This window comes from Muntiacus reevesi, chromosome 18 (genome assembly GCF_963930625.1).
Source record: "Muntiacus reevesi chromosome 18, mMunRee1.1, whole genome shotgun sequence".
Classification (NCBI taxonomy): domain Eukaryota; kingdom Metazoa; phylum Chordata; class Mammalia; order Artiodactyla; family Cervidae; genus Muntiacus; species Muntiacus reevesi.
The window spans coordinates 17,417,837-17,559,848 of NC_089266.1; the positions used below are offsets into that span (position 1 = coordinate 17,417,837).

The following is a 142,012-nucleotide window of genomic DNA, read 5'->3' on the forward strand; positions in this document are numbered from 1 at the left end:
ACTTCATGGCAAATAGATTGGGAAACAGTGAAAACAGTGACTAACTTTATTTTTGGGGGGGCTCCAAAATCACTGCAGATGGTGACCGTAGTCATGAAATTAAAAGATACTTGCTCCTTGAAAGAAAAGCTATGACTGACCTAGACAGCATATTAAAAAGCAGAGACATTACTTTACCAGCTACGTTCCATCTAGTCAAGGCTATGGTTTTTCCAGTAGTCATGTATGGATGTGAGAGTTGGACTATAAAGAAAGCTGAGCACCAAACAATTGATGCTTTTGAAGTGTGATGTGGGAGAAGACTCTTGAGAGTCCCTTGGACTGCAAGGAGATCCAACCAGTCCATCCTAAAGGAAATCAGTCCTGAATATTCATTGGAAGGACTGATGCTGAAGCTGAAACTCCAGTAATTTGGCCACCTGATGAGAAGAACTGACTCATTTGAAGAGACCCTGATGCTGGGAAAGATTGCAAGCAGGAGGAGAAGGGGATGACAGAGGATGAGATGGCTGGATAGCATCACTGGCTCAATGAGTTCCAGAAAAACATCTATTTCTGCTTTATTGACTATGCCAAAGCCCTTGACATCTCTTGGGCTGCTTGGAGATCAAACCAGTCAGTCCTAAAGGAAATCAACCCTGAACTCAATGGACTCAATGGACATGAGTTTGAGTAAACTCCAGGAGTTGGTGATGGACAGGGAGGCCTAGTGTGCTGTAGTCCAAGGGGTCGCAAAGAGTCGGACACGACTGAGTGACTGAACTGAACTGAACTGAATAGGGCGAGTATTTTACATAATGTGGGGTCAGGGAACTGCCTGGTTTAGACCAGGAGGCTCATGGTAACAGTTGCTATGGAGCTTGATTAATTTGAGAAATTTTTGTCCTGTGACCTGATATAAGGCTCCACACCTGTGACCTCTGTATAGGACTCCACATTCCCCCTCTTTATTTATGGGCCAAATCTTTGGCCCCTTAACATCCTGCTCATGACTGACTACCTATCCCTATCTTGGACCCAACAGCCACTTATAAGTGGGAACAGTCACTGGTGTTCCCTAAAAGCTGGGTTCACCTCTTGGGTGTTGAGCCAAAAGACACAATTATTATCGAGGCTGTTGCTCCAGAATCCTACAGCTGCCTCTCCCTCAAATGGAAACTAGTTGCTCTCACCTAAGTTTCAGGAGGAAGCGCAAAGAGAAAAACAAGAACCAGTTATAACCGACTAGGTCCAAGATGTTGGAAGATTTGACTTCCAGCAGACCTTGAGCCTCATTATATACTCACTGTGATGAATTATCATACTACATGACACATCCAGCAGCACAAGGACAGTTGACAATCACCACGACAATGAGAAAAGCCCACACAGGACTGAAAAGGAGAACTGCACCAGTTACTGGCCCAAACCACACCCTGTGCTGGACAACTCATGGATATTCCTCCCTCTCTTTCCAGTTTACTCCCTTTAAACTTGATCCTCCTATATATATGGTGTCTCCACCTGAATTGGGTTGAAAAGGTGACTTGAGAACTAAGTTCTGCTTCTCCATTCTTTGTTGTTGTTGTTGTTGTTGTTCAGTAGCTCAGTCGTGTCCAACCCTTTGTGACCCCATGAACTGCAGCACGCCAGGCTTTCCTGTCCTTCACCATCTCCCAGAGCTTGCTCAAACTCAGGTCCATTGAGTTGGTGATACCATCCAAACATCTCATCCTCTGTCATTCCCTTCTTCTCCTGCTGCTGCTGCTGTCGCCTCAGTCGTGTCTGACTCTGTGCGACCCCATAGTTGGCAGCCCATCAGGCTCCCCCATCCCTGGGATTCTCCAGGCAAGACCACTGGAGTGGGTTGCCATTTCCTTCTCCAATGCATGAAAGTGAAAAGTGAAAGTGAAGTTGCTCAGTCATATGTGACTTTTACCAGCCCCATGGACTGCAGCCCACCAGGCTCCTCCATCCATGGGATTTTCCAGGCAAGAGTACTGGAGTGGGGTGCCATTGCCTTCTCCTCCTAGTTTCAATCTTTCCCATCATCAGGGTCTTTTCCAATGTATGGATGTGAGAGTTGGACCATAAAGAAGGCTAAGTGCTGAAGAATTGATGTTTTTGATCTGTGGTATTGGAGAAGACTCTTCAGAGTTCCTTGGGTTGCAAGGAGATCCAACCAGTCAATCCTAAAGGAAATCAACCCTGAATATTCATTGGAAGGACTGATGCCCAAGCTGAAGCTCTAATACTTTGGCCACCTGATGTAAAGAGCTGACTTACTGGAGAAGATCGTGATGCTAGGAAAGATTGAAGGCAGGAAAGGGGAACGACAGAAGACAGGATGGTTGGATGGCATCACCGACTCAGTGGGCATGAGTTAGAGCAAGCTCGGGAAATAATGAAGGACAGGGATGCCTGGGGAGCTGCAGTCCATGGGGTCGAAAGAGTCGGACACGACTGAACAACAAAAACAGTGAAGTAGAAATTACTAGGCAGTCAGTGTAGAACTCTGAGACTTCGGTCTTGTTTTCAGTAAATATCCTGCTCCATGGTCTTGAATTCCTGGAATGTGTCTTTAGTCTGATAAATTATCAGCACACAGATCCAGGGAAGGGCAGTAATTAAACTCTGTTCCGTATGCCTGGGTGGCTAAGCTGGTAAAGAATCAGCCTGAAATTCGGAAGCCCTGGGTTCCCTCCCTGGGTTGGGAAGATTCCCTGGAGAAGGGAATGGCTACCCACTCCAGTAGTCTGGCCTGGAGAATCCCATGGACTGTATATCCACGGGGTTGCAAAAAGTCAGACAGGACTGAGTGACTTTCACTCCATATGCTTGAAGGAAAAACAATTGGTGATCATTAATCTTAAGCCCACACATCTGGTCCATAGTAAAATGGCCAGAGGGTATAAAAAAGGGTGGTGACTTAATCCAATGATCAAGAGAAGCTACAAAGATGTTATGTGTCTTGACCTTTAAATTGACTGGTTAGAAATAATGTGTTTTAAGGAAGGATCTAAAAACTGCTGTAAGTCCCACCTTGGAGGGACTCTTTACCTGCTCTCACTGTCTATGCTGAAAACTTTGTACTTTCCTCCTCTTTAATAAATTCTATTCACTTGCTACCATGAGTGTTTGCATGTACCTGGATTCTATTTTTTGGCTCCGTGAACAAGAACTCAGATTCCTGTCTCAACAGCTCTTTGCATCAGGTGGCCAAAGTATTAGAGCTTCAGCTTGGGCATCAGTCCTTCCAATGAATATTCAGGGTTGATTTCCTTTAGGATTGACTGGTTTGATCTCCTTTCAGTCCAAGGGACTCTCAAGAATCTTCACCAGCACCAAGTTCAAAGGCATCAGTTCTTCAGCACTCAGCCATTTTTATTGCCTAGCTCTCTCATCTGTACATGACTACTGGAAACACCATAGTTTGACTATACAGTAACCTTCGAAGGCAAAGTAATGTCTCTGTTTTTTGATATGCCATCTAGGTTTGTACACAGAAGAACTGTACAAAAAAGATCTTCATGACCCACATAACCATGATGGCGTGATCACTCACCTAGAGCCAGACATCCTGGAATGTGAAGTCAAGTGGGCCTTAGGAAGCATCACTATGAACAAAGCTAGTGGAGGTGATGGAATTCCAGTTGAGCTATTTCAAATCCTAAAAGATGATGCTGTGAAAGTGCTGCACTCAATATGCCAGCAAATTTGGAAAACTCAGCAGTGGCCACAGGACTGGAAAAGGTCAGTTTCATTCCAGTCCCAAAGAAAGGCAAAGTCAAAGAATGTTCAAACAATCACACAGTCATACTCATCTCACACGCTAGTAAAGTAATGCTCAAAATTCTCCAAGCCAGGCTTCAACAGTAGATGAACCATGGACTTCCAGATATTCAAGCAGGATTTAGACAAGGCAGAGAAACCAGAGATCAAACTGCCAACATCCGCTGGATTGTCTAAAAGGCAAGAGAGTTCCAGAAAAACATCCACTTCTGCTTTATTGACTATGCCAAAGCCTTTGACAGTGTAGATCACAACAAACTGTGGACAATTCTTAAAGAGACAGCAATAGCAGACCACCTTACCTGCTTCCTGAGAAATCTGTATGCAAGTCAAGAAGCTGTTGACTTGTTAGAACTGGACATGGAACAACAGACTGGTTCCAAATTGGGAAAGGAATACATCAAGGCTGTATATTATCACCGGCTTATTTAACATATGTGCAGAATACGTCATGTGAAAGGTTGGCCTGGATGAAGCACAAGCTGAAATCAAGACTGCCAGGAGAAATATCAGCAACCTCAGATATGCAGATGACACCACCCTTGTGGCAGAAAGTGAAGAACTAAAGAGCCTCTTGATGAAAGTGAAGAGAGTGAAGAAGTTGGCCTAAAACTCAACACTCAGAAAACGAAGATCATGGCATCCTGTCCCATCACTTCCTGGCAAATAGATGGGGAAACAATGGAAACAGTGGCAGACTTTTTTCTTGGGGGAGGGGGGCTCCAAAATCACTGCAGATGGTGACTGTAGTCATGAAATTAAAAGATGCTTGCTCCTTGAAAGAAAAGCTATGACTGACCTAGACAGCATATTAAAAAGCAGAGATATTACTTTGCCAGCAAAGGTCCATCTAGTTAAAGCTATGGTTTTTCCAGTAGTCATGTATGGATGTGAAAGTTGGACTATAAAGAAAGCTGAGCACCAAGGAATTGATACCTTTGAACTGTGGTGTTGGAGAAGACTCTTTGGGACTGCAAGGGGATCCAACCAGTCAGTCCTAAAGGAAATCAGTCCTGAATATTCATTGGAAGAACTGATGCTGAAGCTGAAACTGCAATAATTTGGCCACCTGATGAGAAGAATTGACTCATTGGAAAAGACCCTGATGCTAGGAAAGATCGAAGGCGGGAGGGAAAGGGGACGTCAGAGGATGAGATGGCTAGATGGCATCACAGACTTGATGGACATGAGTTTGAGTAAGCTCTGGGAGTTGGTGATGGACTGGGAAGCCTGGCATGCTGCAGTCCATGGGGTGGCTAAGAATCAGACACGACTGAGTGACTGAACTGAACTGAACTGAACTGAACTAGGTTTGTCATTGCTTTTCTTCCAAGGAGCAAGTGTCTTTTAATTTCAAGGCTGCAGTCACTGCCTACAGTGAATTTGGAGCCCAAGAAAATGAAGTCTGTCACTGTTTGCACTGTTTCCCCATCTATTTGCCAGGAAGTGATGGGACTGGATGCCATGATCTTCTTTCTTTGAATGTTGAGCTTTAAGCCAGATTTTCACTCTTTTACCTTCATCAAGAGGCTCTTTTATTCCTCTTTGCTCTCTGCCATAAGGGCGGTGTCATCTACATATCTAAGGTTACTGATATTTCTCCTGGCAATCTTGATTCCAGCTTGTGCTTCAGCCAGCCAGCATTTCCCATGAGGTACCCTGCATAGAAATTAAATAAGAAGGACTGACATACTAAATGTCAGGAAAGGTGAAAGAGGAGAGTGAAAAAGTTGTCTGAAAGCTCAAAATTCAGAAAACTAAGATCATGGCATCTGGTCCCATCACCTCATGGAAAATAGATGGGGAGACAGTGGAAACAGTGTCAGACTTTATTTTGGGGGGCTCCAAAATCACTGCAGATGGTGATTTCAGCCATGAAATGAAAAAATGCTTACTCCTTGGAAGGAAAGTTATGACCAAACTAGATAGCATATTAAAAAGCAGAGACATTACTTTGCCAACAAAGCTCTGTCTGGTCAAGGTTATGGTTTTTCCAGTGATCATGTATGGATGTGAGAGTTGGACTGTGAAGAAAGCTGAGCGCCGAAAAATTGATGCTTTTGAGCTATGGTGTTGGAGAAGACTCTTGAGAGTCCCTTGAACTGCAAGGAGATCCAACCAGTCCATCCTAAAGGAGATCAGTCCTGGGTGTTCATTGGAAGGACTGATGCTGAAGCTGAAACTCCAATACTTTGGCCACCTCATGCGAAGAGTTGACTCATTGGAAAAGACCCTGATGCTGGGAGGGATTGGGGGTAGGAGGAGAAGGGGACAACAGAGGATGAGATGGCTGGATGGCATCACCGACTCGATGGGCATGAGTTTGAGTAAACTCTGGGAGTTGGTGATGGACAGGGAGGCCTGGCGTGCTGTGAATCATGGGGTCGCAAAGAGTCGGACACGACTGAGCAACTGAACTGAGCTGAGCTCATACTAAATATGCAGGCTAACGTACAATATATAGCCTTCATGTACCTCTCCCTATTTGAAATCAGTCCATTGTTCCAGGTCCAATTCTAACTTTGCTTCTTGACCTGTACAAGTTTTGAAGGAGGCAGGTAAAGTGGTCTGATATTCCTATCTCTTTAAGGATTTTCCACAGTTGTTGTGATCCACACAGTCAAAAGATTTAGCATAGTCAATGAAGCAGAAGTAGATGTTTTTCTGGAATTCTTTTGCTTTTTCTATGATCCAATGGATGTTGGCAATTTGATCTCTGATTCCTCTGCCTTATCTAAATCCAGCTTGTGCATCTGGAAGTTCTCAGTTCACATACTGTTGAAGCCTAGTTTGAAGCCTAGTTTGAAGGATTTTGAGCCTTAGTTTGCTGGCATGTGAGATAAGTGCAATTGTGCAGTAATTTGAACATTCTTTGGCATTGCCCTTCTTTGGGTCTGGAATGAAAACTGACTTTTTCCAGTCCTGTGGCCACTGCTGTGTTTTCCAAATTTCCTGACATATTGAGTGCAGCACTTTCACAGCATCATCTTTTAGGATTTGAAATAGCTCAACTGGAATTCCATCACCTCCACTAGCTTTGTTCATAGTGATGCTTCCTAAGGCCCACTTGACTTCACATTCCAGGATGTCTGGCTCTAGGTGAGTGGTCACGCCATTGTGATTATCTGGGTCGTGAAGATCTTTTTTGTATAATTCTTCTGTGTATTCTTGCTACCTATTCTTAAAATCTTCTGATTTTGTTAGGTCCATACCCTTTCTGTCCTTTATTGTACACATCTTTGCATTAAATGTTCCCTTAGTATCTCTAATTTTCTTGAAGAGATCTCTAGTCTTTCCCTTTCTATTGTTTTCCTCTATATCTTTGCATTATTCACTTAAAAAGACTTTCTTATCTCTCCTTGCTATTCTCTGGAAGTCTGCATTCAGATGGGTATATCTTTCCTTTTCTCCTTTGCCTTTTGCTTCTCTTTTCTGTTATTTGTAAGACCTCCTCAGACAACCATTTTGCCTTTCTGAACATGGTATTTCATGAAGGGGCTTGGGTGGTGTATGCACCTTCATGAAGGGGCTTCAGCAGAGGGATTTAACATAGAATAAGGGAAAATGTTGAGAGAGTTCAAGCTTTAGCTGATTGAAGTCACAAAGTCAGAAAATGTCAACATCATCTTTCCTTATTTTTCCTCCAGGCTGGTAACTGAGCATGCAGTTACCACCCTCCACCTGGTGGGAGGGAGGGTGGGGATGTGGGGAGTGAGGGGGGCAAGGGGGACTTAGTTCCTGTAGCACAACTCAAAGAGGTGTGTCAGATTGTTATGTCCAGCCCTTGAGGAGGAACTAGGATTCTTGTTTCATGGCTGCATTATTGTTTCTCGATTGCAATCTTTTGTTCCTTTCAGATCATTAATTTCAAGGGCAAGCATTGTGGCCAGGCTTAGATCACAAAACAGCTTAGGCATAAAATGGCTTCTCTTATGTCAAAAAGCTATATTGAGTTCTTTTCCTCCTAGGACTTCCCCATCCCCCCATCCTATCTGCTTACACTAGAACCTCAACCTTCCCAGAGATATGAAGGACACCTTCTCTGAAGAGGTGGCTGGAGCTTAATACCCCAGCAGGGATCAGTGGAGCTTCCTCCCAAGACTGGTGTGTGCCGCATCCTCCAGTCCTGTAAAACCACCCCAAAGTCCCACGGCCCTGAACGTAGTGGTGCCTCTTCCCACACGCAGGCCTTAGTCTCACTAGATTGAAACCCAAGCGTGTTAAATGTCTCAAGTATGGCAGGACCCGCCCCCAACCCCCACTTTTGACCTTTGGTTCTCAGTACCACCCCTTTTAAAAAAATATTCGGCTGCACCAGGTCTTCGTTGGTTTGTGGGATCTTGTTCCCTTACCAGGGATGGAGCCCCCTTCATTGGCAGCATGGAGTCCTAACCACTGCACCACCAAGGAAGTCCCTATTCTGATTCCATTTGAAAGAGAAATATTCACTTTTGCAACGGAAAGCAAACAACTACAAGGCTACGTGAGAATAACTGCTTGAGCGAGTGTGGTGGCATAGGCATGATGGTACGTTACTAGATAATGCTTCGGGGACCTCAAGGCGTTCCCTTGATACAAGCTGTGCTTAAAACATACACGCTTTTCCTGAGAAACGCCAGGCGGGAGAGAAGCTCCAAGCTGGGCCTGGGCTCTGCCCATCTGGCTACACTGATGCCCTGAGGGAGGCAAAAAAAGGGTAGGCGTTGGTCCCATTTTACAAGCGGGGAGCCTTCACTGGAGGCCAAGTGACGGCCCCAGTTCTACGCAGATGCGGTCAGGAACTCAGAAGCCAGGACCTCGTCTGACACAGATCCAGCGGGAGGCGGGCAGTGAGGACGCATTCCGCCGACCGCCGGCGGCCTTGCTTTTCCGCGCCCCGCCGGGGTACGTTGACCGTGAGCCTTCCAGAACACGTATCTACTCCCTGGCTGAGAACCCTCCGGCACCGGAGAGCGCTGGCCCCGCCCCGAGGCCCCTCCGGGCCCCACGATTGGCTCCATGGGCAGGGGCGGGGCCAGACGCAGAGTGACGTCAGGCGTCAGGCGCCGCGGGAGCCGCTTCCTGTTGTCAGTGGCCGGGAGGCCGCGGCGTCTCATCCGAGGCTTAGGGGCTGCAGCGGCTGGCAGTGCCCCTGCCCCCTCGCCGCTCCCTTCGGTGAGTTAAGGATCCGGGGCGAGGCGGGCAGCAGAGGGGCGGCGAGACCGGGACGCATATGAGCGAGGGAACACCAGCACTCTCCGTGAGCCCAGACCCCTGGTTGCCTTGAGACTGCCCTACTTCTGAGCCCTCACCCTTCCCAGCCCAGGCTCCGCGCCCCACTCGACCCTAGCCTTCGGCCCGCACCGCCGCTGCTGGCCTGTCCCCTCCATTTGCCACTCGTGACCTGACCGTAGCGCTTACCACCCCACCCCCCCACCACCGGTCTTGCGTAAATGCAGCCTCATCCTTGACCTCACTGTAGCCCAGTTCCAACCCCGACCTTGACCACATGCCTCTGCTTCCCCCTAGCACATGTCATCTTCACCTCTCAACCCCTTTGGCGATGCTCATGCCGCACACTGGACTCTTTTATGGTTCGGTTACCCCTTTTCATGATCAGCCTTCTTATCCAAATCTTCCACACCCTCTGCTCAGCTCCCCAAGGTATGCCCATCCTGAATACCCCATCTCTGTCCAGCTCTCATTTAAGACCCACCACCAAAGTAGACGCCCTGTTGAGCACACACTTTTCTTTTTGATAACTCTGATCTCAGCCCTTTCTCAAGTCTTACACGCCTCTTGTCTTCACAGACTCAACCCCTCACTTCCTAGCCCACCATAGACTTCCTATCCATCTCCAACCATCAGAGGACACTCCTGTCCCTAAGTCTTTGCTAAACTGCTCCCAACTCTTGGTGCCCAGTTCTTAGCATCCTCACCTAATCTTATTAAAAGTGAGGTCTCCTGCCCTCTCACCTCTGCTGTCCCCAGCTCAGTTCTACATCTGTTTTTCCCTTAACCCAGTCCCCACTCAGTTTGAGAATCAGTGCAGAGTCCCCCTGCCAACCTCACCAGCTGCCCCTCAGCAGCCAAATGTCACTGCTTTCTGGGAGCCCAGCAGTTAGACACTGAGGGGTTTGATGGGTGCCGGCAGGGCCTCATGTGGTAGGTAAGTGTGGAGAAGTAGAGCTCCCTGCTTTGGGTCAGGGTCAGGGATTTTTTTCCCAGGTGTCTGGTCCCCTGGACTTGCCCCCTGAAATTGTATATCTAACATTCATATTAAATGACTTGTGCTGCTTCCGGAATGGTAGGTGTCACCAGATACCTGGAAGGTGAAGAATGGCCACTCACCTGGCTCCCGCAGAGCCTGGGGCAATGGAAGCCATCACTTCCTGTTGGCTGGCTTTCTGGCCGGGAATAAGCTCCGGGAGCACCACGGTGTGGCAGTGTTCACAGAGCCGTGGCCGTGTGTGTTGTCACTTGTTATGGACCCGCTCCTGGTGCTCCTGCCAGCTAGAGCTGAGAGCAGACCTGTCCTGAGCACAGGGAACGCAGTGGATGCCAGAGATGATGTTACACGTTGTGAAGAGCGTAGGTGAGAGGGCTCCCAGGAGGCAGAGGCTCAGGCGGCTATAGCGGCTGTTGAATCACTTCCTCTTTCTGCAGGTGCTGGATCTTTGAGTTTGGGCCATTTGGTTACCCATGAACATGGGGAGCCCAGATATCTGAGTAGCTGAGGCAGAGGGACATTCCTGAGGCCCCACTTTCAGCATTTATCATCGCCTGGGCTTTGGGGGTACACATTCTTTTCAAATTCTGACGACCTGGCTTTAGAGGCCATTTGGTAGCAATTTTAAAGGGTCCCCAATAGGACCTGTTGTCTTTGTTTGCCATTCATAGTCTTTTTTTCCCCATGTTTATTTACTTATTTGGATGCACTGAGTTCTAGTTGTAGCACACAGGATCTTTTTAACTGTGGCATGCAGGATCTAGTTCCCTGACCAGGGATCAAACCTAGGCCCCCTGCATTGGGAGCATGGAATGTTAGCCACTGGACCACCAGGGAAGCCCTCTTGCTATTTATAGTCTTGTTCCTTTGAAAAGTTGAATGCTCTTCTCCCTTCAATGTCCACCCCCCAGCCTATTAATGTGGGATACATTGAAATAGTTTTAGCCAGTCGGCAGGGTGGTTTAATGTAAGGTGTTCCATCCTGGCTGAGAACTGTATACCTCAGCTTCCCTCAGCCTGTGAAATGGAGATTCCTGCCCTGAGCCTTAATTTTGTTTTATTCTAATGTTCATCCAGTAGATGTGTTTTGAGCATGACTATGTGCTGTGCGTTGCTCTAGGCACCAGAAATGCAATGGTGAATGAATCAAAGTTCCTGTTATCATTCATTCAGAGTTGGTCCTTGCTGGAATCCTAAGGATGGGACAAGAATATGGGGGAGATGGGTGTTATTGATAGAAGGAAGGAGGAAAGAAAGCTGCTCTGTCTTCCCTGACTTCACATTTCTGGCCTTACTCACTAGCCTTTAGTTTGGGAATCACAGGGCTAGAGATTTCTGTCCCTCTAGCTGGCATCTGATGACTTCAAAGGCTGTTCCACACTCTCCCCACTCCCTTCTCCTGCCTCAGGACACTCGTCCAGAAATGCAGCTGTCTTCAGGTGGAAAGAGGTATAGTTTACTCACTCCGCACTCACACGTCTGAAAGATCAGCTGCCCTTCTGAATCAGAAGATAACTTTGTCCTTCTTTTCCAACTGAACATCATGACTCATCAGTTCATACAGCAGCTGGATGGCTTAAATGCCAGACTGTTCTCAATAGCCCGGTACAGGGCTGGATTCAGGCCGTAGAGAGCAGGCTGTTGGGAATAGCTGGGAAGTCTCCAAGGAGAGGAGGCTGCTGTTTACTGATGGATGGAGTGTTTCAGAACTGGAGAAGCCCAGCAGTTCTTTTCTTCCTTTAGTGTAAGTCTCATCTAAGCCATTTTTTTCTTTTCTTTCTTCCTTGGTCTCTGGAGGAAGTGAAATTGGGCATACATAGAAGGCCAGGCAGCATAAGAAAGAAAAGCAACCAGAACAATTCCTTCCTGTGTGTTGGAACATTTAAGAAAAGACAACTGTGAAACCTGGGTACCATGGAAAGGACTTGGCCTCAGCTGGTTGGGACTACAGACTTGATGGGTAAGATTGTTTGAGTTTCTGAGTGCAAAGTTAATTATTACTTAGTTCGAAAGTAATAAGTTTTGCCTGAAACTCTTGGAATCAAAGACCTGAGACACTTTGATCTGGCAAAAGACGCAAGACTTAGAATGAGGAAACCAAAGAGTTCTATTCCTACTGAACCTTAGTTTTCTCCTTTGTAAAATGGGGATAATCACCCTTCTCTGACAGGATTGATTTAAGAATTACATGAGATTAGAGAAGCTTGAAGCGTTGAGTCCGGGTGAATTGTTACTTGGGGGAGAGGTAGACTTTTCAAGGTTAGGATTTGCCTCAGGGGCAGACAGAAGTCGCCTTTTCTACCAAACTCCACCAGTGGTGTTTGAAGAACCTTTTAGCAGTGTTCCCCACATTATCCCCTTACTCTTTTTAGCCTAGGTTTCTTTGCAGCCCCCCCCCCCCTTTGGTTTGGTTTTTGGTGGCAGTGAAGAGTGTTCTGAGGACAGGAAGTGAAACCCGTCCCATGGGAAGGTAGACTGGGGGGGCCTGGAGAATGATGGACTGCTGACCCAGCAGTCAGGAGACCGAGCCCCATTCTGGTTCCATCAGCAAGTTCTCGTGCCATCAACCATCACGCTCCTGCCTCTGAGCTGTTTGCTGCCTCCCTGAAGCATGCTGGGGCAGACCCACATAGGTGGGGTGCTTTGGCTTCTTGCAAAGGAAGGTGTGCCCCAAAGTGTGGCATGAACCCCAAAGCCTCAGTCCCGTTTTGTGACATATCAAGTGGCCGTTGCCTTCTGAACTCCTCTGCGCTGTCACTCTGCAGCCTTTCTGACACTTGGTTTTAAAAGCGACAGGTACTTGTCTGGCCCTGCTCTGACCTCTTAGCGTCAGTCTATGTGTGAGAGACCCTTACTGGCCTGAAGCACCTGCTTACTAACAGGGCTACCCCCCTCTTCCCCACTCATGGATATTATTTTCAGTTAATTCATTATGAGGCCTTAATGAACCCAGGCTGTTGTTCTGGGTTGCTGAGGCCTAAGCCTTTCCTGTCCTGACCTGTGGCTGGTTGAGGGAAGGGCAGCTGTGGGGCTTGAGGCTCCCTCCAGAAGAGGCAGGCCCGAGGGGAGGCCTGTGGCTGCTGGAGTTACTGAAGGGGATTGGTGCCCAGGGTCTTGGAGCCAGAACACCTGGATTTGGCTTCCTGAGCCGCACAAGGTGGCCTGGAAGGAACATTGTCCAGAGGGACTGTCTGCAACACCGGTCCTTCCGCCTGGGGTGCTGGTGGCGGGAGACTGGACGAGGGCCCGAGAATCACTGTAGGTGGGAGGGGGAATGAGGTGAGGGTGAGGCAGTGAGACAGGGCCTGAGGCCAAGGGTTACATCCTGCGGTCCGTCACGCCCTGACCAGGGCTGGCTCTGCAGGGGCCACCCTCCAAACTCCTCCCTCATTCCGTTGTGTCTTTACTGCGGGAGGTCAGCTCTGGGTCCAGTTTACCCTCTGCCAGCCCCAGGGACCACGGACTGAATCAGACCATCTCCCGCTGTTAAGGGCTGTGCTGCCTCTGTCACTTCTAAGTGTCGCGCTCACATCCTCCTGTAAACCTTTCCTGCCAGGCTGACCTCAGTGTCCCCCTGCAGCCCCTCACCTGGACCCCCAGGCCTCCCTGCCACCTTTTCCCTCCCTGCCTTCGCCCTCGCCCACACCCACCTCTTCCAGAAGGGAGGTGATCACACTCCGTCAGTCGGAGGGTTTTCCTTGAGCAGGGGTGACCCTTGTCCTGGCAGTGGGCGGCGGAGTTGGCCACTTACCAGCCTCAAAATCTTGGGAATTTCCTTGACTTGCATCAGCTTCTGTTAATAAAGACAGAAATAAACACTAAGACAATAAAACACTCCCAGGGTGGTTATGAGAAACGAATGAGGCGATATATGTAAAAGATGCAAAACCCATTGAGCGTGCCTTGATTTTAGTAACGTCTTTGGGCCGTGAGTTTCGGTTGATTGTTATTTTGGCATGTGGGATCTCAGTTTCTCAACCAGGGATTGAACTCACAGCCCCTGCAATGGAAACATGGAGTCTTAACCACTGGACTGCCATGGGACTCCCCTGGGCCATGAGTTTTTGAGAGCAGAGATAGCAATAACCCTTTTTTTCTTTTCTTTTTTTTTGGTGTCCCCTCATGCTCAGCTGTGTGGCCACTCGAGATTTGTTAGATGTGAGTGTGCCTGTCCAGTCCTGGTCTGGACAAGTTGCTGCGGTGGGACCAGGCAGCAGCCCCCTCAGGTTCAGGCCAAAGTCCCCACCATCCCCCACCGTGCCACCCTTGGCCTAGTTGCCTCAGGAGAAAGCCAGCTGCCCCAAGAAATGTCTGCATACTGACTTGAGCTGCCTGCACACATTTATTTGGGCAGTGGCATTCTTTGCCGGTAAATTTGGACCGCCACGTCCACTAGGGTTAGAGATACCATTTTTCCTTGGTAAATATCAGGCCCTGTGCTTGGCGCTGTCCACACTCATAGTCTCCATCGGAGAGGTCTGCTACCTGCCCCTGTGCCAAGTTGGTTAGTGGCAAATTAAGATTAGAACCCACGTTGTTACCCTTTAGACATGTGCCTGTGCTGTTCAGGCTAGGCCCTCATGGCCCAGAGGAGAAGCAGCAGTGTGGCAGGAGTGCCATTCCGTCTGAAGCCATGTCAGTTGTACTTTTCCCCACTGGCTGGCCGAGCCTGGGCTAGGAGAGGAGTCACGGGACAGTTGCAGGGCCCAGGCCCTGAATGTGAACTGTGAGTTCCTGCTTCTCAGCCCCTGTGGGTTCTTGGCACCTTCAGCTGCAGCAGTCCCCTTGCACCCTCAGCTCTGTATCCTATCTGTCTTTCATCCCCTGCCTTTTGGTGCCAGTGTTTGGTGCGGTGTAAAGGGCCCTTTCTGGGCTTCCCTGGTGGCTCAGCTGGTAAAGAATCCGCCTGCAGTACAGGAGACCCCGGTTTGATTCCTGGATCGGGAAGATCCCCTGGAGAAGGGATAGGTTACCCATTCCAGTATTCTTGGGCTTCGCTGGTACTCAGATGGTAAAGAATCCACCTGCAATGTGGGAGACCTGGGTTCAGTCCCTTGGCTGGGAAGATCCCCTGGAGGAGTGCAGGGCAACCCACTCCAGTATTCTTGCCTGGAGAATCCCCATGGACTGTAGCCCGCCAGGCTACTCTGTCCATGGAGTCAGAGAGGAGTCAGACGTGACTGAGCAACTAAGCACAAAGGGCCCTTTCTACCCATCTTTTGGGACAGACCCGCCCTTGGCACCCAGGGCTCCTCTCCTCATGAGGTCCAATCCATTCCTTCCTTATTTCCTTCCTTAAAATCCACTCTCAGTCTTTACGTTTGTATTCAAAGTCCTTTCAGTTGCAGTTTTGGGGGTGAGGTGTGGGGAACAGGCGGGCTGGCGCAGTGACTGCTCCTGTGACCTTGTCTGTCCCTGCAGGTGTCATGTGATTCTCCTGGGGAGCTGCTGCTGGAGTGGAAATGCTCTCAGGGGTGGAGAATGGACTGGACCCCCGGGCTGCCATCCCGGTAGGCAACAAGGGACGATCAGGGTGGGGGAAGGGGTGCCTGGGACAGCCATGCCTTTGTTTTTTCTCGCTTTGAAATGAATTAGCCCTGTTTAGAAAGAGAAGCCTCAGGCTGAGAAAAAGTTGCGCACAAAAGATCCTGCCTAAAATCATCTTATTGGTGATAAAATGGGGATTTAAAAGAAACAATGGGGATTGAATATAGGTTACTGGAATACCAGGGATTTCTCCGAAGAAGATATACAGATGACCAATAAATACATAAAAAGATGCTCAATATCATTAGACGTTAGACAAAGACAGATCAAAGCCATAAGGAAGAAAACAGAAGTCAAGTCACTAGTGTAGGAAACAAACTTATGGTTTTCAGGGGATAAGGGTAGGGGAGGGATAAATTGGGAGATTGGGACGGATATACACACTGCTATATATAAAACAGATAACTAAAAAAAACAAAACAAAACAAAACAGATAACTAATAAGGAAATACTTCAGCCACCTGATGCAAAGAACTGACTCATTGGATAAGACCCTGATGCTGGGAAAGATTGAGGGCAGGAGGGGAAGGGGGCGACAGAGGATGAGATGGTTGGATGGCATCACCGACTCAATGGACATGTATTGGGGACGTGTCTCCCTCTCCTTCACAAACTCCAGGAGATAGTGAAGGACAGGGAAGCCTGGTGTGCTACAGTCAATGGGGTTGCAAAGAGTCGGACACGATTTAGCGACTGAACAACAATAACAATAAGCACCTGCTGTGTAGCACAGGTCAATACTCAATACTCTGTAATAGCCTATATGGGAAAATAATTCTTTTTTAAAGGGTGGAGATATACATATAACTGATTCACTTTGCTGTGCCCCTGAAACTAACACATTATAAATCAGCTATATGCCAATAAAAATTTTAAAAATAAAATAGTAAGGGGGAAAAAGAGCCATAATGAAGGACTTCCCAGGTTGTCCAGTGGTTAAGACTCTGAGTTTCCATTGCAGGGAGTGTGGATTAACTCCTTGGTAAGGGAACTAAAATCCCACATGCCGAGCAGTGTGGGGGGGAAAAAAAAACCATATTGAGATACTTCTTCATACCTACCAGGATGGCTGTAATGAAAATGGCAGACAATAATAAGTGTTGGTGAGGTTGTAGAGAAGTTGGAACCTGCATCCCTTGCTGGTGGGAGTGTAAAATGGTATAGCCATTGTGGAAAACACTTTGATAGTTCCTCAAAAAGTGGAACAGTGTTACATACAACCCAGCAATTCCATTCCTAGGTATATACCCAAGAGAACTGAAAACATATGTCTACACAAAAACTTGTACATAAATGTTCAAGCAACATTGTAGCTGCAAAGGTGGAAATGACCCAAATATCTATTAATTGATGAGTGCATAAATAAAATGTGATGTATCTGCGCAATGGAATATTATTTGGCAATAAAAAGGAATGAACTACTGATCCAAGCTACAACACCGACAAACTTGAAAACATGCTAAGTGAAAGAAGTCAGACACAAAAGCTGTATGTTTGTGTGATTCCATTTATATGAAATATCCAGAAAATAGGCAAATCCATAGAGACAGAAAGTACATCGGTGGTTGCCAGAGGTTGGGGGAGGAAGGGAATAGTGAGTGATTGCTAACAGGTACAGGGTTTCTTTTGAGGGCAATGAAATGTTCTAAAATTAGATAGTAGCAATGGTTGCACAGTTCTGTGAATGTGCTAAAAACCACCGAGCTGTGTGTTTTAATGAGCGGATTTTATGATATGTAAATTATGTCTCATTAAAGCTGTTCTAACAAAAGAACATATAACTTTTCAAAGAACATTAACATGGATTGTGTTGTCTAAAATAAAAACCAGTGACGTATTTGTCCATAATCCTGTTGCCTAATAATTCAAACCAGTTTTTCTGTAATCCCTTCCAGTCCTTTTCCAAACCCTTAGGTAATTTTGACATATGTACTTTTATTATGCTAGGACAATCTTAACTCTGTATTTCCAAAGGACTTTATGTATATTTAAATATAGGCTTTCTCTAGTTGCAGCGTGTGTGGGCTTCTCCAGTTGTGGCTCACAGACTCTTAAATTACGGTGTTTGGGCTTAGTTGCCCCAAGACATGTAGGATCTTAATTCCCTGACCAGGGATCGAACCCTGGAGGCGTCCCCTTCATTCAAAGCTGGATTCTTAACCACTGGACCACCAGGGAAGACTCCTATGTATGTTTTATGATTTATTCATTTAGCAATCATTTACCGAGTACACATGCCGAGAACCAGGACCATTGTTGAGGGCACGAGGATGAATAAAAAGCTAGTCCTGCCCTCAAAGAGTTCCCCCGCTCAAGTGCAAATCACAGAGTATTATTTCTGTATAACAGATAGGAAATTGAGGCTCAGAGAGGTGAGGTGGAATATCTGAGGTGACCCAGCTGGTGACTACCAGAACTGAGATTAAACCCAGGCTGTGACTGCCAGGTCTAGGATCTTTCTTCCTATAAACCATGCTCCTGTTTCCAGGCGTTTTTATTGTTCTAACGCAGCACTTTTTGCCTCTTAACTTATTGACTCTCTGTGGAATGTTGGTCATATGATTAAGATGGAAAAATCTCACTCCCGCCCTAGATGAATTACTTCAGCTCCCATATCTGTAACTATGATGGAGTCAGTACTTAAACACAAGGTTTATATGACTGTCAGTTCACTGAAGTTTGGTTTAAAAAATAAGCAAACAGGCAGTTCACTGGTAGTCCAGTGGTTAGGACCTGATGCTTTCACTGCTGTGGCCCGGGTTCAATTCCTGGTTGGGGAACTAAGATCCTGTAAGCCTCACAGCATGGCCAATAAATAAATAAATAAATTTAAAAACTGAAAACCAAGCAAAAAAACCCCACAAATATCTTTGCAAATAATAATAATAATAATAACAACACCTCTCTGTGATTTTTTTCTTTTTCTTCTTTCTCTTTATTTTCTACCATTAGCCTGTACTAAATTTTTTCTTATTAAAATTTTTTGTTTTTCTTTTTAAAAAATTTTTAAAAAGAAAAAATTTTAATTTATTTATTTGGCTGCACTGGGCCTTTGTTGCAGCATGCAGTATATTTAGTTGCGGCATGTGGGCCCTCACTTCTTGACCAGGGACCCCTACATTGAGAGCGCACAGTCTTAGCCATTGGACCACCAGGGAAGTCCAGCCTGTCCTAGTCTTGTTGCATAGATACACGGATTTGTGCTTGCATGGGGACCCACGTGGTTGGCGACAAGCAGAGTGACATTGCAGGGGTCGCCACAGGAGCCTCTAAAGACCCGTGTTGTGTCCGGCGCCGCCTAGGTCATCAAGAAGAAGCTAGTGGGCTCCGTGAAGGCGCTGCAGAAGCAATACGTGTCCTCGGACGCGGTGGTCACGAGCGAAGACGGAGATGCCAACAGCATGTGCAGCGCCCTGGAGGCCGTCTTCATCCACGGCCTGCACGCCAAGCACATCCGCGCCGAGGCCGGAGGGAAGAGGAAAAAAGGCGCCCACCAGAAGCCTCTGCCTCAGCCCGTCTTCTGGCCTCTCCTGAAAGCTGTCACCCACAAGTGAGAGCCGCTGGGTGGGGGCGGGGTTCACGTCGGGATGGGGCTTCAGTATGTGGGGCTCTGGGCTCTTCCTTCCAGGACTTTTCTGTGGAAAGCCACAGGGAGCCCTGTGTCCTGGAGAGGAGATGGCCCAGGGGAGGGTAGTGTCAGACCAGGCCTCAGTGAGCCCCTCAGGCGCTGTTGAGCCCCTGGGCTGGGCACCCTGAGTGAAAGCAGGAGCCTTCTTTTCTCCTCCTCTGGCAAATTCTGTACTTGCAACAGAAGCTGCGTGGCCTGCAAAGCCTAAAATCTTTGCTGTCTGCCCCTTTCCAGAAATTTGCTGACCCTGCCTGAGGACGTTTGCATATTTATGTGATAAGTATTATACTTGTAAGGAGGTAGGACTTTTTTTTTTTTAATTTAAGAAGAGCAGCGTCCAGCCAGAGCATCTGAATGTGTGCCCTGAGACGCTTGGCTTGCCTGCCCTGCCCTGAACCGCATGAGCTCTGGAGCAGCCAGCTGGCATGGAGCCTCTCTGGTCTGTTAAATGCCCCTGGTGTCTTAGTCCTGCCCCCAAGGTGTCCTGTCAGTCTCGAATCTTCCTTTTCGTGTCTGCTGCCGCTGCCCTGTCTCAGGCTCTCACCTTAATTCTGAGTGGAAGTGCCTTTCTAAGTGTCCCCCTTATCTTCTTCTGTCTTTTCTTTGGTCAGTCAGCCAGCCTTTAGCGAGCTTAAGCTGACCAGAGCTCCATCCGTGGGTTCTGCAGAGTATGGCCAGAGCTCCCGTGGAGGAGCCATGCACGGGGGATGGTGTAGTCAGAGGAGGGGCATTTATAGCAGACAGAGACATTTCAGGAGCTGAGTTGGGACCGGGATGGAACACCCTACCCTGAAGTCTGCATAGCTGTGGGTGTGTAGCTTTCCTGAGCAAAACCCTGTAGCCATAGGCTCCCAGATGTCAGGCTGGGGTCTGATTCACTTGGCTGGGGCCCCGGAACCTGTATCCTGGTCTCATTCTCTACAGAGTTCTAATGCACAGCCAGGTGTGGGCACCATTGCCCCACTCTACTTCCCCCATTTGATACTCAAGACCTGTATTATTACCTCGCCTTGCAACCCAATCATCCATCCTCCTCCGCAAGCTGTAACCAGAGCACTCCCCACTCCTGTTATAGTCTGTAGCTTTTCTCCCCTTTATGCCTTTTTCTCTATCAGCCTCTTTCTCCTTCCATCTTTGCCTCTTGAAATCCCTCAAGGCCCAGTGCAGAGACCCCATTTCTATGGCATTTTTCTTACTCCAACCCAGAAATGATTGCTTGGCCCACAGCAGAGTGCTGCTAACAGTAGGGCTCACCTCTGTATGCCCTTGAAAAGTCATTACCTGGACCGAGGGTAGGGACCCTGTCTTGACCCCGTGTCTTCACAGCTCCAAAGACCTTGCCTTGGGGGCTCAACAGACGTGTCCCAGGTGAGCAGAAATTGCCGGGCCAGACAGATAGTTGTCATGAAAATGGCAATGATCCTTCATGACACCAACCTAAGAACTTTGGGGGTTATAGCTGAATCTTTCTGAATTCCCCTTCAAATGCTGTTATCTAAGAATTTTTCATGCCTAGGTATACTTGCAGTCATTGTTCTTGGCTCTTGCTCACCAGTGGATAACATGACATCTCAGTGACTGGCAGTCCGTTTCTTGAAACGTGTCTGTTCTCCATCTTCCCAGACACATCATCTCGGAGTTGGAGCACCTGATCTTTGTGAGCACGGACGTGGGCCGCTGCCGGGCCTGGCTGCGGCTGGCCCTCAACGACGGCCTGATGGAGTGCTACTTGAAGCTGCTGCTGCAGGAACAGGCCCGCCTGTGCGAATACTACCAGCCCACGGCCCTGCTCCGCGACGCCGAGGAGGGAGAGTTCCTCCTGAGCTTCCTTCAGGGCCTGACGTCCCTGTCCTTTGAGCTCTCCTACAAGTCTGCCATCCTCAACGAGTGGACACTCACCCCGCTGGCCCTCTCGGGGCTCTGCCCGCTCTCAGAGCTCGACCCCCTCACTACCCCTGGAGCTGAATTGCAGCGGAAGGAGTCTCTGGACTCCATCTCCCATTCCTCGGGCTCAGAGGACATTGAGGTCCAGCACTCAGGCCACAAGATCCGACGGAACCGGCAGCTCACCGCCTCCTCCCTCAGCCTGGACACAGCCAGTTCATCCCAGCTCTCCTGCAGCCTCAATTCTGACAGCTGCCTCCTCCAAGAGAATGGCTCCAAGAGTCCAGACCGTTCCGAGGAGCCCATGTCCTATGACTCAGACCTGGGAATGGCCAATGCTGACGACTCGGACATGTCTCTGCAAGAGTGAGTTCCCCTCCCCCACCCCTCCCCCTGCCTTCCTGCTTCTCTTCCTCTTGTCCTCCCGCCCTTCCTGGAGCATGTGATTGCCATCACTGAGCTCAGGCCTCTGTTAGGGCAGGAAGACAGACAGAGAGGTCAGAGACTCTCCCTCAGGGACCAGAGTTGCTGGGAGCTGTACCTGGAGGCAAACGGGCTAGTGGGGAGAATGCATAGAATGCATTTTTTAAAAAAATATTTATTTATTTATTGGGCTGTGCCAAGTTCGTTGCAACACTTGAGCTCTTCCATCTTCGTTGTGGTATGCAGGATCGTTAGTTGTGGCACGGGAACTCTTAAGTTGTGGCATGTCGGGTCTAGTTCCCTGACTAGGGCTCGAACCCTGGTCCCCTGCATTGGGAGCATAGAGTCTTAGCATGGTCCAGCAGGGAAATCCCTGGAATGCCTTTAGATGGGGCTCAGAGCTGGTTCCAGCCCCAGCTCTGTCCTAGGTGACCTGTGACAAGTTAGTTAGTCTCTCTGAGTTTCAGTGTCAAATATCACTGTCATCTTCTTCTAAAGAGAAGGAAACCAATAGTTCAGAGCTCTGTGTACAACTTCCAAAAAGTACAGTGAAGCACAGTGCACAGCATGATCTTCTGGGACCTCATGGAAGGTCTTCTGGAGGACCCAAGACCTGGGTGATGCCTGCACGGGAGTGGCCGGCAAGTGGAGACAAGCGAGTGTGTGGAGGAGGAGGACATGGAGTGACAGACTTGGCTGGAGACAGGAGCCTGGGCAGAGCCTTCCTTCATTCAGGCTTTTTAACGTTGATTTTTGATAATCTATTTTTATGGTTAAAAAAAAAATCTAAAATGTGTACCATGAAAAATCTCTCCCACCCCTGTAACCATAAATACTAATTTCTTACATATTTTTCCAGTGTCTCTAAATCCAGCTGTACTATGTGTGACCATGTAGATTTGAACTTTGTCTTTCTTATTTCTTTTTTTTTAATCAAAGTATAGATGATTTACAATGTTGTGTTAGCTTTATATATATATATATATCCTTTTATAGATTATATAGCCTTTTATATATATATCCTTTTATAGATTCTTTTCCTTTATAGGTTATTATCTTTCTTATTTCTTTATTTGGCTGTGCTTGTCTTTGTTGCTGCACATGGGCTTTCTCTAGCTGTGATACACACAAGCTTATCTGGTTGTGGCACATGTGGCTCATGGGCTCTAGAGTGCAAGCTTAGTAGTCGGGGTACACAGGCTTGGTTACCTCGTGGCATGTGGGATCCTAGTTCCCCAACAGGGATTAAATCCACGTCCCCTACATTGAAGTCAGATTCTTTACCACTGGACCACAGGGGAAGTCCTTTATCTCTTGTTTCTTATTTCTCCACTTCTTTCCACAAAAGCTAGTATAAATTATAAATACACCTTTCTATACCTTACCAGGGCTTCTCTGTGGCTCAGTGGTAAAGAAATCTGCCCGCAATGTAGGAGACCCAGGTTCGATCCCTGGATTGGGAAGATCCCCTGGAGAAGGAAATGGCAACCCACTCCAGTATTCTGGAATGCCATGGATAGAGAAACCTGGTAGGCTACAGTTTATGGGATCACAAAGAGTCAGACACAACTGAGTGATTAACACATACGTACATACTTTATTTGGGAGGTCTTGTCATATTGGAGCTTCTTTTTCTATTATATTCGTGTCCACTATATGAATGAATGTACCTTAGTTTATTGAATCATCCCTGAGTTTAATGGACATTGGAGTCCAGGGTTTCTACAAATAACCTGTGAATGTGGTCCTTTAGGTCTACGCGAGTTCTCTCTGTTCAGTAAATTCCCAGAAGAAAAATTACTGAGCCAAGGGGTAGATTAATTAGTAATTTTCACAGATGTTTCCTATTTACACTTCGTCAGTGGTATGCCTGTGTCCTCTCAGCCTTGACAACAGAAGGCATTAGCAAACTTTTGGATGTTGCCTCATCTAATAGGTAAAAACAGTAGCTGTTTATGAAGCATTCCCTCCAGGTAGGACCTGTTTTTCCGGCAACTGTGGTTAGGACCTTCTTTCCACAACTGCTGTCCCTGCCCTCCCCCATCTCCTTGGTTCAGGTCTTTACAGGGCTCCCACCTGTGTGGGAATCACACCAGGACTGGGTGTCTTGGACTGGCCGGGAAGCAGATCCAGTTTCAAGCCAGTTCCACCACTTACAAGCACAGTGGTGTCCTGCATATTGCTAACTCTTTTTGAGGTTCTGTTTATCTTTTCTTTTTTTTTCCTGGAATGTAGTTGATTTACAATGTTTTGTTAGTTTCCATCATACAGCAAAGGGGTTTAGTTGTATATATACATGTATCCACTCATTTTTAGATTCTTTTCCCATATAGGTCATTGGAGTTTCGAGTAGATTTCCCTGTGCTATACAGTTAAGTCCTTATTGTTACTGTAGTTACTGTTTCATTGGTTTTTTATCTTTAAAGTGGAAATTCCCTCATAGGGCCATTTGAGAGTCAAATGAGATACCCATCAATCAGTTGCACACATAAGAATGTGTGGTAGTTCCCAGAAACGGCTTCTGAACATCGAGCACATCAGATAGAATTTTCACATGTCCAAACAGAAGGATTAGATGTGATGTGCTGAGAAGACGCAAGCCCTGCCCCAGAGGCGGTGGGGCCCGAGGCGTGACTGCCTGTCAGCCACCTGTCCTGGCCTTTGGTGCTTCTCCCTTCCCCCGCAGACCAGCCAGTCCTCTCTGTCATGTGTCTTGACTTTATCTTTCATGTGTCTTATGATTGGAAAATTCCAGCTTAAGGTTGTTGAATCAGTGACCATCCACCCTTCTCCAGGGGAAGTGTTGTCCTGGGTGTTCTGGGGGAACAAGAGGGAAGAAGTCAGGAAGCATAAACCCACACTGGACAGTGATGTGGGGAACCAGACACTACACATACACACACGCAGAAGCACGCGGCCAGCACCACCGTTCTTAGAGCATCCACAGAGACCAGCCTTTCTTGGAGTGTATGTTTCAAGGGAGATTCTCACCAACACTTAGAGAGTTAACTTAAGTTAATGTGTTACTTCAATGCGTGTAACTTACAATTGGGCATAAACACATTGGGCTTAAACTCTTACAACTATAAAATCAAAACATCTGCAAGTTGGGAATTCCCTGGTGGTCCAGCGATTAAGACCTCCATGCTTCACTGCCCTGAGCCCAGGGTTTAATCCCTGGTAGGGGAACTAAGATCCAGCAAGCTGGGCTGTATAGGAAAAAAACAAAACAAAACTACAAATCAGACATGAATTGCAAAACCCATTTCAAATGAAATTTATTAATGTTTGGCAGAAACCAATTTACAGTTTACCTTGTGAAGAAAGGATTAACTGCCTCTCACAGCTTCTTTGGCATTCGTTGGGTCTGAATTATAATTATTGCTGAGAAGCACAGGTACAGTCTCATGGTAAAGAGTGTAGACTCAAGAGCCAGACTGCCTGAGTCCTCCATCAACCAGCTTTGCTACCTCAGGCAAGTTAGTAAACCTTTCTGACCTTGATGTCCTCATCTGTAAAATGGGGGTGAGAATGCTTCAAAAGAATGCTGGGGTGATGCGGCAAATAGAGACCTTCATATGCCTAGAACAGTGTCTGACTCGGCATGCTTGCTGACCACATGGTGGTGTCATTTAACTTCTGGGTACCTGTGATATCAGCTCTGCTTGTCCCCATATCCACTGCTGAAAAACCTTGCTTAGTAATACTTGTCAGAGGTCACTGTCATGAGGCCTTCCCTTGGGGGAGAAATGATTCTTAGTATATGCATCCCACCTCTGTGCTTTTATTAGTGACTTTTGACTGCCAGATGGTACCGTGTATCACCACCACAGTTCGTATATTCAAAAAAAACCACAGGCTCAGAATTGCTCCTCAGGGGTCCTTTATAAGGTGACCATTCAGACTCTCCAGGCCATGCTTTTTATTTACTTTACACATATAAGTACTCATAATACATATATTTTCCCACCAGATTGCTCTCTAAATGAAAGCACAGAGTTAGAAATTTTTCAAATAGAAAGTTTTTGGTAAACAGGGCCTTGCATCAGACCCCAGTGGAAGGCCTGTAGCAGTTTCACAGTTTCGTTTCTTGGTTTTTCTTTTTTTTCACTGTTTCATTTCTATGTTGTATTTTATAAATACAAATATAAAACTGTCAAAACGTTTGACAGTTTTCTTTCTTTGCCTTTGCTTCACAATCTCATCTCTATCCCTTTTCCCCACTCGATGTACATATCTCTTATTCTCACTGGGTCCTGAAGACTGGTACCAGTTCTGGTGAAGCTCAGTGAACTTGATTTCACCTTGCCTTTAGTTTTGATTTGACAGAAGCTGTAATTGATCACACAGGCTTCTTGCCATTTGGTGGCATTTCTCTAGGCATTAAATCACTCACTTATTCTAACACCCCATCCATTCTTGTCATTAAAATCTTTCTTATAGATCAGGATTCATGTCTATTTGATAACCATTTTGCCAATGCTAGTGAGTGTTTCAGTAAATCTTCTCCTTTGCTTACATTTTTATGTTTGTGTACAGGGAGGCTAAGCAGCCTTATCAGTGATAATGAGGTTAGTGTTACTTTGTGCCAGACCCTGTACTAAGCACTTTACCTGTATTATCTCATTTAATCGTTGTCAGAGTCATAAAAGGTGGATGCTGTTACCACATCTGTTTTTCAGATAAGGGAATTATGTCCATGAACTTCATGTTCACATTGTGGGGCCCACAGCCACATGCTAAGCAAGGCCAGGTGGACTCGGGGAGCCCTGTTCTTAATCACTCACCACACCACCTCCTGAGACCTCACAGAGGACCTTGTCAGAAATCTGCCTCTCTAGTTCATTTCAGATGAGGTCCCATTCTGTCCCAGCGGTTTGGACACATACAGTTGGTTAGCAAATGTCCCCTCCTCCTTTGCTGGTGGAAAGTCCCCTTTTCTCTTCAGAACTCATCGTTGCCTTCTCCCTACAAGCTGCACTCTTGGATTTCTCATGGGCCTCTTTTAGAGTGCAGTTTTAGAGCAAGAATGAGCCCCCACCTGCCACCCCCCATAACTCTCCCACAAATACAACCGCACCTTTCTCTGACGAGTCATCCATTTATTTGCTGTGCCGTGCTTATTTGCTTAGTCATGTCCAACTCTTTGCGACCCCATGGATTTCTTTGTCCGTTGTGATTCTCCTGGCATGAATGCTGGAGTGGGTTGCCATCCCGTCCTCCAGGGGATCTTCCCAACCCAGGGATCGAACCCAGGTCTCCCACATTACTTATGAAGACAGAATTCACATACCATAAAATCCACCATTTTAAAGCATAGTTTAAAAAATAATAATAATAAAGTGTAGTTTTCAGTGGTTTTCACTATAGTCTCAAGGTTGTGAATTCAATATCTATACTATCTTTTTAAAAAAAAATATTTGCTTGGCTGCATTAGGTATTAGTTGCACCACACAGGATCTTGTATCTTTGTTGAGGCTGCATAATCTTTAGTTGCAGCATGTAGGATCTAGTTCCCTGACCAAGGATCGAACCCAATCCCCCTGCACAGAGAGTGCAGAGTCTTAGCCACTGGACCACCAGGAGAGCCCCCAGCATCTACTACTATCTAATTCAAGAATATTTTCATCCCTTACCCATTAGTTATAAATTTACCTATTCTGGACATTTAATGTCAATCAAGTCGTACAATCTGTGGCCTTTTGTGACTGTGTCCTTTCACTGAGTACCATGTTTTCAAGGTTCATCCACATTATAGCACATATCACGGCCAGATAATATTCCATTGTCCATTGTGCAGATATACGACAGCTTATTTATCCATCAGTTAATGGGCATTTGTTTTTTTTCCTGCTTTTTAGCTGTCATGTTGCTATGTGTAGTCACGTACAAGTGTTCTGTGCGGACATGTTTTTAATTCTCTTGGGCATGTACCTAAGCATAGAACTGCTGAGTCCAGTAGTTTAATATCCTGAGGAACTATCAAATCGTTTTCCACAGAAGCTACACCGTTTTACATTTCCACCAACGATGTGTAAGCGTTCCAGTTTCTCTGCATCTTTGCTGATGCTTGTTATTCCCTGCCTTTTTTATTATAGCCATCCTGCTGAGCATAGAGTAGCACCTCATTGTGGTTTTGATTTGCATTACACTATCGTCTAATGATTTTGAACACTTTTTCTTGTCTTTGTTGGCCATTTGTATGCTTTCTTTGGAGTTATATCTATTCAAACCCTTTGCTTATTTTTTAAATGACTTTAAATTGGGTTATTTATTATTAAGTTGTAAGAGCTCTATATTCTGGGTACTAGACCCTTGGATATATGGTAATATTTGCACATTTTGTATACAAATATTTCTATTAGATATATTTTTTATTGGTTGCTTATGTATTAGATGTCATATCTAAGAAACCATTGCCTGATCCAAAGATATGAAGCTTTATGCTTGTTTCCTTCTAAGAGTTTTATAGTTTTAGTTCTTACCTCTAGGTCTTTGATCCATTTGGGGTTAAATTTTTTTTGGCTGTGCCACGCGGCTTGTGGGATCTTAGTTTCCAGACCAGGTGTTGAACCCGGGCCAAGGCAATGAAAGGGCCAAATCCTAACCCCTAGATCACCAGGGAATTACCTGGGTTAATTTTTTTTTCCACTATCCATTCATTTATTTAACTTCATCAGGTCTTCGTTGTGGCATGTGGGAACTTCATTGCACACACAGATTCTCCAGGTGTGGTCCATGGGCTCAGTAGTTGCAGTACATGGACTCTCAAGTTACGGTTTGTGGGCTTAGTTGCTTGTGACACATGGGGTCTTAGTTCCCCAGCCAAGGACTGAACCCACGTCCCCTGCATTGCAAGGTGGATTCTTAACCACTGGACCAACAGGCAAGTCCCCTGGGGTTAATTTTTTTTCTGTGGTGTGAGATAGGGGTCCAATTTCATTCTTTTGCATGGAACCATTCACTTATTCCAGCACCATTTGTTGAAAAGACAGTTCTTTCCCCACTGAAATGCCTCAGCACCTATGCTGAAAATCAGTTGCCCAGAAATGCGTGGGTTGGTCACCTCTTCTTGACTAGAATGCTTTAAAATGTTGTTTGGGGTTATGATGGTATAAATAAGAGCAGAGCTCACCTAGAAGGCAGTCAGATGAAAACTTGAGATCTGAAATCCTTGTTTCCATAAGCCCACACGCAGGGGAGCTTGATGTGTCTTCTGCACCCACTCTAAGCCTTTAAGGCAGATGTGTGCAATCTCTTGGGCTCCAGACAGCTCTCTTGACACTAGAACCTGCATTTGTCTATGGGTTCCTCACTGGATTCATAAGCAGAGGTGGAGACAGCAAATAGGTTTACTTCAGAAACAGAACTTGGATTCTCTGAAGCCTCAGGAGAGGGAGGGACGGAGGAGCAGCCACTAGTCGGTGCACATTCCAGAAGGTATAGCAGTGTGTGTGTGTGTGTGTGTGTGTGTGTGTACACAAAGGCAGTGACATTGGCTCTCTTGGCCCCAGACGTACCACTGAGGGGCAGGAAGTGCCAGTCCCATCAGGCACACACCCCGTGTACATGGGCACACACACCACATAGCGTGTTCTCCAGCAGCAGCTTCTGGAACTGTGAGGCTTCTCTGGCTCCACGCCCAGCCCGTCACCCCAACCCTGCTGTCCAGTTACTTACTGTTCCAGGGACAAAGAGGATCCTCACTTCACCCCAGGGAGCAGTCTTGGAGCCCAGCCCGGAGACACCATTCACCGAGGCTCTGCCAAGGTCGGCGTGGGGCGGGGACAGGCCACACGGCCATTTGGCTGAGCAGACTCGCCAGACCCACAGTCAGTCCGCTCAGAGGGTAAAAGACAGGCAGTTCCCGTTCACCTCGAGTCCTTTTCTCTGCTCTGTGAGCTTTGTCACCTGAGACCCTGGGCCACACAACTCACCTGGTCACCGAACCTGCCCAAGTGCCTGCTGGAGAAAAACTTTGGTGGGAGGGTCTGGGTGTGGGAGCTGGGAGCATCACCATGACTAAGGGGGTTATTTTGTTCAATCACACAACAGCAGTTTTCCACTTAGCCTTGGGCATTCCAGCTGACAGCCCCATCACACAGGTTTCTTTGTTTAAAAACTTCTAGGGTGTTGTCGGAATTCAGCAAAGCCCAGGTAAACTCTGTGCCAGCCAACGGACCGAGCCGAGAAACGGAGGAGGTTCCCGCGCTGCAGGCCCCGCTCCCCCTCCCTGGCCTCGACACCAGCACATCCCTGGGCTTGGAGGAACCAGCAGAGCCCCGCCACGCCCAGGCCTCCCCTGGGACTGGAGGTGGGGACCACAAGCGGGAGCCGCTTGCGCGGGCGCCCGGCCTCCTGGGCTGGCCGCAGCCGGGCCCTGCCCCAGCTGTCCTTTCGGGGAGCGCTTCAGGCCAGCAGCCTCCTCGTGCCGTGAGAGACGCCACCAGAGCAGCCGGCCAGGAAAGCGGCCAGCAGAAGCCCCCGGAGGATGACGGACCTTGGCTCAGCCTTGCGGTTCCCTCCCCCACCAGTCCGGTGAGTGGTATAAGCTGAGTTTTGGGGGGAAGAGACTGCGGGAGAGGGGGTGTTGGTGCATGTCTCAGAGCCAGTGTGGGGTTTCCCCAGCTATGACCCCAGGTGGTCTCTGCCTTCTCCCTCTGAGCCCCCTCGCCTCGTATGGTTCGATATTAATAGAATATCGCGGTGATGGAGCTAATGTTCTATGGGGTGTGAGTAGTGGATGGGAGCCGGGCCCTTTGCCCATCACTTCCCACGGGTGTCTCCTATCACCTGCCCCCTGGAGAAGGTAGTTCTCCAGACCACAGGCTCTGCTCTTCACCACTGACACTCACCCAGCTTCTGCCTCACTGAGCTTTGGTCTCCTCCTCCGTGCTTGTTACTATTTATTTATTTACTTAGCTGCGTCAGGTCTCAGTTGGAGCATGTGGGATATTTTGTTGTGGTGCAGGGATTCTCTAGTTGTGGCGCGTGGGCTTACTTGCTCCACAGCATGTGGGGTCTTAGTTCCCCAACCAGGGATCAAACCCAAGTTCCCTACATGGCAAGGCAGATTTTTTTTTTTTTTGCCACTGTGTCTTTTCTTTTTTCTTTTTTTTTAAATTTTTGAACTTTTTATTTGGTATTGGGGTATAGCTGATTAACAGTGTTATGATAGTTTCAAGTGAACAGCAGAGGGGCTCAACCATGCATAAACATGTATCTATTCTCCCCCAAATTCCCCTCCCATCCAGTCTGCCACATAACATTGAGCAGAGTTCCAGTAGGTCCTTGTTGGTTATCCATTTTAAATACAGCATCCCAAACTCCCTAACTATCCCTTCCCTTCCCCTTGGCAACCATAAGTGTATTTACTGATCACATTAAAATGAAAGCATTTTAAATATGTATTTTAAATAAAATATAAAATTAAAGTTTTAGTTAATTAAATAAAACTTTAATTAAAGTTTTAATTAAAGTTAGTAAAATTAACTTCACTTTTTTTTTTTTAACTTTCTTTAATGTGGGTCCTAGAGCATCTAAGATGACCTGTGTGGCTTGCATTTGTTTATGTGGGACGACACTGTTCTGGAATAAGCTATTCTAGTGTGTTGATGACCTGAAGAAGCCAGCCCTGGGACTGGCCTGGAAAAAGCCCTGAGAGGCTGGAACTGGGGGCCCTACAACTGTGAAGCAGTAGTCAAGCTGTGAACTCGAGTTCTTATGCCATTTCACATTTGTTCTTGGGTCATGAAAAGCAGAAGTAGGAACTGGAGTGCACGTGTACCCACACAAAACCCAGAGCTCATCCCAGCTGTGTCTGGGGCTCGTGTTGGACATACAGTCTTGCTCTTTCAGCTCCATCCACAAACGTCCCTCCTTTGGCCTGTAGCTTCTAGATTCTATAACTCAGGATGGGCCAGGGCCATGAAATAGACTATAGGAGACAACCCCACCCCCTCTTTTAACAGCTTTATTGTGATATAATTCACATACCATACTATTCACCTAATCAAGTGTATAATTCAGTTTTTTTTATTCACAGTTGTACAACCATCACCACAGTCTAAGTTTAAATATTTTCATGTTCCATAAAAGAATCCTCCTACCCATTAGCAATGATTCCTGTCCTTTCCCCCCACTCCTGCCTCTCCTCACCTTGCTCAACCCCATGCAACCACTAATCTACTCTGTCTATAGATCTGCCTGTTCTAGACATGTTACATGTGTAGAATTGTATAATCACATTTGTGATTGGCTTAGTTTCAATTAGCAAGATGTTTTTAAAGTTCATCCATGTTGTGGCATATATTAGTACTTTGTCTTTTTTTTTTAATATCCCATTGTAAATTCCATCATATGGATGTGTCACATTTTATTTATCCATTCATGAGTTAATGAACATTGGCATTTTTCCTACCTTTTGACTGTTATGAATAATGCTACTATGAACATTCATGTATAATTTTTTACTTGGGCATATATTTTTAGTTTTTTTGGATGCTTAGCTTGAGGTACAATTTTGGGATCATATTGTATCTCTATATTTAACCTTTTGAGAAACTGCCAAACTGTTTTCCAAAAGCAGTTGTCTTGTTTTATATTTCAACCAGCAGTGTATTTCTCTACATCATCACCAACAGTTCTTGCTGTTTTGTTTTTTTTATTATATGTGGTATCTCATTATGGTTTTGATTTACATTTCCCTGATGACTAATGATGTTGAGCATCTTTTCATATGCTTATTACCATTTGTGTTTTTCTTTGAAGAAATGTCTATTCAAATCATTTGCTCATTCTTGGGAATTCCCCTGTGGTCCAGTGGTTAAGACTGTGTGCTTCCAATGCTGGGGGCACAGGTTCAGTCCTTGGTCAGGGAACTAAGATTTCCACATGCCACGGTCAAAAAAAGATTGCCCAGTCTTAAATAGGGTTATGTAATAAATTACAGTTTTTTTGTATATTCTAGACACTAGACCTTTCTTAGATAAATGATTTGCAGATTTTTCTCCCATTCTGTGCATTATCTTTTCACTTCCTTAATGGTATCATTTGAAGCATAAAAGTTTTGAATTTTGATGTAGTCTCTTTTTTGTTGCTTGTACTTTTGGTTTCATCTCTAAGTACTCCTTTTCTAATCCAAGGTCATGGAAAGTTACGCCCATGTGTTCTAAATGTTATAGTTTCATCTCTTACATTTAAATCTATGATCCACTTAGAGTTAATTTTTGTATTTGGTAAAAGAATGGCACCTGACTTCATTTTTTTACATGTGCTTATACAGTTATACGAGCACCATTTGTTGAAAAGACTTTTTTTTTTTTTTTAACATTTTTATTTATTTATTGGCTGTGCTGGATCTTCACTGTGGCTCAAGGGCTTCTCTAGTTGTAGCACATGAGCATGGTTGCCCAGCGGCATGTGGGATCATAGTTCCCCAACCAGGGCTCAAACGCACATCCCCTGCATTAGGAGGCAGATTCTTTACCACTGGACCACCAGGGAAGTCCCTGGAAAGACTACTATTTGCCTGTTGAATTGCCCCAGTTTCCCCTTTAAACATTTTTTTGAGGAATGATGTATCTAAAGCACCCAGATCCTCAGTGTACACCTCAGTGGATGCTTATATATCACACACACTCTGTAACCAACATCCAGGTTGAGATATAGAACATTTCCAGCCACCAGAAGTTTGGCTTCTGCCCTCTTCCACTCACTGCCCCCCCACTCCAAAGGAAACCACAGTTCTGACTTGTAGCCCATAAAGTCTTGCCTGTTGTTGAACTTTATATAGATAAAGTCACATAGTATATATTCCTTTAGTTCTTTCACTGAATGTTATATATGTGAGATTCATCTATAGCCTGAGGTTCTTTTCCATTGTTTTGTAGTATGCCACCATAAGAATACAGATTCTTTACCACCAGCGCCACCTAGGAAGCCCATAGAATATATCACAACGTCCCGTATGTTCACTTCCCGTAATGTATTCACAGAAGTTTGAGTTGTTTTCAGGTTTGGGCTATTATGAAGAAAGGAGATATGAGCATTCCTATGCTTGCCTTTCAGTGAATCCATGTATTTGTTTCTGCTGCTGCTGCTAAGTCACTTCGGTCATGTCCGACTCTGTGTGACCCCATAGACGGCAGCCCACCAGACTCCCCCATCCCTGGGATTCTCCAGGCAAGAACACTGGAGTGGGTTGCCATTTCCTCCTCCAGTGCATCAAAGTGGAAAGTGAAAGTGAAGTCGCTCAGTCATGCCTGACTCTTAGTGACCCCACGGACTGAAGCCTACCAGGCTCCTCCGTGCATGGGATTTTCCAGGCAAGAGCACTGGAGTGGGGTGCCACTGCCTTCTCCATTTGTTTCTGGGTGTGCATCTAAGAATGGAATTGCTAGGTCACTGGGTAGGCGTGTGTTGAGCTCTAGACAGGGAAGCCTGTGTGCTGCAGTCCATGGGGTCGCAAAGAGTCGGACGTGACTGAGTGACTGAACTGAACTGGACTGAACTAAGATACTGCCAAGCAGTTTCCAGAAGGCTTGTACTAACTTATACTCACATTAGCAACGTGAGCATTTTCATTGTCCTTCATCATAGTCAGTGGTGTTGTCAACCTTCTACATTCTGGCTACTCTGGTAGGTATATAGTGGGGTCTCACCGTGGTTTTAATTTGCAGTTCCCTGATGACTAATGACACTGATAGCTTTTCATTTGCTTTTTGGAAGCATTCTTTAAAGTCATTGTCCCATTCTTGAATTGAATTGTGTGTTTTCCTTATTGATTTGTAGCAGTTCTTTATATACTATGGATGTGTCTTTTATTGGAGAAAAAAATACATATATATATAGCAAATAAGTTCATATAATCTATGGTTGGCCTTTGAGTTCAGTTCAGTCACTCAGTCGTGTCTGACTCTTTGCAACCTCTCAATGGTATCTTTTTAGTATTATTTATTTAGCTATGCTGGGCTTTGATTGTGGCATGTGGAGTCTTTTCCTTTTTTTTAAATATAGTTTCAGTATGTGGGGTCTGGTTCCCTGACCAGGATCAGACCTGATCCAGGGACCCCCTGCATTGGGAGTGTGGAGTCTCAGCCACTGGACCACCAGGAGAGTCCTATCAGTCTTTCTGTTTTTCAATCAATGTGTTTCGTGTCTATTTTTAAAATCTCTTTCTACCCCAAGGCTGTGAAGCCGGTGGAAATCCCTGTATTTTCTTCTAGAAGCTTTCATTTTAACTTTTACAATTAGGTATATGATCCACCTGAGCTTATTTAGATCTGGTATGAGGTAGGTGTTTTCCACATGGATGTCAGGTTGACCTCGCGCCATTTATTGAATACGACTATAAATCATGGAGCCGTGTATGTGTGGATCAGACTCTCCGTTTTTGCTATCCCAAAGGTGACTTCAAGCCCAGAATGTCACAAGGCCCTGAGGTCTGTGACTATGAAACCAGCAGCACACGCTGAGGTTGAAGATTAAGGCTCTGTGGCTCCCACTAAAGGAGAGGGATGTGCCCTGGGGTCGGTGGCTGTGGGCTCCAATAGGGTTCCCCAGAGTGGCCTTGACCGGGGTGCGTTCACTCCTGTCCAGGGCTGGCTTCTGCTTTGCAGGCTCAGACATCCTATCTTGCCAGGGTCCCAAAGCTGGTGGACGGGACAGCTTGCTTTGTCAACAAAAATCTTCCTCTGCTCACCAAGTTTTGACACCTCCCTCGACCCCACCACAGCCTCCATGCAGCTGCTTACAAACCTAGCACCTTCCAGCCCCGGCTTTTGCATTTTTTTGAATAAGGTTACTCATTTATTTATTTTCCACTGTACAGGTCTTCGTTGCTGTACACAGACTTTCTCAAGTTGCAGTGAGCGGGGGCTGCTCTTTGTTGCGGTGCGCGGGCTTCTCATGGTGGTGGCTTCTCTTGTGGAGCACAGGCCCTAGCCTGTCAGGCTTCAGTAGTTGTGGTTTGCAGGCTTAGTTGCCCTGTGGCATGTGGGATCTTAGTTCCTGGACCAGAGATCGAACCTGTGTCCCATGCATTGGTAGGTGGATTCTTAACCAGTGGCCCACCAGGGAAGTCCCCCCAGCTTTTACATTTGCTGTTCCCTCTGCTTGAACTGTTTCCCATCTCGCTGCTTTTCCTGTGTCCTTTCAACCTTCCCTTACCACCCTTTTTCAAAAACACTCTCGCCAGTGACTCTCTTTCCCTCTCACCTGCTTCACTTTATGACACTCCTCACTTGGTTAGATTCTGTTATATCTTTGTCTACTTGTTTATTGCCTTATTTCTGTCTAGAATATTATCTGCATGATACAAAAGACCATGCCTGGTCCCTTAGCTCTGAGCGCTGTACCTGAGAGAGAGTAGGTATCAGTGAATAGTTGTTAAGTTCTCCAAAGACTCTCAAGATGCCAGCTTGTAAGTTTACATGGAGGAATGCTCCATTGGGTGCATGGGACAGGCAGGTCAGTTCAACCAGGTCACCCGCTGCCTCCTGGCCAGCCTCAGGGGAGTCTGGTTGCTGGAGGGTTGCTTGGGGAACAGGTCATCAGAGCACCAGATGCCGAGTCCCGTGTAAGGTGCTGGTCCCTCCCAGGGCCTGTCCCCAGGGGCAGCTGTGTGCCCATCCATCCCCCTCGCTCAGGAGACAGCCCCTGTGCTACCCCAGGATTCGACTCTTTCTATGCTGCTCACACTTAGTCATTGCTGCTTATCCCAGAGCCATTCAGCCTTTCTTTAAAACTTTGTTTTTAATTAGTTTTATTCAGAGCCCCAGCTATGGGCCCAGCGCTATGCTTGGTAGAGTGATGGAGCAGGACAGAGGCCCCGCTCTCTGGAGACAGACACTGGGTTAGACAAAGGCCTTCTGCATCATACTTACACCTGTGTTAAGTGCTGGGAAGGACTGGAGTGACTCTGCGTATGTGGCATCTGGAACGTTGTGAGTTGGTTTCTCAGTTTGACTCCCAGAGGACAGTCTGACTTCTAAGACTTGGCTCTAATCACTCCCTTCAGGGACCACTGACCTCTGGAATGTGGTCCCCTCCGCCAAGTCAGGCTACAGGCAGTCCTTTCACCTGACATGATGAGGACAGACTGAACAAAAGGGATGTTTTGAAAGTGGTCTAGAGACCTGCATCTCACTCCTCTGCCAGACCCCTCTCAGGGATTCAGCTGTTGTGCGTAGCATCCTGGTACCTGCAGTAACTCCACGTGGCATTCTTCCGTCTTGGGTGCTGGTGGTAGGTGCTGCTCTGGCTTAGATCCTGGGTCAATGGTGATCTCCCCCCACAGGGAGCGGGCCAGATAGGGGCCCTGAGTGAGCAGGAGGCAGGAAGGTGGTGGGGGGAGGGGGGACAGTGGTGTGCTTCCCCCCTCCCAGTAATAACTCAGGATCCTGGAGTGGGGCACAGTTATAGAGCTCAGTCCAGGCCCATGTGCAGAAGCTCCAAGGACCCAGTGTTCCCACTGTTTTTCTCTATTACTTAAGAGAACAAAAGGTTTTCCCTAGAGTCTTATTTCCTGGTGGACAGCCTGTGGTCACTGAGCCATGTGTGGACACTTTCCAGCAGTCTCCCTCTTCTCCATGGAGAGAGAGGCCCTCACTAGTGAGCATGTTGTTATTCAGTTGGTAAGTCATGGACTGCAGCATGCTGGGCTCCTCTGTCCTCCACCATCTCTGGGAATTTGCTCAGATTCAATTCCATTGCGTCGGTGATGCTATCTAACCACCTCATCCTCTGCTGCCCCCTTCTCCTTTTGCCTTTACTCTTGCCCAGCATCAGGATCTTTCCCAATGAGTTAGCTTTTCGCATCAGGTGGTCAAAGTACTGGAGCTTCAGTTTCAGCAGTAGCCCTTCCAATGAATGTTCAGGGCTGAATTCCTTTAGGATTGACTGGTTTGACTTCCTTGCAGTCCAAGGGACTCTCAAGAATCTTCTCCAGCACCACTATTTGAAAGTATCAGTTCTTTGGCACTCAGCCTTCTTTATGGTCCAACTCTCACATTCATACATAACTACTGGAAAAACAGTAGCTTTAACTATACAGATCTTTGTCGGCAAAGTGATGTCTGTGTTTTTTAATATGCTGTCTGGGTTTGTCATAGCTTTCCTGCCAAGGAGCAAGTGTCTTTTAATTTCATGGCTGCAGTCACTGTCCAAAGTGATTTTGGAGCCCAAGAAAATAAAATCTGTCACTGCTTCCACTTTTCCCCCTTCTATTTGCCGTGAAGTGACGGGACCCGGTGCCACGATCTTAGTTTTTTCAATGTTGAATTTTAAGCCAACTGTTTTACTCTCCTCTTTCACCCTTTTCAAGAGGCTGTTTAGTTCCTCTTCACTTTCTTCCACTAGAGTGGTATTGTCTGCATATCTAAGGTTGTTGATATTTCTCCTAGCAATCTTGATTCCAATTTGTGATTCATCCAGTCCAGTATTTCGCATGATGTACTCTGCTATAAGTTAAATAAGCAGGTTGACAATATACAGCCTTGACTCCTTTCCCAATTTTGAACCAGTCAGTTGTATATCCAGTTCTAACTGTTGCTTCTTGACCTGCGTACAAGTTTCTTGGGAGGCAGGTAAGGTGGTCTCGTACTCCAATCTCTTTAAGAATTTTCCACAGTTTGCTGTGATCCACACATTCAAAAGCTTTAGCATAGTCAGTAAAGCAGAAGTAGATGTTTCTCGATCCAATAAATGTTGGCAGCGTGTGAAATAAGCGCAATTATATGGTACAGCAGCATACAGCATCACAAAATCCACATCTGTCTCCTTCCTTGTTTCCTCACCCCACCTTTGTTATTTTACATTGAAAACATTTGGATAGTCAAGATTTATTCCCTCATCTTTTGGGGGTTTTGGGGGGACCATGCTATGCCTGTGACTTGTGGGATCTTAATTCCTCAACCAGGGACTGAACCCTGGGCCCTCAGCAGTGAAAAGCACCAAGTCCCAACCACTGGACCACCTGGGAATTCCCACCCTATCTTTTTAAAAAAATATATATACATACATACAAAAAAATAAAATAAAAAAATATATATATATACATACATATATATATATATCTTTTAAATATATATATATATATATATATATATTTTTTTTTTTTTTTTTTTACTGTGTTGGGTCTTAGTTGCTCCATTGGGTCTTAGTTTCAGCATGTAGGATCTTTAGTTGTGACATGTGGTTCCCTGACCGAGGATCGAACCCAGGTCCCCTGCTTAGGGGGTGCACAGTCTTAGCCACTGGACCACTAGGGAAGTACCCCCCTCATCTTTTATAACTCTGTGCCAGGCACAAAGAATGGCCATTCCAAACAGCTTTGTAGGTGCTAGGATGGAGGTAAGCGTAAAATGCCATAGGAGCCCAGAAGGGATCTCAAACCTACCTGGGGGTGGGTTGGAGGGGGTATAGACTGAGGATGAGTAAGGACAGCTTTCCAGGAGGAGGTGATGCATGACCTCTGAGCTGAGTCTTAAGAAAGAGTGGTCTCTCCCATAAGGGTTTCCCAGGTTGTATGCACCAGGCTCCAGGAATTTCCCTGGATGGCCGTGGGATTGCTCCTGCAGCCCATTTTCCTTGGGGAGTTCCCCTGGGTCTTGATGACTTAGACAGGCTTTGTTCAGAATCCTGAGTTGTGAGTGGTCCCTGGCAGTCACCCTGATTGACACATTGTCCTGTCACTGGCAGAAGGAAGCACCTGCTGGTTCTGAGGGTTTGGAAGAAGCTATGGAAGCCAAGCTCTGTGAGCCTCCCTGCCACCAAGCTCCTGACTCCGAACTAACCAGTCTTGGCTTAAGGAACTTGAGAGCCTCTGAATGGATTAAGCTGTTCAAACCAATCCTTCTGACGTCCTGGGCAGCTCCAGTCCTGCTCCCCTTCCCTGTCTGTGGGAGTGGGGAGGGCAGTCTTAATTTAGGGTTTGGAAATAGCAACATCAGGGTGAGGTTTCTGGCACTTAACTTGACAGCTGGGCTGGTCGCAGCCCTTGGGTGACTCATTTCCTTTGTGTAGGCAGCCACCGAGGGCATCCAGCCAGCTTCCTTGCCTCTGCTCTCCCATGATGCTTAGGCACAAAAAGACAGGGAGCACTTGAAATAGTGAAGAAAAAGAGCCAGAATTCATTCCCACAAGCCTCCTGACCCCCACCGCACTTCCCTCAGCCCAGGAAGCGACATCAGATTCAGGGAGATAGCAGCAGAAGGGAAGGGGCATGGCCTGGCTGCCTGGAGCCTTGGGGACCTGCTCAGAAATGGGAAGCAGAGGCAGAGGAGCTAGTGATATCTCTGGGTCTTGCCTGCCCATGCCTCCTGCATCTCAAACCCTACAAGCAGCACTGAAAAATTCAACATCCCTTTAACAAATGGTGCTGGGACAGCTGGATATCCATGTGCATAAAGGTGGATCCTTTCCTCACACCATATACAAAAATTAACTCAAAATCGATCATAGATCTAGGCATAAAAGCTAAAACTGTAAACCTCTTTGCAGAAAACATAGGAGTAAATCTTTGTAACCTTGGCTTAGGCAATGATTTCTTTTTTTCTTTTTTTCAATGTTTATGTATATATTTATTAGGCTGCATTGAGTCCTAGCCACAGCACGTGGAATCCTTTCATTGCCGCACGCAGGCTGTTCATTGTAGCACGGGGGCTCTCTAGTTGTGGCATGCTGCCTTAGTTGCCCCATGGCACATGGGATCTTAGTCCCCTGACCAAGGATTGAACCTGCATCACCTGCATTGGAAGGTGGATTCTTAACCACTGGACCACCAGGGAATGCCCAGGCAGTGGGTTCTTAAGTGTGATACCAAAAGCATAGAGACAAAAGAAAAAACAGATAAATTGTACTTCATCAAAATTTTAAAATTTTCTGCCTTAAAGAAAGAAAGTGCAAAGTGAAAGTGAAGTCACTCAGTCATGTCCGACTCTTTTCAACCCAGTGGACTATAGCCTACCAGGCTCCTCCGTCCATGGGATTCTCCAGGCAAGAATACTGGAGTGGATTGCTATCCTCTTCTCCAGGGTATCTTCCTGACCCAGGGATCGAACCCAGGTCTCCCGCATCGCAGGCAGATGCTTTAATCTCTGAGTCACCAGGGAAACCTTAAAGGGTACTATCAAAAAAGTTAAAAGGTAACGCACAGAACTGGAGAAATGATTTGCAGATCATGTATCTGATATGGGCCTAGTATCCCGAACTTATAAAGAAACCTTGCAACTTGTATTTGCTTCTTGGGCTTCTGTAACCGGAGAAGGCAATGGCACCCCACTCCAGTACTCTTGCCTGGAAAATCCCATGGACGGAGGAGCCTGGGAGCTTGCAGTCCATGGGGTCACTAAGAGTGACACAATTGAGCGACTTCACTTTCACTTTTCACTTTCATACACTGGAGAAGGAAATGGCAACCCACTCCAGTGTTCTTGCCTGGAGAATCCCAGGGATGGAGGAGCCTGGTGGGCTGCCGTCTATGGGGTCGCACAGAGTCGGACACGACTGAAGCGACTTAGCAGCAGCAGCAGCAGCTACTGTAACAAAGGACTGTAAACTGGATGGCTTGCAACCACAGAAATGTGTTATAGTGAGTGAAGTCACTCAGTCATGTCCGACTCTTTGAGACCCCATGGACTGTAGCCTACTGGGTTCCTCCGTCCATGGGATTTTCCAGGCAAGAGTACTGGAGTGGGTTGCCACTTCCTTCGCCAGGAGATCTTCCCGACCCAGGGATTGAACCCAGGTCTCCTGCATTGTAGGCAGACGCTTTACCATCTGAGCCACCGGGGAAGTCCACAGGGATATGTTCTAAGATCCCCAGTGGATGCCTGAAGCTGTGGATAGTACCAAGCCCTATATATACTATACTTTTTCCCATACATACATACCAGTGATAAAGTTTAATTAATAAATTAGGCACAGTAAGGGACGTCCCTAGTGGTCCAGTGCTTAGGATTTCACCTTCCAATGCAGGGGGTGCAGGTTCAATCCCTGGTTGGGAGGCTAAGGTCCCACATGCCTGGTGACCAAAAAAATCAAAAGTTATGTGAATGTGATCTCTCAGCTCCCCCAATATCTTACTGTACCAATGTAATGCCTTTTCCATCTTAACTTTAAGCACTTATTCACGTGCTGTGGGTATAACTTCTGTAGTTTGAGGTGCAGCAACAAAGCTGGCACAAATTTGTTTTTCCTTCTTCATAATCTCACAGATAGAAGACTCTTTCTTACCGTCGATCTTAACAACCTTTGAATATCATTTCTTTCTTTCCTTATTTAGTCGAGAACTTTTACTGTGTTAAAGAAAGCACTTTACGACTTCTCTGGCAGATCCGAATTGCCAGCACCACTCGTCTTATGCTTTGGGGCCGTTATTAAGTAGATCAGGGTTCCATGAACACAAGCACCGTGATACCACAACGGGCGATCTGGTAACCAAGAGGGCTACTAACAAAGTGACTAATGGTGGGAAAAAGACGTGATTCACGTCCCAGGCAGGATGGAGAAGGACGATGAGAGATTTCATCGCACTACCCAGAATGGTCACAGTGCAAAACTTGTGAATTGTTTATTTCTGGAATTTTCCATTTAATGTTTTTGTGGAAAATATAGTTGGCTGCGGGTAACTGAAACCATAGATAAGGGGGAACTGGTGTATCTGATGGTTCTGGAGGTCAGAAGTTCACAGTCCAGATGCTGGCAGGGTTGGTTCCTTCTGGAGATTCTGAGGAAGAATCTGTTCCACACCTTTCTCTCATTTTGGAGTGTCACCAGCAGCCTTGGGCATTCCCTGGCTCGTAGACGCATCACTGCAGGCCCTGCCTCTCATCACATGGAGTTCTCCCTCTGTCTCTCTGGCCTCACTTGGTGTCCTCTGAGTGTTCTCTTTTCTCCTCTTATAAGTAGATCGGTCACATTGGATGGAGGGCCCACCACACCCCAGTATGACCTCATCTTAACACATTTGCAACAACTCTGCTTTCAAATAAGGTCACAGTCTAAGGTACTTGGGGATAGGATTCCAGCATATCGTTTGCAGGGTTGTGGGGGGGACACACACATTTCAACCCATAACGTGACAAAAGAACAAATAAACCAATTTGAAAATTGGCAAAGGATTTGAATAGACCTTTCTCCAAAGAAAATATACAAATAACCAATAAGCATATGAAAACATGCCCAGTGTTTTTAGACATCAGAGAAATGCAAATCAAAACTGTAAGTTTGCACTTCATATTCTAGCCATACATTCATCTGACTATAATCAAAAGTACAGATAATAATGATGGAGAAGATGTGGAAAAGTTGGAACCCTCATACATTGCTGGTGGGAAGGTAAAATGGTACAGCCACTTAGGAAAACAGTTTGGAAATTCCTCAAATGTTAGACATAGTTATCATCAGTTGAGTTCAGTTGCTTAGTTGTGTCCTACTCTGTGACCTCACGGACTGCAGCATGCCCGACTTCCCTGTCTATCACCAACTCCCAGAACTTGCTCAAACTCATTTCCATTGAGTCTGTGATGCGATCCAACCATCCCATCCTCTGTCGTCCCCTTCTCCTCCCACCGTCAATCTTTCCTAACATCAGGGTCTTTTCTAATGAGTCAGTTCTTCGCATCAGGTGGCCAAAGTATTGGAGCTTCAGCTTCAGCATCAATTCTTCCAATGAATATTCAGGATTGATTTCCTTTAGGATTGACTGGTTGGATCTCCTTGCAGTCCAAGCGACTCTCAAGAGTCTCCTCCAACACCACAGTTCAAAAGCATTAATTCTTTGGCACTCAGCTTTCTTGCTTTCTTTATGGTCCAACTCTCACATCCATACATGGCTACTGGAAAAACCATAGCTTTGACTAGATGGACCTTTGCTGGCAAAGTAATATCTCTGTTTTTTAATATGCTGTCTAGGTTGGTCATAGCTTTTCTTTCAAGGAGCAAGCGTCTTTTTATTTCATGGCTGCAGTCATTATCTGCAGTGATTTTGGAGCCCCCAAAAATAAAGTCAGCCACTGTGTCCATTGTTTCCCCATCTATTTGCCAGAAAGTGATGGGACCAGATGCCATGATCTTTGTTTTTTGAATGTTGAGTTTTAATTCAGCTTTTTCACTCTCTTTCACTTTCAAAAAGAGGCTCTTTAGTTCCTCTTAATTTCTGCCATAAGGATGGTATCATCTGCATATCTGAGGTTATTGATATTTCTCCCAGCAGTCTTGATTCCAGTTTGTGCTTCACCCAGCCAAGCGTTTCTCATGATGTACTCTGCATATAAGTTAAATAAGCAGGGTGACAATATGTAGCCTTGACGTAATCCTTTCCCGATTTGGAATCAGTCTGTTGTTCCATGTCTGGTTCTAACTGTTGCTTCTTGACCTACATACAGGTTTCTCAGGAGGCAGGTAAGATGGTCTGGTATTCCCGTCTCTTGAAGAACTTTTCACAATTTGTTGTGATCCACACAGTCAAAGGCTTTAGCATAGTCAATGAAGCAGAAGTAGATGTTTTTCTGGAATTCTTTTGCTTTTTCTATGATCCAACAAATGTTGGCAGTTTGATCTCTGACTCCTCTGCCTTTTCTAAATCCAGCTTGAACACCTGGAAGTTCTCAGTTGAGGTACTGTTGGAGCCTGGCTTGGAGAATTTTGAGCATTACTTTGCTAGTGTGTGAGATGAGTGCAATGAGTGTAGTACTTTGAACATTCTTGGCATTGCCTTTCTTTGAGATTGGAACGAAAACTGACCTTCTCCAGTCCTGTGGCCACTGCTGAGTTTTCCAAATTTGCTGGCATATTGAGTGCAGCACTTTCACAGCATCATCTTTTATGATTTGAAATAACTCAGCTGGAATTCCATCACCTCTATTAGCTTTGTTTGTAGTGATGCTTCCTAAGGCCCACTTGACTTTGCATTCTAGGATGTCTGGCTCTAGGTGTGTGATCACACCATCATGGCTATCTGGGTCATTAAGATTTTTTTTGTTATCTTATTATCCATCAGTTCCATTCCTATGTGCGTACCAAGAGAAGAGAAAGCATGTGTCCACAGAAAAACTTGTACATCAAAGTTCTCTGCAGCATTATTCATAATTGCCAAAAAGTAGAAAACTACTCATATGTCCATCTTCTGAGAAGTGGATATATAAAACATGATAAATCCATAATTGGAATATTACTTGGTAATAAAAAGGAATGAAGTAATGATACATGCCAGGACATGGATAAACCTTGAAAACATTAAGCTAAGGGAAAGAAACCAGTTTCAAAAGACCACATGTTGTAAAATTTCATTTATACATATTCAAAATGGGCAAACCTAAGGAAGCAGAGGGGGTTTCCCAGGTGGCACAGGGGTAAAGAATCTGTCTGCAATGCAGAGACACAAGAAAGGTGAGTTTGATCCCTGGCTTAGGAAGATCCCCTGGAGGAGGAAATGGCAAGTCACTCCAGTATTCTTGCCTGGAGAATCCCATGGACAGAGGAGCCTGGCAGGCTACAGTCCATGGGGTCACAAAGAGTTGGACACAACTGAGCCCTCACACATGGAAACAGAAAGTAGATTATTGATTGCCTAGAACTGGAGTGGTTGAGGGGAAACGGGGAGTGGCTGCTGATGGGGTTTCCTTATGGAACAATGAAAATGTTCTAAACATAGATTGTGGTGATGGTTGCACAACTCCATGAATATGCTAAAACTACACTTTTTTTTTTTTGGTCACATCATGCTAGATCTTAGTTCCCCAATCAGGGATGGAATCCACTCCCCCTGTAGTGGAAGGGCGGGAGTTGTAACCACTGGACTACCAGGGAAGTCCCAAATTATATACTTTAAATGGTGTAATTTTATGATGTGAATCGTGTCTCAATAAACGTGTTTTTAAAAACAAACAAACCTGCCTTTCCTTCTTTCCTAATAGAAAAGCAAGAGCTGGATCTCAGAAGATGACTTCTACCGGCCTCCCCGGGAACAGCCCACAGACAGTCCTTCTGATGCCGCCACAGCTTCTCCCAGGGAGATTCCCGAGTCAGGGCCTGGCCTCCTGGTGCAAGAACCAAGACGAAGCTGCTCCATGGAGGCCTTAGACAAAGCTTGCGCGCCTTCCCCAGGAAGCGGGAGAAGCAGGGCTGCCCCGGCGCCGCCGGAACACAGGAACTTCAGGGTGGTGCATCGCCGGCAGATGGGTAGGCAGTTCTGCGGGCTTCTGGGTCCACACTGCGCATGAGCAGTGCCTTTCGGAGAGCAGGTTGAAAGTCCTGTTTTGCGTTACCGTTTGGGCAGTATCTTCTCCCATAAAAAACCTCATCCCAAAATGTAATAAGGAGCACCCTTGCAGAGTAATTCAGGAAGGCATTTTGGGAAGAGCAGTATATTTTCTCATAAAATCTTTTTAAAAATTTTTAGTGGAATATAGTTGATTTACTATGTTGTATTAGTTTCAGATGTACCGCAAAGTGAATCAGCCACACAGATACATACATCCACTCTTAAAGTCTTAAGAAAGTAATGCTCAAAACTGCCTACAGAGTACACGAATACTGTTTCATACACAGAAATGGAAAATAACTTCCCTGAAACTCTTCTATAAATCTGAATGATTATACATAAGATTATATGTGAGATACGTAAGATAATCTTACGAGTATACAGGCCTCTGGACTCTGGAGCCCAGAACGAAAGCCCCACCTCTTGAAGGCTCAGATGTTTCCACTGCTCCTCCCTAAGGCCTTGCTCTCAGATGGTTTATTTAGCAGCTCTGGTGGGGTTTATCAAATCTACAGTTTGTTGGGTGTCCTCTGTGTGCAGTTCTCAAGGAGGCCAGCTTGGCCTCCACACCCTGTGAAATTCCATAAAGCATTAACTAACCATAACCTAATTTTTCTGTAACCCTCAGAAACAGATAAATGTGCAAGTGTGTCCCAGAGTCCGTCTGTTTCTCTTCTCATTCTCTGTTTGCAGTGACCCAGCAGAGAATGCTGGCTGGGCTTCTGGGGCCCTGGCTCAGGGAGTCTGGGCACAGCTACAGTTTCCATGCCACCTCCTCCTAGGTTTTTCTTTCAGCCCATGTGATGGTTACAACCATACCCGAGAAGGTGTGCTTTATGCCTGCATCATCAGGTATGGAAGGATAGGAAGACCCTACACAGTGGTTTGAAATCTCTAAGGCTAGTCCAAGCTGGGATAGAGAATTGTGTGTCCTTTGAACCCCCTTGTTCAGGAACGTGGCTGGCCCCCAGGGATCAGGGAGCCTTGGGTTCTGTGTGGTACACATACTCCCTGCTCAACAGATACTTATTGGGCACCTGCGATGTGCCAGGTACTATTCTAGGTGCTGGGGACACAACAGGAAATGAAGCCAGGTCCTTATCTTCATGGGAGTTGTATTCTAGCGTGAGAGACAGGAAATAAGCAGATGAACAAGTAAACATATAGTGGGGCAGGTGATCATTCCTGTGGGGAATAGTAAACTGGGGAGGTGGGCAGGGTACTATTTCATAAAGGATGGCCAGGGACTTCCCTCATGGTCCAATGGTTAGGACTCCACACTTCCACTGCTGGGGCCCATGTTCCACCCCTGTTCCGGGAGTGAAGATCCTGCAAGCTGCATAGCACAGCCAGAAAGTAAATAAATAAATAAAGGCTGGCCGAGGAAGCCCTCACAAATTAGGTGACATTTGAGGAGACTTGAAAGGTGGGGAGAGAGGCACGAGGCGATCGTTGCATTTCAACCAGGGAGACTGTGTGCAAAGGCCCTGCGACAGGAACATGCTTGATGTGTCCAGTAAGCAGCAGAGACCGTAGTGGCTGGAACAGAGGCGATGGGAAGGGGGTGGCTAGAGATGAGGTCAGAGTGATGGGGCGCCTCATGGGCCACAGTGAGGACGTTGGCTTTTGCTCTGAGAGAGATGTGATCTGATTTGGAGGACTCTCCGGGGGAGTCATCCTGGCTCATTTCTTGAGGGGCTTCAGGGGGACATGGACCAGTCAGGAGGCCACAGCCATAAGCCCGACCAGGAATGATGGTGGACCAAGCCCCTGAGGTAGTGGTGGAGGCGGTGAGAAGTGGAGGGAGGCTCTGGATATACCAAGAGGATTTGCTGATAGATTAGATGTGGGGTGTGAAAGGAAAAAAAAAATCAAGGATAGCTCCAAACTTTTTAGCCCAAGCATCTGGGAGGATGAAGTTTGCCATTTTACTAGATGAAGAACATCAGGAGAGAAGTGGGTTTGGAGTGGGAGAATCAGGAACACGTTTTTGGACGTGTCAACTTTGAGAAGCCTATTAGCCATACACAGAGCAGATGGAGATCGGAATCTAAAGCTCAAGGGCGAGGTCCAGGCTGGAGATAAAAACTGAGGAGTTGTTGGCATAAAGACCCAAGAAAAGGGAAGATAAGCTAGGAAAAGTGGGTATTAGTAGAGAAGAGAACCAGGGCCGATTCCAGGGCCTCCATAAAGAGGCCAGTGAGAGGAGGGAGCATCCGGGAGATGGGAGGGGCAGCCAGTGACGACAGAGAAGACCCCAGGAAAGGGGGGCTCTGTTGTGTGCAGTGATGCTGATGGGCCAGGCCAGTTGGGGACCAACGACTAGCCTTAGGACTTGGCAACAAGGCAGGCCTGGTAGCAAATTCTGTGGACTCGGGACAGAAGGCTGCTCAGAGGAGGTTCAAGAAAGAACAGAAGGAGGGGGGCCCAGAGACATTCCCACACCTCCTCAGGGGGGTTTCTGTAAAGGGGACAGAGACCCAGGGTGGTAATTAGAGATGCGAGTAGAGTCGAGAGATATTTTTAATGCTGGGAGAAATAACAGCGTGTTTGTGGGCTGGTGGGAATGATCCAGGAGAAAGGGAGAAGACAGTGACATGGGAGGGGCAGAGAAGATTGCTGGAGAAACATCCTTGTCCTTGAGTAGGAAGGGTGGTGGTGGGGGGACCCCTGCACAATTGCACAGATGGGAGGGGGGCCTCAGACAGAAGCACAGTCAGTTCATTCCCAGCGACGGAGCTCAGAGTGTGGGTGCAGATGCTGGAAGGGGCAAGTGTATTGTAGTAAAGCGCACACAGAGGTGATTGTTGAAGTGCTTTTATTTTCTCAGTGAAATTCAGGAACACGGTCATCAGCTGGGGTGAGGCTGGGAGGGAGGCTCTCAAAATACGTTCCCATCCAGCCGGTGGTGGCCTGTGTTCTCTGGGTGGTCACGGAGTCCACACCCATGACAGGACTCAGGTCCTGGAGATTATCCAGGGTGGCGAAGGGCCAGGCCTATCATCTAAAGCGCCTCTTTCTGCCCGCAGGGCTGTCCAACCCATTCCGGGGTCTCCTGAAGCTGGGCACGGTGGAGCGGCGGGGGGCCATGGGCATCTGGAAGGAACTCTTCTGCGAGCTGTCCCCGCTGGAGCTGCGCCTCTACCTGAGCGGCAAGGAGCGCGCCTGCGTGGAGACCTGCTCGCTGCTGCGCTGCGAGTCCGTGGGGCCGGCCCACAGCGACGGCCGCTTCGAGCTGCTCTTCTCTGGCAAGAAGCTGACCCTGCGCGCCTCGTCCCGAGATGAAGCCGAGGACTGGCTGGACCGGGTGCGCGAGGCACTGCAGAAGTGCCGGCCCCAGCAGGAGGAGGAGTGGGTGACCATCCAGTACCCGGAGCAGCCCGAGGACCCCCCAGAAGCCCCCCAGGGTAGCCACCCCGCCCCCTTGGATCTGCACACGGACGCTGAAACCCCCCAGGGCCCGCAGTTCGACTGGTCCTTCTCCCAGGTGCCTGAGCCCGACGCTATCAAAGAGTCCCTGCTCTACCTGTACACGGACCGCACGTGGATGCCCTACATCTTCTCCCTGTCCTTGGAGTCCCTCAAGTGCTTCCGCGTGAGAAACAACGAGAAGATGTTAAGTGACAGCCACGGAGTTGAGACCATCCGAGACATCCTGCCGGACACGAGCCTCGGGGGCCCAGCCTTCTTCAAAATCATCACGGCCAAGGCCATCCTGAAGCTACAGGCCGGGAATGCCGAGGAGGCCGCCCTGTGGAGGGATGTACTGCGCAAGGTCCTGGCGTCCTACCTGGAGACGGCCGAGGAGGCGGTGACTCTCGGCGGCAGCCTGGATGAAAACTGTCAGGAGGTGCTGAAGTTCGCCACACGGGAGAACGGCTTCCTGCTGCAGTACCTGGTGGCCATCCCCACAGAGAAAGGCCTCGACTCCCAGGGCTGCTTCTGCGCAGGTGCTGACTCGCTGTCCCCACCTCCAGCCTGCCCGCACTGGGGTTCCTGCTCTAGGCTCTGCACTCCTTCCTGCTCCCCACAGGTGCCCCCGTACTGCCCTGGGGATGTTGCAGCAAATTAAGCTGTTCCATGATCATATTATATTCTTCTGAAGCCAGGGCTTCAAGTATTTTTGCATGCTTTTACAAGTATACACAGATATTTAATTACAAAAATAGGCTCATACTACATGCTAGCCAATAGAACTTTCTGTGACGATGACAATGTTCTAGAATCTGTGCCATCCAGTAGTGTAGCTACAAGCCACGTGTGACTACTTAATACTTCATGTGGCTTCCTAGTGTGGAAGGAACTGAATTTTCATTTGGTTTTAATAATATGTGTGTGTGCATGCTCAGTCATGTCCGACTCTGCGATCCCATGGACTGAAACCTACCAGTCTCCTCTGTCCATGGAATTTCCCAGGCAAGAATACTGGAGTGGGTTGCCATTTCCTCCTCCAGGGGATCTTCTTGACCCAGGGGTCAAACCGACATCTCCTGGGTCCCCTACATTGGCAGGCAGATTCTTTACCACTGAGCCACCTGCAAAATCCTTTTTAATAATATGTTTAAATGGGCACCTATGGCTTGTGGCCACGACTTTAGACAGCTCAGCTCTATCTATTGTTCTACAGCTTGACTTTAATCCAGTTAGGAATATGTTGCACGTTCTTCTATATCAGTACATCTGCTCTGTCATTAGCATCATCAGATCCAGTCCTTCCATGCCAGGCACTGGGCCAGATGCTTTCTTTGGATTGTCTCATTTATTTATTTATTTATTTTCATTTATTTTTATTAGTTGGAAGCTAATTACTTTGCAATATTGTAGTGGTTTCTGCCATACATTGACATGAATCAGCCATGGATTTACATGTGTTCCCTGGATTGTCTCGTTTAATCCTCACAACGACCCCCTTGGGATTTGTCTCTATTTATAGCTGAGGAAACTGAGTCACAGGACTGGTAAGTACCTGTCTCAGGTTCACACAGCCAGTGATGGTGGATCCAGAAGAGGACTTAGTGGTCCCAGAACCTGTGCTCTTAGCCAGACGTCCACAGGGCCTCTCCACTCCCATGCTTTCAAGGCTGCGTGATATTCCCTTGCTCACATCCCATTTCTAGGTCTTCTCCCCAGTCCAGACACCCATCTCCTTCAGCCTGGGCCCTCCAGCTGAGCTGTAAGGAGGTGGCCCTGCTGCACGGGGAGATGCAGCTGTGCGCGGTCTAGGAGCCGTCCCGTCAGGGTGGAGCATGTGGGACTGGAGGGGAAAGCCTGCTTCAGGCATCTGAAGGAAGTGGTCTGCGGTTGGTCCCCCTTCCCCCCACCCCCGGAGGATGGAGAAGCTATGCAGAGCAGCGCTTCTTGCAGAAAAAAGCCGTCAAGCCCCTGTTCACCCCTCGCCCCCCTCCCCCACCTGCCAGCCCCTAACACTCACACTTTGCCCTTTAACCTACGGGCTTCAGGTTCAGAGAGGAGGCCAGACCCCCAGGGCTAGGAGGAGGGCTTCCCCACTGGGGATGTGGATGCTAGCAGGCAGCTCTCCCCACCCCTGCCACCACCATTCCCCCCACCCCCGCCAGCCCCAGCCAGCCAGACTGAAACTGGGGAGCTTGGGCCTTCTTTCTGCCCACAGAGCTCTGTGGCCGGGCCACCAGCCTCTGACATCTGGCTTGTATCTCATAGTTTACTTTCAAAACCTCATTTAAACTTTGTAATAACCCCCACAAAGTAGCAAATAGTAGCTGAATTGGAACCTTGCAAAAATTCAGTGAGGGTCAGGATGAGACAGCACATACACCAAAGAACCAGCCCTTCTAGTCTCCAGGAGGCTGAAGGGGCTCCTCCTGGCCCTGTAGGAGGCAGGGCCTGTGCTCAGGATTGCAGCCCTGCCTCTGGTGCCCTGGGCACACCCTACTTTCATCCCCTCTGCCCCCTGCTTTGGGGGGCTTCAGCAGAGGGGCTGAAGCTGGGCCCTGCACCCCATCCCGAGGTAACAGGCCCTGGCTTCAAGCTGGGATCAGACCATGTCCACCATCTCCAGGTGGCTTCCCCTCTGGCTCCCTGTGTCCAGCCCTGTGTCCCCAGCTCCTGTCCTCCTTGCCGAGATCCTGACTCCCTGCTTCCATTCCTGGGCCCCGGTGAAGGGGTGAGCCTAGCAGAGGCTGGGATTGGTGGACAAGCAGTGGAAACATCGAACAGAGGCAGTTAGGAATAAGAGAACGCGGGCTGGGCTCCAACCTGACCCATCTGTGCGCCCAGTTGTGGTGTGACTGGGCAGGTTTCCTAACCTCTCTGCATCAGTTTCTTCAGCTGGAAAACAGTGACAATAATTCTTAACAGAGTTTTGTCTTAAAGGTTAATTACCAGAGTTGATTATGATTGGTGGGAATATGAATGGCGGTTGTTATCTTCACACTCTCCTTTCTAATCTGGCTGCTTTCCCTAGCTAGCAGGCCCTTCGCCTTGGCAGCTGCTCTGTGGCTCAGGAGCTGACTCTGGCCCCACCGCTGCTCACCCTCCCTCTGTTCCTCTCCCCAGGCTGCTCCCGGCAGATCGGCTTCTCATTTGTACGACCCAAGCTCTGTGCCTTCTCTGGCCTCTATTACTGTGACATCTGCCATCAAGATGATGCCTCAGTGATCCCGGCCAGGATCATCCACAACTGGGACCTCACCAAGCGCCTGGTAAGTCTTGAGCCCAGCCTGTCATGACCATACAGGGATGCTGAGCGACAGAGAAGTGGTTGCTCCTCTTTGCTGCTGCCGTTCATATGTTTGGGGGAGTTTGGCTCTAGAGAAGCCAGGGTCACTAGTTTAGGCCCCATGATGTGGGGGAACTGACCAAAAAAGTAATTTGGTGCTGGTCTACAGCACCTGGGCAGAGTTCTGTCCACGCCTGCCTTGGCCCTCAGGTGGGAATCAGGATGGTTTACTATAGCTCCCCATGGGCACAGATAAAACTGCTTGAGCACCAGCATAGATAGATAGGCAGAAATGATAGAATAGATTAGATATAGAGGATGGGTGGATGGGTTAGGTGGGTAGTTGCATGCATGGGTTGAGGGGTGGCTTGGTGGATGGATATGAAAGGATGGATGGATAGATATGTGGATGAATGTATAATATAGATGGGTGGATGAATGAATATGCAGATGGGTAAATAATGGATGGATGGATGGTAGATGGATGGATGGATGGATGGGTAAATGATGGATGGATGAATCGGCCAGCCAGCTGGCACACTTCCCCCTGGGAGCAGTCAACCTTTTCCAGGCATACAGGCATCTACTTTTTGTTACTTTTGGAATCATACTGGGCTCATACTGCTTTATAACATGTTTGTTCAGTTAGAATTACATCTTGGATACTTTTTGATGTTCACCAAATGCTTTTAAATATGATGTATTCTGCAGTCTTTCAGATTTTCCTCTTCTTCAGCTGAGCTTATCTACTTACATAGCTGTGTTACCCTGAGCAAACTCTTCCACTTCCCGTTTCCTCGTCCATCAAGGGTGGTTAATTACAGTGCCTGTCTCCGGGCAGTGAGGGCTAACGGAAACAGAACCACCAGTCACTTAGATGGTGCTCCTTCCCTTTCCCAAGGCCTCACCTTCTGCCCCTAATTCATTCGGTCAGGATCTACCTCAAGGGGTGCAGACTTGGGTTTCTCCCAAAGGCACAGATTTCTGCTAAGACAAGACACAGAAACAGAGGAAGTAGCTGTTTACTTCTCTCGAGACCCAGGCCTGCCAGCCATGCTATCTCCTCATGTGTCTCCATCAGAGCCCAGAGAACATAATTCTCAGAACCGGTACCACCCTAACCTCCACCCCTGGGGATAGGAACACCTATTAGCTTCCCTTTGGTTTTCTTTCTCTTTTTTTGGCCATGTTGCATATGGGATCTTGGTTTCCCCACCAGGGATCGAACCTGCACCCCCTGCATTGGAAGCCCAGAATCTTAACCACTGGGCCACATTAGCTTAGAGAAGTCCCAACATTAGCATCACTTTGGCTTTTTTATTGGTTACCTCATCCTTACCCCTGCCCTCAGTGTTAAGTATTTAACTAACTACATGGAGAAAAATTAAACCTCAAGATGACCACAAATGCAAAGAACCCTCTGGTCATAAAACACTCTCACCATTAACAACATCCGAATGCCCCTGCTGAGCCATCTCCCTATTCACTGCTGTAATTTCGGTGCCACTTCCTTTTTCCAACTAGAAAATTCTAACAATTCCCTTGGCACACCTAAGGTCAGAAAGCATCCAACTCTGTCAAAGATGCTAGACCTGGGAAGGACAGGAAGGTTCAGAATAGGAAGTGGCTGGCTGGCAGGTTCGGGGCCCCTTGTCCACTGTCAGGCTGACCCACTTGTGCAAGGCCTGGCTGGCACTTGGCAGGATGTCGGCCCCAGCCTGCAACTTCTCCCTTGGTCTGTCTCCTCCACCTGTGGGGGAGGAACAGTCCCAGGGGAGCTCAAAGCTCATGCCTGTCTATGTACTTGGCAGTTTTCAGCGCGCATTCCTGCATGTTATTTCATCTGGGCCTCACCCTAAGCCTGGAGCTGAGTTGTGGGAAGGGCCGGGCAACAGCAGTCTGACCTGAGTCAGTGACTCACCAGGCCTTTGCCAGTGGGATGCCTGTCGGCTGGGGGCTGGTTTCTCAGGGCTCTGGGAAATGGGGAAAGATGGAGATATCAGTGAGGTGAGAAATGCTGGTGAAGCCGGTAGAGCAGCCCCTGGCCTAACAGTCTCCTGCTGGCCCTGTCCCATCCCCCGGGGCCAGCGGACAGACGCCTGAACCACACAGACACCCACAGAGTCTGATGGCAGCTCCCATTCACAGAGAAGCTGCTTACCTGGATTTTCTTTTAATCTAAACTCAATCCCATGAGGTAGGTGCTTTTCTTTCCCCCATTTTACAGATGAGAAAACTGAATCACAGAGAGGTTAAGTAAGTTTCTTGAGGTCATACAGTTGAGAAGGGGTGGAGCCAGGATCCAAAGCCGGACTAAGCAGTGCAGGGTGATTGATGGTGGAGAACATCTCAGCTCCTCCATCCTTATCCTCCCCAAAGAGACTGCAGGGGAAGGGACTTCTCTTTGTAAGTGAGGAGGCTAGGGGTGCAGAGATAGCACTCAGTTCAGACCTGGGCTCTGCTTTCTTTCTGGTGGCTTGCATAAGTCACGTTAGCTCCTCTGAGTCTCAGTTTCCATGTCTGTAAAATGGGGATGATGACACTTTCCCCTCTGGGTTGTTGTGAGGATGAAGAAAGGATGTGGTCAAGGTCCTTAACCCAGTGTCTGGCAAATTATAGGTGTTCAGTAATTGGCATTAGGGTCAGGGCTGAGGGTAGAACCTTCCACGTCTATCAAGTGGGAGAAACCCAGGTCGATCACTCAAGTCCATATGGAGACTTGGAGGGAGGCCCTGCCCTGGTTGGTGCTGTTAGTGAGGACGGAAGAAGCTCGGGAAACCTCTGGTTCAGCTATATCTGATCCATGGTTTCCTGTGGTTGGAGCCTGACTCAGATCGGTCACCTGGTTCCTGAGTCGGCCCAGGGTAATGTCTGTTTCCTTTCAGTAGAAAAATGGGGGCGGGGGCGGGGAGGCCAGGAAATAGTGGAAAGGATCTGTGAGGCCCAGGCAGAGAGGCGTGTGGACCCTCCTTCCCGTCCCCGCGTGGTCAGGGAGGGGCAGCTGCTGGTGCCAAAGGGGAAGAGCGGGTTTGGAAGTCAGATCAACTGGGTTTGAATCCTGACTTATCTGAGTTGTGGGCCTTGGCCAAGTCACTTCCTCTCTCTGAACCTCAGTTTCCTCATCTGTAAAATGAAGATGGTACTGCTTCCCTCGGCAGGTGGCTGGAGGGGTGAGCGAGGCAGTAGGTGACCCAGCGCCTGGCGACCTCAGGCGCTCACCAGATGGCCCTCCTGTCTCTCCCTCGCCGCCCCGTGGTATCCTCAGGTCTGCAGGCAGGCCCTGAGGTTCCTGACACAGATCCGGGCCCAGCCCCTCATCAACCTGCAGCTGGTGAACGCGTCGCTATACGAGCACGTGGAGCAGATGCGCCTCATCGGGAGGAGCCGGGAGCAGCTGAAGCTGCTGGGGGACTACCTGGGCCTGTGCCGGAGCGGAGCCCTGAAGGAGCTGAGCAAGAGGTGAGCGCCCGGACGGGGGGACACAGACAGACAGACAGACACACAGACACAGACACACAGACAGACAGAGACAGACAGACAGACACACAGAGACACACAGACAGACAGACACACAGAGACACAGAGATGCAGATACACACAGATACAGACACACAGACACAGAGATACAGATACACACAGATACAGACACACAGACAGAGACAGACACACAGACACAGACACACAGAGACACAGAGATGCAGATACACACACAGACACACAGATACAGACACACACAGATACAGACACACAGACACAGAGATACAGATACACACAGATACAGACACACAGACACACAGACAGAGACAGACACACAGAGACACACAGAGACAGAGAGAGACGCACACAGAGACACACACACAAAGACACACATAAAGAAACACAGATACGGACACACACATACACACAGGTGCACACACACACAGGGACGCACACACACACAGAGACAGAGAGACTCACACACAAAGAGACACACACAGACACAGATAGAGACACACACAGACAGAGAAACAGATACAGACGCACAGAGACACAGAGATACAGATACACACACACACAGAGACAGAGACGCACACACAAAGAGACACACACACATACACAGACACACATAAGAGTGGCTTGCTCAGTGCCTGGACACAGGGACACACAGACACACAGACACACACACACACACACACTACACACAGGGTCAGTGCACAAACAACTTCTTGGGAGAAATGCCAGGGCTGGGTGGAGGACTCCCTCTCTGCGTTTAGGAGTGGCTTTTATTTGTGCATGTAATGCATTCATTCATTTGACAAGTGCTTATTGAGAACGTGCTCAGTGCCCAGCGAGGGGTGTGGGCCCCAGGGCTGAGCACAGTGGACTTGGGTTCTGCCCTCTGGAGGGCACGGCAGGGAGCAGGGCCGCGGCTACCCCAGGAGTGAGGGCGGAGGAGAGAGCAGGACGCCCTTGGAAGTACAGCGGAGTGGGGGGTCTGACCCATATTGGAGGGGGCTGACGGTGGGGGGCTTCCTGGAAGAACTGACCTCCAGTGTGAGACTTGCGAAATGAATGGGAAAGAGGGGATTTGCAGGAAAGAGTGTTCCAGACAGAAGTAGTGATGTGTATGGACTGTGGATGAAGGCCCCATGTGTGGAAAGAACAGGGAGAAATTTCTGGGCAGTGATTAGGGAAGTGGGGATGTGGTGAGAGGAGGCCAGAGACGTCAGAGGGGCTGGTCTCCTGGTTCCCGGGGTTCCTATCAGCCCTCCGCCGCACGGTGGCTTTGCAGCAGCCCTCCCCAAATCCTTGCAAGGGGACGAGGTTGGGGAGGGACCCTCAGGATGCCCTTCACAAAGCTGCTTGGTACCCAGTGCCTGGGGGGATTTTCAGTGCTCAGTTGGGGGTGAGGAGTGACACCTTCTGTGGGGCTATGCTGTCCTGGGGCCCCAGGAGGACAGACCTCGGGTGCACAAACTGGTGCCTGCTGCCCAGCTAGGCTTCATTGCTGGTTTCTGAGGACTTGGAGCAGCTCACAAGCCCCTCCACGTTCCCTGTGCAGCCTCCCGACAGGGCTGGTGCAGATCCCCCGTCTCTGGGGCTCCCCTGCTCAATCCTGGTCCCTGTCCTCCCAGGGCTGCTCTGCATCAGAGAGATGCTGTGGGGATCCCTCTCTTAGGCAAAGCACAGAGGCTGGCCCCTCACAGGCTCTCAGAGCAGCTGGCTGATCCCTGGTCTTCTGCACAAGGCCTGGAAGAGCAGAAAGCCCTCTGGGGGCCACCATGAGGGACCCAGATGGCTGCTTCTGGGGAGGCTATTGCTGTCTCCATCATCAGTGGCTCCTGGGTCCCACTCACTCTGCCTTTCTGAGATTCCAGGACCCAGGGCCCCAGAATCTGCCCTCCTGCCCCCCTATCCAGGGTGGTGAAATCTCAGGTCAGGTGGGACCCTGCGACCCTCTTCAGTTCAGGGGTGTCTGCAGACCTGAGTAGACCTGCTGCCTGTAGGGCGGGTCCTGGGTGCCAGCCTCACTTGCCCATCCCTACCCTGCTGAGATTGGTTAGCAGCCTTACTGGCCTGTCCAGGTTGCCCTGTCGGGGCACTGGGGGCGGTCTTGCCTCTTTCTCTCTGGCTGCTGTTTCCAGCCTTCATGAAAGCAGGACCAGACCTGCAGAAGTCCCATTTCAGAAGCAGCATAGGGTGAAGAAAGAGCTCAGGAGCAGCCTTCACCTGGCCCCAGATTTGCTGTGTGACTCAAGGAAGTGGCTTCACTTCTCTGAGCCTCAGTTTTCTTGTCTATAAAATGGGCCAGTGATCCCCATGTTCATGTGACCTGCCGCAGTTGTGGTGAGGGCTACATGAGGGGCCCAGTGTCCAGGGAGGGACAGAGACAGGTGAACAGATGGCCCTGGGTTAGGGAGGCGTGTGCTGTGAGGGAAGGAGGCAGGGTGCAGAGGGCCAGGGGGGCTTCTTGGAGGAGGTGGCATCAGCTAAAGGTTTGTGGAGTTTTCTTTTTCCTTTTAAAAAGAAAAAAAAATGCTTTTCTTCTTTACAAAGATAGTATTCAAGTAGTATTAAAGAGAACCAAGCAGAGAGCTGGGGTCACCCTTCTCCAGTCTGGCCACTGTCAGTACTGTAAGTGCTTCCAGATCGCACTCTGTCCTCACTCACAGGAAAGCGGAGTTGCCCCAGCACAAATGGCATGTGGTGAACCAGGGTTTAGCAAAAGAACCAGAGGAAGCCTGGGCCGGCTTTTCTGCAGGGAACCCATGGCTGTGGGGGTGGGGAGTCAGGGGGGTAGCGTGGGTTGCCAGGACCTTCGCAGGGCTCAGCGCAGCCAGGTTGTGGGTACAGGGGCTAGACCTCGAAGACCCTCTGTGCCATCACAAAGGCTTAGGATTTTATTCTGCTGGCAGCCGGAGCTGTTGAGGAGTTTTGAGCACGGGATGGTCACACTCCCATCAAGAGCAGTTTGGCAGCAGCGGGGCGTAGGGGCTGGTGTGGTACCTTGCGCAGGAGATGAGCCTGGACTGAGGTGGTTGGAGTGGAGGCTGAGAGGACAGGAAGGGTTGAGGAGAAACGGGCAGATCTTGGGATCCCCTTTCTCTCAGGGGGCTGCCCTGACCTCCCTCCACAGCAGCTGCAGGGCCTCACAGCCCCAGGGTAGGTGGCCTGGCTGGCCCCCTGGACTTCCACGACTCTGAGCAGAGGGCAGACGACAGAGAGGACTCTCCATCCACCCTTCCTGCCGGCTCAGGAACAGCCTGTGCGCCCCCTCTGCCCCTCCCCCTGCGTTTTCCTGGTGATAAACGGCAGCTTCCGGTTCCCAGAAAGCCGGAAGTTTCCCGGGGAGACCGGCACGTTGCGCTGAGTGGCCACTTGGCAGCACACCACGGGCTGCCTGGTGGAACTCGCCACCTCGGCCCCGGGTGGGGTTCCTTCTGGAACCGGGGCCGTGCCCTGGGGCGGGCACAGCCAAGCACCCACTCCAGATGCCGCGGGGGCCGGGCACCTTCCTGCCTCCAGATGTCCGGAGCACCCTGGGGCAGGTTCCCGCACGTCCTCGAACTGGGAGAATTCTCCCCCCAACCCCACTACCGCACAGACACACAGCAAGGCCAGGCAGGAATTTTTTGCAGGTGTTTCCTGTCCATCTCTCAGGATGTAACCCTTGGGATCTCTGCCATTGGTGAGGTGGAAACGAGAGCCAGGCTGCTGGCAGCTAAGCCCTCGTCCTCTGCCCCCCCACCCCTACCTCTGAAATGGGATCTATGCACTCAGGACACCTCCACTCCTCTCCCAGAGCGCCAAAACCAGATGCTTAAGTATCTGTCCCTAAGCTAGACCATGGAGAAGGCAATGGCACCCCACTCCAGTACTCTTGCCTGGAAAATTGCATGGATGGAGGAGCCTAGTAGGCCGCAGTCCATGGGGTGGATAAGAGTTGGACAGGACTGAGCGACTTCACTTTCACTTTTCACTTTCATGCATTGGAGAAGGAAATGGCAACCCACTCCAGTGTTCTTGCCTGGAGAATCCCAGGGACGGGGGAGCCTGCTAGGCTGCTGTCTATGGGGTCGCACAGGGTCGGACACGACTGAAGTGACTTAGCAGCAGCAGCAGCAAGCTAGACCAGAGGCTACAATAGGAAGGCAGAGGCCATGTCCTGTACATTTCTGTCCCAGCACTGTCCATGGTAGGTGATGGTGGCAGTAATGACAACTATTAATAATAGCCTCTAGACATTCACCTGGGAGATAAGGATGCAGGCTCTGGAGCCAGACTACTGCTTTCAGACTCCAGTTGTGCCTCTTACTAGCTGTGTGACCACAGGGAAGTTCTTTAACTTCTCTGTGCCTCCATTTCCTCTTCTCAAAATGAGGGTTATAAAGCGTCAACCTCACAGGATTCTTGTGAGAATTAAATGAATTAATATATCAAGCTCTTAGTCCAGTTCCTGGCTCCAAGCATTAGCTTTCGTCATCCTCCTCGTCATTATTTTTTAAACAGACTTTTAAAAATATCTTTAAAAATTTTTTTCAACTTTATTGAGTAAAATTTACAAAATTGTAAGATATTTATAGTATTTTTTGTGATGATTTGATATATAATTATACTGTGAAAGAGTTCCTCCCATTTTATTAATTCACACATCCATCATCCTCACATATTTTATACATATTATATATAATGTATATATGAAAAGTGAAAGTGTTAGTCACTCAGTCATGCCTAACTCTTTGTGTCCCTAAGGACTGTAACCCGCCAGACTCCTCTGTCCATGGAATTCTCCAGGCAGGGATACTGGAGTGGCTTGCCATTTCTTCCTCTAGGGGTTCTTCCCAACCCAGGGATTGAACTTGCATCTCCTGCATTACAGGCAGATTCTGTACCATCTGAGCCACCTTATAGTATGTGTGAGAGAGAGAGAACATTTGAGTTCTGCTCTTGAATTTCAATTATACAATGCAATGCTATCAACTATGGTTAATAATTATTCATTTACTATGTACAAGGCACTGTGCCAAATGCTTTAAATAAATTATTTAATCCCCAAAAGAGCTCTCTTGCTCAGATGAGGACACCTGAGGTTCAGAGAGGTTAAGGAGCTTGCCCAGGGTCCTGGTCACCTGGAAGTCCAGGTCCCGAGCTCAGGCTGAAGCTGTTTCTCCCTGGTTAGCAGCGCAGAGGGAGTGAAAACAAACACAGTGGGCCCAGATTCCTTCTGAGGAACCTCTTGTCTTGTCTTTGAAGGCTCAACCACAGGAATTATCTCTTGGAGTCGCCTCACAAGTACAGTGTCGCCGACCTCCAGCAGGTGAGAACGCCGCCCCTGAGGTGTGTGTCAGCCGCTCAGTCATGTCCGACTCTTTGTGACGCTATGGGCTGTAGCCTGCCAAGCTCTCTGTCAGTAGGGTCACATAGAGTCCAGGCAAGAATACTGGAGTGGGTTGCCATTCCCTTCTCCAGGGCATCTTCCCGATGCAGGGATGGGACCCGCGTCTCCTACACTGCAAGCAGATTCTTTACCATCTGAGTCACCAGGGAAGCCCAGAGGAACCTAATTCCTAGAAACTGATTCCTGGAGAAAGCAGAAAGGGAGATGTTGGGGCGGGGGCTGCTGCCTGCAGTTTACTGAGGCAAGATGACCCATCTTCAGCCTTTCAGCAGCTCAGAATGGGTGTCTGACCGTCCACGCTTCCTGGGGCAGTAACAGCCCTGGCCCCACTGGGACAGGCAGGCACCACAGCCAAGCCTAGGATCACAGGGCTCAGCCCCCTTCCAGGCTGCGAAGGCGTAGGGAGGGTGAGGGTTTGGGACATTCCTTTCCTTGAGGGAGGGGACCGTGGATTCCTGTGTGCACAAGGACTGCACGCCTGCGTGGCTCGGCCTCACTTGGGGAGGTTTTCTTGCCCAAGTGGAAGGAAACTTCTCTTGGGGTAGGAGTACTCCAGGCAGGATGCCAGGAGGAGCAGCAGGCCACATCTTGCAGACAGCCTCGGGCCTGGCACGGCCTCTCAGAAGGCCTTGGCGGCCGGCGCTTGCCCTCCACAGATCGCGGACGGGGTGTACGAAGGCTTCCTCAAGGCCCTGATCGAGTTTGCCTCCCAGCATGTCTACCACTGCGACCTGTGCACCCAGCGCGGTTTCATTTGCCAGATCTGCCACCACCATGACATCATCTTCCCCTTTGAGTTTGACACCACAGTCAGGTATGCAGACGCTCTGCCAGTCCCCCTGCTTCCCACCCCTGGGTGGGGGGCAAGTCCCAGGGGCCACTGAGAGGGGTCGAGCCAAGCCCTCACAGGACTCCCTGCCTCCCCCGAGCCGCCCATCTTGCTAGAGAAGAGGTAGCTGCTGCCCCTTTGAGTCGCGTGGGAGGACCTCGGTTTTGTCCTCTGCAAACAGGTGGAGGAGGGGCTGGGTGAGTTACTGGCCTAGAGTGTTGGCACAAGGCCGGGCACAAAGTGGGCACCTGGTGGGCAGTACCTGCCACTGCCTCTGCCCCGTAACGATTGTCCTCAGTCATCCCTCATTATCAGAAGTCTCTAAATGGAAAGAGGCCTCCACCAAGCCTCCATTCCAACCCATGTGGGAGTGGAAAACTGAGACAGTGGGAGCATCCATTCATTTTCAATAGGTGTCCCCAGACCCAAACTCGACCCCCCTGAAAAGACCTAGGGCTGAGTTTTTTAAACCGTAGAGTGTTTGGAACACAGGCAAGGAATCATTGCGTCTCCGCAGTATTTATAAGAAGGGAAATACAATAGAGGGCATCTGTGTGCATCGTGGGGCTTAGAGATCAGCACCGCGGCGAGAACCTTTTGTCCCAGGATGGAGAGGCAGTGCCGAGTGCCGTGGGTGGCTGGCTCTGGTCAGGAGCACCGACCAGCCTCGAGCCCCAGAGGATCGAGGTCCCAGCAGCGCTTGCGGCTTTCTCCCAGGTGCGGCGAATGCAAGACCGTCTTCCACCAGACCTGCCAGGCCGTGGTCAAGAAGGGCTGCCCCCGCTGTGCCCGCCGGCGCAAATACCAGGAGCAGAGCAGTCTCATCTAATTCCGCCTCTTGTCCCCATCTGGGACCCGGGGCTCAGCCATCCCAGCCGGGTTGGCCACCAGCCTGGCCACACTCTCAAGGTGTCACAGAGCCAGGAAAACTCTCGGATGAGAGCAGAGCACTGGCCTACGAGAGGGAGCCCCGGGAGCCCCTGATGACACCTCCTGCCCCCCACCCACCTGCTCCAGGAGGTGCGGACACCAGCAGGTGCCCCCTGTCCGAGGGTGTGGGCAGAGGGGGGCTTTGCACTAATCGGCCCAGCTCCCCTCACTGACACCCCATCTCCATGAGGGCTGTTCAACACTGTGGAACCAAGACTTGGGAGCATTTTCAATTCCACATTCCTGATTAAAAGGTCTAGTTTTTTTAAGGTGGGTTTTTTCCCCTTCATATTTCGACAGAAAATATTTTTTTATTCTTGACCCTCCACAAGTCACCCAGGAAATCCAGGTTCTCACCCTGAGCAGATGTGTGGAAACCGCTCAGGCCCAGCTTGGAGGCGGGTGGTGGCCGGGTGGACAGGCCCCCCAGGACAGAGCCCACCAGCTGGCGGGTGCCTTTCCTTCGCCCTCACCGGGCGCTTGCTGCTGACAGCTCCTGTACAACTTGCCAAACTGCCCTGGGCCAGGCGGGCTCAGTCCTGAGGATCACGATCTCCACCACCCCCCATCTGCTCCCTGGTCCCCCCTCCACCTGAAAAGCCTGTCAATTTCTCTGTGTCAAAACCCACCCCCCACCCCTCCTGCGGCTCTCCTGTAGCCTGGGATCTTGGTCCCGACGGAGGAGGGCTGTGACTCGGAACCAGCACTGTCAGCACTTTGAGCTTTCCTTGGTCCAGGGGAGAATCGTCGTCATCCAGCCCACCCCTCAGCCCCCTGCCCTCCTCACTCCTACCCCCGACTGGCAGCCAGATGGGCAGGGGGCTGCTGCAGACACATTTCAGGAACGCACCCCCACCTGACGGACCCCCCTGGGACCGAGGTAGGCTGTGTCCACACTGCCCCCCGCCGTCCTTCCACGAAGAGCACCAGCCCTGCTGCAGAGATGCGCAAGGACTTGCAGGAGAAGCCACCCGTGGAAGGATGCTCAGCCTGTTTATGAAGCCATGAGTTCACAAAGTTCTGCTGGACTAACCCAGGAGGGCTGCTGCCAAGAGATTGGAACATTTCACTGGAGCACAACTGCCTTTGGAGGGGGTCTTCGGGTGGAGCCTGAAATTGTTTTCAAAGCGATATTTAGACCCTGGGGCTTTGTGGGGGGGCATGATTTATCTGTTGCCTCCCCCCACTTCTCCTGGACCCAGCAGGCCCCCCTCAGCCCTGGGACCCCCCTGACCATCTTATCTGTGCTCAGCTGAGATTGGAGGCCTCAGGTAGATATCCACCTTCACTGTCAAGAGACAAACCCACTCCCACCTCTCCCTTGGGGTGATTCGGCTGCTGAGTCACCTGCCCAGCCCTGTGGAGCTGGATAATTGTGCAATAGAATGGGGGAGGTGGTGGGCGGGTCAGGGAAGGGGCTGTCACATAGCTTCTTTGTCCCCATCACGGAAGCTGGTGCACACCTGTGCTCAGCTTCCTAAACCAGAAAGTGGATCCTTAGCCCCAGCCCCAGTCCCACCCCCACCCCCAGCCCCAGCCCCAGCCCCAGCCCCAGCCCCAGCCAGCATTAATGCTCCATGAGAAACACAGCCTGATCAGAGCCATAATTGGTGGTCTTGGGGCGGGCAGCACTGCCTGAGCCCAGCCCTGTGAGTGTATTCTGTATCCCAGAAGATCCCTAGGCGGCAGCAGGAGTGAGGCCCTGGAGAAGCCCTCTTTGGTTCAGCGGGGGCTGGCACACCACACTCCCTACTTTCTCTGGGATCAGTAGCATTAAAGCTGACCGCCCCCCTCCCTACCACCAAAAAGCTGCTGATGCTTTCAGATGAGTTGATTCACCCTCTTCACCTCCAGTGGAAAGCTGGTATGAACCTCAGTAGTGCCCACACTATTTTTAAAATTTCGTTTTATGCAATAACCTGTTTCTAGAGGGCCCTGGCCCTGAGAAGTGCTTTGCCATGTACCGGAGGAACTGCGGCCATGTGACTTTTGAGTGATTTTGCAGTAAAGACCTGCTGTTTCTAATCTGTGGTCTGGTTTCTGAATCTGAAAGCTGTCACTGGGGGAGACCACAGGCGCTCAGATACTGTCTGATAGCCTCCACTGTCCTCAATCAGTCCCTGGTCACAGGGGAGGGCTGGAGGGGGGTGGTTATAGGTAAACATTTGGCAAGCAGGGGGCTTGTGTGCCAGGAGTGAGCATGAAGAATAGTAGAAGTAATTCTTCAGTCTGTCCCCCGACCTGGCCTCTCCTCCAGGTCAGCCCTCCCCCCCACCATGGGGTAGGATTTCAGGGCCTTTGGGGAGGTTTATTCACATACACTCCTAAACTGAAGCGAATGCCTGGAATCCCACTGTGATGGCTTCTTTCCTGTTCCTTAAACGTCAGAGCACAGACCCCTGACACTGGAACGTGTGAAACCATTCCCCATTGATCATCCAAGGTGAGAGAAGAGGCTCCGGAAGGAAAGGCTTGTGAGCAGGGCCGGATTCAGGGCTCATGGTTTTAGGGCTCCACCTGGCCTTGGCTGCCAGCTTTCCTCTGAAGTTCCAGCAGAAGTCTGGGGGTGGGGAGGGCCTACAGGAGGAAGCCCACTGCTGCCCTTGTAAAGACAGAAGAAGGAAACGGGCTAATTCCCAGGGAAATCAGGGTGCAGGAACTTGGGACTGAAAGATTGATGTCTGCAGTTTCCTGTCCTTGAGACACCCTTTCGGCCTTTGAGGGAGCGCCCTCTGCCCATCGCAGGAGCCCCAGCTTCCCTCGAGGGCAGGAGGTGGTGGGCTCCGAGGAGCCTTGAGGGACCTGGTGTGAAGAGGCCAGGCCCAGAAGAGCACACGGCCTATGCGCTGCCTTTGGACTCAGCCGTCCATCCTTAGCAAGGTGTTTCTGAGAATACTTGTTTCTCCCTTCCCCCTCCTGCCTAAAGGAGGATGGCAGATGGGGAGTTTGGAGACCCCAGTTCAACCCCAACGAGGAGGGCTCATCTCATAGTAAAACTAGTGATAATAATAACTCTTCAGATGTGTGTTCTTACAATGTGATGATAACAATACGTTAGCCTGACCTGCTGCAGCCCATGGGGTCACAGAGAGTCACAACTTACAGCAACAACAACAGCAATCCTATGAAGTAGGTGTTACTGTCCCCAGTTTACAGGACAGCAAAGTGAGATGCAGAGATAAGGTGAGCATCTTGAGTACAACCCCCGGAGGTTGCCCCGAGCTTTGACGGATTGGCTAGGGGTGGGGGGGCTCCTCCCCCACAAGGATCAAGACCGGGGTGGGGGAAAGGGGATGGAGTAGAGCAGCAGTGGAGGGAAATCTGGCCCAGCTTCCTCCCCGCTCATCCCACCGTCCTGGCTCTGCTGCCTTCCTCCGGGAGACAGCCAGGTGTGGCCCAGGATCCCCGGAGGTGCAGGGGAAGGGGGTGGCGTCTGCGCTCCTCGGGCGCTGGCCCGTCCCAGAGAGGACAGGAAGCCAGGACACCGGGGATTGTCTCTCGCAGCCGCAGCCCCAGCCCCGGGAGGAAGTTCTGCCGGGTGCTCTCCGCCGGTGCCTCCCTCGCTATATTGTTGAACAGGAAACAGGGCAGCGCGGGAGCTGGGCTGAGGAGGAGGGAGCAAGGGACGCCGAGCCCCCCGCGCGCCTGCCAGGACAAGTGGAGGCCAGGCCAGCGAGCGGACACCCCGAGGTGCCTGGGCCGGGCCGGACTGGGCGGCGGTGCTGATCTGGGGTGGGGAGGGGTGCTGCAGGTGGCGGGGTCCTCACCCGGCAGCACCAAGAGTCAGCCCTTCGCACACCGCGCAGAAGCGGGAGCTGCGCGGTCTTGGAAGGAGGGCGGTTCGGGACGGATCTTCCTCTCGCTCGGGAGGAGGTGGGAAGCGAAGGGCTGACAGCCGTCCTGCGGCAGGAGGGGCCCAGGTCCAGGCCCCCTGCGACGACCCAGGCGTGGGCGCCGCTGTGACTCTTGTCTGTCTCCCAAGCCGTGGACGCAGGTCACCACCTGGTGAAGGGTCGGTCCTCGCGCTCCAGGGACCCTCCCCTCTCCCCCGATCCCTCTCCTCCGATCCCTCTCCTCTTCGCTCCACCCAAGATCGGGGAAGGAGCCGAGGACCGGGTCCCCTCCCCACCCAGCCAGTGACCACGCGCTCCGGTGAGCGTCTCTGCAATGGGAACCCCGCTCCAAGTTTTTCCAGGCCTGGCCGAGCTGAGTTCGGAAAGGGCCTGGGGAGGACGAGGATGGGACAAGGGCGGCAGTGCCTGCAATCCGGGTGGTTCGGGATGCAAATAACCTTGCTAGAACTGGGGACGCTCCGGCTCGACCGCAAGCCAGGGCGAGCAGTCCTGAAGCATCGCGTCGGCGGGACGCAGAGCCTCTTAGAAGCCGTATCCCGAGCGTGGGGGTGGGGCGCGGCGGGGGCCGGACCCTACCCTCCCTTGGCTCCACTCGGGAACCTTCCGTGCCCCTTCGGCAGCAGCCCTCCCTGCCCCCGCCCCTCCCTCAGGCCTTCTCCTGCTCAGGTCCCGCCTCCAAGGCCCCACCGGCCCAGGCGGATTTCTTCAGGCGCCGCCTCGCCCCTCCCAGACACCGCCGCTTCGGGAATTGAAGGCGGTCCTTCCGAGCGTCGCTCACCTTCTTTGCTCTCCTTGCCAGCTCCAGCTCCCTGAAGTCTCTCCAGCCAAGCCGTCTGAAAACCCCGCCCAAGGAGATGGCGGGGCCCTAACCTGCATCCATCCGCCGGCTCCACCCAGCCAGCCCATGGGCTCCGCGAGGCCGGCCCTGCCGACGTGAGTGAGCGGCAGGGGCTCCGGGGGAAGGTGGCGAGAAGGGTTGGCTTAGCTCCAGTCAGCTCTAGGACCCCGCCTCCAGGGCCCAGAGTGCTCAGTGGTTCAGTTTACACTCCTTTCCCGTCGAGGAAAGCTTGAGAAAGTAGAGAAGGAGCGCTGGGCGCCCCGCGGCCAGACCCTGTGCCTCGGGTCCCTCAGACTCAACCAGAGGCCGAGCTCCCACCTGCACCTGCTGGTCCCAGGTCACCATCGTGGGGCAGTCGGTGTGGCCGATGTAAAGGCTTGGAAGGACCAGCCTCATAGACGGGCTTCCAGTTGGGCTGTGACCGCCGCTCCCCCCGACACACCAGGAGAGTGGGTTGTGGTGTTCACTCCGGGAGAACTTAGGAGGTCCCTTGGGTACACCGCACGGATTGTCACTATCAAAGAGTGCATTCTCTAGGGGCCACTCTCGTGGGGCAATATAGAGATCGCGGGCAGGGGGCAGGCCGCGAGGGCCAAACCTCTCTCTGGACGTGGAGGTGGGAGCCGGAGCGCAAGGGGCGGTGCTGGTCGGTCTGGGCGGGCGGGGCTCCGGGGTCACGTCTGTGGCTAAGCCGCTGGGGAAGGAAAGAGAAACCAAGAGAACCGGTTTCCCCGGCCTTGGCAGTCGCGGCCCCTTATGCCAAGGCCCTTGGACTACGCAGGTCAGGGACACTCCCAGAGTAGAGCGAAGCGGGGGCCGCTCCCAGAACCTGCGCCCCTACTCTGTCCCTCTCGGGCCTGGGGCGCACGCGCCGGGGTGGGTGGCTGGGGCGATAGGAGCTGCCAAGGACGCGATCCCCTGAGGGCTCCTGGAAGGACAGGGCGGGATGGAGGTATGGGCTATTTTTCCCACTTTACAAATGCGGGAACTGAGGCCCAGTCAGTTTTAATGCACACGTGATGTCAACTTTATCGCGAGCAGTACCCCCCAACCAGCCTTAAAGCTTCCCTGGCTTTAAAGCCACACCGGTGTTAGCCACCAAGGGATAGAATTTTATACTCCAGGCCGCAGAATGAAAGGGCTGTCTTTAATTCCATCGCTGCGTGTAAGATTTAGAACCGTAGAGATTATTTCATCCAAGCCCCGCGTTTTCGAGATAGGAAAACCGAGGCCCGAACGTACACAACGATTGTAGCTTCGGGACTCGAAGTCTTCGGGCTCCCCTGTGCGGAGCGCGGCCCTCTCGGCGGCCCTGACCTCCGCGCCCCTCCTCCTCGTCGCCCACAGGGACACGCGGCGGCCGCGATGGCGGCGGACGTCGAGGGGGACGTGTACGTGCTGGTGGAGCATCCCTTCGAGTATACGGGCAAGGACGGGCGCCGCGTCGCCATCCAGCCCAACGAGCGCTACCGACTGCTGCGCCGCAGCACGGAGCACTGGTGGCACGTGCGGAGCGAGCCGGGCGGCCGCCCCTTCTACCTGCCGGCGCAGTACGTGCGCGAGCTGCCGGCCCTCGGCCACCCCGCGCCCGCCCCGCCGCCGCCCGCGCCCCTCCAGGGCCCCGCAGCTCCCGAACCGCTCGCCTATGACTACCGCTTCGTGACTGCGTCGGCGCCCGCCGAACCCGACGGCGCCCCAGCCGAGCCCCGGGGCCGCGCGGGCTCCCTGTGCGGCCGAGCTCGACCGGGCGCGGCCACGCAGCGTCGAAGCCTGGCGCCCGGCTCGCCGGCCTGCCTGTACACGCGGCCCGCGGCGCCCGTGAGGCCCGCACAGTCCTTGGACGACCTGGCCCGCACCGCCGCGCCCCCTGCCGGCCTCCTCGGGAGCGGGGGCAGCTTCAAGGCCTGCAGCGTGGCCGGCTCATGGGTGTGCCCGCGGCCCCTGGCGCGCAGCGACTCCGAGAACGTCTACGAGGCCATCCGGGACGTGCGCGGCCCGCCGACGGAGCAGCGGCCGGAGCAGGTACGCCACCGGGAGCCAGGGGTGGGGAGACGGGGGCGGGGGTTACTCCCGCCCGACAAAAGCCCGGACGCTGGGAGACCCCCTGAGCCTTACGTCTCGGCTCGACGGAGCAGCAGTGTCTGCCGGCTTTGGACCAGCTCTCTCACGCCGAGCCTAACTTTGCTCAGCCACGAAACCAGAGGGATACAGGCTCACCCAAGATTTCTTATCTCCAGTTCCCAAATGCCAAAGCTCCCTGAAGCTCAAAGAGCTTTCGTAACTCAATTAATGGCAGAATTTAACTTGAACTGATGTACGGCCGTGGGCAGCCTTAATATACCCCATTTAGTGTGATTATTCAAGTTTGCTGTAGAAGTGCAAGTAAACCCGATCATACGGTGCCGCCCAAGCCTTGCTGGGAGCATTACGTCACCTGTAGCAGGTGCGGGCCCGTTACCTTTCTAAAATCCAAACCATTCCAAAACACATCTGGAATGAAATAAGAGATGGTGGCGGACTGCCGCCGCCGCCTCTACCTGCAGCGCGTTTCTCACATGAGCTTGGGTGTCGGAGGTGATAATGGATGTGAAAGTCAGGGGTCTGCTTCCTTTTTTGGCTGGTTCCAACATTTTAGTTCCTCTTTTTTTTTTTTTTTTCAATTTCAATGGGTTTGTTTCAGAAATAAGTCTAGTTATAGTGAGGATATTCTTTTCGCCTCAGAATCGGGTTATGTAAATTTGGGGATTTCTGAAATAATATTTAAATATTATTTTTAAAACAAGGGCACGTTTTAAAAAGTCTTACAACCTCAGAATCCTTTGTTGACCCAGACTTCTTCAAGTTTAGGGACTTCTGCGGGAGAGATGGGGTGAGGTCGGGGAGGGGGTGCACAGGGCCCCTTCTAACATCTGCCGCAGCTGTGTAATTATGGGCAATCCACTTCCTCTCTCAGAGTCTGTTTGCGTTTAGACCAAGAGGCTAGGGGATGGTGGAGAGATGACTCTTGAAACTTGTGAGTCTCTGATTTCCTTTTTTGGACCCGATATGATTATAATAAATATTGATGCCTGCCACGTGCAGAGGCTGAGTCTGGGATGCCCAGAGGAAGGAGGCACCGTCCCCATCTGCGAGGCCTCTGATCTTCTTATAGTGCAGTGTTCAGGATCTGAGGCTACACAGACTCGAATTTGACTCTGCTGGGTCACCTGCCAACTGCTAAACGAGTCACTTCATTCCCCCCACCACGGCGCCTTCTTGTGTACACGCAGAACAATATCAAAGGATTCGAGTTGTTGAGAGCCTTAAAAGAGGTGAAGCGTGGACGTGCTTGACACGTAGTAGGCGGTCTGCCAAGACTGGCTGAGGTCCCACTGGATATCTTTTCCTCTGGGCCCGCTCCACCTTTGCTACGGTTTTTGCAAGAGGCAACCCGCCCTCTGGTGGCCAGAATGGGGAACAACGTGCGGCGTGCAAGGAAAGAGATCCGGACCCGGACCCGGACCCGGAGAGGAGAGAGCTGAGGTGGAGGGTGATGGAGTGGAACCTTTGCGCCAAGCGCCTCTGCCAGCCCCCCATCTGTCTATTCCATCTTCTCTGGAATATATGGCTGCACGCCTGCTCTCCTTGCCCTCGGCGCCGCTCCGTTTCTTCGGCAGGCTCTCGCACCTCTCCACACTCTCTGACCTTGTGATGGTGGGAATATCTATTTGGCTTTTGGAGGTGCACTCCTCCCTTCTAGAGGTGGGGGACTGGCCTTGCTCTCTGAACCCCAGCTCCTGGCATCGAGCCTGGGCCAGAGCCTTACGGAATGTGCTGAGGAGGGACGAGGAGAGGCAGCTCCCTTAACCATGAACCTAGGCTCTGCAGGTCTGCCCAAGGGGAACCACAGCAGAACCCAGGACCACAGTGGGAGAGGAAGACCTCCTGTCCAGATCCCAGTACCTCCTGAGCTCAAAGAAAAATCATCCCAGCTGCTAGGGTCACTCCGCCTCGAGCCTCCAGCTTCCCACAGCTGCAGTGGTGTGTTAGGAGTAGATGGACATAGATGATCAGGGCTTGTACCTGGAGGAACTGGGTTGTCTGCCAGAGACCTGGGTTTCCACCGAGATGCTCTGCTCAGCCTCCACTCTGGCCCTAATTCACTGTGTGACCTCAACAAGTCACTTAGCATCTATGGTCCTGTTTCCTCCCTGGGGTAATGGGGATAAGACCACACTCCCTGTGGCCATGTTTTCTTTGAGTGTCAGCTATCGGCCTCCCTTGACACTCCATCCAGGACAAACTCCAGGGGAAGGGAGTTGGTTCCCTCCTGGGAAGGAAGTCCCACCCTGCTCTCTGTTCACAGCAACACTTAGAGAAGGAGTTTCTTGAAAGGTGAGCCTGCCCATAACCTCCATGGAGGAGAAAGTTCCCACCTTTCCCCTCCGTTCACTAAGTATGAATTGATGGAATACCTGCCTTTGGATCTAAAGGCGACCGAGGCACGGCTCCAGTTCTGGGGGTTGGGAGACTGGCAGGAAGGGACAGATCTTCAGTGTGGAGCACAGGCCGTCTGTGATGGAGCTACACTCGAGGTGCTGAGATGCCTGGGCAGAGGCGAGGTGTGAGAAGATGTGGCACCTTTGGGACCTTACCGGTGGGGCTCAGGGATGGGAGTGTGGGGTCAGGAGTGGATAGTGTCTTGCTGAGCAGGGGCTCATGGGCTCTTGCCAGGAATTTGGACTTTATCCTGCAGCCATTGGAGAGCTCTCAGCAGAGAGGGGAAGGGGATTGAGGGAAGACCCCTGCGGCTGGGCCTTGGAGAATGATGAGGACCTTCATGGTCTCCCAGGCATGCAGCGATGGCGGAAGATTTGGGAGGCAGGCTGGGTAGGACCTGGTGGCCAGTGGGCTAAGGGGCTGGGTAGGAAACCAGGAGGAGTTCCAGTCTCCCAGTTTGCACACTGGCACTGACGGTGGTGCTGTTTGAGGCCTGGATAACCAGGCAGGAGGCGGTGGCAGAAAGATGCGATGCCCACTCTGTCCGTGCCTGGCTCCAGTCTGGGGCAGCTAGGACTGCTGCCCAGGAGGAGGCCCTCGGTGTGTGATAGTGGAGTGATGGGTGTGGACAAGAGCGCCTGAGACAGTCCCAGGGCCACTGCATTCTATACAGCCCCAGGGCCACAGCGTTTGGGTGATAGAGGGAGGAGAGAGGAGTGAAAGAGGAAGGAACAGCCAGGGAACAAGAAGGAAATGCAGCAGAGTACTGGCCCAAAAGCCAAGGAGTGAACAGGAGAAAAGAGAAGTGAGATAAAGGCCACTGAGCTTTTATCAGAAGCGGCCGCCAGAAGGTCAGCAGCTGCCTTATCAGGAGCTGGTCCAGGAGTTGCTGAAGGCAGAGAGCAAAGGGGCAGAGGAATGAAGGTTGAGGACACAGGTGCAGAGTGTAGACAATTCTCAGAAACTAGACAGAGAGGGGAGACGCTGTGTGGCCAGATGTAGGTGTAAATCTTGGGTGGAGGCTCCCCAGAATCTCCGGAGAAGGGCAGGAAGACAGGAGGCAGAGGATGGCGAGGAGGTAGATGAAGAGATTCCACCCCAGGAGAAAAAAGTGAGGAGCAGAGGCTGGGAGCAAGGGGGAGAAGGGGGAGGAGGCGGAGGGGGGAGGGGAGGGGGGAAGGGGAGGAGGGGGAGGGATGTGTGGATGGAGGTGACGTGGGGTCATCAGAGCAGGTGGGGACAGTGTCCAGTGGGTGGACCATCGGACCAGGGGAGAGGGTGGTGAGGAGGGCAGGATGATTGTAAGAGGCAGGGACTAGCGCCCCTAGAAGCGAGGCGCCTCTACCACCTGGGGCATTTCACCAGCCACTCAGCTAGGTTAGCACGTAGTGGGCATCTGCTGTGGGTTGGCCACTGGGACACACAGCCTGGGAAGACGCGACAACCCCTGTCTCAAAGGGGCTAACAGTTCTACGAGCTCTCATTCATCCTGTGAGCTCTCACCTTCCCAGTGTTCACTCTGGCAGCACATAAATTCAAATTGGAACAATACAGAGGAGATCAGCATGGCCCCTGAACAAGGATGACACGGAAGTTCGTGAAGTGTTCCATATTTCAAAAACAAAACAACTCATATTCCCAGTGGCTCGGAAGGCAGGCCTGGGCACACCCCACATTTGCCCTGAGTACAGACAGAGGTTCAAAGAGGTTTAGTGACTGACCAAAGGTCACACAGCCAGGAGGAGGCGGTGTCAAGATCAGATGTATTCCTCCAGACCCCAAACCCTGGCTGAGTCCCAGGCTTTCAGCCTTGGCCACCCCGTTCCCCTCAGCAAGGACAGTACAAGCCCAAGGCAAACAGGTATTCATTCACCTTTCAGAGGTGCCCTGTCATGGGCACCGGGGCAGGGAGGAGGCAGGAATTCTCTGCGCCTGATGGTGAGGTGGGAGAATGAGACGTCCCAGGAGAGGGTAGAGGGCCTTTCTGGTGGCTCAGTGATAAGGGACCCGCCTGCCAATGCAGGAGACGCGTTCGACCCCTGGTCCAGGATGATCCCCTGGAGAAGGAAATGGCAACCTGCTCCAGTGTTCTTGCCTGGGAAATCCCATGGACAGAGGAGCCTGGCGGGCTACAGTCCATAGGGTCGGACACAATCGGTAATTAAACAGGAGAGAGGAAGAAGCACCCCTTTGGAGGAGGGAGAGAGGGAGGAGGGGGAGGAAAGTGGAGGACTCTACCCGTCCTCCCCACACTGCCCCCCCCCCCCCCGCACACGTGCTGCCAGGAGGCAGTCTGGGAGCCTGGGGAAGCCGGGTGAGGAAGGGGCCTCTGTGACTCCTCCCCAGAGACTGCAGGGCCCACCCCTGGGCCAGGGGCCGTCCTGCCCCGGGGATTCCGGGGTGTGGTCACCACCACACCCTAGAACGACTCAGAGGTGGGAAGGGCCAAGCCGGCCACCTGGACTGGAGCCCGCCCCTGCCGCCCGGCATTGGCCACTGGAAGGAAGGGGTCACAGCCCCGGCCTCCGCAGCGTCTCAGGCAAACAGCCCAGGAGGCGCCACACCTGAGCAGGTCCCAGACTGCTAGGAGCCCCAGGGCGCTCCTTCCTCCTCCTCGGCCAGGACCGGTGAGTGACCAGGAAATGTGCCCTGGAGTCGGGGCCCTGGGGGAGGAGAGGCTCGCCTCGGTGGTTTTCCCACACCTTCCTGAGTCCCCTTCTGATCATTCGATCATTCCATGAGCCCATCCCAGAAGAGAACCCCCCTGCTGCCACGTACCCCGCCCTCCCCTCTGGATCCCGGCCCGCACTCCGTGGGACAGACTCCAAGGGCAGCCCCAGGGAGCTGTGACTGAGATGAGGGAACTGGTCTTGGGCAAACCCAGCTAGATCCCCCTTTGGGACCAACCGGCAGGAGGGGAGCTTCTGAAAAGGAGGGGCTGGTCAGAACAGAGGAGCGGAGACCAAGCGGAGGGACTGACGCGTCCCCTTGTCCGTCCTCCCCGCTTCTAACAGCTCTCCCCACTGCCCAGTTAGGGTAGCCGTCCTAGGGTGGCCTGGCTGGTTTATTTACACCTGGCCGGAACACACCCTCCCATGACTCATCTGCAGCCCCAAGCTGACCCGAGAGCCCCACTGCCCAGCCTGTGACCTGGTTTGTGAAAGAGTAGGTCCTAGGGGACCCTCCCTCCCATGCTTACCCACACTCCTGGCCACCGAGAGCCCTCCCTGCCCAGTGTTCCCAAGGTGGAAAGGCACAGCCTCCCGCCCTGCAGACCATTGTCGCTGGGTGGTCCCCCCTCCCCCAACCCCGCCCCCAGCCTGGGTCTCTTTTCACCCGGTTCCCTTCAGCCCCCAGGCCTCCTGAGACAATCCCGTGGCAAGCCCACCTGCCTCCCCACTTCCTCCCTGAGCTCCGGCAGCTTGCTTCACCCTATTCTTATGTACTCCGCTCTTCCTGAAGCTGTCGGTCCAATAGTGGGAGAGGATGGGCAGTTGGTACTGAATGCCAGCCCCGATGGCCGGTCAGCGTCAGGTCCTGGGCACGGGAAAGCCCATGATCATCACTGGGGGTACCTGATGGTCAGAACACGGTCGCGGTTCCACAGCAGAGTGTTGGGGCGATTTGGAGCTGGATCTAAATGGGGCTTCCCTGGTGGCTCAGATGGTAAAGAACCTGCCTGCATGCTGGAGACCGGGATTCGTTCCCTGGATCAGGAAGATCCCCTGGAGGAGGGAATGGCTACTCACTCCAGTATTCTTGCCTGAAGAATTCCATGGACAGAGGAGCCTGGTGAGCTCCTGGTGAGGCCATGGGGTCACACAGACAAGACTGAGTGACTAACACTTTTACTAGGTTGAGCAGTGAGGGGACACTTGATGTTGGTTGGTGTCCAGGGAAATGGGGGTGCTAGGGCTGGGTCCCGGGGAGGGGTGCTTGCTAACACTCATAGACTCTGTTTCCAAACTGAGGAAGGATTGTGGTGTTGGGGGATTTCCAGAGCTGCTGCCTTGGCAAGGTGAGGTCTGCAGGGCCCTCTGTCCAGCCCCAGCTCTGGGCTCCATGCTGCCGCCCTGCATCTCTCCTTCCGCTGCCTGGAGGTCCACAGTGAGCATGAAGGGGAGCAGGTCAGGGGTATGTGTCTAGGCTTCGTGTCTGTCCTGGAGGTTGCAGGCACTTGGGCCCGAGAGGGGCCTGCCTCCAATCCTGCCAGCCCTCTTCCTTCCTCATTATACAAGTGGAGGATCGTTGCCTGGTCTGAATTTGCAAATTATTGTTTCCCCCATAATGACTTCCCCAGTGACTCAGCGTAAAGAATCCACCTGCTGTGCTGGAGCCATAGGAGATGTGGATTCAATCCCCGGGTGGGGAAGATCCCCTGAAGGGGGGCATGGGGTGTATTGCCTGGAGAATACATCACAGTTCCCTTGTGGTTCAACGGGTAAAGAATCCACCTGCAACGTGGGAGACCTGTGTCCAATCCCTGGGTTGGGAAGATCCCCTGGAGAAGGGAAAGGCTACCCACTCCAGTATTCTGGCCTGGAGAATGCCATGGACTGTATAGTCCATGGGGTCACAAAGAGTCGGACACGACTGAGCAACTTTCACTTTCCCTTCACATTCTGCCTTGGAGAATCCTGTGGACAGAGGACCCTGGAGGGCTACAGTTGATGGGATTGCAGAGTCAGATACGACTGAAGCACGTGAGCATGCACGTTCCCCTATAAAGATAGTTTGAGTGTGTGTTTAGTCGCTCAGTCATGTCCGACTGTTTGTGACCATGGACTATAGCCCAGCAGGTTCCTCTGTCCATGGAGTATCTCCAGGCAAGAATTCTGGAGTGGGTTGCCATACCCTCCTCCAGGGGATCTTCCCCACCCAGGGATGGAACCCAGGTCTCCCACATTGTAGGCAGATTCTTTACCATCTGAGCCACTAGGAACACCCATAAAAGTAGTTTAACCCCATTACAATTATTTGGATAATGGTGGGGATTTCAATCTAATGATTCGGGGTTTTGGTTTCTCTCCATCCATTCTGCTTTCCTAGGCTTACATGTTGAGGAGTTTTACAGACATAGGATTGTCCCAGTGTATGCTGACATTTATGCTGCACTTTTTTGCTTCCACATCTCTTGATTCAGTAAAAAGCAGATAATGGAGACAATGAAAAATCAGAGGTGTTCCCTGGAATGAAGGTAGCTTACATTCCAGAAGGAGTGGCTGACAAATAAATGACAGTTACACTATTCTGTGGTGAGTTCCAATGCACGTGCTATGGGGGGACACATCCAAGGAGCACCCCACCCCATCCCACTCTCTCAGGTGAGAGGGAAATCTACAGTCCTGTCCAAGGAGGTGATCTCAGAGGTGAATTCTAACGGCTTCTACAATTCAGCCTCCTGAGAAACCTTCTGGACCGGGTGCTTTGTCAGTGGCAGATTTTATTTGTTAATTTTGCTCATCAATGGTAATTAGTCTTTTCAGGTTTTCCACTGGTTCGCTAGTTAATTTTGGCCATGTCATTTTTTATTTTATCTATTTTTGGCAGTTTTTTTATTTTACCAGGGAAGTATTCCTTTTTTTCCTAGATTTATAAAAGTTCCACTTTTGTCATGGATTTCCTTCTGGCCTAGTAAATAATCTTTTTTTTTTTTAATGACAATCTTTCTTTTTAAGTTTTCAAAGTTCTTCAAAGACAGAGAAAACCTGTACATTTTCTTTCTTTCTTTGGTTGCATCATGTCTTCATTACATCCTATAGGATCTTGGCGGCACACAAACTCTCTAGTTGTGGCTTGCAGGCTTAGTTGCTCATTACATTTCCTGGACCAGAAATCAAACCTGTGTCCCCTGCATTGATAGACAGATTCTTAACCAATGGGCCACCAGGGAAGTCCCTGTATATTTTCTATACAAATATTCTTGTATACTTAAGGGATGTAAGGTTCCGTATGTATCAAATCAAGTTTATTGATCATTCAAATACATTTTCTTTATATGCTTCTTTTCTTATTTTGTTCTGATTCTGATAGAGGTTTATTAAATGTCCATCTCCAATTCTCTCTATAAAGTGCTTCATGTACTTTTTAAAAAAAGGTTTATTTATTCATTTATTTTTATTTTTGGTGGTACTGGGTCTTCATTGCTGTGCCCAGGCTTTCTCTAATAGTGATGAGTGGAGGCTACTCTTCATCGCGTGCACTGGCTTCTCACAGTGGGGGCTTCTCTTGTTTGTGGTGCATGGGCTGTAGAGAGTGGGCTCAGTAGTTATGGCTCATGGGCTTTGTTGCTCCATGGCGTATGGGATCTTCCCAGACCAGGGATCAAACCCACGTCCTGTGCATTGGCAACTGGATTCTTAACCACTGGACCACCAGGGAAACCCTTTTCTCGTAATAGTTTTTGCTTTTTCGATTTAACTATAATGCTATTGGGAGCATACAGATTTTGACTGTCTTGTCATCACAAATTGTGTCTTTGTATCATTATGTCATCGGAGAAGGCAATGGCACCCCACTCCAGTACTCTTGCCTGGAAAATCCCATGGAAGGAGAAGCCTGGCAGGCTGCAGTCCATGGGGTCGCTAAGAGTCGGACACGACTGAGTGACTTCACTTTCACTTTTCACTTTCATGCATTGGAGAAGGAAATGGCAACCCACTCCAGTGTTCTTGCCTGGAGAATCCCAGGGACGGGGGAGCCTTGTGGGCTGCCGTCTATGCGGTAGCACAGAGTCGGATACGGCTGAGGTGACTTAGCAGCAGCAGCAGCAGTATGTCATATCCCTTTTTATCCTGCTTAGTGCCTGTTGCTCAGTAGCTCAGCTGTGTCTGACTCTTTGCGACCCCATGCACTGCAGCACACCAGTCTTGCCAGTCCATCACCATCTCCCAGAGCTTGCTCAAACTCATGCCCACTGAGTCGGTGATGCCATCCAACCATCTCATCCTCTGTCATCCCCTTCTCCTCCTGTCTGTCTTCAGTCTTTCCCAGCATCAGGGTCTTTTCTAATAGTCAGATCTTCGCATTAGTATTTGAACTTCAGCTTCAAATATTTGAAGTATTTGAACTTCAGCTTCAGCATCAGTCCTTCCAATGAATATTCAGGATTGATTTCCTTTAGGATTGACTGATTTGATCTCCTTGCAGTCCAAGGGACTCTCAAGAGTCTTCTCTAATACTACAGTTCAAAAGCATCAATTCTTCAATACTCAGCCTTTAAAAAAAAAAAAAAAATGGTTGAAAATAAAAGGACACAGAGAGATATCAGCAAGTGAAAAGGTAAAATAAAATGAAATAAAAAGGAAGTATGACCATATTAATAACAGAAAGGTAGAATTTCAGGTTTAAGCTTTTCACTTGTTTGTATCTCTCTGTGTCCTTTTATTTTCAACCATTATCATTTTTTAATTGAAAAAAAAGCATATTTCTTGTGTGTATCATATCACTGCTTTTTAAACCCAAGCTGTCTCTTAATGGGATAATTCAGTCTGTTCACATTTCGTTTAACAATTGGTACACTGTCCTTGATTTTATTACTAGTGGTTTATGTTACATTTATTGGTTTACCTTGTGGTATTCTTTTCCCCTTCGATGAGGTTGCTACTGATTCCCTTTTTTCTCCTTCTGTTAATCTCTTGTCTTTCTGTACTTTCCTCATCATTAGTGGCTTCTGGTTTTCCCCCCGTCTCCTAATCCAATGTGTTCTAGAGCATGTGTGTGATGAGGATTCTTTTTCTCAGCGACCCATCTGGAACTCACAGATCCCTGCCAGTCTGTAGACTTGGGTCTGTTTTTCAGTTTAGGGAAATCTACTTGTTAACATGACTATTGTTTCTTTTCCTTTTTCCTTTGCATGTTGGCTCTCCTGGCTGGATCTCCCAGTTTCTTATCTTTTCCCTCTTCACTTCCACCTCTATGTGCTTTTGCTCTGAGGTTTGAGATATTGAGATATGTGTGGCCTTATCTCTCAGGCCACACATTTGAATATCAAGAGTAACTATCTTCTCCTCCAATTAGTAGTACAACACTATATTTTAAAGTTCTAAAGCAGCCCTTTTCTTCTTCTTTTGTGCCTTACTTGAATCTCAGAGAGTTTTTTCTTCTTGTTGTTCACATTGTAATTATATTTTCCAGCCCTCTATCTTGCGAATAGCCTCAAGGTACGCATTTTTTCTTTTAAACTAGGTTATATGCTTACGTGTTTTTTTTTTTTAATCAAAGAATTAAAAAGTATATAGCAATAATTCTCATACACATCATTGCTTCCTTGCCCTGTTCTTTATCAGCTTAAAACTTACCACTTTAATCAATTCTTTCTCTATTCTCCCAGAATTGCTTTGTGCAAACACAGACTAGTATAATATATTATTTTCTGTCTGTCTTACACAAAGATAGTGTTAAGTAGTTAGAATAGGGAAAAGGAGTCCAGAATGGCGGTGGCTAAAAAGAACTGAAAGGGAAAAGCCCGCAAAAATAGAACAAAGGAAGGTCCCAGGACCGGAGTGAGAACCTCAGGTAAAACAAACAACACTCCTGGCTGGCCCAGTTTACATAAGACAGGCCCAGGGACAGAGAAACATATAAAAAGAGGAGCCGAAGCCCTCTTCTCTCTCTCTCTTCCACACGATGGGGTGCTCTTCTCTTCGGTCTTTGGGTCGACGTGCCCTCACGCCTCGGAAGATGGATTTTCCTGCCATTATCTAAATAAAATAGAGCTGTAACACTGATTTGTTTAAGAGCTATAACACGGTCCGTTCGAGACCCGAGAGCTGTAACCCGCCAAGGGGGATTTAAGGTCCGTCACTCCAAATTTTTGTTGTGACAAGACAAAGAACCGAGGAGCATACACTCGCCTGACAATAGTATGCAGGACATCTTGTTTCTTATTTATTTATTTTTTGCCTTTTTTATTTAACCATGTGCCCTGGAGCTTGTACATAGAAAGTATCCTTCCTTATAGCTACATGGTTTCCCATTGTAGGGACGTAGCTTAAATCATTTAACCAGAAACCGCTGCTGATGGGTGCTTGGATTGTGTCCTATCTTTTGCTATTACAAACAACATTATAATAAATAATCTTTTAAACCTGTACAGGTAAATCACAGTGAAATCCCAAAAGTACAGTTGCTGGGGCAAAGGGTAAACAGTAGGTATTTTTTAGATGTTGACAAATTGCTTCTCTCAGGGCTTATATCAATTTGCTCTCCCACCAACACAAATGAACACACCTGTCTCCCCTCAGCCTTGCCAACTGAGTGTCATCAAAATATTGTTTTCTGCCAATCTGATCATAAAGCACATTATCTTAAGGTACCTTGAGTTTGCATTTCTCTTTCCAGTGAGAATGAGCATCTTTTTATGTATCGGAGGACTATTTGTTTCTCTTTTTCTGTGAATGGTCTGTTCCTGTCCTTGGCCCATTTATATATTGAGTTATTGGTCTTTTTTCTAAATTGATTTCTAGGTGGTCCTTCTATAGGGAAAATAGTCCTTTGTCTATTACATGAGCTGTAATCCCTTGTCAAAGTTCATCTTTTGGCTTCGCTAATGATATTTTTTTGCCACTCAAGTTTTCTTGAAATACATTTGTGTAGCCAAGTGTATAAACCACTTATCTTATGGTGTTTAGATTTAGAACGTTGTTACAAAGCCTTTTTTTTTTAATAGAGAATTTTGCTCATATTTTCCTCCTTGAGTATTGTTATGTCTTCACTTTTAGCATGAATCTTTGATGCTTTGGGGGTATGTCTGAGTGGACAGAGTGAGGTATAGACTCATCCTTAATTATCTTTTTTTTCCTGAATGGTCACCCAGTTGTCCCATTCCTCTTTATACTGACAAGTTCTTCCCGCCATGATTTGTGATGGTGTCTTTAGGGTGTCCTGAGTCCTGGTCATGCTGGGGTTTGATAGCATTTGGTAGCTCTGTTTGTTCCACCTTTCTCCAGCCCCATCAGAGGAGTGATTATATATCTTGGCTCATCAGGGCTGGAGGTGAGATGCTAGAACACCCTACTTCGTGGGGGTCCCTAGAGCAGTAGTGGTCTCTTGCCTCCTTGGCAAGACCAGCCTTAAGCACAGAGGCTGCTTGGCCCACCTGCTTGGCTCCCCATCAGCTCCTGGGGCCAAGGGGTCTGGACAAGGCTCACCCTGCCTTCACTCCAGGGTCCCATGGCAGGCACAGCTTGCCCCGGGGTTTCCCAGGTCCCAGCCTGTCTCAGGGCCTCTCACCTGTGCCAGCCAGGTCCCACCCATTCATCTTCCCCAGCCCCCACTTGGTTTGGGCAGTAGAGGGTAGCAGTTAGGAGGGCAAGAGAAGCAGGGCATGTTTAAGCTGCCATATTTCCAGAATCCTTGGCCCCCCAGAACTGTATCTTAAAGGGAGAGAAATTCCTTTGTCTGTGATAGATTGGGAATAGGGGGAGCTGGAAGGGCTGGTCTGTTTCCAGATAAGAAATAATGAATACCTTGTGGAGTAGTAACACAAGAAGAGTTTTAAAAAAAATTTTGAAGGTTTTTTTCTTTGCCTTTTATTATGAAATTTTTCAATCATATGAAAAAGTAAAAAAGAATACTGACATGAATATAATTATACCTATTACCTAGATTCAACTATTACTATTTTCCATGTTTGTTCTATCTTTTTTGCCAAGAATAAAATTATAAAAGTTGTAAATTCCAGGCTTCATTATATTTCACCTTTGAAAACTTCCCTGATATCAGGGCTTCCCTGATAGCTTAGTTGGTAAAGAATCCGCCTGCAATGCAGGAGCCCGCGGTTCAATTCCTGGGTCAGAGAGAACGGATAGGCTACCCACTCCAGTATTCTTGAGCTTCTCTTGTGGCTCAGCTGGTAAAGAATCCACCTGCAATGAGGGAGACCTGGGTTCGATCCCTGGGTTGGGAAGATCCCCTGGAGAAGGGAGGGAAAGGCTACCCGCTCCAGTATTCTGGCCTGGAGAATTCCATGGACTTGCAAAAAGTCGGACACAACTGAGCGACTTTCACTTCACTTCCCTTGAAAACTTCAGCATGCATCTCCTTAAAATGATCTTTTTCTCTGTAACTGTGATACCATTACATTAATGCCTTAATGTAGTCTAAGATTCTGGCCATAGTCAAATTTCCCCCATTATCCTAAGACAAGTCTCTCATAGCCCATTCAAACCAGGATCTAATCCTATGCACTCATTGCATTTGATTGAACTCTCCCTAGACAACCCCTTCCTTTTCCTTCTGCCCTGACATGGACAAAGAGACCAGACCAGTTTTCCTGTAGAATGTCTGTTTTATTTTATTTATTCTTAAAATATTTATTTATTTGGCTGCACCAGGTCTTAGTAGTGGGTGCATGGCATCTTCGATCTGCCTTGAGGCATTCGAGATCTTTTTTAGTTGTGGCATGCGGAATATTTAGTTGAAGCACATGAAATCTTTAGTTGCAGCATGTGAACTCTTAGTTGTGGCATGTGGAATCTAGCTTCCTGACCAGGGATTGAACTCAGGCCCCCTGCATTGGGAATTCGAAGTTTCAGCCACTGGACCACCAGAGACATCCCAGAATGTCTGTTTTAGATTTGAATGTTGGCTTCCTGTGGTGATGTTCCCATGTTCCTCCAACCCTGGTGTTACCTGGGGACTGGTGAGTCTGAAAGATTTCCATAAGTAGGGTCACCAGGACTCTGAGACAGATGAGACAAGAGAAGCAGGAAATCAAGGGTGACTGTAGGTCTCTGCTTGAGCACCAGAGGTGATGCTGAGATGGGGAGAAGGAGGAAGATGAACTCAGTTTGTGTATCTTTTCAGTGTATCAAGGACATCCCCGGCAGTTGGATTGCTCAACCTGGAAATACAGTTGCAAGTTGTTAACCCAATAAAGTGGGTTGAACTTTCTCGGGACAGTCGGGTGAGAGGCAGAGATGAGATAGCAAGCACTCAGGAGACAGGCAGAGGAAGCAGACCAAGAGGCCATAGCCTGAGGCATCCAGGAGTGGGAGGATGATAAAGACTACCTACAAGATGAGCCAGGCCAGACCAGGACCAAGCTTGCCCTTGAGGTTGTGGGAGACCTGAGACCTTGAGGAGGTCTGAGACAGCAGATGGCGAGATGCTAGGTGAACAGACTCCTTTGAGAAGTTGGCTCTGAACAGAAGGAGGGGAGGGCTGGTTCCAGTGTTGTAGCCACGCATTCCAGCAAGCAAACTCACTCAGAAAGACAATGCAGATAGTGGAGTGCAGTTTATTACACCGGAGGGCCCAAGGCAGAGTCTCTTCTTAGCCAAAGACCCCAACCAGTTTTTGTGAAAACCTTATATACCCTAAGCATATGTGCCCAAACCCACCTCCCCAAACTCCCTGAACCTAGTCTGAACAAAGGAAAAAGAAAGATACAATCTAAGTTAACCTGTGATTCATATGCCTTAAGCCTAGGTAGTTAACAGTGGACAATTATCAATAGGCCTGTGGTCATACCCCAAAAGCACAATAGAATGTATGATTCTATTCGGTCACACAGATAATTAGGGTATTCTTTTAGGGATGGAGAGCCCTGGGGCTCTTCCTTCCGGGGGCCTGGTTTTCTAGTTGGTTTGTCGTTTCCAGAGATACTGAGCAAACCGCAAAGACTGTGACTCAAGGTCCACAGTCTGGCCCAAGATGGAATCCTGCTTTCAAGATAGAGCCTGTTCTGTTTCCTCCTTCACCAGGGGCACACTTTTTTTTCCAAGGTGGAGAAACCCTGAGTTTGTTGAAATGCCAAAGGGACAGAGGCAGTCAGGTGGATGAGACTGGAGATTTGAGATGAGGCAGCTCCTGAGCAGATGAGAGTCACTTGGGTTCCCAGGGCTCAGCTTGGGGAGGTCGGCTTGGACAGGCGGACCCTGAGCCCCCATCAGGGGAGGGAGAAGGAAAGGTGAGCACAGGTGCAGATTGGCTGAAGGGGGCGGCAGAAGATGACCACCCTGCCACATTGTCCCACCTCCTGAGGTTGGCTCAGAGGGTCCTTGAGCCATTTCTTTTTAACTAGTTAATTGTTTTGGCTGCACTGGGTCTTCATTGCTGTGTGCAGGCTTGCTCTAGTTGTGGTGACTGGGGTCCACTCTCTAATGCCCGTGTTCCGGCTTCTTTTTGCGGTGGCTTCTCTTGCAGGCCACAGTAGTTGTGGCACATGGGCTTAGTTGCCCCGTGGCACATGGAATCTTCCCAGACCAGGGATCGAGCCCATGTCCTCTGCACTGACAAGTGGATTCTTAACCACTGGACCACCAGGGAAGTCCGATAGACGACTTCTGATTCCTCCCAGCACAGCAGCAGGAAACCTCCTGGGTGTCTGCCAGCCTTACTCAGAGCCCAGGGGATGGTGAGTGGTGAAGGGGCTCCACCCCAGGCCTCACCCAGGAGGAGCAGGCCAACCAGACAGCTTCTCGAGGTCACCAAGAGGCTAGGGGCAGAGTCCAAAACCAAGGGCACTCAATCAAAACTCAAAGCAAAGAAAAGCAGAACTGTAACCCTGCTCTCTTCCCCACGACTGCAAGTGGGTGTGGGAACTAGGGCATCAGCTTGGCTCCTTCACACCAACCAACCCTGTGAGAGAGGAGAGAATGACAACCCATTGGATAAAGAGACTGAGGCCCAGAGATCCCAGGGGTCCAGAGATCCCAGGGGTCTCCCAGAGAGAAACTGAGGCAGAGTCTACACAAGATGCCAGGTTTCTGGACTCCGGCTCTATTCTTTTTTCCTTTTAATTGAATGGAGCTTCTGCCCCAATTCCAGGAGAAGAACCTCACCCCAGGTCATTTACATTTGAAATCTCATCACACCAGATGCTTCTGGTGGGGTGGGGCCAGGCATGGCTACCTGTAGTCTAAGGTTTGAGAACCCCTGCCGGCTGACCCCCACCCACCACTCGTTGGTGAAAGCGTGGCTCTGGGTTAGGGGTGGGTACGGAGTGAGACCTGGACTCTGTCCTGGAGAAGGCGTGCTCAGAGGAGGGGCAGACGCCAGACCTGGGGCGGTTCTACCCACGGCTAAGTCCCTGGGGGCAAAGATCACCATTCATTTCCCCACCACCACCCACCCACCCCAGCTGGATGGCCGAAAGCAGGTTCTCAGGCCCAGAGTCAGCCCAGGAGGTCCTGCCCTGCCTCCTCCATCCAGCCTCTCTGGCCAGTCGCTGGGCTAAGGCACTGGTCTGCAGACATTTCTCTTGCCTCTGGCCCCAGAGACTGGAAATCCCGGTTGCACCTGCTCCTGGCCCGACATCAGTGAGGGTTTTGGGAAGATGGGTGAGATGCTGCTGGCTTCTTCTGGTCCCTCCCCCAGCATGTGCCTCTGGAGGCAGGAGGGTGTGATGAGCGAGGAGGACCCTGGGGAGTCCCGGGGGAGCCTCGGTGGTCACCACCTCCTCTCACTGGGGGAGTGGCAGCTTCCTCCATAACCCAGACCGGCCGGATCTGTGTGGGGTTGGCTCCATCCCTGGAATGTGGGGCCAGAGCCCAGGGGGAGAACCCAGGTGTAGGAGCCAGGCCTCTTACAGAGGAGGGGCAGCGAGCGGGGTGCTGGCTGCCTTTCCTGTGGTCCCAGCCTCCTCCCGCCACTCACTCCTGGCCTCTGCCTCAGGGAGACCCCGTCGCTCCTGGTTCCTGCCGCAAGCAGACCCTGCTGCCCAGTTGCACCTGCAGGACAGTACCGAGGGCCTGGGCTCCCACCCCTGCCCTCCTGTCTCCCTTCCCCACCCAGCTCCTCCCTAGTTGGTCAATTGCCCTGGAATTTACAGTGGCTCTTCCCATCTGTCTTCCGGCTTGACTGCACCTCTCTAGGTGGCTCTGTGTGTGTGTGTGTGTGTGTCTCCTGGCCCTCCGGGTGGAGACAAAGTGACGTGTCATACGTGTAACACCTGTGAGGCCTCCAGGTCTCTCCGGGGGGATGAGTGTGTCCCTGGGCTGCCGGCTCCTAGGCTGGGCGCAGGCGCTGGTAGAGAGGCGGTACTAGAGCTCTGAGGGCAAGTAGGGCACAGCCCCAGACTTGCTCGGGATGGGGCCTCCCCAAGTGTCCCACACCCCGAATCCACGCCAGACCTGGCTCTACTTGGTGTCCCCGTGCTGAGCCCACCGTGGGTGCAGGGGAGGAGAGCCGGGGGATGTGGGCCGGGGAGGAAGGAGAGTCAGGGCTCGGGGCTAGAGGATGACTGATGTGGGAGATGAGGGCCCTGGGATCCCGGTGAAAGGGTGAAGGTCAGAGCTTCCTGTTTAGCCACTGCCGGAGCGCCTTCGGGCTGGCGGGTGGGGGGCCCTTGGGGCTGAGGAGGAAGCACCTCTGAGGGGGTTAATGAAGACAAGATGGACCCAAGGGCTCGGAGGACAGACCACAGACAGGCTATGTCCTCTGTGAGCACCCGCCTGCTGAGGGGTGAAGAGACCAGAGGCTAGAAGGAAGCTCTCAGGGTAGGATGGGAGAGCTAGCCCATGCCCCCTTTCTCTGGTCCATGGAGAGTGGGGATGGGGCCTGGGCATACTTGTGCATGTGTGTGGGCACGCCTGCGGGGGTGGACACATGCGTCTGGGTGACCAAGGCTGCAGGAGGCAGACCCAGGCGGTCAGGCGGGTAGATGGCGGTGTGATCAGAACCCCTCTGGTCCTCCACGTGGCTGGAGGGATCCGGACCCAGCTCCCTCTGAGACCACATCTGCCCAAACCCCTTCCTCTTTGAGATATTCCTCCCCCCCTCCACACATAAGCTTCCTCTTTTCTATCACATCCTCCCTGGGCCTTAGGGGAGTCGATGGCCACTCATTGTCCAGTCTCCTGCAGCTCAGGCTCCAGCTGCCCCCTCTGGCAGCCCCCATCTGTGCAGCCCACCCTTCCCCCACCGCGGGCCTAATGCCATCCTCCATGAAGCCTGCCCCATGGCTGTGTCTAGGCCTGGGATTCAGAACTCACTGGTAATCAGAGCGCCGAGTGGGGTGGTCCGTGGTTTCCCTGAACATAAAAATACCCCGACCGGAGACACCCCCACCCTGTCTCAGGCAGCCTCTGTCTCAGGCAACACTTCCGCAGCCCTGACAGGAAATGGGCTGGAGGCTCAGCCTCCCGCCATCTCAAGGCAACTTCTTGTTTCCCTGTTGCCTGTGCCAGTCTTGGGGTTGTACCCCTTAACTCCACCCCCAGAGCCTTCCCAGGGCTGCATCCCAGCAGCTCAGAGGGAACAGGATGGTGGACATCATCGCCAAACTGACCAAGAGGAAGAGTCGGGAGCTGCGGGGACAGGTAGGGGACCCTGGCACCAGGGGTGAGCTCAGCCTCTGATGGGGATGGCAGAGGGGCCTGTGGGGCCCAGGGGCTGCCGGTCGGGCCTCCGTCCTCTGGCTCCGTTAGGAGCTCAGGGAGCAGAGTCAGGAGCTGGGAGCCGCACAGAGGTTGGGACTCCTCCCTTCTTTCCTCTTTCCTTCTCCGAGACCCCACCTGTCTCCCTGGGGTGCCATAGGGATGCTGAGAGGCGGTGATCCACTTGGGGATGGTGGACAAGGGGGAAGGGAGGGCGGAGAAAGGGGCAAGCCTGTCACCTGCTTGTGGGCAAAGGAAAGAGACGTGATGAGAACGGCTGGGGGAATGGGGGACCTGGGTAGCTGGGTGTGGTGACAGCCGGGCCCCTCTTGGCTCTGTTCTCGGTTCTGAGGTGGGAGACCACTTCTTCGTTCCCCTTCAGTGTCCCCTGTGTCTCTCACCTGCTTGCCGTGTGGGTCCCCAGAGCCCCTGGTGCTCCAGGCAGGCCCGGTGGACGGGCTGTGTCTGCATCTGGCCTGCGCCTCCAGGAGTTGGGGGCGGGGAGGCAGCCCCACTCCAGTCTGGCCGAGCTCCCCCCTGGAAGGCCTGAGGGCCTGGAGAGCCTGGTTCCACCTGGCTTCCAAGAGCCAGTCTGCACCTGGCTGTGGCTGCGCCAGGAGAGAAAGGCACTTCTGTCTTATTAGTAGCACTGTGGGGGCTGTACAGAGAGTTCTAGAGTTTGAAGGGGCCTCGGGGCTACTTCAGCCCAGCTGTTTCTGCAGGGCCGCGGCAACCCTAGCAGGGGCTGGACTCCACTTGCCTACCTCGTAAGAAGGCCCCTCACAACCTGCCCAGGCAGCCTGTGTCTCTGGGGCAGCGCCAATCCTTAGACTGCGCTTCCCTCTAAGGTGCATTGCTTTGGCCTCAGATTGCAGTCTGGAGCCCCACGGTGTAATTCTGTGTCTTCTCTTCCTGCTGACAGCCCTGTTACATGGGGGTCCTAACTTTGTACCTCCCAAATCTCCTCTGTACCAGCTGTGGGTGTGCCTTGTACAAGATTTCCATCAGCCCGACCAGCCTGGGACTCCCCGTGGACTCAGCCAAGGCCAGCAGCCTGGCCAAGTGCAGATCCCCATGTCCAAGAGCCTGTCTCCTTCAATTGGTTCCCTTCCAGCTCCTGTCCCAGAGACGAGCAAGGCCACTGCCGCAGTGGGTCCAGCTGGGGTGGGTAGGAGGTATGTCTGATTATCCACCTGCCTCCACCTGCTGCCTCCGTCCTGTCCTCCCAAGGATTTTCTTGGTTTCTGTACCTGAATGCTCATTTTCAGGAAGTTCTTGCTCAGAGCTAACTCCAGTCTCTCCTGTAGTGTCAGGTGTGTTTGGGTTTCTTTTTTTTTTTTTCTTTTTAAATATTTATCTAGCTGTGTCAGGTCCTAGTTGCAGCCTGCAGGATCTTTCGTCGCAGCTCACAGACTCTCTAGTTTCGGCATACAAGTTCTAGGTATGCTTGGTTTTTGCTTATCGCTAAGTTTGGCATGGAATTGACTTGCATTCCCTAGTGTCTCAGACTGTAAAGAATCTGCCTGTAATGCAGGAGACCGAGGTTCAATCCTTGGGTCGGGAAGATACCCTGGAGAAGGGAATGGCAACCCACTCCAGTATGCTTGCCTGGGGAATCTCATAGACAGAGGAGCCCGGTGGGCTACAGTCCATGGGATCACAAAGAGTGACTAACACTATCACTTTCACTCAAGCAGTGAGTGTTTTTGGTGGATTGGCTGTGTGCCTCAGGGCATTGGACCATCTGCTGGGGGGTCGACTGTGGTCAGTTACATCATCCTGGGTCTAGATCTCAAGAATCTCCTGCCTTTGAGGGGGCAGAGAAGGTAGACATATGATGGACAATGAACAGACCACCAAGGCAGAACGCCACTGGGCCCCACAGAGTGACTAAGCAGAGTGCCAGCTGGTTAGACTTCTCACCGGAGGGAGCATGCTTCCTCCAGGTGAAGCTTGTGAGCTGAGCACCAGCAAAGGATCAGGACAGACAGGGAATTGAGACGGGGGCGGTTCCAGAGGGTGGGAACATCTGTAGCAAAGGCACAGGTCGGGGGTGGGGGAGAACTGGTTTAAGAAGATGCCTTTTATGTCTGGGGGAGGGTCAGCAGGCCGGTGTGGTTGGAATACAGGATGTAACAGGAGAGCTGTTGTGGACAGAGAGAAAAAAGGAGTGGTATGGAAGGTCCCATTTCAGCCAGACAGGAGTTTGTGGGGCGAGGGAGCAGAGTGGACTGGGAGGAATGCTCAAGTCTTCTTGCCACCTCCAGGCCTGGGACCCGTCACACTATCTAAACTGGTAACACCCCCTTCTATTTTTGCTTTCTTGTCAGCAGCAGCCATCACCGAGGCGCAGTGCATTTCCTTACCACTCTGCTGGGTTCCCTGCTCACCCCACCACCATTCACACGCGTGTGCACTAGTGTGGCGGCCCCACCAGGGCAGATTTGTGTCTGACTGTCCACAGCTGCATTCCCAGTGCCCAGACCTGTGCCCGGCACAGAGCAGGCAGATCTTTGCTGGCCAAATGGGTGCTTTTGCAGGCCCAGTGAGAGGTTGCATTGAGCAGAACACACTTCCCCTCTTGAGTAGTTTATAGCTGAGTGAAGGTGTTACAGCAGTGGAGGAACTTCTATGATTTGTTTTTTTTTTTTTAAGAGATTTATTGTAAAAAAAAAAAAATTGTTGCTGCAAAAAAGAAAAAATGAAACAAAACCAAATCCAATTCCTATAATTACACAACCCAGAGATAACCTCTGTTAACATTTCAGAGAGTTACTTTAAAAATGGAAATTATGCTAAGTTTACTATTAAAAAAAAATTTTTTTTTTTTTTAATTTGGCTGCATCAGGTCTTAGTTGCAGCAAGGACACAGAATCTCCATTATGGCATGTGGGTGCACAGGCTTCTCTCTAGTTGGGGCTCATGGGCTTTAAAGCTCGTGAGCACAGTAGTTGTGGCACACAAGCTTAGTTGCCCCTTGGCATGCGGGATCCTAGTTCCCTGAACAGGATTCAGATCTTTGTTCCCTGCATGAAAAGGTGGATTCTTAACCACTGGACCATCAGGGAAGTCCCTGAGTTTACCATTTTGAAATCTGCTTTTCCCTTGTACCATTATGCATTCTTAGAACACAGTATTAATCTCATGCTATTCTGCTGTCTGGAGTTTGATAGTGTCATTATTTTTCTTTTTAATGGGTACTAGGCTGGGTGTGAGTGGAGAAGGAAATGGCAACCCACTCCAGTGTTCTTGCCTGGAGGATCCCAGGGCTGGGGGCACCTGGTGGGCTGCCGTCTATGGGGTCGCACAGAGTCGGACACGACTGAAGCGACTTAGCAGCAGCAGCAGCAGCAGGCTGGGTGTGGTGGTCACACAGGAGAAATCTCAGGAAAGATCTTAAACCTGACACCTGAGCTGAGTCCTAAAGGAGGAACAGGAGTCAGCCAAGTGAGAAAGGGGTAGGGAGAGGTTCAGGGTGTGAATGAGCTGACGTCTGTAGCAGACTCAGCAGAGAGGATGGGGGCCTCCAGCAACTGGGTGCTGCTGGAGCTTAAAGTTCAAGGCAAGGGCCAGGAGTGGCAGGAAATATGGGGGGAGACAGTCAGGTGATGGACGGCCTCTGGTGCCCTGGTAAGGGCTTAGACTTTGCCCAGAAGGCAGCAGGGAGCCCTGCGGCCGTTAAGCGTGACCTGATTTATGTCTGTATAACTGGACCCTCCAGAGGGTAAGGGGAGGGGCCTCATCTGAGGGGCGGGGCCTAGCCAGGGTGGGCGGATCTGGCTCTTGACCCCGCCTCTCTCCCCCCCCTTCACTTTGCTTTGATTGGGTGGGGAGAGACGCATACCCTTTCTTTTTTTGCCCTTCCTTCCCGTCTGGCGCTTTCCCTTTCTCTTGTCTGAAATTGATTCTGAGGTCTGCAATCCCTGTGTTGGGGAAGTGTCAGTTCCAAACCCCAAACCAGAGGCAGCAGTGTGGGTTCCAGTTCCGGACCTTTTTTGGCGAAGAGGGAGGGCTGGGTGTTCTTGGTGGGGGTTGTAGAAGGCAGCAGGGCCCTGCCCCCAAGTGTCCTGAGGCCATTTCGCTGTTCCTGCGCAGTCTGACTCACACCTGTGAGTGTGCAGCTGGGAGAATTTAGCTGTTAGTATTTTACTATTGTTAATAAGTCACTTCAGTCGTGTCCGACTCTGTGCAACCCATGGACAGCAGCCCACCAGGTTCCTCCACCCCTGGGATTCTCCAGTCAAGAATACTGGAGTGGGTTGCCATTTCCTTCTCCAATTGTTAATAATTAATGTAGCTGCCCCACGCTTCTGGGGCACTTCATATTTTGCAAAGCACTTTCCAGAGCAAGTCCTCATTCTCTCTTCACTACGACTTCCGGAGCGAGGGCAGGGCAGACATTTTGCAGTTGGGGGAACCGAGGCCGAGAGGTGTGAGACTTGCTGAAAGTCGCCCGAGTGGCGAGTGTGCGAGCGGGGACAGTGTGACCGCTGAGCAGGCCCGAAGGTCACGTCTCCTTCCTCCTCGAGCAGGTGGACGAGCCCCCGGAGCCCGTGTACGCGAACGTAGAGAGGCAGCCTCCGGCCACGTCGCCCCGCGCTGCCGCCGCCCCTCGCAGTGTGGGAGACCCGGTGTGGGAGACGCACACGGACGCGGGCACCGGGCGCCCCTACTACTACAACCCGGAGACGGGCGTGACCACCTGGGAGTCGCCCTTCGAGGCTGCCGAGGGCGCCGCCAGCCCGGCCACGTCCCCGGCCTCGGTGGGCAGCCACGAGAGCCTCGAGACCGAGTGGGGCCAGTACTGGGATGAGGAGAGCCGCAGGGTGTTCTTCTACAACCCGCTGACGGGCGAGACGGCTTGGGAGGACGAGTTAGAGGACCAGCCGGAGGACGAGCAGGAGATGCAGCCGGGCCTGAGCCCCAGCAGCACCAGGGACCAGAGGGTGAGGGGCGGGGCCTTGTCAGCATGGGCGGGGCTGACTTAGAGGGCCTCTGCGCCCGCCTCCTGCCTCCGCACAGCCCTGGGGTCCGGGAAGGAGGGGCCTTGCTCGTCGGTGGGTGGGGCTTTCACCGAGGGCCTTTGACCCCGCCTCTCTCAACTTGGGGGAAACTAGGGTGGGGGGCGTGGCATGGGCCGAAAGGGCGGGGCGCCAGGTGTCACTCCCGGCTCTGAGAATTTCTGGCCCTTCTGCTCCTTGCAGCCCCCAACCCCCGAGACGGACTACCCCGATTTGCTGGCCAGTTACCCAGAGGAAGACTATTCCCCCGTGGGCTCCCTCAGTGAGACCGGCCCCGCCTCTCCCTTTGTCACACCCCCAGGCTGGTCTCGCCATGTGAGCCCAGATGGGCAGACGGTGTACACCAACAACATCACCGAAGAACAGGTAGGGGCAGCGGGCAGATGGGCGCTGACAGCCGTGGGGTCGCTCCCCTTACCACTCTAGGCTGAAGCTCCCGCGCGGGCTCCATGCCAGCCCAAGACTGTGTGTCCCACGCCTGCCCCGCTAAACTCCTTGGGGCTCTGGAGGGAAACTTTTGTTCCTCCGTCCTGTGAGCTAAGCGGCCTGACCATCCCTCTCCCCACAGTGGGTGAGGCTGGAGAACCAACATGGGAAGCCTTACTTCTACAACCCAGATGACGCCTCGGTTCAGTGGGCTCTGCCCCAGGTAACTACCTGGGGAAAGGAGAGTGCCTGGGAGAGAGGTGGGGGCTCAATATGACAGTGTCTTTCTCCCCAGGTCCCAGTCCCCGTCCCTGCCCCTCGAAACATCCACAAATCCAACCAGAACAGTGAGACCCCAGCCCAAGCCAGCCCCCCAGAAGAGAAGGTAAGGGAGGGGGCATGTAGGACCTGGCAGGACCCCACAGAAAAATTGGGGTGTTTCTGGAGGATCTGCGATTAGGTCTGGAGGCACATCTCCACCATAGGCCCAAGCACTACTGTGGGCTAAAGGAACCTGGGTTCTGAGTTGTCCCAGGCTCAGAGCTGGACAAGGCTGGGGGCTGGAAGGATGCCTCTCCTGCTGCTGGGGCTTCTTTGGGAGCAAGCACCCCCACCACTGGCCAGGAGCCAGCAAAGAGGGTTCAGTGGAGACTCAGGCTTAACCTGTTGGCTAAGAGGGAGAGTTGCTCCTCCCCTTAACTGCCTCCTCCTTTGCCCTCTTTCTCTAAGATCAAGACCCTGGACAAGGCAGGCGTGCTCCATCGCACCAAGATAGTGGACAAAGGAAAGCGGCTCCGGTGAGAGCTCAACTGCCTCCAGACCCCAGGGTGGGCCTTAATGATGATGTTCACTGAGCACCTCCAGTATGCCAAGCTCTTATTAACCCTTTATGAGGTCTTGGGAGGACCCTGAGGCACAGAGACATGATTTGCCCAAGGCCCCTTGACTACCAGGTGTTTAGCCCTGGGAGTCTGCCTCTCATGGCTGGGTGCCCCAAGCTGTGTTCTTAAACTCTGTGCCCTGCTCCTGGGGGTGGAAGGGGAGGGCGCCTCAACCCAGGACCAACCCAAGCCCTGCCACCACCGCCGCTACCCAGGAAGAAGCACTGGAGCGCCTCCTGGACAGTGCTGGAGGGCGGAGTCCTGACTTTCTTCAAAGACTCGAAAAACTCAGCTGCCGGTGGCCTGGTAAGGCCCAGACCTCCAGGGCAGGGGCCACCCCATCTGCTCCTGACTCCTGAGGGGCTTTGCTTAATAAGGTTTGCCAAAGGCTAGGTCTGAGATCATGGAATGTGAGGGTCCAGGGGGCAGTGAGAGCAGGTCACCCCAGGACAAGCAGGTCCAGCCACATCGGGTGTGGGAACCAGTCCTTGAGGATGGACAGCTCCAGCCTGGTGGGCAGGGAAGCTGGAAACCGGACGTACCTGCTCGCAGAGATGGGACTGCACTCCTTTTTCCTTTCCTCTCCTAGGTGGGCAGAGAGCAAACAACCGGCCAGCCCCCAGGCTCCATGGTTCTAGGAACTCTTGGGTCCCTTGCCTCCAGAGCCATGACCCCCATTGTGCCTAGAGCCAAGGCAGCCTGGTGGATTGGAGCCAGGATGCTGTGACAGACCGGAGCTGAGCTTCGGGTGTCCTGAAACCATACTCCCTCCAACCCTTTTTCCCTTCTCCACAGAGGCAGCCTTCCAAGTTCTCCACCCCTGAGTTCACGGTAGACCTGAAGGGGGCCTCTCTCGCCTGGGCCCCCAAAGACAAATCCAGCAAGAAGAATGTGCTGGAGGTGAGTGGTGGGGTTGAGGAGAAGGAGAAGGAGCCTACTGATGACTTGGGGCCCTCACTAAGCAAGCCCTGAGCAGGGGGACCCTGGCAGAGCTGGGGTTGGAATTCTCGGGGCTCAAAACCAAAGCTGCCCCCACCTTGGGGACCTGTCCACAGTGTTTCCAGGCATCAAGATTCTGCAGCTCCCTCTCCAGAAGTGGAGCTCCCTGGAGCTCTCCTTTGTCCCCCGAGTAGGGGTCCCTGGAGAATAGCACCGTCATGCCTGGATGGGCAGTCCTCATCCCACTGCTTTGGCCTGAGAGACAGGAGATGCTGTGTCCCCCCTACTCAGGCTGATAGGCTGGGACACCTCCTCTGGCTGGTTAGAGCCCAGCTTCCAATCGGAAGTAAATAAACCAGGGCAGGACAGTGGACACATTTCTCAGGCTCCCCCTCAGGAAGAGAGGCCAGATGGGGCCCAGGCAAGACCCTCTCAGGCCACGCCCTTCATTGTCCATGTGTTGTCTTGTTTTTAAACTACTCTTATCCTCATCTGGGCTTCTCCAGGTGGCACAGTGGTAAAGAATCTGCCTACCAATGCAGGAGACATAAGAAATGTGGATTCAATCCCTGGATTGGGAAGATCCCCTAGAACAGGAAGTGGCAACCCACTCCAGTATTCTTGCCTGGAAAATTCCAGGGACAGAGGAGCCTGGTGGGCTACAGTCCATGGGGTCGCAAAGAGTCAGACATGACAGAAATTAAACAGGCACGCACCCTCACCTCAGTCTCCAAGTGTTTTGAGGCAGCTCACAATGAAAATGCATAGAGGTGAGGTGGTAAAAGCTACTGAAAAGCCAGGAGCAGGAAAAACAAGTTAGAGGAAGAGGGCAGTGTGGAGTGGGATTAGGAAACGGGGGATGTACAGATACTAAGGTTATTGTTGCTGAAAAAAAGTCAGCTCCTGGTTTCCTGGCAGCCAAAGTGAAACATGGCTCTCATTATTGGGTCAGGGGAGTGAGGGGGAAACCATTGTAGATTTTGAGGGAAATCAAAGCTTTTTCCTAACCCTTGGCTCTAGAAGAAATTTTTAGTGCGCAGCTCTATTCTAGTTTAGTAAGGGACTCTTGGGGTTGCTTCAGGTAACCTTTGCTGAAAGCCAAAAAATGCATGACCTTCCATTTCAGCTCAGAAAAAGCAATTCTGCAAGGAGCTTGAGTGTGTTGCGTAATGATGGTTCACTCAGCTTCACTCAGTTTTAGAAAGAGTATCCACAGAGCAGGGGCTTCCCTGGTGGCTCAGTGGCAAAGAATCTGCCTGCCAGTGAAGGAGGCGCAGGTTCAATCCCTGAGTCAGGAAGATCCCCTGGAGGAGGGCATGGCAACCCACTCCAGTATTCTTGCCTGGAGAATTCCATGGACAGAGGATCCTGGCAGGCTGCAGTCCATGGGGTGTGACATGACTTAAGAACTAAACAACAACAATCCATAGAGCAGAGCTGGAAACCAGTTGTATCTCCTGAGCTCTGATCAGTAGGTCTGGAGCCTTCTCCAGACTCGACTGAGTAGAGCTCTATGATCGACTAGCTATGTCTGTTGTGAACATCAGATTTAGGAGGGACATCATATTTGAACTGGAGGGAAAGTCTTCAAACAGTGCTCTCTGAATGTCACCTCTCTGACTGGGTTTTTGATGAAAGTTTCAGAGTAGACACTTCTGAGTTGTCTTTTCTGGCAAAGACCAGAAGGCAGATGGTGCTCTTGGAAGCGCCTCAAGCTGACAGGAAGGCTGACATTCTGGAATGGAAATCCTGGAGTCCCCCGCTTCCCACTGGCTGGCAGTCACCTTCCCTCCACTCAGAGGTGGAAAGAAAGTGAAAGTGAAAGTCATTCAGTTGTGTCTGACTCTTTGTGACCCCATGGGTATGCAGTCCATGGAATTCTCTAGGCCAGAATACTGGAGTGGGTAGCCTTTCCCTTCTCCAGGGCCTCTTCCCAACCCAGGTCTCCTGCATTGTGAGCAGATTCTTTACCAGTTGAGCCACAAGGGAAGTCCAAGAATACTGGAGTGAGTAGCCTAACCCTTCTCCAGAGGATCTTCCTGACCTAGGAATCGAACCGGGGTCTCCTGCATTGCAGGCAGATTCTTTATCAACTGAGGTATCAGGGAAGCCTGCCACCCTTAGGCAACTTCAGATTTTTCTCAAGCATGTGTGCATGCTAAGTCACTTCTATCGTGTCCAACTCTTTTCGACCCTATGGACTGTAACCTATCAGGCTTCTCTGTCCATGGGATTCTTCAGGCAAGAATACTGGGCTGGGTTCCCATGCCTTCCTCCACGGGATCTTCCCGACCCAGATACAGAACCCTTTCATCTCACCTGCATTAATAGGCAGGTTCTTTACCACTAGTGCTTCCTGGGAAGACCTTTTACAAGAGACCGCCCTAAATACTGTATCATCAAGGATGGCTAGTCTTCCAAGTTGTCCTAGCATCCCCTGTCAATGACTGGCTTGAGTTCTGCCTGCCTGTGCATTCAACAGAATGAATGTCTTGTACAATATACTGATACGTAACTAGACAGATTTGCCTTCCATATGAAACTCGAATGTGAACTGATTACCGCTTTTGAGACAGCTGCTGAAAAGAATGGCAATTGTTTTAGAAGCACTGTTAGGCCATTCGTTCTCTGGAATAACAGATAGGGCCCCTGTCAGTTTAGATTAGAATGAGGTTGTGCTCTCTGCCCACGGAAGGTTCTCTGGTCTTTCCACGGAGGAGGATGGAGTAGAACATGCAGGTTTGTTTTGCTTTGCCTTTGAAAGCATTTTAAATTCCATTCAAGTCTAAGTCAAATAAGTAGACAGCCAAAGCACTGCACTGAGTCTGGAAGCTATAACCTGTCTGAGACAGTTTTATCTATTTATTTATTCAGCTGTGTCGAGTCTTAGTTACAGCACACAGGTTCTTTGTTGTGTTATATTGGATCTTTCATTGCGGTGCATGGAATCTCTAGTTGGGGTGCATGGGCTTAGTTGCTCTGCTGCATGGGGAAATCTTAGTACCCAGACCAGGGATCCAACTGGTGTCTGCTGCATTCAAGGCAGATCCTTAACTGGACCACCAGGGAAGACCCTCAGACAGTTTTTGCTGACTCTGACTTTCACAGGACCCCGCAACCAACTATTCCCATCCACCTTGAAGGCTTGGTTCTCAGAGCCAGAGGCTGAGGAGAGATCCATCCAAGCTCGCCTTGTTCTTTGTAGACTTTGTTACAGAAACAGCAGTCAACTGATAAAGAACCCAGGCTGTTAATATCTGCTTGCAACTCAATAGTATATAGAGTAGTGGCTTCAGGGCCTGCCACATGGTGTTCCTTTCATTGATTTTTTTACTGGCTGGTGCTCTGGGTAGGCCTGCCATGGGGAGGCAGGATGGGGTAAGGGAAGGCACACCAGATGGCTAAGCCATGCAGTTCTGCTGCACTCAGGTCCTCACTCCATCAGTCGCTAGCTGTGTGTCCACAAGGAAGTTGCTTAAACTCACTGAGCCTGTTTGCTCATCTGTAACACAGAGATGCTGTTACCTACTTCTTTAAGGAGGTGGAATACCTTGGCTTGGGGAAAGGCCCTGGCTCTATTAGTCTCTGAGTTCCTGGGGACAGGAATAGATCACCTCTACCCCTGTATCCCCCTTGGGGCTTAGCCCTGGGGCAGGTCCAGGAAACCAGAGATGACTGAGTGACTTGTGTCCCACCAGCTTCGGACCCGAGATGGCTCAGAGTACCTGATCCAGCATGACTCGGAGGCCATCATCAGCACCTGGCACAGTGCCATCACCCAGGGCATCCAGGAGATGGTAGGCAGAGCTGGGGGCTGCCAGGGCTGGTGGGGAGGGGATGGCCAGCCATTATGCAGGGCAGCTGCCCACTGTGGGTGGGGCCCTCCACTTGGGTACTGGGAGCTCCATGACGCTGGTAGGTAAGTAGTCTCTCTGCAGATGCAGATGGGCTGCTGAAGAAACAGCCTTTCTTAAGTAAGTGAATCCAGCCCCTGGGATTGGCCCTATGGGAGGCCTGTCCAGGTGAACATATCCTAGAGTAGTGACCCATTCCACACTGAGGCAGGAGAAAAGTAAATACTCTAGTAAACAACCTCAAGCTGGAGAGAAAGGCTGAAACCAGAAGACATCATTTAAAAGGACTGAATTGATGGGTCTACCATTTTTTTAAGTTCAGTATATCAATTGCATAAGTAGAGATGGGGCAGGCCCACTCTGACAGCTCTTCACCTGGAAACAGCCTGGGGCTTTTTGATCCTTAATTCCCTATTAAGGAAATAGGCAACACTGCATGCCCTGCGTGGCTGTATTAATAATGGTAGGAATCCAGATCCAGAGAGGTGATGCTGGTGAGGTGGTTGGCAGTGCTGTGGTCCCAGCTTACACTGCCAACTTGAACTGGGAGCCACGAATTGCGAAATGCTGACCTAGTGGAGTGTGTACAGAGGAGCCAAGGAAAATGATGGTGAAAGGGGACCAGGAACCAGGAGGTGGGTAGGGGTAGTCAGGATGAGAAAAGGTGGGGGAGAACAGGAGGCCTGACTCCAACACCTGGAGGGCTCCATGCAGCTAAGGGGGGGCGTGAATGGGGTTCCCTGATGGAAGTAAAGCTGAGTTGACCTCAATAAGGGAACAGAGAACTCTCTGCCTAGGAGTCTTCAGTCCAGACCTGCTGGGAGGGCATTTCAGTCACTCACCCCATCCCAGAAGGATCCCACCCCTCACCCCCCCCCCCCCCCCCCCGCGCCCGCCAGTTGGCCCCAAACTCTACCTCTCTCAGACTGTGTGATTCTAGTCCGCAGACCTGCCTCCCGAGGAGGAAAGTGAGAGCAGCGGCGTGGACTTTGGGTCCAGTGAGCGCCTAGGAAGCTGGCGGGAGGATGAGCCACGGCCTGGTGCAGGTGTGCTTGGGTTGGGGTGAGGCGGGTGGAGGCGGATGGCAGACATCCTTTAGGGGAGCGGCGACCACCCGGCTGGGGCCACCGGGCCGTGGTGCCAGCGACTGACCCAGCCCTCGCGTTCCCACTGGCGTTGGGCAGCACCGCCCACCCCGGGGCCCGGAGGCCTGGAGAGTGACATCAGCAAGGTCCGGCAGAAGCTCCGCAAGTTCCTGCTGAAGCGGCCCACGCTGCAGTCGCTGCGGGAAAAGGGCTACATCAAAGGTACCCGAGGGACCCGGAGAGCGGGGCGCCGGTGGCCCAGGGGCGAGGCGGCGCTGACGAGCCTCTCCCCCAGACCAGGTGTTCGGCTGTCCGCTGGCCGAGCTGTGTGAGCGCGAGAAGAGCCCAGTGCCGCGCTTCGTGCAGCAGAGCATCCGCGCCGTCGAGGCCCGGGGTATGTAACCGCGCACGGTCGGGCATTCCCGGAGCCCGAAGGCCTCCTTCCAGAGCCCCAGACGGGGACCTCCAGGGAGGGGGTGGGGCGCAGGGTCGAGGGGGAAAGAACGGGAGCTTCTGAGCAGGAATCAGAGCAAGGACTTTAGCGCCAGCCCACCGAACCCGGGGTCAGCGCCTCCCTCCGCTCCAGGGCTGGACATCGACGGTCTGTACCGCATCAGTGGAAATCTGGCCACCATCCAGAAGCTGCGCCATAGGGTGGACCACGGTGAGGCCCGCCCCCTGGCTCTGCCCCAGGCCTGAAGGCGCTTGAAGGGATGAGCTGACCTCTTCTTCCCTCCCCTCAATCCCCCAACCCCCTGCCGCAGATGAACATCTGGACCTGGAAGACGGGCGCTGGGAAGACGTTCATGTTATCACCGGTGCCCTGAAGCTCTTCTTTCGAGAGCTGCCCGAGCCCCTCTTCCCCTTCTCACACTTCCGCCAGTTCCTCGCTGCCATCAGTGAGCGCCTGGGGGAGGTGGGGCGGATGGGGTACGGGTGGGGCTGGGCTGCCTCAAGCACGCTCCTGCGGTGACCAGGCCCCCCTCCCCCAAATACCAAAGTCAGCGCCCTCTGTTTTCCCCCCCACCTCCCTCTGACCCTTCCCTTGCCCAGAGCTGCAGGATCCGGCCAAGCGTTTCCGCTGTGTGCGGGACCTGGTGCGCTCGCTGCCCGCCCCCAATCACGACACGCTGCGGGCGCTCTTTCAGCATCTGTGCCGGTGAGCGCTGGGAGCTGCGCGGGAATGGGCAGGCGGGCCTGAGGGGACCCGACCCCTCTCCCCCCAGCTCTGGGCCCTGATTCCAACCCCATCACCCCCGCTGCAGGGTGATCGAGCACGGAGAACGGAACCGCATGTCCGTGCAGAACGTGGCCATAGTCTTCGGGCCCACGCTGCTGCGGCCCGAGACGGAGGAAGCCAGCATGCCCATGACCATGGTGTTCCAGAACCAGCTGGTAGAGCTCATCCTGCAGCAGTGCTCGGACATCTTCCCGCCGCCCTGACCGCGGGCCCCCAGCCCCACCCCCGCTGCTGGACCTGGGAGTGGGGGCGGCGACAGTGGGCCTGCATGGGCAGCTGGAGGCCACGCGGCTGGACTGTTGATCTCTGAGACCTCCGCCTCCCTCCAGACCGCAGGCGGGTGCGAGTTCTGCACCCCCTCGGTCCTGAGGGTATGGTGACCCCTGGTGGGCAGTTCGCAAACTGTGCTTCCCCCGCCTCCGCCGGAGTTGGCCTGTTCGTAGGTTAATTGGGGCCTGTTCTTTACCACAGCGCCACCTACTGGGCACGTCCGAGAATGCAGGGTTGGGGGGAGTTTTCTGGGACAGCCGCTGATGCCGGGCGGAAATGGCTGAGGGCCTTCCTGGCTTCGTTAGGCCTGCACCTGGTGGAGGCCTTCACGGAGACCCTGCAGGTCCCCGGCCCTGTGCGTGGCACTGTGCCAACATGAAGCAGCAAGCGACAGCTTCCCTGCTGCGGAAACAGGACTGATCCGGGCCTCCAGTGGGCGGCTGAACTTGCCTTTCCCCAGGCTTCTGGGCCGAAGCTCCTGCCGGGCTTAGCCACTGGCTGGCTGTGCACCATCTTCATCCACTTTCCCAGTTGGAGTTCTGGGTCTCTGCCTTCCCTTGATCCACTTTGTGCTCTGTGCGAGGGTTCTTCCTGGTGACTAAATGTGTACCCTGCTCCTGCCACTTGACACACACCAGTTCTACTCACAATCCCATTTTACAGATGAGGAAACTGAGGCTTACAGAGGCAAAGTGACTTGTTCACGGTCTGGTGGGTGATTGGACTCCCCAGCTCAGCCTTCTGTCACACCAGAGCACAGCTTCCTGTGAAGGTGACACCAGCCCTTTCAGCTACCCCCGCACCCCCCCCCCCCCCGCACCCCCAGCGTGGCCTTATGTAAAGCAGTGAAACTGAGCTGGTGGGTTCTGTCTGAGGAGCTCCTTGAGGGCAAAGAGGGAGTCTGCCCCAGCCGTTCTTCTCTGGGGGGGGCATGATGGCACTGGCAGGAGCTATCCTAGCCTGCTCAGTGCCCTCCCTGACAGATGTGCCTCCCTGGTGCCCACCTTGTGGGAGAGAGACCTGCAGGGTAGCGGGAAGGCAGGCACGACCTCAGGAAAGGAAGTGTGAACCCGACCCCGGCGTCATCAGCCCCGCTTCCCTTCTTAGACACAAACCACTTCAGGTTATGGGTCTCAGCCTCCTTCCCCCGCTCACCCGTTGATGCGTTCAAACAACAGAAGCTAATATTTATTGACATTTGTACCATGCCAAGCATCCTACTTGGATTACCTCCCTCGTTTCTCACAGCCAATATTTATTATCTGCTCTTCTGTGCCAGGCACTGTGCTCTGGGGCAGGGGTGCCGCCCTCTGCCTCCCTGGTGGAACTTCTGGCCTGGTGGGCAGGACTGACCCAAGCCCACCCTATTGCCAGCAGGCCTAGGGCAAGAGTACAAATGAGGCTTCATATCATACGTCAACATGCTGTAAAGTTATAAATCAAGCTGAATCAATAAAATGTGTTCTATTCTCCTACTTTGTTATTGTTGTTATTTAATTACTTATTTTGGCCGTGCTGCATCTTCACTGCTGTGCTCCGGCTCTCTAGTTGCAGAGCGGGGCCTGATCTCTGGTTGTGGTGCGCAGGCTTCTCACTGCAGTGTCTGCTCTTCTGGCCGAGCACAGGTTCTACAGCATGCGGACTCGGTAGTTGTGGCGCCCGAGCTTAGTTGCCCTATGGCATCTTCCCAGACCAGGGATCGAACCCACGTCCCCTGCATTGGCAGGTGGTTTCTTAACCACTGGACCACGAGGGACGTCGTAATTCTCCTACTCTGACAAATAGACTTTTACAATGACCTGGAAAGCCAGGTTCTAAAGTTAACTTCTTTGGCTCTGCTCTCAACCCAGCCCCACCCCTAATCTTCCCACCCTCCGGGCACCCTGGCCCAAGGAGAGGGACACACATGTGGATATTCCAACCACGAGTACAAACTGCTGTTCCCTGGTCGCCCCACACAGTCCACTCTCTGAGGGAAGGGACTTGGGGTCCCACATGTCAGAAGCATGGTCTAAAGGGATGGGCCTGGGCTCTAAGGGGACCCCACAGATTCCTCATCCTGGGTGGAGAGGCACAGAGAATGTCCAGAATTGTTCAGTTGCCAAGTCGTGTCCGACTCTGCAACCCCATGGACTGTAGCATGCCAGTCTTCCCTGTCCCTCACCATCTCCCAGAGTTTGCCCAAGTTCATGTCCATTAATCCATGATGCCATCCAACCATCTCATCTTCTCTTGCCCCTCTCTCCTACCCTCAGTCCTTCCCAGCATCAGTATCTTTTCCAGCGAGTTGGCTATTTGCATCAGGTAACCAAAGTGTTGGAACATCAGCTTCAGCATTAGTCCTTCCAGGGAGTAGTCAGGGTTGATTTCCTTTAAGATTGACTGGTTGATCTTGCTGTCCAAGGAAGTTTCAGGAGTCTTCTCCAGTACCACAGTAGAACCGTCTAAAGTGAGACCCATGTCAGGGCAGGGACCCCCTCTCACAGGTCTAAGGGCAGAACTAGATGGATATTAAGCACCGAACTCTTTGGCTAAGCATGTTTGTATGGAAGCTGGGAAACGTGCAGGGTGCTCTGAAGGCGTGTCACTGGGGTGTGACCATCCCCCAAAGGCCCAAGATGCCTCTACGAAGTCACATCTGAGCCCAGCACTAGAGAACAGAGAGGAGTCAACAGGCTGAGGAAGTCAGGGAAGGGGTGTCTAGTCAGAGGGAACAGCATGAGCAAAGCCTCTGAAGCAGGGAGGCTTGCGAGGAGAACAAAATCTGAGCAAAGACTATGGTGACCGAAGCCCACAAAGCCAGGGGCATGGATGGAAGGTGAGGCTGGAGTGGCCGGCAGAGCGCAGAGTGCTCAGGGCCTTGGGACCACGATGGAGGGGGACCTGTGGCAGGACAGTGGGAGGAGGACCTGGGGCAGAAAGGTCTTGGGAAGTGTCAGCTCCCCACCCCAGCCCACCCCAGCTTTTTGACCCTGCCAGGAGTTTGGCGGGTGTTCAGTAACATAGCCACAGACGCAGAAGTCCCGAAATCATCATATTCTATCACATTTTATCAGAAAGCACTGCTGTGGGGACTTCCCTGGTGGTCCAGTGGTTAAGACTTCAAGCTCCCCATGCAGGAGACCCGGGTTCCATCCTTAGGGAACTAGGTTCTGTGTACTGCAACTAAAAGATCCTGCATGCTGCAACTAAGACTCAGCGCCAAATAAATTAATATTTTTAAAAACAAAGAGAAAGAAGGAAAAAAATTATCTACTACCAATGAGCAAACTCCTGGAGAGATGTCATAACTCACCTGAGGTCACAGGGCAGGTTGGTGGCAGAGTTTCATGTACGCGGTCTGAGCATCTACTGTGAGCCCACCAGAAGTCTGAGCTCAGTCATAAACCCTCCACTGCAAGCCAGAAGGTATACAGTGAATACATTTGAGATGAGTTGGATTTTGTCTGGAGACACAAAGATACATAGAAATAGTATCTGCTGTCTTGAAGTGCCATCTGGTCGGGGGACAGACAAAAATAAGTGGGGGTAGCACAGCTGACAAGGGCTGTCACAGGGGTCCCCCTCCCCAAGTCTCTCTCTCCCTCTCAGCAGAAGCCCCAGGTCCTCTGACAGCCGGGTGTCTGCCCTGATGCTGCCCTAGAAACAGCCTCTGGTGCCTGCCTGGATGCCAAGTCTAGTGGTCATGCCCAGCTCTCATGTGAGTGGACTTCTGAACTGCCTGTCATCCTAGAGACACACCATCCTTTGCTCGAAGCAACATGAGTCTTTGCCCAGCCTGTAAATGTCCCCGGCCCACCGCTCTCTCCCTCCACCCTCCCTGACGATCCTCATCCAATCCTCTGTGGGGACTCCGTCACCAAGCCAGCATGTGCATCACCCAGATCTCTGTCAGCAGCCCAAAGCGCTCTTCCCGAGTTCCAAGTGCAAATGTCCACCCACATGGGTGCCTGCCAGGCACCCCAAGTGCAGCCTGCCTGCAACAAAACTGACACCAGCCCCTCCCCCTATTTCAGGGCACACTACCTCCAGGCACCCGAGGCGCCTCTCCCTCCGTAACCAGTCAGCCACCAAGTCCCTATCTTCTTCCTTCTAAATATTTCCCAACTCCGCCTCTCCCACCTCCACTCAGCCTCTCATCCGGACGGGCTCCTTCCCTTCCTGTTCCATCCTCCCCTTAGCCATCTGACCAAGATCCCTGAGGCCTTTCCCAGCCACACCTCCTACCTCTGCACACCTCTGTGCCCATGGGTGTAGCTCCCAGCCCACTCCAGAATGTTCCTTGCCTCCCTGCCTTTGGGCCCATATTCTCCCGTCTTCCTCTTCTTCCCCTGGCTAATTCCTCTTCCTCCTGCCAGCCTCAGCTCACACCTGCCCCACCCCCTTTCTCAGATCTCAGACCTCTTCTCAGATCATACAGGCCTTTCTCTCTCATCACGCTTGCCTCCCTGTGATGTAACTGTGCCTCCATGTCCTCGTCGTCCCCACTAGGCTACGGGCTACATGTTTTCAAGATTCATCCATATAGCCCCTAGCTACATGGGCTACATCGTGTTGCAAATAACATTCCACTGTACAGATTATGTTGCTGTTCAGTTGCTAGGTCGCGTCCGACTCTTTGCGACCCTATGGACTGCAGCACGCCAGGCTTCCCTGTCCTTCACCATCTCCTGAAGTTTGCTCAAACTCGCATCCATTGAGTCGATGATGCTATCCAACCATTTCATCCTCTGTTGCCCTCTTATCCTCCTGTCCTCAGTCTTTCCCACCATCAGGGTCTTTTCCAATGAATTGGCTTTTCACATCTGGTGGCCAAAGTGTTGGAGCTTCAGCAACAGTCCTTCCAATGAATATTCAGGGTTGATTTCCCTTAGGATTGACTGGTTTGATCTCTTTGCAGTCCAAGGGACTCTCAAGAGTCTTCTCCAACACCACAGTTTTAAAGCATCAATTCTTCAGTGCTCAGGCTTCTTTATGGTCCAACTCTCACATCTGTACATGACTACCGAAAAAAAAACATGTGTGTGACATTTTTTTTTTTTCTCCACTCACTAATTGATGGACATTTGGATTGTTTCCATTTGGGGGCTGTTATGAATAATATTGCTGTGAACATTCAGGCATGAGTTTTTAATGTGGAAATACTGTCTTAGTCAGCTTGGGCTTCTATAACAAAATAACATAGACTGGGTAGCTTCAATAACAGAAATAATTTCTCTCAGTTCTGGAGACTGGAAGTCTGAGATCAGGGTGCCAGCACAGTGGGGTTGTAGAGAGGGCTCTCTTTCTGGCTTGCAGATGGCTGCCTTCTTGCTATGTCTGTATATAGCAGAGAGACAGACAGGGAGGGAGGGAGAGAGAGAAAGTTCATCTCTTACTCTTTGCTTTTTCTTTTTTTGAGTCAAAAAAATTCAAAATAAAGAGTAAAAAGTATTCATTCATTTATCAAATATTTTGGGGGGTAAACTTAGCAATAGCCAAGCACTGACTACCATTGGCCAGTTTCATTTTCAAGTCTTGAAAATGAAGTCTTGAGAATTCATTCTGGTTATCTTCAGCTGCACTGTAAAATGGGAACCAGCCAACTCACTATAATGCTTCACTCAATATCCTTAAAAACTTACAATGCATTGTCTGAAAACATAATTTATTTCAGCTTCAGCTTTATGAATTTATCTATAGTAGGAATCAACCAATTAATTATAGTACATGTGATTCAACTGAAAAGTTATAATCAAGCTTTTTGTGGCATAGTTCTATAGTGAAGAAAATTAATGCATTTTAGGGCCAAATTTGGCTTCCCAGGTAGCTCAGTTGGCAAAGAATCTGCCTGCAATGCAGGAGACCGTGATTCAATTCCTAAGTTGGGAAATTTCCCTGGAGAAGGGATAGGCTACCCACTCCAGTATTCTTGGGCTTCCCTGGTAGCTCAGATGGTAAAAAATCCACCTGTAATGTCGGAGACCTGGATTCGATCCCTAGGTTGGGAAGATCCCCTGGAGGAGGGCATGGCAACCCACTCCACTGTTCTTGCCTGGAGAATCCCCATGGACAGAGGAGCCTGGTGGGCTACAGTCCATGGGGTCACAGAGAGTCAGACAGAGCTGAGCACCGCACAGGGCCAAATTTATCAGTTTGTTTATTTTAAAAATGATTCTGGTAATGGCTTTCTTTTTAAAATTATTTTATATTGGACTCTAGTTGATTTACAATGTTGGGTTAGTTTCAAATGTACTCATCTCTTCCTCTTCTTCTTTTTTTTCTTCCCCCGGTCCTTTTCTTTTTTTTCCCCATTTATTTTTATTAGTTGGAGGCTAATTACTTTACAATATTGTAGTGGTTTTTGTCATACATTGATATGAATCAGCCATGTCTTCCTCTTCTTATCAAGACACTAATCCCATCCTGAGGCCCCACCCTCATGATCTCATCTAACCTAATTACCTCTCAATGGCCCCGCCTCCAAGCACCGTCACACGGAGAGTTAGAGCTTCAACACATGACTTAGGGAGGGACACAGTCGGTTCATAGGAATATGTCTCACTCTCTTCCATATATACTTAGGAGTGGAACTGCTAGATCATACAGTAACTATGTTTAGCTTTTTGAGGAACTGTTAACTGCAGTTTTGGTCAAACTCTGGTTTTCTCCGCTGATTGCATCATTGTACATTCCCAACCTGCAACGTGGGAGGTTTCTGTTCTCTATCGCCGGCTGTGACATCTGTTTGAAGCCTTCATTCTCCCCAGCCCCCTGCCCCCACTCTCTCTCTCTCAACAGGTGACCTCACTACGTCACAGAAAAGATGGGAACCCTCGTACATCCCACCATCAAGCTCGGAGCTCCCTCACCACAACCCCCCTCACCTCCTTGCCCCTGATACCTCAGAGCAGACCTCTCTCCAGGGTACAGCTCATCTCCTGCCTTTGTTTCAGAGAGTATCCCCGATCACTGGCTATTTCCTCCCTTCTGCTTTTAGTTGCTGTCTCGGTTGAGTTCCGCAGGATACGGAGAGAAGCCTGTAGGCAGTTAACTGGGGGGTGTTCAAGGATTGTGTGGGATAAAGGCGGTGACAGGGCTGGACCAAGGGAAAAGCTGAACTGTGATGCAGGCCCATCTCAGGCCTCAGCCAACCCCGAAGGAAACTGAGGCTGGGACACGCTCAGCAAGGCCCCCCCCCCCCCATTGTGGCAATGAGGCCAGGACTATAAAAGGCCTTATCTACCAGTCATTGGATCAAGGCTGCTTTGGACAATTGGGGGAGGTGGGGCTGGCGGTGGGGTGCATGAATTTGAGCAAAGAGGTCTCTATAGATCAGGGCTCATCCCAGAGATAGGCTCAGATGAGAGCTCTCAGCTGCCAACCTTCTTGAAGCTGGGGCAATTAGTACTTCAGTCCTGGAGAGGCACCTGGGTGGTACCACAACATCCAGCTGGCTCCTTCCTCTCCATTTGCAGTCCTTGCTCACTCTTCCAGGCTTCCCTGGTGGCTCAGACCATAAAGAATCTGCCTGCAAGGCTGGAGACCTGGGCTCGATCCCTAGGTCAAGGAAGATCCCCTGGAGAAGGGAATGGTAATCCACTCCAGTATTCCTGCCTGGAGAATCCCACGGACAGAGGAGCCTGGCGGGCTGCAGTCCATGGGGTCACAAGGAGTCGAAGTGTTCTGAGTGCAGTTCTGTTCTCCGCTTGCTCAGTCCTCTTTTTGCATTCTGCTTAGGCAACCCTTCCTCAGGCAGCTCCTCTGAATGCCCAGCTCAGTCAGTTTTCTTGGTGATATACCATTGGAGACCCATGTGCCTCTCTTATCTCAGCTTGGCATTTTACAACCATATATCATGATTATTTATTGTTATCTACGCCCAGTAGCACTAGTGGTAAAGAACCCACCTGCCAGTACAGGAGATAAAAAGAGAGGCAGCTTCGAACCCTGGGTTGGGAAGATCCCCTAGAGGGGGCATGGCAACCCACTCCGGTACTCTTGCCTGGAGAATCCCTTGGACAGAGGAGTCTGGCAGGGCTACAGTCCACAGGGTCACAAAAGAGTTGGATATGACTTAGCGACTTCACACGCACCCCCTGCCATGATACTGTAAGCCCCAGGAGGGTGAGGACTCTGTTATTGTTCACCCGTGTATGCCTGGCATCTAACATAGTGCCTGGCACGTGATAGGTATTCAGTAGATACTCATTAATGAACCAGTCCATGAAAAGGTAGAGAGTCAGAGTTCAAGACCCAGCTCTCATTTCCCATCAAGACCTTGGCCAGGTTGTACAGCTCCATGTGCTCATATGGACAGTCAGGACATTCACACTGACCTTGGAGACTTCTTACGATTATAAAATGAGATACGTGCAACACATGTGGCCCAGAAACTAGTGCAGGAACATGGTGAAGTCCTGCTAATCTTCCTTCCTCGGACCCAAGGAGAGTCCTGGGTCCTGGGGCAAGACAGTCTCTATGATGGGACCCGTAGAAGCATCCTGGAAGAGCCCCCAGGGTGCAGGCAGGGGGCAGGACAGCACATTGGGCTATGGCTTTTTTGTTTCCTGGCGGTCCAGAACAGCCTTTTCTCTAAGACTGAGCCCCAGGAATGTATTGGTGATACCCAGGAGGACACCGGCATCCCCTGCAGAAGCATTTTCACAGAGGCTTATTCTTGTGTTACACATGTAAGCAGCTTCTGTCACTGGATCGTTCTACCACTCCCAGGCTGTATTCTTGTGAAATTTTATTAATATGTTTAAATAAAATGTCTTACTGAAATAGGAGTAAATATTTAGCTGGTGAAATGTTTGCCTTTCAATGCTTAATTAACCTTCGAACATCATATAGAAGAAAACAGCCATTGAAATGATTTAGACTGATATAGAAAAGTGCTAAGGACTTCTCTGGTGGTCCGGTGGTTAAGAATCTGCCTGGGAATGCAGGACACATGGTTTCAGTCCCTGGTACTGGAAGATTGCACATGCCGAGGAGCAACCAAGCCCATGGGCCACATGACGAGCCCGAACTCTAGAGTCCACGTGCTGCAACCACTGAGCCTGTGCGCTTACTGTCTGCGCTCTGCAACAAGAGAAGCCCTCGGACTGCAACTGGAGAGTGGCCCCCGTTTGCCTCAACTAGAGAAAGCCCAAGCACAGCAACAAAGACCCAGCATAGCCAAAAATAAACAAAAGGAAATCAATTAAATTTTTTTTAAGTGCTCAGATATGATTTTCATACATGACTGTATCTGGATATGAAGCTTGAGGTGTCTCAAAATTTTTTAACTTAAGAAAATTTGTTACCCGATTACAAAATTTACATCATCGTTAAAAATTTTTAAGAGAAAAACTTTTTTTAAAAAAAGACTGAGCCCCCAGTGTTAAGAGAAGGGCGCTTTGTCCACTTGAGGACCAGAGCATCAGAGGTGAGAGAGTACTCTCTCAGGCCAATTCAGGAGAGGACCAACTGGAATTAAAAAGCAAGTCTCCCCAGGCAGAAAGCGAAAAGGAACTAAAGAGCCTCTTGATGAAGGTGAAAGAGGAGAGCGAAAAAGCTAGCTTAAAAATCAACATTCAAAAAACGAAGATCATGGCATCCAGCATCTTTAGGATTGAAAGGAAATCAACACTGAATATTCATTGGAAGGACTGATGCCAAAGCTGAAGCTCCAATACTTTGGCCATCTGATGCGAAGAACTGAGTCATTGGAATAGACCCTGATGCTGGGAAAGACTGAGGGCAGGAGGAGAAGGGGGCCACAGAGGATGAGATGACTGGATGGATATGAGTTTGAGCAAACTCCAGGAGCTAGTGAAGGACAGGGAAGGCTGGCGTGCTGCAGTCCATGGGGTCTCAAAGAGTTGAACATGGCTAAGCAACTGAACAACAACCCCCCAGGTTGTGGGGCCCAGCTCCCTGTGACCTCCAAGAGGGAGTATTCTTCCCTTGCCAGCCTCAGAGGAGAGCTTGGTTTATTGAAGGAGGTGGCACTTTTCGTTCACCGGACTTCATCCTCTGTAGGCCACCGGGTGACACAAGGCAGAGATAAACAGGTAGCTGATACAGCCAGGTGTGCTTTCTTCCCCTTTGCATAAGCTATTTATTTTGAAAGAATTATTGACTCAAAAGAAGTCACATGAATAATACAAAGAAGTCCCAGGTACTCATCACCCAGCTTCCCCCAGTGATGACAATTTACATACTTGTAGCTTGTTACAAAAGCCAGAAAAGTGATTGACATTAGACACAACTAGACTACAGACCTCTCTCAATTTCACCATTTTGGGCATGCACTTATTTTTTGTGTGTCTTTGCATATAATTCCATGGCATTTTGTTACATGTCTAGATTCATCTAAACACCGTCATGAACAAGATACAGGATTGTTCCATCACCTTAAAAGAAATGGCTTCTGCTGCACTCTTACAGGCTCGCCCTCCCTCCCCTTCCTGGATGGCTGGCAACCTGGTCAGTTCTCCATCTCTACAATTGTGTTACTTTGAGAATGTTATGTAATGGAATCATAAAGTATGTAACCTTTTGAGGTTGGCTTTTTGCTGTCAGCGTAATGTCCTTAAGAGCCATTTAAGTCGTTGCATGCTGGGTAGTTCATTACTTGTTATCAAGAAGCAACAGAACTGGACATGGAACAACAGACTGGTTCCAAATCAGGAAAGGAGTATGTCAAGACTATAAATTGTCAATCTGCTTATTTAACTTATATGCACAGTACATCATGAGAAATGCTGGGCTGGAGGAAGCACAAGCTGGAATCAAGATTGCCAGGAGAAATATCAATAACATCAGATATGCAGATGACACCACCCTTATGGCAGAAAACGAAGAAGAGCTAAAGAGCCTCTTGATAAAAGTGAAAGAGGAGAGTGAACAAGTTGGCTTAAAACTCAACGTTCAGAAAACTAAGATCATGGCAGCTGGTCCCATCACTTCATGGCAAATAGATGGGGAAACAATGGACACAGTGGCTGACTTTATTTTTCTGGGCTCCAAAATCACTGCAGATGGTGACTGCAGCCATGAAATTAAAAGACGCTTATTCCTTGGGAAAAAAAGTTATGACCAACCTAGACAGCATATTAAAAAGCAGAGACATTACTTTGTCAACAAAGGTCCATCTAGTCAAGGCTATGGTTTTTCCAGTGGTCATGTATGGATGTGAGAGTTGGACTATAAAGATAGCTGAGTGCAGAAGAATTGATGCTTTTGAACTGTGGTGTTGGAGAAGACTCTTGAGAGTCCCTTGGACTGCAAGGAGATCCAACCAGTCCATCCTAAAGGAAATCAGTCCTGAATATTCATTGGAAGGACTGATGCTGAAGCTGAAGCTCCAATATTTGGCCACCTGATGCAAAGAACTGACTCATTGGAAAAGACCCTGATGCTGGGAAAGATTGAAGGCAGGGGGAGAAGGGGATGACAGAGGATGAGATGGTTGGATGGCATCACCAACTCAATGGACATGAGTTTGAGTAAACTCTGGGAGTTGGTGATGGACAGGGAGGCGGGGCGTGCTGCGGTCCATGGGGTCGAAAGGAGTCAGACACGACTGAGTGACTGAACTGAATTGATTCCACAGTTATGCTTTTAAAGAGATTTCTCTTTAATCTGTGAGTGAAGGAAGAGGGGAGGAAGATCAATTAGGAAGCTGCCGGGGTCCAGGTAAACATCAAAAGCCGGACCTGGGTACCCGTGAGATTCCACATTACTTCCTGCCACTGAAACTGGCCCTCAGTGTGTTCTGGCCTCAGGGGTCAGGGTGGGGTGGGAGAGAGAAGATTGGGATTGCTGAAGCCCATCTGGCAGTAGGGGGCGCCAGAGGTCTTTTCCCTAAAGCTGCTGCTGCATCTGCTGCTGAGTCGATTTAGTCGTGTCTGACTCTGTGCGACCCCATAGACGGCAGCCCACAAGGCTCCCCCATCCCTGGGATTCTCCAGGCAAGAATAGTGGAGTGGGTTGCCACTTCCTTCTCCAATGCATGAAAGTGAAAAGTGAAAGTGAAGTCGCTCAGTCGTGTCCGACTCTTGGCGACCCCATGGACTGCAGCCTGCCAGGCTCCTCCGTCCATGGGATTTTCCAGGCAAGAGTACTGGAGTGGGGTGCCATTGTCTTCCGCTTTTCCCAAAGGGTGAGTCCCAAACCTGAATACCCGGGAGGCTTAGCCCAGAGCTTTAGGCCTCTGTGGGCGTTGGCCAAGAGAACCTAGAGTCTTGTCCCCCTATAGCCCCCAACCCCCAAGTTTCAGCGCAGCCCCCAACTGCAAGGCTGGGAGATGAGGTTGATACTGTGTAGAAGGGGAGGAGGCACGTGTGTATTCTAAGTCGCCCTTTTGTCCATGGAATTCTCCAGGCAAGAATACTGGAGTGGGTAGCTATTCTCTTCTCCAGGGTATCTTCCCAACCCAGGGGTCGTACCCGGGTCTCCTGCATTGCAGGCAGATTCTCTACTGTCTGAGCCCCCAGGGAAGCCATGAGGGAGGAGGTGAGGTGAGATTTGGACCAAGAGGAGATGCAGAGGGAGAGGGCTCTAGCCCTTCATCAGCCCAGAGCTCCTGCTCAGGGGGTGACTCGGAGCTCAGTCACCAGGCTGGACCCTGACGCCTTCCGCCCCATCCACTCTTCTCCATCCCTGACAGGTGCCCTCACTTCTCAGCCCACTCTTCCAAGAATGCTCCCAAGACGTTGGAGTGCCCCGTAGTCTACCCGGATGTCACATGCCTCTCTGAAAGATGCCTTTCAGCACGAGCCCACCCCCTCCCCCGGGGCTCATCCCGGGGGCTCTGGGCTCTGTGGGGCTTGCAGAGTGGGCTGTGAAGCCCCTCCTAACTGCTGGGGGTGGGCAGAGAAGTGCCGTCCCCAGGGGCTTCCGCTCCTGTGGGCCTGGTGGAACAGTGTCGACTGGCAGGCACTCTCTTCCAAACCTGCAGCGGCTCCATCATCTTCTGAATTCAGCCCACTCTCCTGGCATGATCTTAAGGCCGTCCCAACCTTCTGGTCCTCTGGCTTGCTCCACCCTCTGGTGCTTATGGATGCCCGGCTGCCAGAACTCACCACCTCCTACCCTTGCTCAAGCTGGTCCTTCTCTGTCAATGCCCTTGCCTCCCCTCCCCCCATTCTCTAACTCCGTGCCCACTCCTCTAGGAAGCCCAGCACATAGTAGGTCCAAAAAGTGGGAGTTCCCAGTCTCTGTGCTCCCAGGACCTACATTGTGTGTATTCCATAATGGAAATTTTCTCTTGTAGCCTAATCACTGGTAGTTTACAAGACTGCCTCCCCCCAAAGACTTCACATTCATCTCTGGTTCCCCAGAGCCTGGTACTCAGAAGGTGCCAAGTAAAGTCTGATTGAATAAATGAATGAATGCATCTGTTGAAAGATCTTTGAGACCCTCTTCCTGTGATCCACTTCTGCCCTCCTCCCCTTCTGATTATTCCTCTGTGGTTTCCTTAAAGGGTGTTCCTTCCCCTGCTGCCCTTGAATACGGGCATTTCACCCTCCCCTCTGGTTCACTTTGCCCACCCCCAGGCAAACTCACTCACACCGACAGCTTTATCTTCTGCGCTTACTCCATCAGGGCCCCAGTTCTCCCCAGAGCCCTGAGCCCTGTGCATCCTTTGCTTGTTCTTATCTGTCTTTCCCACCACCCATCTTCCCCATCAATGTTAAGGTCCACCAGAGCAGAAGTCTTATTCATTGGATTCACTGCTGCACCTCTGGCACCCATACGTGCTCAGTGAATATTTGTGAAATGAATGAATGAATAAAGAAATGGGAGACTCTCCCTGTGAAGTCCCGCAAACAGTTCAGATTCCACACATCGCAGATTGATTTCACCATCTCCTCCCTCACACAATTTGCTTCTCCAGTCTCTGCTACCTCCCTCCTCCCAGTCCTCCAACTTAAAACCCCCACAGTCTCCCTAGACATCTCCTTTTACTCTCTCAACAAATCAACAGCCACTGCGTTGTTCCTGATTCTACCTCTTTCCACTCCCCACATTCACCCCAGTCCCTGGCTCACTCCTGCTTTAGACCCTTGACCCTTACCACCTGGACTTATTCATCTCCTCCTAACTTGGGCCCCTCACTTCTATTTCTGCTCTTTATTCACATTGTCATCTAAATGATTTTTCTAAAACATTAACTTCAATATGTCAACCCCTTAGTTAAAACAACAACAACAACAACAAAAAAAACACCTCTTCGGGGCTTTCCAGGTGGTTCAGTGGTAAAGAATCCACCTGCCAAAGCAGGTGATATGAGTTCGGTCCCTGATCTGGGAAGATCCCACATGCTGCGGAGCAATTCAGCTCATGTACCACCACCACTGAACCTGTGCCTTGAGTCAGCAAGCCGCAACCAAAGCCCAAGCGCCCTAGAGCTGGTGCTCTGCAACAAGAGAAGCCACATCAATGAGGAGCCTGCACACCGCAACTAGAGAGTAGCCCCTGTTTACTGCAACTAGGGAAAAGCCTGTACAACAATAAAGACCCAGCAGAGCCAAAAAATAAGTTAATTAATTTAGTTACAATTTTTAAAAATCCTCATTGCAACCACCTCTTGTAACAGTTATGCCCACCTCACACGGTGGGTGGTATAATTATAGAAGGCTCAGGACAAAGGATAGACTGAGGTGATAATTAACATGGAGCTGCAAAAAGAGAAAGTTATTTCCTTTCTAATTCTTTCCAACCTTCTTTTTTTGGGGGTAGGATGCGCCATGCAACATGTAGTTCAGTTCAGTTCAGTTCAGTCCCTCAGTCGTGTCCTACTCTTTGCGACCCTGTGAACTGCAGCACGCCAGGCCTCCCTGTCCATCACCAACTCCCGGAGTCTGCCCAAACTCATGTCCATTGAGTCGGTGATTCCATCCAACCATCTCATCCTCTGTCGTCCCCTTCTCCTCCTGCCTTCAATCTTTCCCAGCATCAGGGTCTTTTCCAATGAGTTAGCTCTTTGCATCAGGTGACCAAAGTATTGGAGCTTCAGCTTCAACATCAGTCCTTCCAATGAACACCCAGGACTGATTTCTTTTAGGATGGACTGGTTGGATCTCCTTGCAGTCCAAGGGACTCTCAAGAGTCTTCTCCAACACCACAGTTCAAAAGCATCAATTCTTCTGTGCTCAGCTATCTTTATAGTCCAACTCTCACATCCATACATGACCACTGGAAAAACCATAGCCTTGACTAGATGGACCTTTGTTGACAAAGTAATGTCTCTGCTTTTTAATATGCTGTCTAGGTTGGTCATAACTTTTCTTCCAAGGAGTAAGCGTCTTTTAATTTCATGGCTGCAGTCACCATCTGCAGTGATTTTGGAGCCCAGAAAAATAAAGTCAGCCACTGTGTCCACTGTTTCCCCATCTATTTGCCACGAAGTGATGGGACCAGCTGCCATGATCTTAGTTTTCTGAACGTTGAGTTTTAAGCCAACTTGTTCACTCTCCTCTTTCACTTTCATCAAGAGGCTCTTTAGTTCTTCTTCATTTTCTGCCATAAGGGTGGTATCATCTGCATATCTGAGGTTATTGATATTTCTCCTGGCAATCTTGATTCCAGCTTGTGCTTCCTCCAGCCCAGCATTCTCATGATGTACTCTGCACATAAGTTAAATAAGCAGGGTGACAATATACAGTCTTGATGTACTCCTTTTCCTATTTGGAACCAGTCTGTTGTTCCATGTCCAGTTCTAACTGTTGCTTCCTGACCTACATACCTGATCTCTTGAGTTTTTCAAGAGGCAGGTGAGGTGGTCTGGTATTCCCATCTCTTTCAGAATTTTCCGCAGCTTTTTGTGATCCACACAGTCAAAGGTTTTGGCATAGTCAATGAAGCAGAAATAGATGTTTTTCTGAAACTCTCTCGCTTTTTCGATGATTCAGTGGATGTTGGCAATTTGATCTCTGGTTCATCTGCCTTTTCTAAAACCAGCTTGAACATCTGGAAGTTCACGGTTCATGTATTGCTGAAGCCTGACTTGGAGAATTTTGAGCATTACTTTACTAGCGTGTAAAATGAGTGCAGTTGTGCGGTAGTTTGAGCATTCTTTGGCATTACCTTTCTTTGGGGTTAGAATGAAAACTGACCTTTTCCAGTCCTGTGGCCACTGCTGAGTTTTCCAAATTTGCCGACATATTGAGTGCAACACTTGCACAGCATCATCTTTCAGGATTTGAAATAGCTCAACTGGAATTCCATCACCTCCACTGGCTTTGTTCATAGTGATGCTTCCTAAGGTCCACTTGACTTCACATTCCAAGGTGTCTGGCTCTAGGTGAGTGTGCGTGATCACACCATCATGATTATCTGGGTCGTGAAGATCTTTTTTGTACAGTTCTGTGTATTCTTGCCACCTCTTCTTAATATCTTCTGCTTCTATTAGGTCCATACCATTTCTGACCTTTATTGAGCCCATCTTTGCATGAAATGTTCCCTTGGTATCTCTAATTTTCTTGAAGAGATCTCTAGTCTTTCCCATTCTATCGTTTTCCTCTATTTCTTTGCATTGATCACTGAGGAAGGTTTTCTTATCTCTCCTTGCTATTCTTTGGAACTCCACGTTCAAATGGGTATATCTTTCCTTTTCTCCTTTGCTTTTCACTTCTCTTCTTTTCACAGTGATTTGTAAGGCCTCCTCAGACAGCCACTTTGCTTTTTTGCTTTTCTTCTTCTTGGGGATGGTCTTGATTCCTGTCTCGTGTACAATGTCACAAACCTCCGTCCATAGTTCATCAGGTACTCTGTCTATCAGATCTAGTCCCTTAAATCTATTTCTCACTTCCACTGTATACTCATAAGGGATTTGATTTAGGTCATACCTTAATGGTCTAGTGGTTTCCCCCACTTTGTTCAATTTAAGTCTGAATTTGGCAATAAGGAGTTCATGATCTGAACCACAGCCAGCTCCCGGTCTTGTTTTTGCTGACTGTATAGAGCTTCTCCATCTTTGGCTGCAAAGAATATAATCAATTTGATTTCGGTGTTGACCATCTGGTGATAGGGTGCACCATGCAACATGTAGGATCTTTCCTAAATGGGGAACCAAACAAGAATACTGGAATGGGTTGCCATTTCCTACCCAAAGGGTCTTCCTGTCTCACTGATTATACCCCCTGGAGGGATGGAACCCACCGAGTCTCTTGCATCTCCTGCATTGGCAGGTGGATTCTTTACCACTGCACCACTCAGGAAACCACCAGGGAAGACCACTAATTCTTTCCAGCCTTCTGAAGATATCAAGGGGCAAGTCTCCACGTGCTGCCAGAATGTCATTAACACCTCTTTTTCACTTGCTAATCTCTTAACAGGATTCTAGCCATGCTGCCAGCTGTGTGATATTTAGCTAGAATATAGTAACATTGTTTTCTTTTTATTTTCTGTATTTTGCATTACCTACTATCCATGACACGTGATATTGATTTTTTATTCATAGTAATCATGGTCGATAAAATAAATTTATTTGAGAAAAGATATCATAAATCATATATCCATCTAAGGAATAACATCCAGAATTATATATAGAACTCTTGTCAACAAGGAAAATGAATAGAAGTGAAAAATCAAATAGAAAAATGAGCAAAAAAGGCTTAAACATTTCAAAGAAAGATGATATATAAGGGACCAATGAACAGATGAAAAATGCTCAAATCAACCACATTAGTCATCAGAGAAATGTGAATTAAAACTACAATTTGATATCCCTGTACACCCACCAGGACTAAAAAGAAAAAAGACTTTCAATATCAAATGTTGACAGGACTGTGGAGTAATTGGAACTCTGACTCATTGGTAGTGAGGATGTAATTTATAACAACTACTTTGGGAAACTGGCCATATCCACTGAACCTGGGCTTTTCCATATTGCCCTCTGACCCAGGAATTCAACTCCTGGGTATAAACCCAACAAAAATGACTATGTGTGTTCACCAAAAATCTTGCATAAGAATACTCATGGCAGCTCTACTCATAATAGCCAAAAACTAAAAACAAGTTACATGTCAGCAGTGGAATGGAGAAATACATCCTGTTATATTCACATAATGGAATACTGTATAAAAGTGACAATGAGTAAATTAAACTACATAAATGAATACATTAAGCCAGACACATAAAAAGACCAGTCTTTATGGTTCCATGATGAGAAGTTCAAATGCAAACGAAACTAATCTGTGTTGTTACAACTCAGAGAGTGGTAACCTGAGGGTCTGTGTCTAGGAGGTGGTACCAGGCCAGCGGCGGAGGGCTCATAATGTTACTGACCTGGGCGAAAAATTGCTTTTTCTTACTTGAGTGAAAGTTAGTTGATTTGTGTACTTCATCATATGTGTTGTATGTCAAGAAGAAATGACTTAAATTTGAGTTTTTAAAAGTGAAACACATAAAGACAAGCATTTCAGGAGGGATAAATGAGGAGTTTGGGATTAACATACACACAGTACTATATATAAACTAGATAGCCAACAAGAACCTACTGAATAGGTTTGTGTGTGTGTGTGTGTGTGTGTGTTTTCTGAATAGGTTTGTGAATCACTGTGAATCATTTTACGGTATACCTGAAACTCACACAACATTATAAGTCATCCTGACTGCAGTTTAAAAAAATTTAAAAAAAAATTTTTTTCTTTTTAATTTGCTTTTTTTATTGAAGGATAATAGCTTTACAGAATGTTGTTGTTTTCTGTCAAACCTCAACATGAATCCTCCATAGGTATACCTTTATGCCCTTCCTTTTGAACTCACCCCCACCTCCCTCCCCATCCCACCCCTCTAGGTCGATACAGAGCCCCTGTTTGAGTTTCCTGAGCCATACAGCAAATTCCCGTTGGCCATCTATTTTACATGTGGTAATGTGAGTTTCCATGTTACTCTTTTGATACATCTCACCCTCTCCTCCCCTCTCCCCATGTCCATAAATCTAAAGAAAAAAATTTTTTAAAACAAAGAAAGGCATTTAGACAATCAAAATCTGAAGATATGACAGGTCTCCTGAAGATGGAGCTCAAATGGCACGTGTTCAGGGAATTCTGCCCTTGGTACTCAAGTCTGAATGGTCCTCCCTAGCTTCTCAGGTATCATGTCATGGGGCAGTTCAGTGTGGTGGTTAGGAGCACAGATTTTGGAACCTGACGAGCCTGAATTTGAACCTGAGCTCTGTCACTGGCTATATAGGACATCAGACAAATTACCAAACCTCTCTGGGCATCAGCTTATTCATCTATAGATCACTTTCGAGTTGGGTTTGATTAGTGAAACAGTGTGGTCCAGTGCTGGGCACACAGGATGGCCATGATAAATGGAGCCACACCCAGAGCTGCCTGATACTGCACAAGACCTGCTGTTTCACACCTCTTTGCATCCCCAAGTGTCTGTTCTTCTGGAACACCCTTCTATCTGGTGGTCATACAGCCCATCCTTCAATGCCCATCTCAAGTCCCTCCTCCTGTGTGATGCCACACCCTACGGGAGGCTCACAAAAAGATTAGGACTCTGAAGGCTCAGATGAGTTAGCAATTTTAACAATAAAGTATTTTTAAATTAAGGTAAATTTAAATTGGGGCTTCCCAGGTGACTCAGTGGGTGAAGAATCCACTTGCAAGGCAGGAGACTCCAGGGTCAGAAAGATCCCCTGGAGAAGGCATAGCAACCCATTCCAGTATTCTTTCCTGGAGAATCCCGTGGACAGTGGAGCCTGGTGGGCTACAGTCCATGGGGTCGCGGAGAGCTGGATATGACTGAGCACAAATTGAGGTATGTACATTGATTTTTTAGACATAATGCTACTGCACACTTAATAGACTACAGTATAGTCTAAACAATTTTTGTAGGCACTGGGAAACCAAAAACTTTGTATGACCCCTTCTACTGAGATATTTGCTTTCTTGTACTTGTCTGGAGCTGAATCTGTAATATCTCCAAGGTACCTATGCATGGTTTATTACTCCTTTAGTGCTGGGCAACTTATAGAAGAGTCTGGAAAATACTGGCTAAATAAAAGAATGAAGAGCTTTTCAAATGATTCTAGCGTCTCTGCCATTTCCTGGTGGGGTGGGGCAGAGGCTGGTTCCCTTTGCATGCCCGTAAGAGCAACAGACACACAGCCCCGTGCGAGGGACCTCATTCACCTCGGTGGAGCATGGGCACCACGAGATGTGTTGTGGGTGAGTGGTTATCACCATGACGTCAGCCTCAAAGGTTAGGGATGTCCCCAAGTCATCCCAGTTCCCTTTACCACCCTATATGGATAGGTCACTCATGAGAGTGACTCCAACTTCTACTTAACCTCTTGGTCACCTAACAGGTTCCCTAAGCCAGGCACTTGCTGATTGAGACTGTGACGCTTAGTTCTCCACTTCTACAAGTTGTTGGGCAGGACAGGGACGAGAGTGGGGCAGCTTATTCAGATGTGACCTCATAGGTGACTGAGCCCATCTCAGTGCCTTAGTAAAACATAGTTTACTAAAACATGTTTTAGTAAAATAGCTAAAAAAAGATTCCCTTTGCAAAGCAAGGGCTAGAGAACCCCATTTGAAACCTAAGCAGCCCTCTGTGATAATGGTCATGCTGCCTTCACCCCGCCCCTCACCTGCACCCCATCCTCTCCCCAAGCATGCAGGCTCTTACACAGTACCCTGACCCTGCCCCTCCGCTCAGAACACCACGCCTCAACTTTTCAGCCTCTGAAATTCAGCTCATGGCTACAGTTATCACCAGTGCCAGGTCTGCCAGGATAAGAGATGGAAAAGGCAGGAATTTCGGCCGTCCCATCTCCTAAGTGGAGACAGAGACAGGTGGAAATCAAGTGCAGTGGGGGAGGGGCACCGTGGCCAGAGAAGAGGCCCCAGGTTTGCGGAGGGGAGACTGGGGAAAGGGAAGGCTTCCTGGAGGAGGCTGATGTTTTGGTTGCTGATCAGTCTGCTCTCTGTTTCACCTGCTAGAATGTAAGCTCCACGAGGGCAAGGGACCTCACGCCTTGTCTTCAGCTGTCTTTCCAATGCCTGAAAGTCAGGTACAGTGACAGGCATAGTGCAGGGTTTAAGGAGCATCAGTGAAGAAATCGGGGAAGGGCTGAGCCAAGATGTGCCAGATGAGTGGAAGTCGGCCTCTCTGCAGGCGTTTTAGGAGGGAGGTACATTATGAACAAAGAGCTGGAGGTGGGAAAGAGTAAGAGTGGAAGGAGATGCCGTCGTGGGCGTGGGGCGGGGCAGAGATTGGAGAGGGATGAGGCTGGAGAGACAGGAAGGGCAGGAGGGCCAGCCAGAGCCCCCCAGCTCCCCCACCTTCTTCCTCTGATGAGGTCCCTCTGCCCCCTGGCACTTTATCTGCACTTTCTTTACACCCTAACTCCTGCCTTGTGTTGCATGAGTTCATTCATCATTACTTACTAAGCACCTACGATGTGCCAGGTGTGGGGCTGGAGCAAAACACCCACCACGTGTGGCATAAGCCAGTCTCCAGAGTGATTGCCCACCCAGTATCACAGCTCATCCTCACAACAATGCTGGAGAAAGGGACCCCTCCCTCCTTCCTCCCTTCCATCTATTGATATATTTAACAAATATATATTGACAGCTTAGTATGTGTCACGGACCAGGAATGTATCACAAGCAAGACCCCTCATTGGGGTGTGGGGGACAGTAGACTCAAACAAACTAGCAAGGTAATCTTAGGTGATGATAAGTTCTGTGAAAGACATGGCAAACAGGGTGATGTGACCAGGAGTGACTGGTGGGATGCACTGGATCTGAAAGGCTCCCTGGGAAGGTGACATCTAAGTCACCAGCCATGGGAGGAGCACAGCAGGCTGAGTACACAGCACGTGCAAAGGTACTGAGGTGGGACCGTGCCCAGGGCATCGGAGGAGCAAAAGGAAGGCGCTCTGCATAGCCGGAGAACTGGAATATTCGATGTGAGTGAAGTGGAGAGTGGAAGGGATGAGACAGAAGAGGAAGCCAGCAACCAGATTAGAAAAAGGTTGTAGGGGCTTCCCTAGTGGCACAGTGGATGAGAATCCGCTTTGCAGTGCAGGGGACACTGGTTTGATCCCCACTCCAGGAAGATTCCACATGCTGCGGAGCAACTAAACCTGTGCACCACAACCACACTGAATCCATGCTCGTGACCCACAGCTGCTAAAATCCACACGCCTAGGGCCCATGCTCCACAACCAGAGAAGCCAGTGCAATGAGATGAGAAACCCAAGCACTTCAATGAGCAGCAGCCCCTGGTTGCTACAACTAGAGAAAGCCCACACAAAGCAATGAAAATCCAGCATAGCCATAAATAAATAAAACCTCCTGCTGATACAGATGTTGGAGATTTCTTAAAAAAAAGCGGGGGGTGGGGGTTGTAGACACTGGGTTAATTCTGTAGTGAGATGTGAGTCCGTTGAAAGGTTTTAAGGAAGCTAGCTGATGTATTCTGTGTGATGCTTTAATAAGACCATAGGGCTGAGCTGGAAGGAGGCAGGAGACCGGCAGTGGCAGACAGTGGGTGTGGGAGGTGAACCGGGCAGAATCCGCTGCAGGAAGCCTGGGTTTCTCTTCCAGACCTGCTTCTCCCCATCTGTCCCATCTCAGAAAATGGCCCCACAGCACACCCGACGGCTCCCTCCAGCCAGAAACTCTCAAGGCCTTCTGGCACATCCTTTCTCCCTTTCACCCTCCACACCCCCTCAGTTCTGTCCATGTTCACATCCGGAAAAGGGGACCATCTCCAGGCCAGGCCAGTGCCCAGATGAGGGGGTGTTCCCCAGCAGCCGGGCTGTGAGACTGTCTCAGCAGCTTCCTGCTTCTCTGGGGAGAAAGTGGAGAGTAGGTTTCAGCCACAGGGAGGCTCCGCCAATAGGCGAGAACGATGAAGGGAGCAGGGAGCAAGAGGTGGGGGTGTTGCAAGACAGTGGTGGTGGTGGTTTAGTCGCTAAGTCGTGTCTGATTCTTGCAGTCCCATGAACTGTAGCCTGCCAGGTTCCTCAGAATACTGGAGTGGGTTGCCATTTCCTTCTCCAGGGGATCTTCCCGATCCAGGAATAGAACCCGGGTCTCCTACATTGCAGGCAGATTCTTCACCAACTGAGCTACAAGGGAAATACAATAATCAGATCCAAATGGTAGACCATGGACTCCGAGGTGGGAGAGGCAGAAGGGAAAACAGGAGCAGTGATGGCCAGTGGGGGAGTCCCTGAGTGGGGGTTTTAGACAAAGCACCCATGGAAGAAAATGTGAGCTGGGAGGGTGAGAGCAGTGATCAGTGTGGGGACATGTGGAGCAACCCTGGGAGTGGGCGGCTGGCGGAATGGAGAAAGCAACGTCAGGACGTCTGGGTGCTGCGGAGCATCTGTGTGGATGTGGGAGCCACGGAGAGCCAGGCCAGGGTGGATGACAGGCAGCAGGCCCCCAGAGTGCTGGGGGTGGGGGGGAGGTGATGGACACCAGCATGGACAGAGGCGTGGCTGCTACAGCTGGTTGGCGTGTGTTCAGAAGGGCCAGGAGACTGGAGGAGGAATGATCTGGAAACAGGGAATGAGAAGGTCGCCCCTGCCGCACCTCCCTGGCCTGAGATTCCTCCTTTTGAAAGGGCTGCTGTGGGTCTCCATCCTCTCCAGGAGGTTGGGGGATGCACTGAGAAGCCCAAGGCCCCCAGGAAGGGCTGCAAAGGGGTTGAGAGAGGGGCCTGGACAGGAGGCTGGGCCAAGCTGAGGCCACACTTGGCCAATTTCCCAAGTAGCTAAAGTGGAAGAACAAATGGGTCAGGCCAGCAGGCCTCCTGGGGCAAGAGAAGGTGGTGGCCATGGGTGAAGGCAGAAGAGGGAGCTGTGGAGGAAGAAGGTCCCCAAGAGGGTGAGAAGTTAATTAGCTCGTCACCCAGGTGGTTCAGTGGTAAAGAACCCACCTGCCAATGCAGGAGACAAAGGAGATGTGGGTTCAATCCCTGGGTCAGGAAGATCCTCTAGAGAAGGAAATGACAACCCACTCCATTCTTGCCTGGAAAATCCCATGGACAGAGGAGACTGGCGGGCTACAGTCCATGGGGTCAAAACCAGTCAGACACGACTGAGCTACTGAGCATATATACACAACATAGGTTAACAATCCAGTCTTAATTTTCACTTATTTGTTTGTTAAGGTTGATTACGCCCAGCTCCCAGCTGGTCCAGCCTCTGGCCTATCTCCAAAATTCCTTGCCCCAGCCGTTTAAGAGATAATTACTCCGAACAACTTTGGAGAAGAACAGGCCCCCTTAAGACAGTAACTTTCCACATACATGCCTATATATACTTACTCATTTCTTAGGTTAGTGCAGCAGGTCGCTAATCTGACTGTTGCCCCTTCTCACCTCATTAAAGGTGATCTGTTCCTGTAAAGTGCCGGTCTCGTTCTTTTTCTGAATCTCGCCTTCTCTAACTCCCCTACCTTACATTTTTGGTGCTGAAACCCAGGAGGTTGAGGTTCCTTCTAGTTCTCCACTGCCAGCTCTTTGGAGCGTGGAAGCCTGCCGAGCTCACTTTCCCGCCCGGGCTTTCAAGCCCTCCTCGAGAGGACGCCCTGTGCCTTCATGAGCAGTACAAGTCCTGTGTAAGGGCTTTATTGGTTTTCCACATAACCCGAAGAATATTGGCCTCTCTCTCTCTTCCTCTTTTCTCTACACTTTCTTTTCCACGAGACCGACCAACTCCAAGACAGGCCTTTTGCCACTCGACCACTCTACATGCAACATTCCACTCGAGCCGGCCCCTAGATTAAGGTAAGATCCAGACGGTGTTCTAGAGGTGCCCTAGAGCCCAGTCCTTTCCAGGTCCCGGGGACCCCCGGCCTAGGGCCACTCTGTAGATGATGGTGGGGGACAGTCCACTTCGACACAGAGCTCTCTTCTCATAACTCCTGTTGCGACTACGGATGACAACTCGAGCTCCCAATAGGAGCCTCTGCTTGCCTTTCAATTATGGGGTCTGGCCAATCCGTCCGAAAAGATTCCTCTCTGGCATGTGTTCTCAAAAATTTCAGAGCACTCTCACTCACTGAACTCAAAGCTAACCACTTAAAACAACTTTATATACAGATCTGGCCTCAATACCAATTAGACAACCAAAACCGCTGGTCTGAGTTCGGGACTTTCAATTTCAATATTTTATCAGATCTCACTAACTTCCTCAAATGGAAGGGCAAATGGTCGAAGGTCCCCTATATTCAAGCCTTCTGAGACCTTAAAAGCTGTCCTTCTCTTTACAAAGACTGTTCTACCCATCAAACCCTCCTCTGCTCTCTCTCCCCCTCCATTACAGAAGAATCCAAATCTAAAGCCCCTAAAAGGCCCCCTAAACCCTTAGCCCCCCCAATTTTGACCAGCCAGATGAGCCTCCTCCCTACCGCCCTGAAAAGAAGCTTCCAGAGAGGAGACCCCATCCTCTAGCCCTTCCTCCTCCAAAACAGAAAGTGATGACTCCAAAACCCCAAAAGAGATTTCCACCCCACCTCCATCGACCAAGACCTGAAACAAACACATTTCGAAAGCTAACGGGACCAGAGGGCCCTACATGGGTTCATGTGCCTTTCTCAATTTCTGATATGAGCCCAACTGAAGAAAAATGGAGATCCTTTTCAAAAAATCCTACTAGACACAAAAAAAATTCCTCCGCCTTACACAAACATATCATTTAGCCAAGAGTGATCTTTATCACATCCTAAATGCCACTTTAACCCCTGATGAAAAGAAACGGATATGACAGGCAGCCCAGACTCATGCTGATCAGCTCCATAACCGAGATAAGACTAATCCAGTGGTTGATGATGCAGTCCCTATAACTGAGCCACAGTAGACATATCAAGCAGGCAATGCCAACATCCAGTGTCTGCATCATATGATCACCTATTTACTAAAAAAAATGCTAAAAAGCTCTCACATTCATGTTAACTATGGTAAGATTAGAAAAATGACTCAAAAAAAGATAAAAATCCTGCTCTTTTTCTTTCACAGCTTACTGAAGCAGTCCAAAAATACACTAATCTAGATATTTCCACCCCCGCTGGACTTCTATACCCACATGTCCAGTTCATAAGTCAGTCAGCCCCCAATATTTGCCGAAAACTATGCCAGCTAGTAAAGGGCCCTGAGACCCCCCCCTCAAAGAGACCTTCTAAAAATAGCCTTCAAGATGTTCAGTAATAGAGAGAAAGAGGCTAAGAGAGAAAAAGACCGTAAGAGAAAAGCTAAATATGCCTTTTTGGCAGCAACAATTAAGATCAGCCCGGCCCAAGTCATCACAGACTGGAACTTAAGACTCCCACCCCGGACCCTGCTTCCAATGCAACCAATCAGGACACTGGACAAAAACATGCCCGAACCCACGGCCCCCCACAAAAGCAAGCCCAACCTGTGGTCAGTGGGGACACTGAGAGGTAGACTGTCCCCAGAGACGCCCTGACACCCCTGGGGAGGTCCTCACCTCCTAGACCTGGAGAATAGAATGTCCACAGGGACACCCTGGCGCCTCTGGAGAGATCCTCACTTCTCCCCACAATCCCAGCCCAACCTATGAGAGTTTTTCCAATGACGGGACCTGGGTTCCAGCCCCCCGGCCCGTGTCCTGGACATGAGCTCAGAACTTAGGGCAGACAGGGTAGTGGCCGGAAAAAAGACCTACTTTATAGTAGACACTGGAGCCACTTTCTCTCTCTTAACTTCCTACTCTGGCCCAACTCAAGACTCAGAACTCACAATCAAGGGGGTCTCTGGAGTTTCCTTAAGGCCAAAAATCAGCCCTCCATTACTCTGTCAATTTAGAAAATTGACCCTCATACACTCATTCCTCATAATGCCTGAGTGCCCAATGGCACTCCTAGGGAGAGATTTGTTATCCAAATTGAGAGTCTTTATTACCATACCCCCCTTGATACAGTCTCTATATTCTGCACGCAGATGGCACCTAGACTGTCCCTCTCCATCACCCCTGACCTTCCCTTAGATCTACCTGCCTTAGATCCTCAAGTCGTGGACACTGATCACCCATCCATAGCCAAACATCATCCCCCAGTCCACATTACCCTGAAAGACCCCTCGACTATAATCACCCAACAATAGTACTCTGTCACCCCGGAGGCCCACAAAAGACTTAAGCCTACCATAGATCATCTTCTTCAAGCCTCTCTTAATTCCTACCCATTCACCACACAACACCCCTATTCTGGCAGTAAAAAGAGACCAAACTCTTGGAGACTGGTCCAGGATCTGCAAAAAATCAATGAGGCCATCACGCCGACATTCCCAGGAGTCCCTAACCCTTACACCCTTCTGTCTGCCATACCCCCGACTGCAACCCACTTCACGGTATCAGATCTCAAAGACGCCTTTTTCACCATCCCCCTCCACCCCCTCTCCCAATCCCTTTTCACCTTCACCTGGCAAGACCCCGAGACTCATGTTTCCCAACAACTAACATGGACAGTTCTCCCCCAGGGGTTCAGAGACAGCCCCCACTTTTTTGGACAGGCTTGATAAAAGGACCTACAGACACTTGACCTAGCCTCAAGTCATCTCCTCCAATATGTAGATGACCTCCTCCTTTGTAGCCCAACCCAAAAACTCTGCCTCCAACATACTGCCAAACTCCTTGGGGCCCTGAGATCCTGGGGTTATTGGGTGTCTGGATCCAAGGCCCAAGTAGTACAGACAAACATCACCTACCTGGGACTCTCCATATCCCACCAACAAAAAACTATTCCCCCAGGTAAAATCCAGGCCTTAATTAACTGTATACTTACAGAAACAAAAAGATAACGCCTGTCTATCCTCGGCCTCCTAAACTTTTTCCGTATCTGGATCCCTAACTTCTCCCTCATTGCAAAGCTGCTCTATGACACAACTAAAAGATGTCTGGATGAGTCCCTCTTTAACCCTTCCTCGTTGGCCAATCTTATTCGCCAGCTCACCCAGAGCCTCCTCCGAGTGCCAACTCTCCACCTGCCAGATCACATCAGACCATTATTCTTTCTCTTTGCCCATTCCAACCAAGGATAGGCCCCGGGACTTCTATGCCAGTGGGCCGGAGACACCTGGGCTCCCATAGCCTATCTGTCAAAACAGCCTGACATGGTGACCAAGGGGTGGCCTCCCTACATACAGGCCATGGCTGCTATCACAGCCCTCATACCCAAAACAAATAAACTCTCTAGACATGCCCCTTTAACAGTCTGTTCTCCACATACCTTTGGAGACTTATTATCACATCAGCTTTCCTCTCCCTTCCCCCTTCCAGAGTACAGGTCCTACACGCCTTTGTCCTCGACCCTCGGCTCTCATTCTCCCCCTGCTGTCTCCTTAACCTCGCCAGCTTATTACCCACGTCCTCTACAACAGACCCTCTCCTACATAGCTGCAATCACCCTCTTAATGCCTGAAGCCCAAAAACTAACCCGAAATCCTCCTCTAAATGCTCACCTCATTCCTTCAAAAATTTACTCTCTCATCAGACTTTCCTTTCTCTGCCCCCTGCTCAACTACAAATCCTCCACACACACCTCCTCAACTCATTCCTGTCTTTTATGCCTTATATACCTCTTAATCCTGCTAGCTTACTCCCTACACCAGATCCAGAAACAAAACACCTATTTCATGACTGTGTTCAGACCTTAGGTATGACACTTAATACCTTTAAACATATAACTGATCAGCCCCTTACTGACCCCAAAGTCCCATCCTGGTTCATAGATGACACTGCCCAAAAACAAGCCCCGTTTGGGGCTCGATATGCTATAGGTCAGGGACAGCCCAAAAAGTTATCCCCCCTCGCGTCATCAAGTCAGCCACACTCCAACTCACATATCTTCACAACAGGCTGAACTGATAACTCTTACACCAGCTTTGACCCTAGCCAAAGATCAAAAAATAAACATTTACACTGACTCCAAATATGTCTATAACATATTACATTCTAACATTATAATCTGAAAAGAGAAGAGATTGCTCACTCAGAAAGACACACCTATTCTCAACGCTTCTCTTATTTCTAAACTCCTCCATGTAGCTCAGTTCCCAAAAGAAGCTGCTATAATACATTGCCTGAGACATCAGGGATATAGTCCTATCTCCTTTTATAACAATATAACAAATCACGAAACAAAACAACAAGCCACCTCTGTTAGTTCTGTCTTGGCTGCTGCTGCTAAATCGCTTCAGTCCTGTCCGACTCTAATGTGACCCCATAGACGGCAGCCCACCAGGCTCTCCCATCCCTGGGATTCTCCAGGCAAGAACACTGGAGTGGGTTGCCATTTCCTACTCCAATGCATGAAAGTGAAAGGTGAAAGTGAAGTCGCTGAGTCGTGTCCGACTCTTCGCGACCCCATGGACTGCAGCCTACCAGGCTCCTCCATCCATGGGATTTTCCAGGCAAGAGCACTGGAGTGGGGAGCCATTGCCTTCTCCGAGTCCTGTCTTGACTATAGCCAAAATTGGTGAGCCTAACATCCACACATTACTTTCATATTTACATTCCCTTTTCCACCCCTCTATAAAAGTACTTAAGACTTTTCTTCAGAACTTTATTAAACTGACTAATGATGATGTGACTTATTTAAATGATCTGACTCAAACTTCTACCATTTGTCAACAGACACATCCTAATTCTAACATTTGCCCCCCTCCTTTCCCCACCCACCAAATTCATAGACATCTTCCCACACAAGACTGGCAGGTAGATTTCACCCACATGCCACCCGTAAAAAGGGTTAAACTTCTCCTAGTCTTTGTAGACACATTTTCTAGATAGATTAAAGCTTTCCCGACTACTAGCAAACGAGCCCCTACTGTGGCTCAGCTTATTCTTACTGAAATCCTCCCAAGGTTTGGAATGCCTTCCTCCCTCCAGGATGACAACGGGCCCAAGTTCACATCCCAAATCACCCAAAATATTACACGAGCCCTTCTATTTCTTGGAGGTTTCAGATTCCTTATCATCCCCGGTCTTCTGAAGAGGTTGAGAAAGCCAACCAAGTCCTAAAAGAAACTCTGACCAAATTAACAATCGAACTTCATCAAGGTTGAACAAAACTCCTCCCTTTAGCCAGCTTAAAGGTACGGGCCTTACAAAAAAAAACCCTTAAATATCAGTCCATTTGAGGCCATATATGGGAGACCCATAACACCTTTAAGTCTTCCCCCTCCCAGACAGTCCCAAACTGCCTTTCCACCTTCCTTCTTGCCCAGATACGAGATGCCCTTTGCAACATATGGATAACTTACTCCCTCGACTACATCCCAATCTTCCATACCCATCCATTCAAATGGGAGATAAAGTCTATATGACAGTTCAGTCCCACTCAGATCTAACCCCAAAATGACAAAGACCCTACACAGTAATTCTGCTGATCCCTACCACTGCAACATTAAAAGAATCACCCCTTGGATACACATCACCCGGTTAAAAAAAGGTTATACAGCCCAATGATTAAAAATGCTTGCCAGACTAATGCTTTTCAAGTTTCTCACACAGGCCCTACAACTCTAAAGTTCTCACAGTTTCTACCGACCCCAGCTGGCAATGGATGAGCCTGTCTGTTTCACGGCTACAATTATTCCTGAAACAACTTCTGACAGATATCTGGGTCTCCAGTCCTCAAAGATCCATGCTCGAACACATTGAAGATTACATCTCCACCCTGTGACTACAAAAAACCTTTTATAACTTTTACCCCTTCTCAGACCATTCATTTTTATCATCCTCCTACTCACCTTTGGGCCTTGTTTGTTTAATCTTTTCCAGAGATTCCTCCAAGGCCGAATCCGAGCCATTTCCAGAGACCAAGTCAAGACTGTTCTTTTGCTTGAGACCCTGACGGCTAAAATAAAAAATCAACAGTATGAGCCTTAGATTTCCTTCCTCCCAGACCACAAATCCCTGACCCTCATTTATCAGCATGAAGAAGCCCTGAACATTAACAGCGCCCACCTCTCTTTCTCTTTTTCTATATATTCCTTAGGGTCTGGAATGAAGGAAAGTTACTTGGCTCAAAATAGCCTGGAGCTAAAATTCCCCTCCAGGTCCTCCCCACCATTCTATGCAAAACAAAGATCTCTCTCATCCGAGGAAAAAAATGGACATTAAGGTTGATTACGCCCAGCTCCCAGCTGGTCCAGCCTCTGGCCTATCTCCAAAATTCCTTGCCCCAGCCGTTTAAGAGATAATTACTCCGAACAACTTTGGAGAAGAACAGGCCCCCTTAAGACAGTAACTTTCCACATACATGCCTATATATACTTACTCATTTCTTAGGTTAGTGCAGCAGGTCGCTAATCTGACTGCGGCCCCTTCTCACCTCATTAAAGGTGATCTGTTCCTGTAAAGTGCCGATCTCGTTCTTTTTCTGAACCTCGCCTTCTCTAACTCCCCTACCTTACAGTTTGTCTGTTTTTGGCTGTGCTGGATCTTCGTTGCTTTGCTCAGGCTTTCTCCAGATGCGATGCACGGGGTCCTCATTGCAGTGGCTTCTCTTGTTGCAGAGCCCAGGCTCTAGGGCACAAGGGTACAGCTTAGTTGCCCTGCGGCACATGGATTCGTCCCAGTGCGGGGATCTAACCTGTGTCCCCTGCCTTGGCAGGTGGATTCTTAACACTGGATCACCAAGGAAGTCCATGATCCATTCTTTTCTAGAATTGCCTTGAACCCCGCCCCCCCAAAACTGCCAGAACTGTGGCTTCTACCCCTGGTCTTCCCAGGCCAGCAGCATTGGTCTTCCCCAGCCCCCTTCCTCCTGCCCTCATTCTGGGGGAGGGGGCCCCCCTTGACCTGGGGCCTTGAGGTAGCCGAGGGATGTAGGGAGGGCAGGCCCCTCTCCTCAGCCCTGCTCCTTGGCAGATCATCTCCCTGAGAAGCACTGCCTCCCAGCACAGACACTCTCTTCAACCACCAGGTCTCCCGGCTGTTTGCTGTGAAGAAAGCAGGTGGTCTCAGAGGTCACGGCCACCTCATCCACGTGTGCAGGTGGGACTTCTCTGACACTACCACTGCCTTTGTCTTGTCTGGTGGCTCAGATGATAAAGAATCTGTCTGCAATGCAGGAGATCCGGGTTCAGTCCCTGAGTTGGGAAGATCCCCTGGAGATGGGAATGGCTATGCACTCCAGTATTCTTGCCTGGAGATCCCATGGACAGAGAAGCCTGGTAGGCAACGGTCCATGGAGCGAGAAAGAGTCAGATATGACTGAGCGACTCTTTCACACTTTATCTTGACAAGTCCACATGGAACTTATGCTCTAGGAGGGAAATGAGAAGAAACTATCCCTGTGGGCCACCATCTTGGCTACTATAAGACAGTAATCCTTACTGTGTTGACAGAGTGAGGCTGAAGTGTTTCAGGTCAAATCTGAGGAATGGGAGGGTATCAAGCAGTCTCAGAAAAAAAACTCTGACCAACTCAGTTCAGTTCAGTTCAGTTCGGTTGCTCAGTCGTGTCCAACTCTTTGCAACACCATGGACTGCAGCATGCCAGGCACCCTGTCCATCACCAACTCCCAAACTCATGTCCATTGACTCGGTGATGCCACCTAACCATCTCATCCTCTGTTGTCCCCTTCTCCTCCTGCCTTCAATCTTTCCCAGCATCAGGGTCTTTTCAAATGAGTCAGTTCTTCACATCAGGTAGCCAAAGTTTTGGAGTTTCAGCTTCAACATCAGTCCTTCCAGTGAATATTCAGGACTGACTTCCTTTAGGATGGACTGGTTGGATCTCCTTGCAGTCCAAGGGACTCTCAAGAATCTTCTCCCACACCACAGTTCAAAAACATCAATTCTTTGGTGCTCAGCTTTCTTTATAGTTCAACTCTCACATCCATACATGACCACTGGAAAAACCATAACTTTGACTAGATGAACCTTTGCTGGCAAAGTAATGTCTCTGCTTTTTAATATGCTGTCTAGGTTGGTCATAGTTTTTCTTCCAAGGAGCAAGTGTCTTTTAATTTCATGGCAGCAGTCACCATCTTCAGTGATTTTGGCATCCCCCAAAATAAAGTCTGTCACTATTTAAACTGTTTCCCCATCTATTTGCCATGAAGTGATGGGACCAGATGCCATGATCTTAGTTTTCTGAATGTTGAGTTTTAAGCCACCTTTTTCACTCTCCTCTTTCACTTTCATCAAGAGGCTCTTTAGTTCTTCTTCATTTTCTGCCATAAGGGTGGTGACATTTGCATATCTGAGGTTATTGATATTTCTCCCAGCAATCTTGCTTCCAGTTTGTGCTTCATCCAAGGCTAATAGGATTTTGCCACAAGAAAGCATTGATCATAGCAAACACCCTCTTCCAACAACACAAGAGACAACTCTAAACATGGACATCACCAGATGGTCAATACCAAAATCAGATTGATTATATTCTTTGCAGTCAAAGATGGAGAAGCTCTACACAGTCAGCAAAAACAAGACTGGGAGCTGACTGTGGCTTGGATCATGAATTTCTTATTGCCAAATTCAGACTTAAATTGAAGAAAGTAGGGAAAACCACTGGACCATTCAGGAATGACCTAAATCAAATCCCTTATGATTATATAGTGGAAGTGACAAATAGATTCAAGGGATTCGATCTGATAGACAGAGTACCTGATGAACTATGGACAGAGGTTCATGACATTGTACAGGAGACAGGGAGCAAGACCATCCCCAAGAAGAAGAAATGCAAAAAGGCAAAATGACTATCTGAGGAGGCCTTACAAATAGCTGAGAAAAGAAGAGAAGCAAAAGGCAAAGGAGAAAAGGAAAGATATACCCATCTGAATGCAGAGTTCCAAAGAATAGCAAGGAGAGATAAGAAAGCCTTCCTCAGCGATCAATGCAAAGAAATAAAGGAAAACAATAGAATGGGAAAGATTAGAGATCTCTTCAAGAAAATTAGAGATACCAAGGGAACATTTCATGCAAAGATGGGCACAATAAAGGACAGAAATGGTTTGGACCTAACAGAAGCAGAAGATATTAAGAAGAGGTGACCAACTCAATCCCCTCATTATCCATTACCCAGCCCTGGGCAGCAGTGCTGCTAGACCTGGGCTTTAGGGGTGGCGCCCAGTCTCCAAACCCTGGGATTTCACAGACCAACAGATTTCCAGAGCTAAGACTGAGACACAAGTGGGGCTCGGGGAGCCCCAAGAAGATGCCTCATCTGATTGGAGTGTCAGAAGCTCCAGTGTGCTCAGAGGTTGGGTGGCTTCATGGAGTCTAGGCCAAGTGACATCAGAAAATCTGAATTTGCCTTTCTGGTCAGAGGGAATGCAACCAGTGTCCTGGTGACAACTGATAATGGTAACAGACCCAGCAATCATCCCTCGAGCATTAGTGACATACCAGGCAAGGGCACTAGTCCATCCTCTCAAGTCACCCATCACCCCCGGATGGGTAGGTCATGGTGCCCATTTCACAGACAAGTGAGCAGGACCTAGTCTGCCACCGATCTGGCCTCACAGTGACAGACACACCATCAATCCATCCACTCATTTACTTACTCAGAGAATGTTGATAGAGCACCCACTATATGCCAGGCATTGTTGTAAGTGATACAGATTACAATATAGACAAACTCTTGTGAGCTCCTGCCTTCATGGAGAGAGAGAGCTAAGTAAGAAACAAAGAAATAAAGGAAACGTAAGTTAGGGAGCAGGTGTGGTTTAGCAGCCCAGATCACTGGTCCCTTCCAACTTGCTCACCGTGAGAGCATTTTGCCTGGGCTGGAGCCCGGCAAAATGGAGGAGGAGGTTGCTGGCTTAAGAGCTAGGAGCAGCACCCAGAGACAGTATCTCTCACTGTGAGTCCAACAGAGTGGGACAGAGGTCTGGCCCCTTCAGCCCATCCATCTCTAGAGACACTTGACATTGAGTTCCTGAGTTTAAGCCAGGTTCGTGGCCAGTCAATGTTCTACCTATTGGTTGGTCCGATTGAGAAGCTCCCAGCATCCCTAGCAGGCACCTCTGGCTCATCCATTTTTCTCTAAACGCAGCTCCCCTTACTGAGTGCAGTTGATGTTGGTCAGCACAGACTTTCCTTGGCTGTGACTGGTAGCCAGACACCTGTACGTGGTCTGGGCTTCCTTACAACATGGTGGCCTTGCATTGTTTATATGGCAGCTCTGGGGTCCAAACCTGAGTATCCCTGGAGAACTTGATGAAAACTGAATTGTCCTTTAGACCTAGCCTTGGCAGTCACATGATATCACTTCTGCCATTCTCTATTGTCACCATACTCTCTAAGTGTGGCTCAACTCCAAGGGGGAGGAGACATAGACCCCACTTCTTGATGGGCCAAGGGTCAAAGACTGGGTGGACATATTTTAGAACTGCCATGCACAGCTAGGAATGGTAACATCAGGAGGTGAATTTGGGATGTCTGAGAGCAGACTCTACACATGAGGCTGTAGGACCTCACATGACATCAAGCTGCCAAGAAAGAAAGGATCTTAGGACTTCCCTGGTGGTCCAGTGGTTAAGAATCTGCCTTCCAATACAGGGGACACAGGTCTGATCCCTGGTAGGGGAGCTAAGATCCCACATGCCGTGGGGAAGCTAAGCCTGTATGCCACAACTGGAGAGAAACCCTTGCACTGCAACTAAGACCCAACACAGTCAAAAACAAATAAATATTTTTTAAAAAGAGAGAGAGAGGTCTTCCAGAGGGCAGTAGATGTGGGCTTGGAGAGGAGATGGAGCAGAGAAGATCTGCTAAGAAGGTGAAAGCTCTGTTCTGTCCACCTGGGGACAACCCAGACCAGAGGACTGAGGACACCTGTGCTGACTGGATGGTTCTGGGAACTCGGGGAGCCCCTTCTCCAGGGCAGGGAGCCTGAATCAGTACCCGGCACTGGGGAGAAAGGAGAGAGGGTTCCTGCATTCAGTGAACCTAGAAGTGTCATGGGCCCAACTCTTCAGGGTTTTTGCAAGGAGTTATCGAGGGAGCATTAGGGATATTAGATCCCACTGCCCAGATCATAGCCACCACCATGAAATTTGGGAAGTGAAACTTTCAAGGTCAACTTTCTCATCTGTTGCTTGAAGTTGGCTTTCAGTGGCTCCACTGCTTGGAGCCGCAGGCCTGAGGCCTGAAACACACCGAAACTTGCCTGGGGGATGTGGGAGAAGGGGGGCCATGGGTACCCAGGTGACCCCTGTGGGGATTCCCAAGGGGAGGCAGGGCAGTAAACTCACAGGGCGCTTCTCTGACACCACAGCAGAGGGTGGGGGCCGGGGGCCAGGGGGCAGGACATGGGTTTTGGCCTGACTGAGAGTCAGTCTGGGTTGTGGTGGCAGTTCCACCAGGAAGATCTGTGTGACCTTCAGAAATCACTTCGCTCTCAAGCGCTCAGTTTCCTCATCCATCAAATGTCAGGTCACTTGATCTTTAAGGCACTCTCCTCTGGTGACATCTCAAGATGATGCTCCAGCCTAGAGAGACGTCATTTACTCCAAGCCTGTTCTTTTAGCCCTGACCCAGAGCCTGGTGACTGAACAAACACACAGGAAGGAGACTTTCATAAAGATGAGGACCTGAATTTGGCCCAGATCCACCTTGATCTCAGACTGAGTCCTTAGCTAAACCTGCCACCTCCCAACCCATTCCATTCACAGGGAGGATGGGGAGAGTGTGGATGGTTTGGGGTGTGACCATCCATGGGTCCACTGCAGGGACACAGATGGACACATCAGCCCTCCTTCCCCAGGGATCAGGAGCATCCTCCCCCAGTCCTTCTCCATCAGCACCACTGTCCAACCGCCCACCAGGCAGGACATTGAGGGAAGAAGTGGATAAGTGCAAGGCTTGGGTACCCATCCCTGACCAGTTCAGGCCCACAACACAGACAGTCTCTGAGGCTAGGACTTCTTAGGGCTTGTCACAATGGTTATTAATCATTTTGGATAATTGATGTTTAATAATCCTCTCCCTTGCCAGACTGGAAGCTCCGTGAGGGCAAGGATGAGGTCTGGTTCCATGCTTTATCCCTAAAACTTGGAACTGTGATTAGGAAATCAATCCTGAATATTCATTGGAGGGACTGATACTGAAGCTGAAGCTCCAATACTTTGGCCACCTGATGAGAAGAGCTGACTCCTTAGAAAAGGCCCTGGTGCTAAGAAAGATAGAAGGCAGGAGGAGAAGGGAATGACAGAGGATGAGATGGTTGGATGGCATCATGAACTCAATGGACACGAGCTTGAGCAACCTCCAGGAGATGGTGACGGACAAGAAAGCCTGGCATGCTGCAGTCCATGGGGTTGCAAAGAGCTGGACACAACTGAGCAACTGAACAATAACAAGGTGTCCTTAATAATTGAGTGACAGAGTGATTGACTGAGTACTTTTGAAGAGCTTTTAATCTAGTAAGGAAGATTCAGTTCAGTTCGGTTCAGTTCAGTTGCTCAGTCATGTCTGACTCTTTGTGACCCCATGAATTGCAGCACGCCAGGCCTCCCTGTCCATCACCAACTCCCGGAGTTCACTCAAACTCATGCCCATCGAGTCAGTGATGCCATCCAGCCATCTCATCCTCTGTCGTCCTCTTCTCCTCCTGCCCCCAATCCCTCCCAGCATCAGGATCTTTTCAAATGAGTCAACTTCTCGCATGAGGTGGCCAAAGTATTGGAGTTTCAGCTTCAGCATCAGTCCTTCCAATGAACACCCAGGACTGATCTTCTTTAGGATGGACTGGTTGGATCTCCTTGCAGTCCAAGGGACTCTCAAGAGTCTTCTCCAACACCACAGTTCAAAAGCATCAATTTGTCGGTGCTCAGCTTTCTTCACCGTCCAACCCTTACATCCATACATGACCACTGGAAAAACCATAGCCTTGACTAGATGGAACTTTGTTGGCAAAGTAATGTCTCTGCTTTTTAATATGCTATCTAGTTTGGTCATAACTTTCCTTCAAAGGAGTAAGTGTCTTTTAATTTCATGGCTGCAATCACCATCTGCAGTGATTTTGGAGCCCCCAAAAATAAAGTCTGACACTACTTCCACTGTTTCCCCATCTATTTCCCATGAAGTGATGGGACCAGATGCCATGATCTTAGTTGACTGAATGTTGAGCTTTAAGCCAACTTGTTCACTCTCCTCTTTCACTTTCATCAAGAGGCTTTTTAGTTCCTCTTCACTTTCTGTCATAAGGGTGGTGTCATTTGCATATATGAGGTTATTGATATTTCTCCTGGCAATCTTGATTCCAGCTTGTGTTTCTTCCAGTCTAGCATTTCTCATGATGTACTCTGCACATAAGTTAAATAAGCAGGGTGACAATATACAGCCTTGACGTACTCCTTTTACTATTTGGAACCAGTCTGTTGGTCCAGGTCCAGTTCTAACTGTTGCTTCCTGACCTGCATATAGGTTTCTCAAGAGGTAGGTCAGGTGGTCTGGTACTCCCATCTCTTTCAGAATTTTCCACATTTTACTGTGATCCACACAGTCAGTAAGGAAGTTTAGGCACATATAAATACTATGATGAAAAGCCTTTCGTAGTGCATATACATGTAACTGAATCACTTTGCTCTACAGCAGAAATCAACATTGTAAATCAACTATACTTCAATAAATTTTTTTAAAAAGCCTTCCATGTCATCCAACACTTATTATCAATATACCAGCTAACATACAGGATAAAGTTGCCAGATTGAGCAAAAAAAATACACGACACCCAGTTACATTTGAATTTCAGGTAAACAGCCAATGATTTTTTTGTTTGTTTGAATTTGAGTACCTTTATTGTCTTAATATGGCTTTGGTGGTTTTTTTGCCACATCATGCGGCATCTGGCACCTTAGTTCCCTGACCAGGGACAGAACTCACGCCCCTTGCACTGGAAGCGGAGACTCTTAGCCACTGGATTGCCAGGGAAGTCCCAGTGGGTGATCTTTTTTTCTTTTGCATATGTATGTCCCAGGATATACAGGTGTCCTGCCTTTTACCAAGCAGCCCTACGCCAGGCCAGTCTCCTGTCCTCACACCAAACCTAAGGGATGGATATTGTTATTACGTTCCTTTACCAAGGGAACTGAGGCCCAGAAGGGATGAGTAACCTGCCTGAGGTCACACAGTGGAAACGTGGCCAAACCAGAGGGAGGTCCTGAGGAGCTGGAGCCCCGGGTCAGCCTGCTTGGTCTCTGTACTCAGCTGATTCTCAACAACTGCTCATAAAGGGTGGGCCCTGGGACCCAACGGAGAAAGGTCGTTTGCCCAGAAGGACAGTCGTTTGGGTCCGGAATTGGGGATAAGAGAGCGCGGATCCGTTCTCTCCGCGGTGGATCGATGGGTCGCTGCACAGAGAATGCTCTTGTCCCCAAGCTTCCCTGCCCTCCTTGCCCCTCCCGCTGGGGCCCGGGGAGGAGAGCCGGCTGGTGCGAGCGCGGAGGCGGCTAAGCAGTTTCCAAATAGGAAACCCAGCGGCTGCGGGGCCCCAGGACGAGGCCGGGCGTTCCCGGGCTGCCTGCGCCGTGAGTCACCGGGGCCGCAGCAGGCGGCTCGTAGGAATGCGGCCCGGCCAATCGCCTGGCAGGGGGTGGGCGGCGGGCAGGCGAGGGCACTGCGGTCTTGAGAGGCTGCCGGTGACTAAGCAAGACCCTCCCTGCGGGTCTCTGCCAGACCCCCAGCGTCTGGATGCTCTCCTAAAAGGGAGTGGAGGACACGCCCCCCTTGGACACTGCTCGGGGTGCCCTCCACTCGCCCCTCCAGGCAAACGTGTCCGCTGAAGTCCAAGGATTGTGCAGGTGCCTCCGAAG

The 142,012-nt window shown here is 50.1% G+C and overlaps 2 protein-coding genes and 1 non-coding gene across 10 annotated transcripts; all 3 read left to right on the top strand.

The window, feature by feature from the left end:
• Window positions 1-8,792: 8,792 nt before the first annotated feature.
• On the top strand, window positions 8,793-65,085 carry PLEKHM1 (pleckstrin homology and RUN domain containing M1). 3 transcript variants are annotated; one of them, XM_065909395.1, is made up of 13 exons: window positions 8,793-8,925; window positions 11,777-11,939; window positions 15,401-15,489; window positions 18,829-19,076; window positions 20,778-21,404; window positions 29,591-29,999; window positions 45,380-45,644; window positions 48,756-49,676; window positions 52,261-52,406; window positions 55,689-55,882; window positions 61,157-61,220; window positions 61,958-62,115; window positions 62,848-65,085. In XM_065909395.1, exons 3-13 carry the CDS (start codon window positions 15,442-15,444, stop codon window positions 62,957-62,959), a joined length of 3,192 nt encoding a protein of 1,063 aa, XP_065765467.1. In that variant the 5' UTR covers window positions 8,793-8,925; window positions 11,777-11,939; window positions 15,401-15,441; the 3' UTR covers window positions 62,960-65,085. The 3 variants fall into 3 exon arrangements, with proteins under 3 accessions (XP_065765467.1, XP_065765469.1, XP_065765468.1); XM_065909397.1 differs by lacking the exon at window positions 15,401-15,489; XM_065909396.1 differs by lacking the exon at window positions 11,777-11,939 and having other exon boundaries at window positions 8,817-8,925.
• A 1,496-nt stretch (window positions 65,086-66,581) lies between these two features.
• ARHGAP27 (Rho GTPase activating protein 27) lies at window positions 66,582-103,737 on the top strand. Of its 6 annotated transcripts, none has more exons than XM_065909690.1 (18): window positions 66,582-66,750; window positions 67,714-67,847; window positions 69,100-69,774; window positions 93,083-93,499; window positions 93,758-93,940; window positions 94,143-94,223; window positions 94,296-94,385; window positions 94,730-94,797; window positions 95,097-95,187; window positions 95,677-95,781; window positions 99,519-99,617; window positions 100,615-100,720; window positions 100,859-100,981; window positions 101,055-101,153; window positions 101,346-101,423; window positions 101,524-101,658; window positions 101,813-101,918; window positions 102,025-103,737. In XM_065909690.1, exons 3-18 carry the CDS (start codon window positions 69,118-69,120, stop codon window positions 102,200-102,202), a joined length of 2,616 nt encoding a protein of 871 aa, XP_065765762.1. In that variant the 5' UTR covers window positions 66,582-66,750; window positions 67,714-67,847; window positions 69,100-69,117; the 3' UTR covers window positions 102,203-103,737. The 6 variants fall into 6 exon arrangements, with proteins under 6 accessions (XP_065765762.1, XP_065765764.1, XP_065765763.1 ...); XM_065909692.1 differs by having other exon boundaries at window positions 93,086-93,499; XM_065909691.1 differs by lacking the exon at window positions 66,582-66,750 and adding an exon at window positions 66,810-66,933.
• LOC136150382 (U6 spliceosomal RNA) lies at window positions 73,742-73,848 on the top strand. Its single transcript, XR_010659814.1, has one exon. It is a non-coding gene; the product is annotated as a U6 spliceosomal RNA (small nuclear RNA).
• Window positions 103,738-142,012: the final 38,275 nt, after the last annotated feature.

Excerpts from the sequence above, each read along its gene's own strand:
- PLEKHM1 (XM_065909395.1), top strand. The coding sequence starts at position 15,442 with ATGCTCTCAGGGGTGGAGAATGGACTGGACCCCCGGGCTGCCATCCCG. Across the intron at positions 19,077-20,777 it reads CTGAAAGCTGTCACCCACAA|ACACATCATCTCGGAGTTGG; the intron begins GTGAGAGCCGCT and ends CCATCTTCCCAG. Across the intron at positions 62,116-62,847 it reads GAGTTTGACACCACAGTCAG|GTGCGGCGAATGCAAGACCG; the intron begins GTATGCAGACGC and ends GCTTTCTCCCAG.
- ARHGAP27 (XM_065909690.1), top strand. The coding sequence starts at position 69,118 with ATGGCGGCGGACGTCGAGGGGGACGTGTACGTGCTGGTGGAGCATCCC. Across the intron at positions 93,500-93,757 it reads GCAGCACCAGGGACCAGAGG|CCCCCAACCCCCGAGACGGA; the intron begins GTGAGGGGCGGG and ends TGCTCCTTGCAG. Across the intron at positions 101,919-102,024 it reads CTCTTTCAGCATCTGTGCCG|GGTGATCGAGCACGGAGAAC; the intron begins GTGAGCGCTGGG and ends CCCCCGCTGCAG.